The 123,571-nt window shown below is 35.8% G+C and overlaps 1 protein-coding gene across 2 annotated transcripts; it reads left to right on the forward strand.

Annotated features, from left to right (window-relative positions):
* The first annotated feature begins 22,281 nt into the window (after window positions 1-22,281).
* LOC134529160 (calsyntenin-1) lies at window positions 22,282-105,042 on the forward strand. 2 transcript variants are annotated; one of them, XM_063362959.1, is made up of 18 exons: window positions 22,282-22,562; window positions 30,624-30,781; window positions 30,887-31,008; window positions 33,265-33,473; window positions 37,194-37,340; window positions 39,950-40,141; window positions 41,274-41,537; window positions 50,756-50,883; window positions 62,812-62,989; window positions 68,475-68,648; window positions 72,326-72,458; window positions 83,214-83,413; window positions 83,833-84,020; window positions 84,674-84,790; window positions 86,207-86,474; window positions 88,789-88,961; window positions 92,500-92,705; window positions 100,424-105,042. In XM_063362959.1, exons 1-17 carry the CDS (start codon window positions 22,463-22,465, stop codon window positions 92,695-92,697), a joined length of 2,949 nt encoding a protein of 982 aa, XP_063219029.1. In that variant the 5' UTR covers window positions 22,282-22,462; the 3' UTR covers window positions 92,698-92,705; window positions 100,424-105,042. The 2 variants fall into 2 exon arrangements, with proteins under 2 accessions (XP_063219029.1, XP_063219030.1); XM_063362960.1 differs by having other exon boundaries at window positions 100,429-105,042.
* The last annotated feature ends 18,529 nt before the right edge of the window (window positions 105,043-123,571 follow it).

The following is a 123,571-nucleotide window of genomic DNA, read 5'->3' on the forward strand; positions in this document are numbered from 1 at the left end:
TGAGCAGAGTTGTGAGGCCAAGAACGACAGAACCTAACCTAAGGGAAAAAAAAACACCGATTTTCAAGTAGGTATTGATTTTTGGGGGAAACATTATAATTAGATGAATAACCAATAGTGACCTGCTAATTTTACGGTGTTATCTGTTTCAGGATTTAACTTCACAAATGTGTATATAACCATAATTAGAAACCCGGAAATTTCGTAGATTCTTTTGGACACCGGTTAGACTGCAAACATCTCTATCTTTGAATTGATTTGATTATAGGTAGAGACATGCAAAATTCGCGGTTTCGATGGCCTTCAGGATAGACTGCACATACCCCTGTACACTCGGGCAAATAACGCAAGTTCATTGGCTGCCGACTTGTAAGTCGTCTCAGCTGGTTTGTCTGTGATTCGAGCCTTCTTTGGTTGAGGGTTTATAACTGGTTGAGATTCGTCCAGATGAACAGTAAGCCAATTACAAAATTATCTAAGAGGTATAAGTGTTTGAATTCTAGCCTATCACCGAATGAATCCGCAAATTTTGCAGGTCTCTAATTATAGGTTAACAATTATTGTACCAGCACTACCCTCTACGACTGTGGGCCAGTCAACTACCTGTTACCATTAAGAGACCATACAACGCAAAAGAACGGAAGATTTTACATACGCAATCAGCCAATAGGGAAGCGCATGCGGGTACGGTATATACAGGAGTAGTATATAATAGCCGGACCGAGGACAGGCCTCAGGCGGTGGATTGAGATTGTCGGTCCGCCATCTTGGATTGTGACGTCACGGCGGCCATCTTGGATGGTTGTGACCTTGACCTTTGACCTTGACCTTGAATTTGATCCTCAAAAATCGCCAAAATCCGCCAAAATTGGGCAAAATTTGCCCAAAATTCCTCAAAAATCGCCAAAATTTCCATTTCTGTGGAAAAAAGTTCCGCCAAAAAATCTCAAAAAATTCCACAAATTAAAAATTTCTCATTTCGAGGGAAAAATTTCCCGTTTCGAGGGAAAAATTCCCGTTTTTAGTCCTTAAAAATCCCAGCGGCTGAAAATTCCTAAAACTGGCTTAAGCATCCTTAACTCAAGCCTCAGTTAAGCCATTTCTAGGAATAAGGATACCATGACCGCCATCTTGGATTATGTCGTCACCGTTGCAATTTTCGTTACGGTCGCCATCTTTAACTTTTTTATTATCCGATTTTAATAAAAAAAAATTAAAATTTATTAAAAAAATTCAAATAATAAAAATTTAATAAAAATATTTAAAAAGCATACTTTTTCGACACGGAGCTCAGAGTCCTCGGTTCGAACCCGACGAATGCAAAAAAATAAAAATGACGACCGATCCTTCCCTCGTGGTGGGTGCTGGCAGACTGACTCCCACCACTTTTTATCGTCACCTAGTATGACGTCATGTCCGCCATCTTGTCCTCGTCTGCTGGAAGCCATCATCATTGTATCGTCGGCTAGAGTGCGCCGATGACATGTTAGTTTAATTCGTATCCGCTAGAGTGCAGTAATCATTTATTATTGCTGTGACACCCGCCATCTTGTCATTTGGCCGCCATCTTGAAAATCCGTAATTATTTAGCTAGAAATTCGGGAAAAGTTCCAAAATTCATTAAATAAATCACTCATTAATTTACATATTGATTCGATCGATTCCCGTCCTCGGTTCGATACCCGATCGTTGCAATAATGTTTAATCTTATGTAAAAAAAATAATTTAAATAAACCATGTTCAACATTCGTAAAGAGACTCTAAATCCTCTACGACCACCATCCTATCAGACATCAAGACCACCATATTGGAAATGTGTAATTTTAATGCTAGAGATCTGGGAAATAGTTCAGAAATCATTAAATAAATTTGTAATCCATATACTGATTGATTAGATCGACTTAGGCCCTTGGTTCGATCCCTGGCCGATACAAAACAACTTTAATTTAAAAAATACTAAAAAAGTGTTAGGTTTGAGAAAATAAAAACACCACAAGTTCTTTTAAAAAAAATTTATTACATAAATTCAATACACTACTACAAGTACAAAAAAATACACAGACAAATTACTAAAGTTTTGTGGATTTCTCGACATCTGCATCTGCCACCCACGAATTAAAGCGAGGTGGAAAGCCCCACCACTTGACGTAGGACCGTCCATTTCTTCGTTTTATAATCTTCTCCACCAAGTACGTATCGGGATACAACGTAGGCTGAATCTCTTCGGCATAGAAGCCTCCATGGATAGGTTTGTGGTCCAAATCTTCGAGGTAGTAGGTCCTAGGCTCTGATTCACGAACATGTGTCACACGGAAAAGTTCGGGACTCCAGTTTGCAGTGAAACCTTTCTCGAAGATACCTTTCTGCTTGGAGATTCGCACAATGTCACCGACGTTAGCTTTTTTCTTTCGTGGATCTTTCTTCTTCGTGTTGGAAAACACTGTTTGAAGCAGGCGATTGTCCGTTACGTCCTTTGGCTTCATTTTCGTGGTAGAATGCACAGTGGAATTATACTCGCTTATTAGTTTCGACAAGATGTCAAGCCATTTGTAATTTCCGTTAGCCGTGAACTGTCGCCACATCTTGGAACGCAAAGTTCTGTTAAACCTTTCGATAACGGAGGCCTTGACGTTACTAAATGTAGAGTAGTGTTTGATGCCATACTTCTTCATCAAAGCCTTGAAGGTTGCATTGTAGAATTCTTTCCCGAGGTCCGTTTGCAGGTGCGACGGTACACGTCCATCACGCAAAATATTGTTCATGGCCTTGGTTACGTCAGTTGCAGTCTTTGATTTTACAGGTCTAGCCCAAGCGAACTTGCTATAAACATCGATGACTGTCAACATGTACTTGAAACCTTTATTCAATCGGGAATACGGTACCATCTCAACAAGGTCCGCCTGGAATAAATCATCAATTCCACGAACTATGACTTTGCGACGAAGGTATTTTCGTCTAGCAGGAGCATGAAGTTCGCGAGCGATTCCGGTTCGACTCATTGTATGTAGCCGGCTTCCTTCAGTTCTTCAAGTATGGAGACTATTTCGTTGATGTGCGAATAGTTTCCTACACTAAGCGAAGCATGTAGAATTCTAAGGCGATCAACTAATTCATTAGGGTCGTCCCAATATACATAGTCAAATGTCTGACCACTTTCTAGCCTTTTTAAACCTTCTCCGTGTATTGTTAGTTCACTGAAGAGATTAGCGAGAATGTCCATTTTTTCATGATCTACATCTTTATATACACCACTATCTGGATCGTTATCGCGAAAATGTGCATTGGTTAGCTCTAGCAGTTTTTTGTACTCTTGTAAGTCGTTGTGAGAATATCCTTTAGGTTCCCTGCGAAACAGCAATTCGTACAGACCCGGAGTCCCGCGCGTTTTGAACTCTGCTACGCGCACGATGTTTCCTGGTAGAAAGTCTATTTCTTTAGCACCGAGGAACCACTTATTATGTTTTCTGTACACTCCGTAGGTCGTGTCATTATTCCGGCTCGTAAACGATGTCAGGTATGGTCGGACCATTGCATTAACTTGATGTCCCTTTTTCGGTATTTTTTTCTTGTGCATGGACTCTGTACTTGTTAAGTCCTCTTCTTCTCGATCTGGTTCATACTTTCTCTTCTTTACAGTCGGCATTTCATCTTCAACTTCTGTCTTCACAATGAAGGCTGGTTCTTCCTTGTTTTTAAGTTCGTCGAGGCGACTAGTGATTGGTTTAAATATCTCCTCATTTTCCATCTCACGTGCAAGTCTGGTTCGTCTAGCAAGTAAATATTTTTCACGAACAGACTGTATAGCTCGATGAAGGTCACTGGCCAGGTCCGACATTGTACTGGCTGAAAACTTATTGCAAGACCTCCTTATATACTTTTTTATTCGTTCGCAGAAACTTCTTTCTTGTGTTTGGCCAAATCTGAATTTGTTGACGATTGAGATAGTGATGCTTTCAGACTACTTTGAAAAGTCCTCAGATCGTCACGTCTTTGTGCATTCGATACTTCGATCATGTCGCGAATGCGAGAATCCGAAGCTTCCACGCGCTGGTCTATGGCTACAAGGTACTCAAGAAATTCCTTTTTCACCCCGTCTACTTTTTGAGCCAGTAGCGAAATGTATTTGCGGATAACGTCGTCATGAGACTTGAGAGCAGTACGTAAGTCTCGACTGCTACGACCGAATTTCGAAATGCTATGACTTATGTTTGGTGATAAACTGATCGAAACCTCGTCTGTACCTGCCCTTATATAGAGGCCAGTCTTTGACTATAACTAGGAATCCGTGTTCTTCTTTCCAACACAAGGAGCACATGTCTTTGAATTCCTGGAATGTCATGTCGGTGTTTACGTGATCATCATAAGCGTGGCGTAAATTAAGTTCGTCCATGCGAAACAAAACTATGACATTTGCGTTGTCTCGTAGGAGATGTTTTGGAATACGACTGTACGTCTGACACAGGTAAACGCAGTCTACCTTGGCGTGTCTGCCCATGGAAAAGTACTCTTGTATTATGCCTTGTTTCTCGCACATTACATCGTCGAAAACAAACACGGAATTGGATTTTGCTTCGCTTGGAGGTACAACATCGGTATTATCGCTAAACGGAAAATACTCCAGACCATCCACAGATCGTAGAACAGTTGCTAGGCGCTGGTACTTTGGCTGTTGCAACGACTTGGAATACAAGTAAACGTTCTCGAACCGAAGACCATTTGGTTCCTCCAGTAAACTCAGTAAAACACACGTCTTGCCACAGTTGGACGGACCCGCCATTATGCATCGTACAGCAGAAGGCAACAGTAAGCCATGTCGTGATTCACGCGCACTAAATACATCGTCTTGCGTAATGCGCACGGGCAAACACACGTCTTGCTTGACGACCTGCATTGTACTAAAGTAATTGTATAAAATCAAACACATTTATACTTTCTGGTCAGTGGTGCGTAATGACTCGAAGAGGTAAGAACAAAAAACACATCGGTGCGGGACTCGTAAACTCGCTGATAAACAACCTACCATTCGAGCTACACATTCCCGGCTACAGATTTTGCGGCCCCGGAACTAAACTAGCGAAAAGGTTAGCTCGCGGTGACGTGGGCATTAATTCTCTCGACGAAAAGTGCAAGCAGCACGATATCGCATATTCATTAAGCAAGGATCTGGAATCCAGGCACCGGGCCGACGAGACATTGGCACAGGAAGCCGAAGATATAAGTAAATCGTCGAACGCGGGACTAGGAGAGAAAATCGCAGCGTGGGGCGTATCTAAGATCATGAAGGCAAAGACGAAATTAGGACTGGGCGCTCGTCGAGCCGGCTCCATCAAGTCAAAGACTAACTCGCGCAAGACCAAACGCAAGATCGGTGCAGGTGTGCAAAAAGCCAAGCAAAAATTACAGACTCTCGACAAGAAGATTATAGGAGGATTTCTTCCTTTGCTTTTGCCTGCATTGGGTGTTCTCGGCGGCCTCATCGGTGCAACGAGCGGTATAGTGCGGGCAGTCAACACTTCGAAGAATGAGCGCAAGCAGTTAAAAGAAGCACAGCGACACAATGCCAGCATGGAAGCCATTGCCATCGGTAAAAAAAACGGCGCAGGACTGTACTTACGACCTCACAAGACAGGCCGAGGCATGAAAAAGAAACGAATGAAAAAATCCTAAGTTCTTTGCCGAAACGCCCGCTCACCAACGTAGATTTAATAAAGTACGCACGCAAACTTAAAATAGCAAATTTCCGCGGCGTGTTTATGCGAGACACTTTGCCCAGCAAGCCAAAGACACGTGAGTGCGCCATAATTAATTTAGACACGTCGGCGGGTCGAGGCACGCACTGGGTAGCCTATGTAAAGACTGGAAACATGGCCGAGTACTACGACAGTTTCGGTAATTTACGCCCTCCGCCAGAACTTAGGTTGTACCTGGGCCGGTCCACTACGTTGTTTTACAATTACGAAACGGAACAGAGGCCAAATCAAACAAACTGCGGGCACTTGTGTCTTCGCTTTTTAACAAACAAAAATTAGCTGACCAATAAAAATTGCTACTTAAAGGTTGTGCAGTGACGATTATTTATTAGTCATGTCGATAACACTTACCTTGACAGGTCACGCATCTGAGCTGCGGGCGGTTCATTTCCCGCCTCTGGATTTAGACGGAGAATGGTGTATCGGACTCGTAGATTTTCAAACGTATAATGCCATACCGAACATCGACGAGGAAAACTGCAAGATCAGCTTCCTGAAAAGCGATGGGACCGCTCATGAAATACGGTTACCTGTTGGCTCTTACGAAATAGATGACATTGCAAATTACATCAGGGATATGTTACCACAGGATGTAGACTTTCAACTGCGTGGAAATCCAAACACTCAAAAAAGCATTCTAACATGCAGTGAAAATGTCGACTTTACGAAACCTGGGACCATAGGTACGATGCTCGGATTCGAATCAAAGGTGTATGGTACAGGAAGAACGTACGAATCTACGCGCGCAGTAAACATTTTGCCTGTGAATGTCATAAGAATAAACTGTAATTTGGCAAGTGGAACGTATCTCAACGGAAGACTAAGCAACATGCTGCACGAGTTTTCGCCGATGGTCCCGCCAGGATATAAACTGGTAGAAGTACCGCAAAGTATCATTTACGTTCCAGTCGTCGTGAAGTGCGCACACGAAGTCGTCGTCAGAATCGTTGACCAGCGAGGACGATTGGTGAATTTTCAAGACGAAGAAATTACATTACGTCTGCACTTGAAGCGATGGGCATAAAGTTCGTAACACCGAACAGTTATAAAAGAAATCGTATTGTCGTGAATAAGAACAGTTCTCTACCAGACATCGGTGCATTAACACCTGACAACATAAAGTATCTTCTCAGTATTGGACAAGTGCCGAATAAATATGGAAGACGAAATCCTCAACGTGGAAGATCCGGTCATTTTTGATGACAGCATTACGAAAATGGAATTGCACGAGTACCAGCCTTTCCTGCTCGGACCGTACGCACTACCATCGGAAGTACGCATTGCTGTACAGCACCAAGATATTTGTACTTTACCTTCGCAGTCATTTCTACGTATAAGAGGCACGCTTACAAAAGCGGATGGTACGCATCCGACAACGACATCAATATCCTGCAATGGTATTCTTCACCTAATCGAGCGCATTACTTATGTACTCAATGGTGTCGAGGTAGACCAGACGAGAGATGTAGGCATAACATCTGCTATGAAAAATTACCTTTCGCTCACGCCAAATGAACTGACTGCTGCAAAGATGGCCGGTTGGGCTCTCGAGGATGAATATAAGCTTCCGGTTTATGCCGAAGGGAAGTTCGAAGTTTGTGTTTCTCTGTCCATGCTTCTCGGATTCGCTGAGGACTACAAGCATATAATCATTAATTCGAAACAAGAGCTCGTACTGCTTCTAGCCAACACGCACATTAATGCAATTGTCGCCGCTGCTGAAAACCCTCAAGATGTTTCGCTAACACTTCAGTCTATCGAGTGGATGCTGCCCCACATCCAAGTGAGCACCGTTGAGCGAGTCAAGATGTTGAAGAACATAGAAAATGGCAAGAACTTCGATGTGCCATTCCGATCCTGGAGCCTGGAAACTTATCCTGGCTTGCCTCATAGTCAGCGTATCAATTGGATAGTAAAGTCCAGCTTCGCTACGGAAAAACCAAGATACATCATCGTCGGACTTCAGACCGGAAGACAGCTTAATGCAGGAGTAAGTCGCTCCATATTCGATAACTGTCAAATACGTAATGTAAAAATATTTTTAAACAGCGAAAGTTATCCGTACGTTGACATGAACATGGATTTTGAAAGTGGAAGATTTCTTCTAGCATATCAAATGTATGCCAAGTTTCAGCAAGCTTACTACGGTCGGATACAGTCACCGATACTGAGTCCCGACAGTTTCAAGAACAAGGCACCGTTAATGGTGTTTGACGTTTCCAAACAGGATGATCGTATAAATTCAAACATCATCGACTGTAGGATCGAGATAACGACTAGCGGAAATATTCCGCCAAACACCTATGCTTTTTGTCTGATACTTCACGATCGGCTTGCTTCGTACAATTGTCGAGACAAACTTGTGAAAATTCTGACATAAATACCGTTTCGTTTTCTATGATAATTTAGTTACGACCGAGCATTGCTAGCGACAAGATGTACTGCAACCTGCAAGGTTTCCAGAGCCAAAACGGATTCGTGCTCAAGGAAATTAGCGTCACCTCTGGAGACAAGACTCGAACCCGCAGCTTCCGACCTCCGTATCCGTGGAAACTACTAGACGAAAAAAGTAAACGGTCGAATGAATGGTTATGTAAATATTATCATGGACTAGAGTGGGACGAAGGAAAAATTCCGTACCACCAAGTGAAAAACACTATTGAAGATTTACTACTGCAAAACGAAATAATCTACGTCGCTGGACCTGAACAGAAGAAATGGCTACGAGAACTGTGTGACGTCGGAGCAGCTGAAATTGTGGATATACAGACCGACTACGGCTGTCCTTCCCTGCGCAAGCTTAGTGCAATATACGCCGTGCAGCTACGTGACAAGTTTGAACGTGTCTGTGCCTGTACAAACTCGCAGTTAATGCAGAAATGGCACACACAGTGTTAGTAGGAGCCTGCATATATAAATGGCGTACATACGTACGTGCCTTCAGTTGTCGTTCGACCTGCAAGAAGATGTTTACGTTTCATCCTGCTAACGTGTACGTGAGCGCAAGACCTAGCTTCAGCAGTGTCGAGTACAGCTACTGGGATTCCGGGTATCTACGTACATATACAGAAACCTGTGATGGAGGCGCTCAGCATTGTTGCGAACCTGGAAACTGTGCCGTCTATCACATGAGACCACACACAATCCTTCCTGCCAGCATCGCTGAGGTTGTCGCCTCGTCTGCATGTGCAACACCAAACATGGACGTGTTGCAAACTGTTGCGACCTGTGATGCTTCTACGCAGACGTCCAAACGGTGTGCGTCTCATCGTCGCAGTTCAGGCAGTGAATCTGTCCCAACTAGCACTGAGCCAAAGCCCAGGTGTAGACGTGGTCACAGACGTCATCGACCATGTCTTGTCGGAGTTGTCGACATCGCAGAAGATGACCAGCTGGAAACCTGTGTTCCTGATCCCGTGGCCTGCGAACCAGTTGGAACCGGAGTCGACGAGACAGTTCGTGCGGCATTAAAGACTTTGCTTGTGAAAATGCTTGATTCCTTAACCTAATGTGTATTTGTGTATGTTTTATAAATAAATGTGTAAAACTTGAACTCGTGTGTTTTTTATTTCTATAATTTTTAGGTACCTAATAAAAAAATAATTTTAAATACAGACATTATTTTGACTCATGTAGCATACCAGTAGACCGTAGGTATATAAGCGAGGTTCGGACGACTGCACCCGCAGTTCAACTCTGGCCGCGGTGCTGTACGGACGTGCTCTCTCCATTAAGTTTCGTGAGATTTAGTTATGTCGACCGGAATAGAAAGTTTACCGTCAGCAGCGGGGACCTCGATGGCAGCAACGATGATGGAGACGGAGATCCCGATACCATTAGCAGAGGAGACCATGGCAGCGGAGGGCTCAATGGCTGAGGTGACGACAGCTGTGAAGATCCCGATACCTGCTGCAGAGGAGACAACGATACGTGCTGTTCCACCATCAGCTGAAGTTTCACCATCTGCATTCCAGACTTCAATTAATGAAGAGCATACATCGCATCAATGCAAATATTGTGGTGCATCATTTACTAGAACTTCAAATGCGCGCAGACATGAAAGAAGCAGCTGTCAGAATAATGCTCAAAGAATACTGTTTCAGTGCAAAAAGTGCAATAAACTAATTTCACGTCTCGATAGCTTACATCGTCATTATAAAAAATGCTCCGAGACGTATAATGAACATGGTTATTGATTTGACTCATGTGTTGTACCGGCTAATGAGACTATATAAGTGAGACCCCAGGTGATATGGACTTCAGTCCGTCTCTGACTGCGGTGATGAACGGCTCGGATAGTTAGACTTGTATAACATAATAGACCAGTATCTATCTATTCTTGAGAACTCGATGGCATCATTACCAGTATCAACACCAACCTGGATCGAAGGTCTACCATCATCAGTGCAGAGCACGATGACATCGACGTCTACAGCTACACCTGCTCTCTCAGCACAGCGGGAGATTTCGACGCGTGCAACATCTTCCGCAGAGCAGACCTCAACGGCTTCAGAAGTTAACATGTCAGCAGTGTTACAATGGTTGTCAACAGTTCCAGTGGCATTGATGAAGGAAGGAGCATCCAACGGTGTTCCATCACCCGACTGCACATACTGCGAGAAGATCAAAAACTTGAAATTACGTGATTATGTAATACACAATTGTAGTGGTAACTCTGAACGCATTAAATATCAGTGCAACAGGTGTTTAAGCAAGTTTATACACTATGGAAAATTAAAACGGCACCTCAGGAATTGTGATAGACTGGCTGTACATTCATCGGAATCAAGCTGTATATTTTGTAACAAAACATTAGCAACTATTCGAAGTGCAAAACAACATGAAATATATCACTGTCCTTTTAATGAAGTCGATAATTCGGCTTTGTGTGAAAATTGTGGTGTACCAATATGTCGACCTGATAAACTGAATAGACATTTCAAGTCATGTAAAGGACTTAGTCCGTATAGTAAGAAGACTGTTTCAATCGAGAAATCCACAAAACTTTAGTAATTTGTCTGTGTATTTTTTTGTACTTGTAGTAGTGTATTGAATTTATGTAATAAATTTTTTTTAAAAGAACTTGTGGTGTTTTTATTTTCTCAAACCTAACACTTTTTTAGTATTTTTTAAATTAAAGTTGTTTTGTATCGGCCAGGGATCGAACCAAGGGCCTAAGTCGATCTAATCAATCAGTATATGGATTACAAATTTATTTAATGATTTCTGAACTATTTCCCAGATCTCTAGCATTAAAATTACACATTTCCAATATGGTGGTCTTGATGTCTGATAGGATGGTGGTCGTAGAGGATTTAGAGTCTCTTTACGAATGTTGAACATGGTTTATTTAAATTATTTTTTTTACATAAGATTAAACATTATTGCAACGATCGGGTATCGAACCGAGGACGGGAATCGATCGAATCAATATGTAAATTAATGAGTGATTTATTTAATGAATTTTGGAACTTTTCCCGAATTTCTAGCTAAATAATTACGGATTTTCAAGATGGCGGCCAAATGACAAGATGGCGGGTGTCACAGCAATAATAAATGATTACTGCACTCTAGCGGATACGAATTAAACTAACATGTCATCGGCGCACTCTAGCCGACGATACAATGATGATGGCTTCCAGCAGACGAGGACAAGATGGCGGACATGACGTCATACTAGGTGACGATAAAAAGTGGTGGGAGTCAGTCTGCCAGCACCCACCACGAGGGAAGGATCGGTCGTCATTTTTATTTTTTTGCATTCGTCGGGTTCGAACCGAGGACTCCGAGCTCCGTGTCGAAAAAGTATGCTTTTTAAATATTTTTATTAAATTTTTATTATTTGAATTTTTTTAATAAATTTTAATTTTTTTTTATTAAAATCGGATAATAAAAAAGTTAAAGATGGCGACCGTAACGAAAATTGCAACGGTGACGACATAATCCAAGATGGCGGTCATGGTATCCTTATTCCTAGAAATGGCTTAACTGAGGCTTGAGTTAAGGATGCTTAAGCCAGTTTTAGGAATTTTCAGCCGCTGGGATTTTTAAGGACTAAAAACGGGAATTTTTCCCTCGAAACGGGAAATTTTTCCCTCGAAATGAGAAATTTTTAATTTGTGGAATTTTTTGAGATTTTTTGGCGGAACTTTTTTCCACAGAAATGGAAATTTTGGCGATTTTTGAGGAATTTTGGGCAAATTTTGCCCAATTTTGGCGGATTTTGGCGATTTTTGAGGATCAAATTCAAGGTCAAGGTCAAAGGTCAAGGTCACAACCATCCAAGATGGCCGCCGTGACGTCACAATCCAAGATGGCGGACCGACAATCTCAATCCACCGCCTGAGGCCTGTCCTCGGTCCGGCTATTATATACTACTTACAGGACTTTGAATTTTAGCGTGACACCAATTTCGAGGCCTGTAATCACGATAAATTTTATGTCATGTGTTCATTGTCTGCTGTCATATTTCACCAACTCTTTGGACTGCATGTGTTTTGGTCAGTGTTTGGGTGCTTTTACGTGGCTTCTATCCTTAAAATTTCAAATATCTCGTGTTCCAATTACAAGGATAATTTAGGTGTACAAAACTTTACAATCCAAGATATAAACTGTAATTTTGCTGGTCTCTAGTAACTTAATATAATTATAGTAACGTTAATTATATTTAAGATATGAAATAATAATTCTAAAGCTCTCTTTTGCTACTGTTGTATTTGGATTTTGTTTGCAAACGAGAATGTCCTCTCTAGAAACAGGAATAATTCGCCATTTAAATATAAGATGGTCTAAAATACAAACAGGTTTACTCTATGATGTTTTTGCTATTGGTCCAAAAGTTTATTTTAAGGGGACTATGAGTCAATGATAAAAACTCAGTCAAAGACGCACCTGAGTCATAGGAAGCCCAGTTGAGATGTCGCACACGAACAACAGCCAATGAACAGGAGACAATTGCCCGAGTATGCCAACGACTGTGGTGACTCTCCTAGAGGTAGCCACGAATCTTTCGCGTATTGATTTCACTCCAAGCTAGACTCAACTCGTCTATACACAATTTAGACTTTTTTGAGACCTCATTGGTCGACAACAAGGTCATATCATTTGCAGGGTTACACGTGATTGGGCAACCACTTCCTCTGGTATAAAACTGACTCAGCGTCGTCAAGAGCATTGTATAGTTAACTGGAAACATTCGCGGATACATTTCGAGATAGGCTAGAATTGAAATACTTATACTATTGTACTGCGTCTGCTATAGGCTCAAAGATTATGAGCAGCACTGTGGGCCAGGAAATACCGTCGACCAGAGAAGTGTCGAATCAGAGACTAACCGGTAAAGAAGTCTCACAACATAACAGCCAATGAACATGTAACATTTTCTCTAGTATGCAGAGGACTGTGGAGTCTATTCTGGAGGTAATTTTAACCGCGAATTTTTCCAGTCCCTAAGTATAGTCAAATTTTCAAAGTGAATTATATGTATATGTGCTTTAAGTATACTATTATACCCAAGGAATCCGTTAAATAATCGTGGTGCTTCTAGAGATTTTTAAAACAGAAAATTTATCCTGTACTGGTTATCTATTAAGTTTTCATCTGGCAAAAATAAGGTTTACAACTCTTTGTTACCTGGGTCATTTTTTCTCTTAGCCCTCGCAACTGCCAAAAAGCGGAAGGAGAAGGCCAATGCTTAAAGCCACGATTATTTCACGGTTTAATTGGGTATCAAAGTAGACTTGAAGTATATATAACATCGGCTTGACTCTTATGATTGAACTACAGTGCCCTTGACACACTCTTTACGACCTTGAGCCAGCTATAAACAAGGAGAAGAAGTGGTTACCCAATCACGAGTCACCCAACAAACGGCGTGACCTTGTTATAGACCAATGAGCTTTCCAAAAAAAAGTCTTGATTTCGTACAGACAGTTTGAGTCTATCCCGTGAAATCAATAAGTAGGGGCATGCAGATTTCGCGAAAAGATTTCGAGACTAGATGAAAGTTAAAACACTGTAGCACCATCTGTGTTTCGTGATTGGGTGAGTTTCTCCCAGGTACATATCGATTGTAACAACACCAATCACAGTGATTCAGTGCGGAAGTAAACACGTCCTGAGTGGCTCGGTCAAATAAGGCAACGACTTCTCTAGCAGATGGCCGCCAATCACAAGGAAGAAACAACAGGTGCGGGGTAAACCTTGTTGCAGTCTAATAAGTGTTCAGATCTTTTCGCGAAAAATGCTTGCCCCTATCAATAAGCTAAATATTCGTGGCTACTTCTAGGAGAGAAACCACAGTCGTTTGAATCCTCACTAAGATGCAATTTGTTCATTGGTTGCTCACATGAGCGACGTCTCTAATGGATTGCTTGTAATTCGAGACTTCTTGTTGAATATTTCCCACTTTAATATTGGCCAATTGCAGAAGCAATCCAAAGGTATAAGTTTCGGATTTTAGCCTATCACGAAGTGAAGCCACTAATTTTTCTGATCTCTATTAATAAGCACTATAAACAGGCTATATTTCATATATATAATTATAATTAAAATGTATTTTTTGTAAGTGGAGCAGAAATATTCATGTAAAATAAAGATATTTGTACATTTATGACTACAAAATAGTGTTTGCTGTAATACTAGGTTCGGATTCTTACCCGGGCATATTTATGCTTTGTGTTTTTCCAGTACCTACATTATTTAAAGTTATTTGTTAACCATTCTCAGTGTTAACTGCGTACATAATAAGCATGAGATGCAATGAAAAGGAAGTCAAATTGTGGAATATTCGATTATCTTTTCCATGGTTTAAAAAAATTATGCTTGAATGAAACACAAAATTAAAAAATATAAAATTATGCGCCAATTTTTGTAAGAAAAACAATATCATCTCAAAAAACGTATTTCAAATATGTATTCGAAAATAACCATAGCCATGTGTTGTACAAAGATATAATATATTTATTGCTGTAACATAAGCTATTTCTAGAGACCTGAAAAATTCGCGGTTACATTTCGTGTTATACAAAAATTCAAATAATTATACCTTAGTGCTGCTTCTGCCATTAGTCCACTGTTAATCTGGAGGACAGTATGCCAATTAGAGACCCTCCACTCATAGAAGTGTCGAATCACAGGCCACCCAGTCGAGACGACTCACAAGTCAGCAGCCAATGAACAGTTGGCATTTGCCCGAGTGTGTAGATGATATTGGAGTCTATCCTGGAGGTCATTGAACCCGCGAATTTTCCGGGTCTCTAAAATTAAGCTATGTCTTGGGAACTGGTTTCCAAAGGAATTTTTTGTAAAATTACATATCTTTTTTTTGTGTGTGCAAGTTCAGTCTAGCCCAAAGTGAAATGAACCCGTGCAATATTGGATCGCTCCCAGCGCGGGCAGGCTGCGCGAGAAATGCCCGAGTTTGGGAAGCGGTCACACTGGTTCGCGCGGAGCATGAATGGAGCTGTGCTAGAATGGTCCTTATTGGGAGACAAAAGTTTCGTAATTCAAGACGTCACGCAACACCGCTACGGGATTTTACTGACCCCGTGGCCTTTCACCAGACAGCGGTAGAGAAAGGAAAAATTCACGGTTTCATTTAGCGACATGCTAAAATCCAACTACTTATACAATTTTAGACTGTCTCTTCCATTTTTCCGTATTAAAGTCTACTCAGTCGAGACATCTTACAAGTCAGCAGCCAAATGAGCAGGTGGCGTTTTCTTAAGTAAGCAGAGTATCGTGGAAGCTAGCCTATACGTAGAGACGTGCAAAATTCGCGGATTCATTCGGTGATAGGCTAGAATTCAAACACATATACCTCTTAGATGATTTTGCTATTGGCTTACTGTTCATCTGGACGAATCTCAACCAGTTATAAACCCTCAACCAAAGAAGGATCGAATCACAGACAAACCAGCTGAGACGACTTACAAGTCGGCAGCCAATGAACTTGCGTTATTTTCCCGAGTGTACAAGTGAATATGCAGTCTATCCTGAAGGCCATCGAAACCGCGAATTTTGCATGTCTCTACTTATACAATTAGACAGTCTCTTCCATTTTTCCGTATTAAAGTCTACCCAGTCGAGACATCTCACAAGTCAGCAGCCAAATGAGCAGGTGGCGTTTTCTTGAGTAAGCAGAGTATCGTGGAAGCTAGCCTATACGTAGGGGCAGGCATTTTCCGCGAAAGATCTGAACACTTATTAGACTGCAACCAGGTTTACCCGCACCTGTGGTTTCCTCCTTGTGATTGGCGGCCGTCTGAGAGAGAAGTCGTCGCCTTGTTTGACCGAGCCACTCAGGACGCGTTTACTTCCACACTGAATCACTGTGATTGGTGCTGTTATAATCGATATGTACCTGGGAGAAACTCACCCAATCACTAGGGATAGATTTCGGGACTAGATGAAAGTTAAAACACTGTAGCATCGTCTGTGTTTCGTGATTGGGTGAGTTCCTCCCAGGTACATATCGATTGTAACCAACACCAATCACAGTGACTCAGTGCGGAAGTAAACGCGTCCTAAGTGGCTCGGTCAAATAAGGCAACGACTTATCTCGCAGACGGCCGCCAATCACAAGGAAGAAACCACAGGTGCGGGTATACCTTGTTGCATTTTAATAAGGGTTCAGATATTTTCGCGAAAAATGCCTGCCCCTACCAATCTCGAAACACAGACGATGCTATAGTGTTTTAACTTTCATCTAGTCTCGTAATATATCCGCGAAATTGCATGCCCCTACCTATACGTAATTACAAGCATTTGTATTTGCATTAGTTAACTTATAACTTCATTATCGGTATCGCAACACACCTCGGCACTGGCACTCGTCTGTATCTCCGGACTCGATCGGTGTATATTCGCGCGAGCAAGCATCGCATTGCATGACACAATGTCTCTACAACTTTATTATCAAATCAAAGCTGTCGTATAGTACTACAGCACAGCGCCACTATCTAAGTTAGAACAAAACTCGCGGAGAAAATTTTAGATCTGTAGCAAACCGTATGTATTCGGTACTGAGTAACGGGAGCGCCATCTAGTACCGAGTAACGAAACGTTACACACGAATGCATTTCGTTACTCGCATTTTTCGTAGTATGGGATTTATCGTTAGAATATTGTTTAAATTTTATTGTCAATAAATAATTTTCGACACCTATTTGTTGCTTTTTCATTATAATCAACGCATAATGGATTGCGATGTTATTGTGATATAACATAGCTCACGGTTAAAATTTTTAAAATAGTAAATCCATTGCAAACTAAGTAGATTCCGTCAACATTTCACATGTAGTTCTACACTTTACCTATTAAATCAAATTAAATTTAGAATGACTTAAACACAAGTCTGGTACAAAATACGGAAAAGTGAAAAAAATGCACCTTACACAGTTTGGTATGTAATGTATAAGTATGTTTTCTACAAATTACGAATGTTGCGACGCCGCGACGTCATACTGTACGCGTACGCAATACGACTCGATTCGTTGCTCCAACATGACATAGCATGTTATGAGTAGGGACACCTGTATTTCGCGAATACATTTAGTGTCAAGGTATTTCACAAAATACTGTAGCTTTTCTCCTGTGGTTATTGGCTGAGGTCGGTGAGAGGTGTCGTCCCGCTCTTGACGGGGCCAATGAGAATGTGGTCACCGTTCTGCTGCACCCTCACAATTTGCCATGACTCTTAGCAGAAGCTACAGTGTTTTGTGAAATACCTTGACATGAAATGAAATCGCGAAATACAGGTGTCCCGAGTTATGAGGTATCAGAAGTAACGAGTAACGTAAAGATACGATAGTAACGAGTACTAATTGTTATAGTAACGAATACATACGGGTACGCTTTTTTTTCGTTACTTTTACACCTCTAGAAAATTTGACCACCGGTTTGCAACGGCTGGGCTGAAATCCGCGGCCGATCACAGCGCACCTATGGAGGGTTGTGTGCCAGTACTGAAATTGGCATTTTGTATTTCCGATACAACTCCGAGGAAGAAATATGTGTATTTACACTTAGCTCACGTTTATCGTAAAACTTGTGAGCAGTCCTGGTGTAATAATCCTTGTTGGAATTGAAGGGCGATACGCAACACAAGCGCCGGGGGTTCCAGGAGTCTGTCGTTTCAAGTGCGATGACGCAACTGGCGCGGCATGGAACCGGCTGGCGCAGGCTTCAGTTGTCGGGAGGGGGGAGTGCCGGCGTGACGTCACGTGTTTGCTGTCGACCTCGCCGCGGGAGGGAGGAGTGTCTGCGAGCGCTCGCTTTGCCTCGCTTGACAGCTGTCAGCCTCTCACCATGGCCGTGCACGAAGCGACACCTGAACACATGCACGTTTAAATTTAACTTCTGCACAAAAAAATTGGTTGTCTGTAAAGTCGGTTTACGGAAGATAGTTTAACGTGACAACGTCATAAAAAAACATCGATGAAATGATTGCATACTTTTATGAATTAAATTGAATCATTTTTATTGAATTATCACTATAATGGGAGTGTTTCAAGTTTAATGTGCCTCGAAAAAGTCAAATCGATGGTTGTTCCAATCGAGTGGAAGGGAGAGAGAAGCGGCGCAAGCGTACAATGAGCGTAACAGGACACAGCGTAACGGGACAATGTGCGTAACGGGACACTTTTTCATGCGTGCAGCCGGCGTTCATCGATTTTTTAGACGTTGTCACGTCAAAAATTCCCTCCCAATAAATACACACGTTTTAGCTCCATGAAACAACCTACCTTGTTATTAAGTAGTCTCGATTAATCGAGTTAACGTGGATCATGGCAACATCGGATAAGCAAAATCTCGGATAACACTGATAGAATAAGACAGCTAATTGCTTTGGTTATCAGTTGGTACAGCGGTATTATTTTCTGGGTTGACGTTTATCCAGCTTTTCTTCGGCGACATTCTTGCACGTCTCTCCGTGATTCGCCCAACCAGTGAAGGCCCTGTCTGTCTGATCTGTCTGATCGTATTGATCGACCATGCTGTCTGACACTTTTCCTGCAGCAGCGTGCCACATTCACTTGTCTGATACATCTGGCTCACGTGATAAATAGAGACATGCAAAATTCGCGGTTTCGATGGCCTTCAGGATAGACTGCACATACCCCTGTACACTCGGGCAAATAACGCAAGTTCATTGGCTGCCGACTTGTAAGTCGTCTCAGCTGGTTTGTCTGTGATTCGATCCTTCTTTGGTTGAGGGTTTATAACTGGTTGAGATTCGCCCAGATAATAGTAAGCCAATAGCAAAATTATCTAAGAGGTATATGTGTTTGAATTCTAGCCTATCACCGAATGAATCCGCGAATTTTGCAGGTCTCTAGTGATCAAGCATAGAAGGCAACACGGTAGATTGCTATAGATAATATTATTTATGTTGGCTTTTCTCGAGAGCTTTATACAAAAGAGAAATTAATGTAAATACATTAATGGAATTTCAATAGTAGGAGTTTAATATATATATTTGGACCAAACCTATTATTTTCATGCGTATACACACGTTCACCATGTTATTTACTTTCTCCGGTACTTCGTATTCCGTTTCGAAGTAACGTGACAGAAAACCTAATTAAACACTACTTGAACAAATGCCACTTGCTCATTGGCTACTGACTTGTGAGACCTGTCAACTGGGATGCTTCCGATTCGAGACTTTTTTGGTTGAATGCTATTATTCATTGGCTCATAGTCCTTCAGATAAACTGTTAACCAATCACAGAAGCAATATGAAGGTACATGTGTTTTGGATTCTAGCATAACGTGACATGAATCCACGAATTTTTCCGGTGTCTAGCTATGGAACTTAAGCGTCTACCCTGTAAATTTATAAAACGCAAAAGCTAAGGTTGGTACCACTTACCTATAAATAGATACAACTAAATAAATCGTGTCAAGATATTTATCAAATTACTGTAGCTGTTTTAAAGAGTAATAATTGGTAGAATAATGTTTAACATGGCGCAGCTTTTCTCAAGCGAATCATGAACGTTCAGTAGTCCAGCAACCGAGTTCCTCATTGGACAAGTCAAGCGCGGACAGACGCCTTTGAACTGACATAGCTCATAGTTTAACAAATTGTGATTAAGATAGTGTATGTAAGTCTAACTGTTAAAATTTCCCGATAAATATTATTACCATCAAATTATTACCTATTGGTAGAGACAGACACCTTATGTATTATCTAAAAATAACTTTCAACAATATTTTAACTTGTCTAAACTGACTCTCAAGCGCAATAATACTGCTTTTCTACTCCTAAAAAAATATACAACTATATAGCTACAATATTTTATTGGTTAAATAAGTTTTTTATTTTGTTGGGAAATAAACGAAATTATATTTTGAGGCCAAAAGGAAACAAAAAAACTTTTAGCAGTGGGGATTCAAACCCAGACCAATCTGGAGAGAAAGTCGAATTATTGACCGTAGTACCATCTCCGTTCCAGTATCATATAATTATAAGCTGCAGAGACGATGATTTATCTCTGCAAAATCTGACAGTTCTTCATTACACTTTGTTCAAGTCTGAAACTTTCCTTTCGTAACAATTGGCTCCAACCGGCAAAAAAAAAAAAAAAAAAAAAAAAAACAATCGTTTCGTTCTTGACTGATGGGATAAAGAGAACGCAGCTGCTGTGTTTTTAAACTTCCGCGAGTCGTCAGAGCAACTACGCTACGTCAAAAATATTTACTCCATTTGTTAAATAAGAATTTTTCTTTTTTTTCTAATCTATTCAGAGTTTATTAAATAGTTATAGATCTATACAATTGGCATTGTTATTTGGGGACAGTCTATATAACAAAGGTTTGTTCACTTAAGTGGCCCTTGTCAATGAATTACAAGTTAATTGACACGCCCTGAAGGACAATGGCAAAATCCAAAAACAACAGCTGACCAAAATCAGGGTGAAATGAGGTAGCAGACAATGAACACGTTGTACAGATTATGAAAACGCTTGTGGAGTCTAATCCGGAGCCAGAAAATAACGCTGATTCAGCAAGTCTCTATAAATAGTACATCACTCACACGGCTATAAACTTAGCTAGGTGTGCTCCAAGACGCGTATGTACTTGGCTCATGGCCACGTCCGCCACGTTTCCTCTTGCGAAATATCTGCATTTGATTATTAAATTGAACGATTATTGCAATACAGAAGATTGATAATTTTTTTTTTTGGACATACGCCATTGCAAGTTACACTGTACATCAAAGATAAACCTGATCAACCTCAATAACGGAAAAGATGAATATGTAAACACACAGTTCTTTGTTGTGTGTTTGCGTATTCATTTTTTTTGTTGCTTTATTCAGGTTTATCTATGACATACAGTGTAACCAGCAATAGCGTATGCAAAAAAAATTAAACTGGATTTGACACTATTCGTAATCGAACGCGGGTCGTCTGTGTGGAAGACCATCCAAATTTTCAACAAGCCAACTATATATAACCTCTTTATTATTTTTTATTGAAATTTATTTGTTTAGTTTGACAGTTTGACTGTATTTCACATATTTCGTGACGAATTAAAAATATTAATATCTACGCTCTTGCCTTACTCGGGACCTAAACCCAGAGCCCCTCGATTCGAACTGCGCCACGGAGGTCGGCACCAACCACCACTACTTGTGGTTAGTGGAGTTTTGTTCTCAATCGTTTTTGATTAAAGTATCATTACTATATTATCTTACATGTGTACCTCAGTATGGCTATTGCTTTCCTCGATAAAATTTTTTTGTAATGTAAGTGTGCAGAATTCGAACACTTCACTTCGATGTCAACTGAGCTAAGGGCATACGATACTAAACTGCAGGTTTCCAACGACTGTTTTAATATAATTTCCATTACTGTTCCATACAAAATTCTATGTAGCCTTATATACCTACGTCACTGTTACTATGGTTCCGGCTTCGATTCCTACTTGGGCCGGGGATTTTTCCCATTTTTTTTTTTGGTGAAATTGGCTTTAATTAGCTTTCGGTAGTATTTTTCTAAGTTATATTCGGAAGAAAAAAAAATGTTGAGATTAATTATGAAACCATAATAAAAAATAAAAAAAACAACCAAAAGTCAATGTCAGAACAGATTTAAATGACATGTTATATTAAAACACGTGTTTTTTTGGCATTATGAAATATAATTCGGGAGTATCTATTTAGACTGACCGAGGATGTGAACGTATCATCTCGATGCACATGAAGGAACATACATGAAAGACACAATGGCAACAGCAAATATGATTTTCGATTAGTAACGTTCAATAGCGTGACGTCACGGGTCGTACCAAGGTGCGCAGGTGCGCAAGGATGCCATAGATTTTCTCTTTGACTAGGCGCGAGTTCTTCGAAGCACATACAAATAATCGAAAACTTAGTTCGCTTAGTTCAACCAAAGATGGCAGTGTACTCTCACTCGTGCGCATCGGCCCGAGCACAAAAAATTCCCGAAACAGAGCGGAGACAGCCGAAGGAGGTATTGATCCTGACATCTATGGGCACAGTTGTGTAAACTACTAGGAAGACCTGTCACATTCAGACGTGACTTGTGCTTATTCTGACTACATCTAACATCAATGTCGTTGTATCTGGGTCTCCACAGATCTTTTAAAACATTGTGATGAACATATAAAACGGAACTATTGGCTTAGCAAAGCTACCTAGAAGTGCTTTTACGTAAACTTAGTGGTGAATTTATAGCATGCACTGTCCAATGTACGTGAAGTATTTGTTATTTGCAGCATATCTCGGATTTGCTGCATCTTCGGTAAATGTCACGACAGGACCAGCCACAGATGGAGGTGAGCTAAGCATGTTGGGTGTGAAATATACAATAAGAAAAGCCGAATAAATAATAATTTGTGTTGTTCAGTGTGAATAGTAGATGTCATGCCACTGAAGGAAAATAAAAAAAAGTCTAAATTTTACAACGAGTGTCGATATTGCTGCACTTAATTCGTTAGATGACGTTTTAATTGTTAGAATTACAATTTACATACAATAGCTGTCATAGTGCTTGTGTTAAAATTGTATTTCCCCACTTTTTATGGTGTAGTTTATGCACATTTAAATTTGGTAATCTTTAATTCTAAGTTTTAAATTTACATTGAAAAAAAATGTTTAGAAGCGATGTGGAAGTTGAAAATCGTTTTATCATGGTTACTATTTGCAATACAGGTTTTTCCGATTGCAATCAATTTATATTATTAAATATTTTACATGGCAGGTGGTAATAATTAAATAATGCAGTTAGAAGTACACATGTAAATAAGCTTTGCATTATTGTTTGAACACCGAATAAATTGTATGAAGATCTGACAATTCATATTTTGAAGCAAATTTCTCGTTATTAAGAATACTTTCATTTGTGATTAACCCATATTAAATATAACGCTGTGCCTTGACTGAATTAAAGAGTTCATTAGGAGGAATATTTTATTAGCTTTTTCCCCCTTGACAAAAAGCCGACGGTACAAAACCCTCGAGTAAAATCTGTTTTAACAGTAATCACGCATAAATAATTATCTTTAACTTGAATATTAGTAAAACTTCGTATTTACGTTTGATATATATTAGTGAGGTCTTTCTGATAATTACCGTTTTTTTTTTTGTATCCTACTAATGTAAGAAATTACGTCTGATGCGTTGCTTGGGGCATGGCCACTTTTTCACGTTACAGAGGGGAGTAGGTAGAAAAAAATCGTCAAATGGAAAATGTGTGCACATGGTTAATTTTGAAGCGCAATTATTAAAATATTTTTTTTATTGTAAGCGTGAGGACCATTATCTTGTGATTAGTGAAAGTGACCCCATTGTATTATGCACAAAAAATCCAAACAAGACATCAGTGATTATATTGGATCACGTGTTGGTGCTCATATACGTGAATCTAACGTTGCATTTGCAACAGCTTGAGCAGAGCCCAGACGCACGAAAACGGAAAGTTCGTTAATCGACGGCAACTGTCATGCGGGCGCACACGCACAGTAGTACGGCGCGTACGCACGTTCACGAACTGCGCTGTGTTCTGAGCGCAACCAATCAACAACTAGATACCGGTTGTTCACACGAAACTACGCTAGTGGTCTTGAAACAGAGCTGTTTTCTCAATACTTAAATACCCATCGGCGTAGTGTTGCGGCCGTGACATGGCGATTCAGTATAACCCGGGCTTCAAAAATGAAACTGCAAATTAAATGTTATGTTTTAGGCCGTCGTCATCTTTATATATTTGGGCTGGTTAGTAAATGGCATTAGTAAAATGAGTTTTCCTCTAGTCCAACAAAAATGTTGGTCAAATCCGGCTATAATGGTACATAGTAATATAGGCTAAATTGTTTTGGTAAAAATGCTAATAGTATAATTAAATTTAAAGTGCAAAATATTAAAAAGCTAATTTTGCATGTGCAAACAAACCAAACCAACAGGCTACCTTCAAACAATAAATGCAAATTATGGATGTAACTATAGTAAATTCCAGTAAACTAACAATTATTTTTGTTACGAACTTTTGGTAATTATCCCTGCCCACGATGGCACTGACTGAAATAAAAGACTTAGCAAGGATTTTAAAGTGTTTGTAACTGGAACATTATGTATAAACAGAGATTTTTTTTAAATTCCTTAATTATGATACTGTTTCCTCAGTCACTTGTTCCATCACTGATACATGTAAGAGCCTCTTTCACATCACGTCCAGCGATGACAGGTACTTGATAAGCCTAGTCTACAATTAATTTTTAGGTAATAGCAGCAGGATACTTAAAATGCTGTCCATACTAAGTATGCAAAATATTGGTTATTCTTTCAATAAATCAATCACAAACTAAGAGGCACTAGAATGCATCGCAATGCCATAACAATATTGATGGCATCACCAACAAGTATGCTCACATCATTACTACCCTGATATTCTTATGAAACATGCTTGTTTTGCACAAAATAACATTTCTAACAAAACTAACTTATGGGTATCATATACTGTAGACCTACCTATTCTAGTGTCGAACACAACACCATAAATATATTTATTTTTGTAAAATGCCTTGTTTCCGTGCTAGTAGGTACTGTAAAAACTTACAGGTCATAATTACTTAAGCACCTCCTTGTTGATGAGTTCATAAATATTGCTACCTTCATAATATGATGAAAATTTATAATAAAACATTTTTTAATGTAACTGAACTAATCTTACCAAACCTTTGGCTTTGTTTCTATTTCTTGAACGAGCACAAAACTAACCTATCTAGGTAAATAAGACCCTCTACCTTACCTTACTTTTTATCATTCACCAAATGCCAGAAAACAAATATTTAATCTAACATCGCAAATTAAACACACACAATACCCCTGTCACCTATTACAGCATATGAACATGTGCACACAAAACCCTACCACCAGTAACTAAAACTTAAAAAAAATTTAAAACTTACCTTTTTAGGCTTTAAGGCAATAATCATCTGATATCAATATTACTCTTATAGATGTATTAAATTTACGCCATAAAAATAGCCACTTTCCCATTAAATACATTCAATATCGTGAAACACAAGCTGTAACTTCCCTTGTGCTGCTACAATCAAAACCACACATTCAGTCTCTACACCATACCATTAAATAAATGCAACGTAGCGAAACACACACATTTGTCTCGTGACTCATATACTTAGTAAACACTGTCAGGGTGTGTTCTTAAAGTAATGCACGTATTGTCATAAAAACATTAATGCAGTATATAGTTGTAAATGTATATAAATCTTCGAAGTACTCCCCTCGTGCGACGACACATTTGTTCCAGCAATCTTCCCAGGCACTGTACGCTCCCCGGAAGGCCTCGACGGGAACCTTGTTTAGAGCGGACGTCACAGATCACTACTTGACCCAACTAGTCAAGATTATAGACTGTGTAAAAGTTCATTTTTGACATAAAAAATTCATTTTCACAGGTATTTGTAAACATCAATTGCTTATATATAAATTAAAAAGAGAGCACTTGTAACGCAGTACATGTGATAGAAGTGAAACTTCTTTTTCAATGGAACACCTCAGACGGGTCACCACCGCAGCGACTTGCCTATCCCTGTAGCATGGTAGGTTTCAACCTGAGCCGCACGCCACCACGTGGAGCCCGCTCAAGGCATCTGGGTCCAACAAATTCTCTGCACCGTCCGCATCGTATTCTCCATCCTTTTCGCGTCAGAAATGTTTCACAATAATGTTGCATTAAAATTTGGCTTTGAAATTTTACTCCCATCGGGCCCAAAGAAGTCTCACTTTAAAAATAAGCTTCAGTATGTTGTTTTTATCCTAGTAGTGTCTCGTCATACGAGTTGGATTTTATCCAGGTTCTACTACTAGCATTCCACGACTGTAATCTGGAGCTACAACTCTTGTTACAACCAATGACTTCTTCTGTTACTTCCATTGTAAACTGAGCTTTAGGGTCCCACCTTGGCAGTCCCATCACTTAGGAGGATGGTACTTTTACTCTAAGGGGTTCAAAATTTTTTTGTTGCCAAGTGTTGTTGGCAGCTCATTCAACTACTAAAAATAATTTAGGAGATAATCTTACTTGTACTGTCATTAAGTTAAATAAAATACAAGAACAACATGATGTGTTTTCCTGCCTGAGCCAGGATGAGTACAAAATGGATTGAAAAAAGGTTGGCATTCACTGGATTAATCTAAAACTTCTCTACAATTACCATGATTGAATAACCAGCAGCACTCATAAAACACTTTGAGAATCAAAACTAGGTACTTAAATTTAGTTTTTTGATTTACAAAGTAGCCAAGTATTTTTACATGCACCTGTGAAAATACTGGTGTACCTGGACAGTTGGAATTCTTTTACATTAGATAGTCATTGTTGGTCTGTGGTTAGTTCTAATAGTAATGAAGAGGCCCGGAGAACCTCTTCGGTTATTAGACCTAAACGTCACGCCTCGCGCCTTCCCCCTCCCCTCTTTCCACTCCTGGGTCTGTGACGTAGCGCTTCTTTTCCCCTTCTCCCCGCGCTGCGATGGTGGCGCCTCCAGTGACTAGTCGAGGTGCGACCGAGGCTCATCGCCTCTTGGCCTTTTTCACCTCTAGCTCTCGTTGGGGTCGGTTGTGTGTTTGATGGCGGTTGTCCACTCTCTCGTTTGGTCGGTAATGTATTTGGGTGCCTTGATTGTGCGCGAGGTGACTGTGGAACCTGCGTAAAGTTAAGCGTGTGTTTCCATACTTTAACTGTAACTTTTTTTTTTTTTGTCACCTTTTGAAATTGACCTTCGCTCCTTGCATGGAAACACACGTCGCTTGCCGACCCGGGTGTTACAGGATGATTTTGCATTGCCATTCTGTTTAATTTTGTTGTGTGCCGTTGTAAAGTGTGGTTTTCATTAGCCTTCTGGCTGGCCACCCCTTCCCCCCATTTGATTACCCGGTATGGGGTCGCGGGCTCTACTGTTTCTTGCCCTTGTGCAGGGGGCTTACGTTACGTTACGTTACGTTGGGCCATGCCATGCCGATCCCAATATTCTAGAGGAGGAACTGGTCCGAGCGTAGGTGCTCACCTTAATTGAACGTTTAACTTTAAATGAACTTTTAACTCGCTCAGTAATATTGCTTGTGGCGCACTTTTTGTAACAAAGATATTATATGCATTTGTGTGTAAATGGATCAACGTATTAATATACGAGTCTCGTGTTCCTTATGATCCCTTCAACTTGTACTTTTGTAACAAAGAATATATAAATTGTGTGTAAATGGATCAACGTATTAATACACGAGTCTCATGTTCCTTATGATCTCTTCGATTTGTACTTTAGTAACAAAGAATATATACATTGTGTGTAAATGGATCAACGTATCAATATACGAGTCTCATGTTCCTTATGATCCCTGCAATTTTTAAGTACACCTCTAAACTAGCTGCAACAGGTTCTACTAGAAGAACCCCCCCCCCCCCCCCCCCCCTTTATATTGATTAGCAGGTTGAAGCGTCCTCCAGTAATGTAGGCCTAGAAATTTTTCTTCAGCACTGTGACTGTCGTGCAATTTCCACAACTGTCACAGTCTGTGTGGACGGGGCTTCACTTAGAGGGACAGACCTGTCTTCCCCAGCCAGGCTGGAGAGTTAAACTTGGTTAGGGGGGGAAGGAGCAGTGATAGAATAGTAGTGGATGAGGAAGTTACTAACTCATAGCAGTATGTTCAAACATACTGGCCATGGTGAGATGTGAGTGTCCTGACAGAACAGATGATGGCACAGAATACAGACATGTACCAATATTGGTTTTACATGGTTATTTGTCTGGAGTGAAATGTTCGTATGCATATCTCAAAATATCCGTAAGAATTTATACAGCAGGTATACATCTGAGAGGAATACAACCACCCAAGGGCTGTGCACGGTACCTTAATCTCTTTTATTATCAAAGCCGTAATCCTGGGCTGAACGGTTTCTAAGAAAAAGTGATATTGTTTAACCTCTACAGAATCTTGGAACACCAATATCTATTAGCCTACTGCTACTTTTCTATGCAGGGGTGCTTGGTGCTCAGTTTTTATATTCTCTGTAAGGTCCTAAAGTTAAATTATTTAATTTCAATATTTTCTAAAAAAAAGTCCTAATTTTGTTTTTATTGATTCCATTAAAAATGGTGCACCTATACAGATATTCTCTCTCTGTAATACATCGAGTTTCATATGTTTGTGTTTCTGCACGAGCAAGTACCACTTCCAGTTTTTCCCTTAGCCTCATTTCTATTTTACATACTTAAAAATTACACATTTTTTCTATAATAACATAAGGATTAGGACTTATATTTTGCATTGCATCTTAAAGGCGGAATTATAATAACCCATCGCCTCTGGCTGTCCGTCATCCGTCCATCACGTGACCTGCAGCCAATTAGGTGGCCCCCAAAGTTCCACCCAGACAAATTGAATATAGCCGTGGTTAGTTGCGCCAGTCAGTTACCAGAACACAAGCCTGTGGAGTTTGAATTTGTTCATTTAACTGTTTGGCATTTAGATTTTGCTGGCTCACATCTACACAATTCAATCACAACAGAATTTTTCAGAGGATTTGCTAATAATACATTATGTACGGGAACATAATATAAATAGCAAACAATATGAAAATAAATTGCTGAGAGAGACAACAGCTGCACTGATTTAAGAAAATGTTTTATGGGACGGATGAAGTCGTATTGTAAATCGTTTAGCTAGCTGCGAGGTGTTGATGGCCAGAGATGACAGGCTATTGTAATTCTGGCTGTATTTAAGTTTCAGTCAGAGAAATAACTATAGATGTAGGGTGGAAATTGTGACAAATTTTTCTTAACCAGTTTTACAATTTCATGATGACATTATTTTGTAAGAAAACAACTAGTGTATCATAGTATAAGTGCAATGTGAATAAAATGAAGTCTACTTATTTTGTTTGCATTTTAAAAAGCAACAAAATAGTTTTAGATATGATTATTGTAGTCATGCTATATCTAACAAGAATAGTTTCAGAGTGTATCATAGAACCATAATGATCCTATGTGGAATGTAAAACTAAATCAATTGATTGAAGTGAGATCACGAAATCAGTTGAAGTAAGATCATAGATGAGACATCATATCTAAAATTGTTGTTTGTTATGGCATTTTAACATTAATGATTACTTTTTTAATGAGTTTTAAAAACTATTTATTCTAAGCCAAATGGTGTATTGGTCAAATCACTAACCTCCCTTCAAGGTGACTCGAGTTGATTGTAAAATATGTCAAACCCGCATTTTTTGTTAATGGGGAATGTTAGTTAACGTTGCCATGAGTAAGTGCATTTCCTCAAGGATCTCTCATGTCCTCCAAACATGTTTCTTTGCCTTATCTAATTTTACATTCTTCTCAGGCTGGCAGTAATGATGTCTGTAACAAGGAACAAGCTTATTTTATTTTCTTGTATGTGGCGAATGTTTTAACATTCTCTATCTATTGTTTTTGGGTCAATTAATTGGCTTGAACTTCATGCTTTTAAACAAGCATATTTCATGATACTTATATACACACAATATCGATGTAACTAGCTAAGCTAAATTGCATTTATGTTGTACATAACATTCTTCTTCCCTTGATATTTACACACTTAAAAAATTTATACGAACTAGAATCAATGCTTGAAGGTATGTTTTTTATTCTGATGTATTGTATGTGATCATGTACTCCGAGTGCATTAGTACTAATGTTTACACTATTACTATATTTGAATTATTTTCTAGTAATTCATTCACAAAATTAAGAGCATGTTAAAACTTGGATAGGTTGTCTGGTCTAGATTCACATACCGTCAACAACAACTTTGTAGCAGACTCTTATTAGTGACATAGATTTTTTTGTAGTCACAGGTGATCAAAATATTTGCATATAAGGATTTTAGCTTCATTTCACAACATTATTTCATATTTAAGTGAAACATATGACTGGGGAAAAACTGCTTAATTGTTACATATTTTGATGTCAAAGTCATAATTTCATTTTTCTTTGTAGATCATAATTAGAGAGACGGAATTTTCGGGCATTCATTTAGTCACAAGCTAGAATGCAAACATTCACACTCTCGCACTGTGTTCATGATTGGCCCGCAGTTGTTTAGACACGCCCCTTTGTGACTGTGAGCCAACGATGCCCAGCTAGAAGAGAAGTAAGCTAATCAGGTAGTGCCAATTAACAAGGATAAAAATTTTCTCGCTAAGAAATCAGCCAATGGGAAAGTAAACATGGGTCGAGCACACCTATAACTTTGAATACTATCCTGAAGTCAGAAGAATCCGCGAAATTTCCGGGTCTCTAATCATAATGTTACCTCCAATTGTTTTTGTGTTGCAGTACCACGGCTAGACTTGCCAAGCCTAGAGAGTGGCTACCACGGGCTGGTCAAGGAGAATGAGACCATCGTGGAAGTTACACCTCGCATCAGGGCTGTTGGGGCGGACATTTGCAACTTTAGGATAGTAAACAAACATCATGGGGAGGCACCATTTGAGGTAAGAAGTCACGACTCGTGTCATTTCATCCATGTATATTGTATTTGTATTGTGCTCATGGTATTTGAGTTTTGGAAAGGGGACTAATTTATTTCTTTATGACAGATTGTTCTCAAGAACAAGGGTGAAGCTGAACTTCGAGCCCGGAAAGTACTGAACTGTGAAAAAAGGAAAAACTACAAGTTTGATATTGCCGCTGTGAGCTGCTCTGGCGAAGTTTCAGACAAGTAAGTTCTTTTCTTATCTTTTTATTTTATGTTTGAAATTGATTTTAATACTTTTAATGACCAAAGTAAAATGAACAGTACCAATTTATGTTCTAACTGATATTTGAGTATTAATATTTTTTTCAAATCATAATATTTTAATAAAATTTTGTAGGAATATCATCCTTAAGCCACATTATGTAACATCAGAATATTTATGATTTTCAGTGCATGAGAGTTACTGACCAACTGAAAGGATGTAAATGGGTAGTTCTAGGGAGGAAGGAAAACAACAACCAGCAGTTAATGCTATTGACTGAATAAAAAATAGTATGTACACAAGTCTACAAGGTTAAAAATTTACTAACGAATCATGTTTTGTTTAGTGACTGAAATGTTGACTATACTGTATCACATGTAATTTATAGTGATTGTATACATAGCTTTATAGTACTTCTTGACTGGCGTGTAGACCATTGGGAACTATCCTAGTATCATTCTGTTAACTATTATAAGAAGACCAGTACCTCAAAAATAAGTACACTAGTTTTTTCAGGAAAGAGTGGTACTTTCATTGGTTTGAGACCATAAAAATGTAGAATAAGTAACATTTTAGTTTTGAAATATATAATTTGGAACGTTGGCCATGTTGTGCTACTGTATTTTTCATTTTTCAGCAATAAAATTCTTTATCACAACATATACTCTGTAACTCAGGACAGTTTTGTAATAAGTAAAACTCTTTTTCCATAATTCTCAAAGACCAGGAAATAATTATGCAAAATGCAGGCACTGTTATTAAATTGGGCCACAGAAAAGTGGAGGGAAGGGTTTTAAATTGAGGAATGCTAAACCAGTGTTTAGAATTTCAGTTTGTTTTATATTCATATATATTTATTGTCAGTTAACCAAAAATATTAACTTACATGATTAATATCAATGGCAAATTTAGATTCAAAAAAGTTAGATTAAAAATATTGATTTAAAAGTGTATTTAAACAAATCATGAACTTGAAGTAAATTCAAACAGTTGAGGAATCAAAAGAAACAGTTGTGTAATGTAATTATTATAACACATTAATTGTATATTTATATTTATATATGCATGTAAAGGATCCATTTGAGATTTCCATCACTTTCTAGTAATTCATTTTTGTTAACAATGATAATGTAGTCATCATAAGCATTAAATTAATTTTTTATCTACAAGAATTTAGGAACATTTAATAATCTTTGTAGGCAGGAACTATTTTGGGATTTGATAGGTATCTCAAAATCTCATATTCTGATATTGATTTTTGTACGTCACTTTGACAGTAGCCAGTCTTAAAAAAGTTAGGTCTAGGATTATTCCTGTAGGTCTATACAGAATTTTAATGTGGTTGCATGTCACTTTTTTACCTTCATTAGGCATACATATTCTTTAATATGAACTATTTGTTTATAAATATGCCCTCTAAAATGCTCTCTCTTCAACATCATAAGGTTTAACATCCTTCTTTGCTTATCTTAAAATTAAAGTCCACTGTGATAGTTAAATAGATATTGTTGCCCTCATTTTGTATATGCTAAACTTTTAGAAAAGAGGTTGGAACCCAATTTTCATATGGTATTAAAAAATTGGCAGTTTCTTGGTTTTTGTTATGGCCATTGTAGTTATTAGAGTAGCAAATTTCTTTCTCTTACAGTGAGCCTATTAATTATAACAGCTGCCAATTTTACTCACACCTTTTTTTTGCCACTGATTCACTCCAAAAATAGCACACTCATATTTGTTGACACATTAATGTGTGTTTCAAGAAATTGAAGCAGTTTAATTTTATCTTAAACGTTTAGCACCGAGCTTTTTCCATATTGAAGTAAGAAGTACATGTATAGCAAATGAATGAATGCCACTTCTGTGTCTATTTCGTGCTTCATATTAACGTCTTTTTATTTCTCAGGAGAGCTTAAATCTTCATGATGAAAGCAATCTTCATACTACTATGAAGTTATGTATTTCCTTGATTGGTACTGTCATTGTAACTTTCACACAAATGGGTCTTCATTTACTTCTAGAACCAGCTTATTGAAAGTTTCTTCTTCCATGGGAAACCAAATCTTACACTCCTGCGAAAGCATATGCCAACACACCTTGTAGAGTACCTGCTGCTTGTCCACCTAATTGGGATGGCCCTCCAAGTATCTAACCAACATAATAAGCTACTGAAACATTGAATTTTAGGTGATTGAGTTTATGCATTTTTCTCACTTGAGTCATTCGTTTACATTTTACAGTGCTACCGTCCATATATCAGTCATTGACATAAATGAATACCCACCAACTTTCCTCGACCCATCATATGTGTGTCAAGTGGATGAAGGAAGGTTATACGAGGAAATAGTCAGAGTCGAAGCAACAGACAGGGACTGCACACCCAAATATGGAGACGTGTGCAAATATGAGATTCTGACAAGTGATCAACCGTTCACCATTGATAATGAAGGTAAGATACAGGTTTCCCTGTAATATTAATGGTTTTGTAATAAGTGAGAAAATATTGAGAACAAGGATTTTATAACAAAACCTGGTTAAGATATTTTTTTAAGAGACCAGACAGTTAATAATTTTTAGCTAAGGAAATGAAAATACAGTGTTGTTTTGGATTGGTGTGGTTAATAAATTACACGGTTAAATTTATTAATGTAAACTTTTGGCAGGAAATACAAGCCTATAATACTATCAGAACATTTTAAATATACATTACTGCACATTAGTGAAAATATATTGACAATTTAACACTTGTTATATTAAGTTTGTCGAGAATGGTTGGATGTTTAGGTGGTGTATAACAATTGCCACTTGGCTCTAGCTTGGAATAAAATCTACCTTAGTGTATTCAAGACCTTTTCTTTGATCATCCCTTCCATTTTGTTCAGTCTCTTTTTCAAAATTATAATAATGTAATTATGTGATTAAAACATGCCAAATGCATGATTATTATAAACAAACAACACTCAGTAATAGCAGGACTAAACACTATACTATGGAGTGAACTAACTGACCATAGTAGTTCACTGTGATTGCCTTAGTAGTAGGTATATTCAGAGTGTCATAATAATGTAGTAACAGAGTGTGTATTTTATCATTGTTTGTCTAAAATCAGCAATAATTTTATGAGACACGGTAGGTACCTAACTGAACCACATTTTGCAATCTTGAAATATTGAACTACAAAAGAAAACAACACCTGTTGACATGTAGTGGTCGTAAAGATAGTAAATTTATATAATATACAAATTACACATGCACAAATTAGAATTTTCATAAGGTAAATGGATTGCATTAGCCTGGGTTGGGCCAATGTAGAAGGCTGCAACGCTCAAGGCGTCGTATTTCGTTGTGCGTGCTCACTACTTTAGGCAACTTGGGCCAATTCTGTTGCATTTTTCTGAGCTTCTTTCTTTTTTTATTGATAGAGCTGACATCTCTCTGCATCGGAAAATCTAGGTGACGGGTAAGAAATGGGTGTCACTCATCGCTTCTTCGATTTCTTCACTTTTGGTTTGGACATTATTCCTTGCTGCTTGCGTAAAAATATATTGTGCATGAAATATTGAAGTTTTTTTTTTTCCAAATCATAGTTTACACCCTAACGTAAAGAATAAAAGTTGTTTGGAGCAAATTGACCTAGTACTTTCGTTGCTAACTCGCTTGCAACTGAACACTAGCCACGCCTACTACACATTTTAGCTCCGCTGCCGCGCCGTTACGTCATTGTGGGGGAAGCAGGGAAGTGTTGGTGCCAGCATTTCCCGTTGCCATCGGAGCAGGCTTTACGATGGTATAGTTAGTATTTTCCTCAAGTGTATAGTTCAGCCGTAGCGGACGTTTCAGAGTATCCTATTTTCGTGTCTCCAAGATTCTGTCATGATCGAAACATAAGACGTTCATTGAATTCACGTCAAAACTAGGCTTGCAGTTGCGTGGGCTGCACAATAATTGATAGAGGAGTAACAGAAAAAACCTGAGAACATAACGGGCCCCTGAATAGACTTTCCTTCCTACTCCCATCTGCTTTCTGTCAAGCTAATCGGATAGCCACGTTCAGTTCACAACTATGTAACATTATGTATATAAAATTGTTTCTTAATTCGGGCAACAAATGTTTACACACCACTGCCTCATCATGTAGCTTAATCCAAATAAAGGTTTGTTTTTTTTTAATTTCTTTTTACAACAGTTTTATAGTACCATCAGGTTATAGTATTGTAGTGAAAGCTACCCATTCTTGTCTTGCTGTCAGTGTCTTGGTATCTTGTTCCCACTTGTTTACGTTTTGTTGCAAGAGTTATTTTTGTACTGTGCTTGCTTCAACAATTTCTCCACAAACACTCGTTGACTTCCACTCTGGTTTTACTCGGTTTATCTCACTTAGGTTTATGGTGTTAGAAAAATTATCCTTGTTATTTAGGTAAAAAGGTAGAGTTGAATTTGCAAAATCGTGGGTGAATTTGAAATTTTTTCAGTCCCTTTTCTATTTCTTTAATGACAGCATTTTCCCTGATAATTTTGCACACAGGTTTAGATAGTGGCACAGCCTACTTCTTCTATGATGAGTATTAAACTTATCACACAAGTTAGAATACAGGGGGGAAAATATATAAAGCTGAATTGAGTTCATACATTACAGTATATGAAGCACATGAAAATCTGATCAAGCTAACTGATAAGGTAGGAACTATGATATTTCATGTATTCAGGAAGAGTTTGTGTAGTCTGCAAATAGAGAAAACAAAAAAATAAGAGGATTATAACAGCTGGTAACCAGAAATTCTAAGCTGTCACCTGGATATTGGCAGAGTATTGCAAACAAAAGAATGACAGGTTTGGACAAGTTAATAACTGGAGAGTTTAATTTTTTTGTCTTAAAACAGGTCTCAAAGCTGAAAAAGTCTCTCTCCCTCCTCTAATAAAGAGAATGCCTCTGCAGAAATTCAGCATGTTTTACTAGACTTTGATGAGTATTTTACTTGGAACCATCCAAATAAAAATTAAACTTTACTTAATTTTTTTTCCATTGACTAATAAGAGACTCAAGGGACCAGCAAAAATTTGAAATCAATATACAATTTTGAAATATTGAAGTTTGAATTAGAGAGGTTTCATTGTTTTACATAGTGAATTTCATCCTTATTCAATGGCAAAGAAGAAAAACTATGTTAAATAAAATTGTATTAAGTATATTACTGTATTTAAAACTGATTTTAAAGTTTTAAATTTGGTAATTTGTTTGTGCAGTATATATCATACATAAGTATATAAACAGTTTTTTAATCTTTTCTGCAAATTTAAATTAAAGTTTATTTACTTCTAACATTAAAAAATCTATAAAAATAAATTTGACCATAAATTTGACTTTTACATACCCTTATTTAGGCTTATTATACTCAATAATGTCTTGTATAAGGGACATTAGTTATAACTCCTAAGCCAATTATAGCATTTATTTAAGTATAACTTTCTTAAACTTGAACATGCCTGTCAATTATAAGAAGTTCAAAAGTCCCTTATCAACCCTTTTTTATTTTCTATCAATACAACTGTTATTCCTTAATATATTTGAAGGACATTAAAACATGTATCTAAAACCAAAAATAAAAATAAATGCTTATTTATAATTTAAATTTAATAGCTGTAAATAAGTGAGAAAATTTTATTTTCATTTAACAGTTGTTTTACACGAAATAAATTATTTAAATGAGATCTAAAATTGACAAAATTTGTTTAATTTATGTTTATAATGTCTTATTTGTGAAAATTTTTAAAAATATTTTTATATGTTCCGTAGTGATGTAACAAACTTTGAGTGTCCAATATATATATATAGGCCAAAAAATATGTGAATATTAATTATACATGAACTGACTCAAGCATAGTAACCATTTTTTGGTCATATTCTACAAGGTAGTAGTGTATAAGACAAGGAAGCAATTTAAGTACTTTAGTAGGTAACTGAAGTAAGTAATCAAATTTTTTTTAGATTAATATTGTTCCAATGTCTTGCCCATATGCAACAGCTAATTTTTAGTTCTGATAAAAAATATTTATTTCATTGTTATTGTTCTCAAACTTAAACTTAACTAACATGTCTTTTCCAAGATATGTCTGTTATTTTACATGTGACTAATTCATATTTTTTTATTTGTTGCTTTGAAACTATTAGGAGCCATACGAAATACGGAGCCTCTGGACTATGAACGTAGTCACAACCATATCCTTTCAGTAGTTGCTTATGATTGTGGTATGAAGCAGTCGGTACCGGTTATGGTCACCATCAAAGTGAACCGCATTTGTAAACTAGGATGGAAAGGTAAGTTTCCACAGTAAGATATGTTTGAAGAATGGTAAAAGTCTGCTATTATAAAGTTTGTCTTTTTATCTAGGTATTGTTTCACAAACTTAATTTAAGAGATTCAATCTCAATTAATTACAAATTAGAAAATAAAATGGCTCAAACTGTGGACAGCATAATATTCATTTTTACAAAATATACCAATGTTGATTCTATTTTCATTATGTAAGTCTCTATGTGTGCGAAAAATGTTATTATTGAGAAAAATATGATGATAGGAACTGAAAGATTGTTTGGAATTTTCTTCTGATAGGATGGTTAAAAATTTTACTTAGCCACTGTATTGTAGAAATATCTGTATACAAATGAATATAACTTTAAACTTCAATCCATTTTTAATGATTTCAATAACTTCAGTCATACATTTTAGTTGAGTTTGATTTACAATATTATTTGTTTTATTCAATAATAGGAAAATGTGTTCAAAAGACATACAGTAAAACAGGGTGAATATGATTAGAAGGGTGAATGAATCAAAAGTTTGTAACATTATATTTTGGAACATATATAGCAGAAATAATTATATATTGTTCTGATATTTTAATACATATTTCTATGTATTATTCTTTTCTGCTATATTATGTTTCAAAATATGTTAAAAAACTTTTGATCCTATTAACCCCTCTGATTATTCACCCCGTTTTATGGTAATTTCTAGGGTTTATATAACATTTTTCATAATTATCAAGAGTTTTTTTTTTTATTGTATTCAACTTAATGTAATGGAAATGATTGTTAAAATCATGGTCAAATGCAACCTAAAACTCTTTTGCAATACATTTGGAATACAATTTTTTCCAACTACAGTTTAAACTCTTTATAACGTCACTCAATTTAACGTCAAATTCCTTAAAACGTCGAAATTGCTTTACTTGGGTTGGTTTACCTTGTTTTCTATACAATAATACACTCTATATAGAGTCACGCTCACTCTATTTAACAACAATACGGCATTATAAATCATTAAGCAGTACTTTCTAAGTTGCCAAAGTTGATAACTGCAGCTGTGTATGTTCTTTTGTTTGCTGTTTTGTTGTATTATCTAGCACGTGTTTACTTCGACTATCGTACCGGAGATTCTAAGAAATTTTGTCTTTTGTTTTTGTGTGATGAACTTGCACATGTTTACCTCGGTCACTAGACTTTTAGTCAAGTTGTTACACGTTATCATTATCGCAATTGCTTACAGACTTTCGAACTGTAAACATGGCAAGTATACGAAAATCTTTGTGTATTGACAAAAAAGTTTTATTAATATGCTCAATAGAGGCGGGAGAAAAGATCAGTAATGTTGGAAGACGCTTTGGATTTAGCCGCTCTACCGTGTCTACAATATGGAAAAACAAAGAAAAAATAACAGACTATAAGCAATAAGTGTTGTTATTGGTATGAATATTAATGTTTGTGTGTAAAATGTGTGCTATATTCGTAAATACATATTATTATAGAATAGTATTATGATATATTTTATTTCTCTCCATTTAACGACCACACTATAACGCCAAAAAATGCTCAGTCCGTTAATTGTCGTTATATAAAGTTTACAATGTATTTCCATTTATCGCACAGGAAAACCTAGAAATTTTTTGTCAGTAACTCTTTATTTGATGCATATATTTTCATATGCCTGTTATTTAGTCAAGCCCTTGTGAATGCTAAAATCGCAGTGTTTGCAACATTTTCTCCCAAAATCAAACTTACACGTACTTGTTTTTCCAAATGAGGTTTGGTAGACACTATAGTCTGGACGTTTCTGCCATCATTTAGGGCACTCAGTAGGAAAAAAATATGGTAAAGAAAAGTTTTATTAATATCAGGTAAGTTTACTTTTTAGAAAAGTGGTAAAATTCAACTAAACTTATATTTGAGTTAAATTCTTCTAGTTTTTGTAATCACAATTAGAAGCAATAGTTAATCCTGTTTGGTAAAACACACTCTTAGTAAACAGTTATAAATTTACCTAAGTCAGGATGTTATTTTTGTTATGTAATGTGATTTTAACTCCTGTATTTCACCTAGTTAGATTTTTAGTCAAGTTTATACGTGAAAAAAATTTAAAAACATTTGGACCCTTAAAATGCAAATTTGCCTTACCTATTAAGTGACAATTAAATCAGTTTTAAGAATCCTGGGCAAACAATTAGACTTATTCTTAATTAAACATTATTTTATTGTGGTTGACATAAGTTGATATGTTCTGAGTAAAATGAACTATGCAGGTATGGCCAGTGAGAAAGTCAAAATGTGCAAAAACAAAGTTCAGTTGCGGTTTTTTGAACTTAATATTGATGGTTAATTTAGAGTTTATTAGCACAGGTTGACTAATTACATGAAAAAAAATTTGCAGGTGGTGAGTTATACCTTATGTGGTTACTGTCTTTTGAGTAAAGTCTTTACTTTGAACTTTAATTTTTTTAAATATAATATATGAATTTTATTTTGTTGGGTTAGTTATCTGCTGAATTTTAAGTATGCATTAAGCCAATGTAGAAACCAATTGCCTAGTCAAAAAAATGTTTGCATAGTTGCTTTTACATAAGATGTAATGTTTGTGTTCTTGTTACTAGGTATTCCTGAGAGAATAGACTATGCCCCAGGCACAGGGCGAGAAGACCTGTTCCCGGACGCAGAACTAGAGCTTTGTGATGTGCCATGTGTTGTTCACAATGTGGAGACCAAACTAAGTCTTGCCACCTCTCATATCGGAAAGGGTTGCGACAGAGACACTTACTCTGTGCAGAGCCAACGGAAGCTATGCAGTGAGTATATACATGATGCAATCATTGCTCTTGTGTTATATTTAGATACTTGAATTACATTTTTTTGTTTGCTCTCCCCTATGTATAGAGCCCTGATTATTTCAGGGGTTCATTGGGTAGCAAAGTATACTTTTAAAGGATTTAGCATCTGCTTCATGTTGATGATTGGACTACACTGCTCTTGATACGCCTGGGCGATCTTCGTTCCTTTAAAATACCCGACCCGAAACTGACTTTTCAAATTTTCTGTTTTGGTTCCGGGTATGTTTTGTATGCTTCTGTTACCTCGCGTAGCATTACGTTTATCATGTGAGAAAGGTAAACAAACACATTCTTTCAATGTTACCAATGTCTCACGATGTAATAATGCACATAAATGTATGTCATTGAGTATAGTCTACAATGAATTTGGGAAGAGAGAGGAATGGAAAGACACTATCTTAGTTTCAACAATTTTTAGACCATGATTTGGCAAAAATTTTTCTTCGTAAAAGCATAATATATTTAAATAGAATTATGGAAGTTCATAGTGACTGGCTGCTACAAACCCTTTTCCATGTTTCTGATTATTGAAGTTCATACATGGCCACAATCAGTATTCAGATGGATGCCAGCTGCCAGAAACTATTGCTGTAAAGAACTGGGCATGTTTATTAAAGAAAAAAATGTCTGAAGACCTTCCAAGAGCTGTAGGAATTGTCGCTTTTAGGGCCATGACCAACCACAACTATCCGACTGATCACCTACACAGAACTGGAATATCTCCAACCCCTGAATGCCCTCTGTGTGGATACCAGAGAATTGTGTTTAGCTCTATTGCCACAATGCCCGAGTCAAGCCGATGCCTTTGATGATGCGATGGAGACCTACTATAGAGTCACACATCTATGCTGGTCAGCACATCACCTAATAGCATATATGGTAAGGATGGGATTTGGCTAGGAAAAAAAGAATATTATCTGGTTTTGCAACACAGAATTGGCTCATCCATTGTCATGTGGCTTATAAATTTTCTCCATAATATGTTGTTAAATTTGATTAATTTTTATTTTTTACAAAATGCTTTTGTTTCCTTGTTGTAAATTGTAATTTTTCTTTCTGTCTTGTAAAAGTGTCAAATTTTTTTTTACAGGTGCTAGCATGGACAGTGTAGACTTACTCCCGAGCCCAGGCATTGGCTCAGAATGGACCAGGTCTTTGCCGACAGATGAAGGGCGAGAATCAGATCAGATTTTTGAATTTGATGGTGCTAGCTCTGCAGTTGCCATACCACCAGATGTACTGGACCACAATCTTGCCTCTACATTCACAATTGCCACGTGGATGAAACACAAACAGAACCCTGAGCAAGATAAACATGTTAAAGAACACATTCTTTGCTCTGCTGATGATCACAGTGAGTATCTTAAGAACTGTTACAGACACATATGTAATTGCACACACACACACACACACACACACACATATATGTATGTATATATATGTGTGTGTGTATATATATATATATATACACACACACAAACCCACACATGCATGCATAAACACAATATTTAATGTAGAAAAAAATTTAATATATTATGTGAATAACTTATTTAAGTTATAATAGTAGTCTTCTTATAATTTTTAAAAGTAATAACATCTTTTTAATGTGTTATTCATAACAACCGGGCACAAATTTTAAGGGTGGTAAGGGATGACTAAACAAGCAGTTCTTGTTAATGAACATCGGAAAAGTAACGCACAAATTTGAGTTTTGCGCTCAACTAGACACCATCCCAGTGGCTTAGAGGATGTGCAATCACAGCATTGTGACATATGTTCAGGGCTCCACAGTAAGCAGGTGACGAGTGTGGCATAGACGTTTCGAGCTAGTAAAATGCAATAACAACCAGCAGTTTGTTGTACAGCACAGTGAGTAGTTGGTTGTGTTACATTTACATGTTTAGCTTTGGGCAATTAGTGCAGTGTTGAAGGTTTAATAAGTACAATGTTGCAGTCGAATGTCCTCTAACAACTGGAGTGGTGCCTATTGTATGGAAGATTCAAATTTACATACTATTGTTCGTGCCGGTAACTTTTGCAGGGTTGTGTTTCCGAACATATGTTCATTAACAAAAATTGCCTGTTTTTGGCATTCCCTGCGATTCATTTAATTTATGCCGTATGGTTCACAAACATTCTGTATATCATGTCTAGAGACATGAATTTGTCAGTGTTTTTAAACATTAAAAAGCGTTATTTTCATTCATTAAAGTCGGTGGCATGTTTTCGGTGTTTTCAAATTCACGACAAAACTTTTTTTTAATAATAAAAAACCACATTGTTTTTTACTGCATTATTCATGCTAATAGGCTGAAAGAGCAAAACTTAAAGGTCTATAAATATAACACTATAACCTATAACAAATTTTTAAAAAAATCATTAGATGGCCTACTCACATTCAACAAAGTTAAAAGCACTTAAATGTCTTAAAATCATTGCATTAAAGACCTTTTTCATGTTGCCATAACTGCAGGTAATATTAAAAATCACTGGTGGTGTTTCACAGTAAAATTGAATATATAAGTAACTTAGTACAAAAGAGTCAAGTTAAAAACTTCCATTTGGTACAGATACAGTGTTGATTTGCCTCTGTGTATCACTGTGTGCTTCTTTTCTCAAAGTAAACCTTGCTTAACAAGTCAAGGTTTTCTTGTTTCAAATTGTGGCGTTTATCACTAAGTACATTGTTGTATGAAGGAAAAAACCTCTCACAATCAACATTTGCACAAGGCAACCATACTGCCTTGAGGGCAGCCTTAGCAAAGTCTGAATGATTGGCTGAAAGAGCAATAAGAACTGCAACTATGTCTACTTTCCCATCCTCAACTAACTGTTTTTTTACCAGTACCTGCAACTCTTTGAAACCCTTCAGTATTGTATGGTCATCAAGTTCTGTGAAAAACAGCACATGTTTCAATCGTTTACACACATCCACAGTTATATTTGTGGATACAATTTAACTAGGATTGAAAATACTATCATCCGTAAACAAAATTGGGATGATGGATCACTTGCTTTTCAAGCAAGCAATTTTTTGTGTCCATGAGAAGCAGATGTGGTCCACATGGCTGTCACTTTCCCTTTAGTGACTACTTTTCCACACATTCCAAGCATTTCTGTCGTTTTCGGGCCAAATGACCAGATTCAGCAAGTTCCAACACTCGTTCTATCTTGCATATGTCACCATGAAGAGCATGACTGCATGGATAGGAAGCTCCTACCAGCTTTTTAACGAGATCTACTATATCCTGACAAGCTTCTTTGACAAACACTGCCTCTATCTCAATGCACAAGATTTCTTCTTCAGAAGCTGCCAACATGCACTCAACACCTGCATTTCTTGTGCTGACAACTTCTTCGGTTTTCATGAACTCCACAATTGTATGGAGATGGTCAGCTATATAGCACACACAATTGAACCATGATTACCGAGTTATGATTGGCATTGGAAAAGAGAAATATGTTTTGGCCTGGATACTTCTCATCAAGGAATGCTCTAAAAAGATGCTTTCACTTCCTAGTATTCAAGAAAGCAGACTTAACCTTCGATGTAGCATTTTGCAGCTGAGGTAAGTGCTTGTCTAGGACATTTATCACAAGATTCAACTTATGTGCCCAGCACTGAATAATCAGAACTTGGTCTGACAAAATATATTTCAGAGTTTCAAAACTTTTCACCATATATCTTGCAGAATCAGATACTAGGGCCACAACGTCATCATATTCGACTTCATATTTTTTAAGAGATTCTAAAATTGCTCTGGAACAACTTTTAGAATCTGCCGTTTCAAGGTTGTGAACATCAGCAACAACATCTTCAAGCGAGTCAGTACTTCGATAATTTTAAATAAAACCACAAAAATGCACTGTCCCCTTGCATCTGTTGTCTCGTCACAGTACACAGATATGCACTTCCCCTTCAGTTCTTAATTCATTGAAGTTACTCTCTCTCTTCTTGTAGGGCAGGCAAATATTTTTCCCGCAAAACCCTCACACAGGGAATATCACCACTTCCTTCAATAAATTCATTAAAGAAATGTTGCAAGTGTTCATTTTCAAGCTTTTCAAGGGGTATGTTAGCACCAAGGAATGTCTCGGTGACTCTTTTTCCCAAATACTCAACTGTCTGTTTCCGTTTTTCAGCACTACTGAAACATGTTGCAATTGATGTCTGGAGCTGAGGACTTTTTTTATCACGTTCGCTTACACTACTCACCTGTTTAGCTGATTTTAGATGTTTTTCTACTGAATCTGTTCTCTCCCATTACACTTGACAATTATAGAATTTACATATGACGGTTTTTTTGTCTAGGCAATAAAAACTGTGGATTTTTGTACTGAAAAGCCCTGTCTGCTGCACAAACCTTTTGGTTAGGCATTTTCGGCCAACCACCGAAGTTCGAAATTAAGGTTAATATCACCGACACACTTTGAATGTTTTCTTACAGCGGTTACATTTAATGTAGGCCTAGTCAATCATTTCACCATCGCGTCACATATATTTAATAAAAATACTCCAAAAAACCAGGGGAATGGGGAACAAGTTTTCTTTATTTTGTTAATATCAAGTCGTGGGCTCTACGCGGAGGGTAATGAACGTTTTCATTGACGAGCACGAGCATAAGAGAATATGTAAACACAAACACTAATAAATGTTGATTTTCAAGGTATCGTAAATTTGTAGAAACAGACGTGATGTAAATTCAAAACACATTAATTAATATACAGCTGTGTTAAATAACTATTAAAGCTCTGGTTCGCAACGTAAATCAACGGATATAAACAAATCAGAAATTCAGTCGTTTGCTTCTCTTCTATTGGTACTACTGAACTGAACTTTTTTCTTCAAGATGGCTTCCAGTTTCCACAGGTCGCACAGTGTTTCGTTTTCGTAATTTTGTTTGTTGGCTCACTGTGTGATACTGACATGTAAAATTCAGACCAAAATAAAGGTTATTAAATTGTTTCCAAGTATGAAAAAAAAAAACATGATCTCAAACAACAAACTTCATTATCGGAGTAAATAATTGTAAGTACTTTATCTACAAACAGCGTTACACCGAAAATAAACAATGTTATGAGGTGGCGTATATTGATGTTCTTGGCAGAAGTAATAAAGAATCGCGGAAAACCAAAATTCGTATCAGTTTTCGCGAAAAGTGATTGATTTCATGCAGTTGTCAGTGAAAGTAATAAATTTGTGTTTTGGTACCAAATTTGCGAGTTGACGCGAAAAATTTGTGCACGCGAAAAATTAATTTCCCTAATCATGACTAAAAATTGAAATTATTTTTACACAATGTGTTATTAATGTGATCTATTATGTTTATAATATATAGTTTTTTATTTATTAAAGTAATTAAACTGTTATACTTATTAAAATTTTTGACTATCCTAAAAAAACGTTATCATTTGATTTATTTAATCAACATAATGAAGGTTGATATAGACAGTTAAAAGGAGGTATTTTAATAACTGTATTTTCAAGAAGATGATTACAGGTTAGATTATTTTCATAAGATTCTTTACAAATAAAGCATCTAAAATATCTCATAGATAACAGGGTGTCAAGATGAGAGTGTAAATCTACATTATTATTAAAATTCCTACTTTGACTTATCTTTATTTATTTATTTTGAACTTTTTCAATTTTTTCGTTATCAGTTTTGCCAGTTGTATTCCATATAATCAATCCATATACTAGTTTAATTCTAATTAATGATATATAAAGATTGAGACAAGAAAAAACGTTAGAAGTATTGAATGTAATAAATTTAATGAGAACAAGAGTTCTATTCACATCAGGTAACCAAGATTGAATATGGTAATGAAATAGTAATTTTAGAGTCAAACAAAATTCCAAGATCCCTGATAACATTACCTTTCTTTATAGTTTGATTTAAAAGTTGGTAATTGAAAATAATAGGATGGTATTTTCTAGTGTAAGTTATGGTAGTCGTGTTATTGTAGTTGAGTTCAACTAAATTAGTGTTACACCATCCGACAATTTAATTGATGTCTCTCTGTAGTAAGTGACAGTCACTAATAGAGGTAATAGATTTAGAAATTTTGAGGTCATCTGCAAATAGAACACCTGAAGAATGGCTGAGCTCATTAGTGATATCACTAATGAAAATATTAAAAAGAATGGGAGACAGAGTTCCATCTTTAGGACACCTGAGCAAGCAAGAAATAAATTTGAAATAAAATTGTTAATTGAAACACAAAATTTTCTATCCTTTAAGTAACTAGAAAACCAGATTAGATATTTATCAGTTAACCCAGTTGGATAGTTTACAAAGTACAGTAGACTCCCGATCATACGGGGTAGTGACTGGCAAGGGGTCCACGGATAATCGAAAAACATGGTTAAAGCAAAGTAAAAAAAACTGAAATTTTTTTATTCCGACTATCTAGACAAACACTATAACAAACGCCCCTCAGAGTAACGCCCTAATTCGTTCCAGTAAAACAGAGCACTAATCAAAACAGCAACGCTAGTCAAATACGTTTTTTTCAATAAGAGTAATATAATCAATATAATACGTTTTCCAATCAGGTTAGTGTGCTTGGTGACAACCATTTTATTCAAGATACTACTCCTGTTAATACTTATATACGTATGTCTAAATGCATTACCCGTACATTAAAATAAATATTAAATAACATTTTGAGATTTAATCACCTAAAATTAATTTTAATAATTCACGTACTGCATTGTTTACATAATACTGCTTGAGAATAACATTCCAATGTAGGCGCTACTAAATACATAATAATGTTTTAATATAGGAGATATATTTCAGTTGTAATATGATTAAAAAAAACATAAACTTAACGTAATCTATTGTTAGAAAAATTATATAACCTGGTACAACAATTACTGATTTTTATTTACTAAGTGCATTTCAAACTTATTTGCAACTAGTGCATCCTAGGAGGTGTGAGGTAAACTAATCCTGAATTTTTCTGGCTTGTTTCTCAAGAGTTGACACGGCTGACATGCGGGATGGCTGAATATAAATGTTGGCTGAACCTCGGTCGTCGTCAGAAATAAATACACAATGAAGGAAGCGAATAGCTATGGAGGAAAAAGCAAAATATTGTTTGATATTTCATCACATTAATAATTTGTTGTATTACTAATTAATTTCATTGGATTTAATGTTACACAAGTGACGTTGCCATTGTGCGCGCACGGAAATAAAAAATAAAAAATAGTTTATGTTTTATGGATGTGAAAAATACCACGGTTAACCCGCAAACCGGATAATCCGCACCCGGATAATCGGGAGTCTACTGTAATATGTTGTTGTTACCAGATCAAATGCTTTTGCCAGATCAAAATAACAGGAATCCACCTGACCACGTGAAATAACTTTAGCATAAATAGGATTTAGAAAAGTAAGTTTATTAGTATAGTTGGTAACCCAATCATGTCAGTGATGCAAACATTTATTGATGAAAAGAGTCCTATACAGGACAACCTCTATCCGTTGTTTTTCAGGGTCCTTGATGTATTGGGAATTAGAATATATAATAGCTGCATAGAGAACACAAAACAAAAACCTTCCAACTATCAGTAGTGTTATTATTAATTGAATTTATGGTTTTAATGCCAGCTTGCACAGTCAAATAAGGAAAACCTTAACTTTGCAGGTTTAATTAAATAAAGTTAAATAAAGTATGTAATTTTTTTTGCCTCAAGTCATGACTATGCAAGCAAGCCTAGGTATTGTGCAACGATCAAAGCATTCTATTAGAGCTGTACGGATTCACAAAATTTTGCCAATACGCCGATATGCCAATACAACTTTTGCTGATTCACCGATTCCGAACCGATACTGGAGAAAAACACATTCTGGTTAAAATATTTTTATAAATTTACTAAATTACTCAAAACAACTCATTCTAAGAAAAGATGCAATGCAAATGCACATGTATTTTAGTTTATGAATGGAACATAACCTCTTTTTTTTAACTCATTTTTTTAGCTTGTTTTCATTTGTTTATTGACGACCAGTTAGTTGCTTATTGAAACGTGAATTTGCTAATGGAGGCTGGAAAATTCAATTATTAATACTAATTATATAAAATAATATTATTTAATAATAGGTAACTATGAAATATATTGATACACAAAATACGAAGTTTAAAAAACTTAATTTAAAGTGTGCAAAATTGTGAGACTATTCTACATTTTTACAATTCAAGAAAAGGAATTCCAATATCATCTTAACATGTGGGGGGGCAATACTATTCAGTACCAAACATTTATAGGGAAATGCATTTCATGTGGTCGCTGTGCATGGGAAACAGTAAAAGTAATTTATATTACATGAAGTTCTATATTATTTGGTTATTATTTTTTTATTCAATTTTAAAAACTTTACGTGAGTTAATTAAAAAAATGTCTTCGTCACAATTTTATGAACATTTCTTTACAGTTCAAGCAGTTGGTATTTTCCGTTGTTTGTGGTGGTAGCCATGCTGTAAATAAAGTGAGTTTTTGTTCTTATCTAACTTTACTGTGCTGTTGATACATTAGTTTTCAATGTAATAGATTCAAGAGTGTTATTAAAATATAGGATGTTTAAGTTTGATTTGTACGGCTGGCACACCTTACTAAGAAATGCTGTTCAAAGTATATAGTAGTACAAAAAGTGAAAAGGGTACTGATGGATTGTTAGGTTATAACAGGCAGGCACTTTTTATTTTTCACTAATATCGGCCGAAAATTAACAATTCTGCAGAAACGCAGACTCAACTAAATGTCGGCAATATCGACTTCTGCCGATTCATATCGGCACAGCTGTACATTCTATCTTTGGTGACAGTGGTGTGTTTTTGAACGATAGATATGGAAAAAAAGATCATTGGAAGAACTATGAATGTGGACAATTTTTGCATTCTTCATATGAGAGTTTTGGTTGGACAGAGTAAAATGATTCTTAAATACGGACAAACGATCCACACACGTACAATGGATAAGTACCTATATTTTGAACCATAAACAACAAATAATGTTAAATTAACAGTTACATCTGTAACAGTTTAATTACTGTTGTGTTAATAAACAACTTCTCATTTTCTTTGAAATAGTAATCGTGTAGGCTTGTTGGAAGCCACATTTTAAGCACAGCTATAAGCCCAGTTTTTTTTTATTTTTGCTAACCCAATAGCTTTTTTTTTTAACTGTGGGAACACACAAAATTTGTGTATGAAACATAAATTCCAAATGTATACACACTCCAGTGTTTCATGAAAGTTTGCATAACCTGCAAAACAATTCAACACTTTGTGGGAGTCTTTGAAACGGTGAGACAACCAATTTCACAAGTTCTTGCTTGCCTAGAAGCAAGAGGACATTTTAAACATTTTCTTTTGAGTTAAAAACATTTTTTGAGCTGAAACTTTCTAACAGGTAATGTGTTCATGTAAAATTTTGGATTAACCAGGCAATTATAAAAATTACTTTTTTAGTCCATGGACATTTATGGTTTATTTTAATTCGGTTTCATAGTTAAAATTGGGTTTGTTTTTATTTCTTATCTTGGTTTTTGAGACTACATTATGAAAATTTTTGTAAAATTTAGGGGTCTTTATTAAAATAGGTTTTTAGCAGCGCTCTTATAAAATTATTTTAAGTTTTGTTTCTTGAAGAAAAAGTCCCTTTGCAGACTTTGCCCAAAATCAGGATCCTGCACAGTCCTACTTTCTACTTATTATGACTTATTACACTTTTTTTTACTCCAATTCTGTAACTTTTTGGTTTGATTTAGTGAACAATAGTGGACAACCATCAAATTTTTTTTTTATTTCGATCTTGTGGCTTGGTTTTTTGAACACACAAATAAGAAGTCTGTATAATATAAAAAAGGAACCAACACATTGTCAACAACTGTTTCCAAAATAAAGGCTAAAGCGCAACCAAATTGGAGTCCAAAAAAATTATTCGAGGGTCGCCCACAATCGTTAACAAAACCAAAATTGTTACCAAATCTGAGTAAAAAAAAGGCATAAGTCATCAACAAACATGAATCAAAACAAAGAGAGGTCCAAAATCATGCAAAACCAAGTCATAATAAAAGAAGCAAACAGATAGGGTAGCTTGGTCAAGAGCATGCGACTTCATAATGGTTGGGCACCAAGCGACCGGCCGGCGGGCAGACACTCCTGGCACCACGGAAGTGTTATCTGTGTGGCAGGAAGATGAAGAGGATCAGACAGGAGAGTGGGTGTCCATTTGATCACATGCAGTGCAGCGCTCACCAAGATAATTTCAGCTTAATGCATTTCTAATTTATTTTTGGCCAATTTCTTTCAAATTTTTGACTTTTTATCACACATTTTTTATAGCTCCTCGATAAGGGGTCATAATAGAAATGTGTTTGTAATAAATGGGGTCATAACACTAGAGTTTTACTGTACTGTTATATTTACAATTTACTGTTTTTGGTATTTTGAATGCTTCAAAGAGATTTTAATAAGTATCTAATTTTCCATGTATGTATGTATCTAATTACATAAATCCAGCAGAATTTTCACATTTTTTTGGTATTTATTTTACAGAAATGAATCGTCATCACTACGCATTTTTTGTGCGTAATTGCCGCTTGATTTTACTTCTTCGTAGAGACTTCTCAGAAGGCGATCTCAACATTTTCCGGCCTGCTGAGTGGAGATGGAAATTGCCTCAGGTTAGTATAACTTTAATGCTAATTAAACCTGAATGGTTATGGTGTGTGCCGCAAATTATCGACTTCTTGGCACAGTTTTACCCTTTTTATTTATTTAATAGTTTGACAAGCATTAAGTGGCCTAGATTAAAAAAATTTTTTGTCTACCGTTTCTTGTGGGGACCCTCCCAATTTAAACTTTACCCAATTTGTAGTACCCGGCTTTGCTACACTGCCCCACGCTGGGTTAGCAGCGGTAATATTTTCTCTGCCTGTCCTCACGTACAGGCTCAAGTGACCCGTGTATAGGCACCGTGCTTTCAGTCATGCGACTATGCCTTCTTCCGGTATGATATGGCACGCCTGCTAAGACTCCGGCGTTTCAATGCGCCCACCGTGCCTAAACGCAGCCGGCGTAGCGCAGCGCCAGTTGTCCCGCCCCTCTTCCTCCCCACCCAGTTGTTCTACGAACCCATTGCTGTGCTGAGTGCTTTCCTTTCCTCCTTCCGCAGGTCCTAGTGTTGCCCGCCTAGCGTGGTCCCCCTCCCGTTTCTCCACTGCACCATGCCACCTGTTGGGTGCTGCATGAACCAAAGCTATACCCCTTCTCCTGTACTTAGTTTTCTGCATTATGAAGCACCACCTCTCGGGCCGTAAACCACATTCTCCTACCCATGTCTGCGCCCCTGCTTGGAGGCGCCGTCTGCTGGCCCCTTCGGGTACTGTGTGTCCGAGCCACTTCTAGTTCCTAAAGTCACCTATGGCGACGCTCCTTTCCAGGCCATGGCCACTTCTCCCCACTCTTTACCAGTAGCATTCTCCATTTATTGCTGGGACCCATTTAATTAGGCTTGGCGATCGCTCCTTCCTCCGCGGCTGTCTTCTTCCAGATGCGCACTCTCTCTCCACATTTAGAACTTCACTTCAGGAGAAAACCTGGCTAAGAATGTAGTCGTGTAAAAGGGAAGTGTTATTCCACTTTCTTTATGCTTTTTTCCCCTGTCTATGTAGTGAGTTAGTTTTGTTTCATCAAGTTCGTCTTGTGTTCGCGGGTGTTTCACGTCACCAAAATGCCTTAAATTCAGTGATACCCACTGCAAATGGTGAGATTTCCTATTATTTTCGACTTTTATTTTCGGCTCCAATTTTGCCATTTTTGAGCCTTATTCCCTTTTTACTCACTACGCATGATCGTTTCTTCTGCCTAATGTGAGTCCAACTCCACCCCTGGATTGCAGTTCATCTTCTCTTCTGGCCCAACTCACCTGGTGGGTCAACTGCCAAATTCTCACCTGTAGCCCTTGTTTCGCAAGCCCCCTTTCCCTTGGGCTTGCCTTCTATCTTTTCGACTGTGCCTCACAATCTTCTCCGCGTTTCTGGCAAGAAGATAAGTTTGCTACAAGCCTGTTACTTAAAGACATAAATTTCTATTGCTTGCTCTAGTGTGAGTGGACATAATGTTTCAAAAGTGTATTTTATTATTGTTATTGGCATTTTATAGTTAAGTTTGATTTTAACAGCTCCATTTTTACCTTTTTTCTGTAATCTGTTAATCTAAGTTTATTTTAATGTAAGAATGTAAACGCCTCTTCCCCTCAGTATTTCAGTTTTTTTATCTAATGATTTTCAGAGGTTTTACGCAAAACTAATGTCTTTTCTTGTTCAACTTCCAAAGGGCATCTATCATCCACATAATAAATTGCAGACGAACTGAGATTTCTGTGTTCATGTACTTATTTACGTCTCACAATTGATGACCTTTTCAAAAGCCTAGTAAAAAAGGCAATTACTTAAACTACTTGGCTTAAATTAATATTGTTTCTCATTTTAATTTGTAGTTCATTTTGTCACCAAGCATGTTATCTAAAGTAGCGTGTAGAGTTGAAACTAACAAATACAGACTCAGAAACCATGACCAAGATAGTCATGGGAGGATAAGAATTTGCAGTCACATATGCACTAGAGAAATACTGTGCAAATACATTCAAAAATACCACATTAGGATCATTGGAAATATCACCATTTACTTTAAGAGATAGTTGTTCATAATAGCCAACTTTCATTAGTTTTACATATCTCCAAAAAAAATTAGGGTTTTCTTAATATTATTGTTCGTAGATTGAGTCCAATGACTTTTGTCACACTTTATTAGAGATATCACTAATCTACGAAAATGAGAGAACTAAATAGTAGTACAAATAATTGTTTCTTCTGTAAAACTTGTGAAAATGTTTCGTAGATTTTAAAGCACATATTTAACTTGAGAACCAAAGAGGATATTAGACTTGTTTCACGTTAATGGGATAGAGATATTGATTTGATCAAAAATACAGTTTGTCAGTTGATCAACAAGGTCATTAACATAGGTAGAATTGTAACAATATGACCAGACATTGTTTTTGATAGCATTATAAAGATCAAGAAAATGGTCATTTTTGTAATTTCTAAATAAAGAAGGATTGATATTATTAGGGTAAGTATCCAATGTGATGTTGATATTTAAAGCTGTATGATATGGATCTTCTTTGATAAGTACATCAACAGCACTTGTCACTATACAGTGTGAAAGATTAGAGAGACAAAGATCTCAAAGATTTATAGAAGGCTGGGTGTCATTGTTTTATAGTAAACCAAGACTGGATGTACAGTTAAGTAAATAATTGGCTTTAATTTTGATATGTGAATGCATACTATTATCAGTTTTGAGTGATAACTTTAATAGAAGTATTGAAATTTAATGGTATTCTTGTGCTGAAAAAAACAGCTGGTAGACTTCTACAATGGTACAGAGAATGTTATATTATTTTTACAGAAAACCTTTAAAGCAATTTATAATTAGGAATGATTATGCAAGTCCAGAAAAAAAATTAATATAAATTTGAAATATGGTTCTAAGGTCTGTTTTTAATTTTGGTGCAAGGCTTATTCTAATCAAATATTTTTGGTTATGGTATAAATATTGTCACGATCCACCTTCAGAGGGGGGGGCGAGAATCGTAGCTCTTTACATAGAAACAACTCGCTTGGCATCAACTAGTCTTAACTTCATAAAATACTTTACTGTACCTAGGATCATAGGTTCGTCATCCCGTACAGGATGTCTGGTGAGAGCTGAACTAAGGAGATTTTGCAAAATAACATAATACTTAATTAAAATTATTTTATTCTTAAAGTCAAATACTCAACATCATTTTAAAGAACATTTAAATAGCGGGATTACAATTTAAAACAATAATCTCTTTACTTCCTTAACGATTGAACGACCTTACAAGAGAGAGAATGAGAGAACTTCACTAAACACTTCCCTAGTCCTTCCGAATACCTCAAATCATAATTAATACTTAAAATTAAAACAAAGATAAGTCCATACTCACATTTTCCGAAAAGCCTTTCTTGATCGATTACTTTAAAAAAATAACGTAGGGGCCTCTCCTGCCCTTGAAATCCCGAACGAACATTACATTTTAAAAACTATGACGCGTGACCCCTGACGAGGGCCATAGCCTCCGCCCGAAAGCTTGACGACTACATTATGACCTAACTTAAATTAAACGACTCGTGGCCTCTGGCGTCGACCATAGCTTCCGCCCGAAAGCTTGAATTCCTACATCACGAACGAACTAACAACTCGTGACCACAGGTGAGACGCATAGCCTCCGCCTGAGTGAGCCCCGAGTCACCACTCACTTGCGCTTAAATTCGCGCGCCCTGCCGCGCCTACCATAACAAAAGCTCGTTATTGAAGTCAAATTTACTAAACAACTAACTAGAACATCTGGGAAGACTACCCCCCCTCTACCCCGATGTGCAGGCCACACCGCGCGGCTTGTTACGACAGCGCGCCCCAGTAACTGCGGCCCGTGGCTGCGCCAGCGCGCGGCCAAACAAACAAACAAAATTCTGCAAGCCCGCAGCGCGCCGCGCCGGCCCCGTGCCCCAATTACATGGTCACGCCACTTGCGCTGACGAGTGAACAGAGCAGCCAGCCCAGAGTCCCGTCAGTAAAGTCCCTAAATTTGATTTCAACAACCCTGCAAAATTTCAACCCGCGACATAACCCTCCCCTCACAGAGCTCGAGCCCCATCGAGCTACCTCAAAATTACAAATTGTCTTTTTCCATTAAACCATAACTATAAATTCCTCATTTCACAAAAATAATAATTTTCTTAGTTCCTTGCTGTCTGAACATACATCTAGATTCTGCATAAGATTTATTTTAAAACAACAAGTATTCATAAAATTAAATGTAAAACTTTTATCTGGTTTGTTCTCACAGGAACCTTCAGAGGCTCGAGTTCTCAATTCTAAAAAAATTGTTCAGTTAGTGAAGCTCTCTTTACAAATTAAATTACTGTTCTTAGTTTCTCAGTATTCGTTAAACAATGTGCAAATTCTTGATAATTATTATTATTTTTTTTTTTCGGTTTCCGTTTATTACCATACTTCTTTCGTTCTTCAAAAAAAAATTAAGTGTCCTTACAGTGTTTCAATTAATTAAACTCTTATCTCGTGAAGGTTGGTGCAACTCCTCGAAGTCAGTGTTGTCGAGAAGAGTAGCTCCCTGGGCTGGCCATCAGCAAACACCACTCAACTCCAACAGCTACTGGACTGGCTTCCAGGGCAGCTCACAACTTCTCCCCACATCTGCTTCGGAGTTGTGCCATCCTCATCACGAACAGATTACAATTCTGAAACATCATCAACAGGCATTACCATCACGCCTGACAAATACAAAACTAACTACTAAACTGCAATCGATGGGCAAGGATGTAAACACACAAAAAAAATAAAATTAATTAATTCAACTGCTAACATAAAGTATCCCACCCTTAGCATAATCTAATCAGGCAAATAATTTGATAGGAAAAACTTAAGGAAGGGAAACATGACCTCAAATGATTTTCCCTAACTCTTGAGTCTTGATCTTCTCTATACAGCAAATAGTCCCCACGAAGTACCTGGGTTGAAGGTCAGTTCACATGACCCACCCATAACCTCTTCTACTCTTCTTTTCTTCTGGGGGCAACCACAATGCCCACCAATCTCTCTCCATGGTGCCGAACCAGCTATCCCATGAGAGTAAACAACGTAGTCAATAGAAGCGCAGAGGGGAAACACCAATCTCTGGCTTGTCGAGTAATAAAACTGCTTTATCTTCTTCTTCTTCTGAGTAAAAATATCTGACTAACCTTGCTTCTATTCTTCCAAACAGTAAAAGTTCATCAGGTATCTTCATGAAAGAAACATTCTAACTAATAATTCTTCATTTTTCTTCTTCTTTATTTCTGTTAGTTGTAATAGAAGGCCATGTTAGGGAGGTTATAGGGAAAAAGAGTGGCCAATTCCCACCCCATCACCCACCTAGATCATGACTAATTAACTTTTAAACTTTCTATTTCAAACAAATAAAAAAAAACATTTTTTTTTATTCAAACTTTTAAACTATAATTACTTTTACTTCATAACCTCAAAAGCTAATCAATAATTCTAAATGAAATTGTGATTTACTGCATCCTTGTTCCATCCGATCTGTTTGTTTATAACCTTTCTTGTAAAGTATAAAATTTTCAAACATTACTAATTCAAAAAAAAATTAAATTCTGGTGTCCTTTGAGTTACCATTAACTTTACTATTTCTTAGCTTGAAATAATTAAAGTTTTCAGAACTATTTCATTGTCTAATTCACAACACTTAAAAATCAACTCAAAACAACAAATCATCAAAATCAATAAGATCATCTGACCTACCTATCAGTACTGTGAACTTGAACTGTTCGTACACATTTATAATAAGCTATTGTATTTAAATTCCAACCTAAATAAGGTTTAAAAAAAACTACTAATCCCTCTGTAAATTAAGAAAATTAACTTTAAAAATTAAACTTAAGGTATTAGTTCTTTTTGACAGCTACCACAACTCACTAGTTCCATTACATTACTATAACCTAAAAAGTTCTGTAAATAATGTTTATAACAAAAAAAAACTCCAGTTACTGTCTTCCATAAAAAAAATAAAACTTTACATGACCTTATTAATCTCCACTTGTAAGTCCATGGCTGCCAGCTTTCTCTTCTCTTGAATCTTCAGTCTTGGCTCTTGTTTCAGTGATCTTGTATCTTGTCTCTCGAACTCTTGTCATCTTGTAAACTGGACTGCTGCTCAGCTCATCTTAAGGAATCTGTAACAGTTTCAAAAATACATGTTAATTTAAATTACATAATTCCTGTTCTTTGGTCCTAAAAAAAAATTGTATTATTAGTACACATTACCCTGAAACAACATTATTATTCATTGTTTATTACTTAAAAAAAATGCTTTACCATAAAATCCTTTTTTGTTCTTTTCATTAGGCCTATTTATTTTCCTTCTTCTTAATTAAATTCTGCTTCAAATGTTAATCCTAACTTAAGACCTACCATCTATTTATTATTCATTACCTACATTATTTATGTTACCCTAAAATTCCCATAAGTTTCTAATACTTCCTATCAAAGACATTCTCTCTAAAAAAAAATTTACTTGTGACTCTTAACTTAACAAACTTAAAAAAAACTTTTACACTAGACTTAACTTATTATTCATTCTTAGTTACTAAATTTCTATATGTAAACTTTAGTACTTACAAACAAAAACTGCCTATTTCTCTCTACCTCTTAATCTCTTTCAATTATTACAATAATAATGTTACCTTGCATCTTTAAACTTTCTTCTTTTCAATTAAATTAGACATCTCATAACAATAAAAATTCTGCCTATACTCTTCTTATGGGTGTACAAACCAACAACAAAATTTCAAATTCTCAAGTTTCCTTATATTTAAATTATGCAATGCACATAACCTCTGTGGTGCCTGTACCCTTTTAGGCCTACCACCTTCTCCTCTCACAGCATGACAACTCTTATTCCTCGGGGTCTGTATTCACTGTTACAAATCAAATATCTCAAATAAATTAAAAACAAATTTATTATTTTAAGAAAACAAAAATTTACATTGAATTTACTATGGAGCCTGGAAATCTCAATGTCCCACAGCAGCTAACATGACTAAATCCCATGGAACCCCAGGTTTACCTAACCTGTGCCCAAAAATTTAAGCATACCAGGCTTTCTCTGCACTGGTTTTACAGCATCACACACTATTTAGGGCCCCTGATCTGCCATCAGTCCCAAGGAGTTTTCCCACAACCCCTCTCTACACAAGCGCCTACCGCATTCCTCTCAATTGGCTATCGGTTTTACGGCATTCTTTTGGGATCCGACCATCAAGTTAGGGCTAATCGAACACTAAACCTCCATACTTCCAAACTAATGTAAATCAATTAAATTTTCTCTGTAAATTCTAAAAATCAAAAAAAATTATTCCAACATGCCAAAGAAACTTCCAAAAAAAATTCATAATCTTATCTTCAAACCATTAAAATAAAAATAAATAGATTACTCTGTTTTCTCCTTAATAACTGTAAACTGTCAACAAATATCATGTCGTAAATTTTAACTATGCTTACTGACTCTTAATCATAAAATCTCATTTGTCCTAATTAATAAACAACCGATTTCCTTAAAATCTCACTGTATCTCTCACATTCAAACTTCACTGGCTGAATATCTCAATAAATTCAAAAACAATTATCTAAACTCTTAAAGAAACTCCTCCCCAATTATTCAAATTACTTCACCTTATTTTATTTCATTACTTAAAACACCTTACTAAAAAAAAATTAATTAATTATCTAGCTATCTTCCATTATTATTTATTTACCGAACAAAACTTTCTCCTAAATTAATTTAGTAAAATTCAATTTCACATTAGGCAAGTACACTAACTCTCTACAGCAATGTTTCTCATTTCCCTCCTTCCTAACTGAATCCAATCTTACTTAACCTCCAGGGAATTTACCTCACAAAATAACCAAATTCACTGTAGTGCCTATCTGCTATAGGCCCACTACACAACAAGGGATTCTAACCCCACCAACAAACTTCATTGAAATGGTACCCTATCCCATACAGGATAGCCACTTCGGTACTACCATGGGGAACTCCTGCCCCAAACTACTCACAACTCTCAGGATTCTCCTGACCCTTAATTCCGTAGTCAGCCCATCTCCTATGGTCTGCGCTACAATTCCCTTTCTTCCCAGGGACACAACGCCTCACCTTAGGGTCCCTCGCCCTAATGAAAACATTAATTTTGTCTCTCTGTTCTTTTGGAGTAAATTCCCTCTACACACAAAATCTAGCCTTCCCAGTTTTCTCAATGCTTATCGATTTTATAGTGTACCTCCTTAATAATGTTTACAAATCCCAAAAAAATATTTTTAAAACCGAGGTAGAATTTAACTAACAAAAACATAAACAACTTACAACGAAACACTTCTAGCCTATACATCATACACTTCTTAAATTAAATTACTTACATACTGAAAGTTCCTCTTCTCCTAAAACACACTTAAATTTAAATTTATTTAACCAATAGTCTATTTTCTTATCGCTAAGTTACCGTACAGCTGATCAAAACAAGGTCACGGCCTGTCCACGTCTCCGTATGAGCCCGTGACGTCACCGAATTCCATCAGGTGCGCCAACCCTCGCTTGCGGTTCCTCCGTTCTCCGCTAGGTCTCAGCACCTCCCTGTCACGTGTTCACTCTGCCACGTCCACTGACGTGTCGTTCTGAAACAACTCTCAACATTTTTCTTATTAAAACAAAACATCACTATAAATTCTATAACTCTCTTTTAAATAAACTCTCGTTTTCTCTTTAATTCCTTTTTACCGTCTATCCTTCCCTCGACTGATTTAATTCGTACGTCTCGTCTCCTAAGCGCACGACAGCAAAACAAACTTGACTTGAAAATAATTCCTATTTACGAAAAAAACTTTATTTTAAATTTTAACTCTCTTAACCTACAATCTTAAAATGAACTTCAATTAAATTAAACCACTTGCATTATCTCTAATAAGCATTTAACTTATAACGTATTCTCCTCACGTAATAATCCCCGATATAAATCTACAATAAATTCAACGACTTAAAACAACTTATCACTATAAACTTTATCCTTACAAGTATCCTCAAATAAACATCTGTTACGTCAAAAAAAAAAATCTCAAAGACTTCCTCCACTATAGACTAAAATTCCGTAATCCTCTCCTCAAGTAAACTCTTAATAACCTGCTATCAGAAGCTGAAACTAACTTAATAATAAACATAAAAATCTACCTCTCTCTCTCCAGAAATAGAACCTATCCGGCGAACTCTACCATTTCTGTCACGTCTCACCTTCAGAGGGGGGGGCGAGAATCGTAGCTCTTTACATAGAAACAACTCGCTTGGCATCAACTAGTCTTAACTTCATAAAATACTTTACTGTACCTAGGATCATAGGTTCGTCATCCCGTACAGGATGTCTGGTGAGAGCTGAACTAAGGAGATTTTGCAAAATAACATAATACTTAATTAAAATTATTTTATTCTTAAAGTCAAATACTCAACATCATTTTAAAGAACATTTAAATAGCGGGATTACAATTTAAAACAATAATCTCTTTACTTCCTTAACGATTGAACGACCTTACAAGAGAGAGAATGAGAGAACTTCACTAAACACTTCCCTAGTCCTTCCGAATACCTCAAATCATAATTAATACTTAAAATTAAAACAAAGATAAGTCCATACTCACATTTTCCGAAAAGCCTTTCTTGATCGATTACTTTAAAAAAATAACGTAGGGGCCTCTCCTGCCCTTGAAATCCCGAACGAACATTACATTTTAAAAACTATGACGCGTGACCCCTGACGAGGGCCATAGCCTCCGCCCGAAAGCTTGACGACTACATTATGACCTAACTTAAATTAAACGACTCGTGGCCTCTGGCGTCGACCATAGCTTCCGCCCGAAAGCTTGAATTCCTACATCACGAACGAACTAACAACTCGTGACCACAGGTGAGACGCATAGCCTCCGCCTGAGTGAGCCCCGAGTCACCACTCACTTGCGCTTAAATTCGCGCGCCCTGCCGCGCCTACCATAACAAAAGCTCGTTATTGAAGTCAAATTTACTAAACAACTAACTAGAACATCTGGGAAGACTACCCCCCCTCTACCCCGATGTGCAGGCCACACCGCGCGGCTTGTTACGACAGCGCGCCCCAGTAACTGCGGCCCGTGGCTGCGCCAGCGCGCGGCCAAACAAACAAACAAAATTCTGCAAGCCCGCAGCGCGCCGCGCCGGCCCCGTGCCCCAATTACATGGTCACGCCACTTGCGCTGACGAGTGAACAGAGCAGCCAGCCCAGAGTCCCGTCAGTAAAGTCCCTAAATTTGATTTCAACAACCCTGCAAAATTTCAACCCGCGACAATATCATGGAAGCGAGGCTTATTCAATAGCACGACTTAGCTGATTCTAGCCACTTTTCTGCAAAAAAAAATTTGAAACTTCCTTACATGTTTTGCAATGGGGTTCTTTTACTCAAAGTCTCTTTTTAACCTTTTAACTGTGTGTTTTACTTGCCGGAAACAGTAGGGCGGATGGCCGTTTTGCTCAAGGGGCAAGATGCCATCCCCTCAATGCTCCTCCTCTCGAGGAAGAGTTGTGAGGGCAAGACATCTGCTGGTTGTTTCAGTGTGATTGTCTACTTCTGTGTTGTTTGTAATGTTCAGTGTATTGTGATTTTAGGAAAATGAATAACTTATGTATCACATTTTAAATGACAATGATGTTCACATATTTATATCTCATGATATTTGAATAAAGTATATTTGGTTACATGTATTTATTTCATTACTACAGGTTATGTGGAGTATATTTGTATTGACGATCTTACGTTAAAATACATACAACATAATTTAATTAAGCTCTCATCATTTGTGGCACAATATTAGATATTGCGTTAGCAGTTTCACCTTTAGACGAATCTTATTTTGCAGTTATATTTTTGAAGATGTCTGCTTTTGTGCCATGTAAAAAAAGTAAAAAAAAATCATTCTCTTTGTTTATATGAGTGTTACCAACTCTTTTTGACCTAGGTTCATTTGCTCCTAACTCTTACAACTCCTAGGGAGCAAAAGAGACTGTGAGTAAAACAAACCTAATCATTCACTAAGAGGGTGTTATTATATTAGGGGTGAGACAACTAGAAATACATATCACATTTATATTGCCCTACTTTGAATAAAATTAAGTTCAATCTTTGTTTACCCATTTATCTGTTGAATACTCGCTGTTTAAAAAAAAAAATGAAAGCTAACTAATTTTTAAAAGTGAAGTAGTGTAACAGTGCAAAATTAGAGGGTAATTTATAAACAGGTCAGGGAAAACCTGGATAAATCAGGGAATTTTTGTGTGGCCACCCTGTTTATGCAGTAGGTGTTGTAATTCATGCTGTAAGTTTGCTAAAACGTTATTTGTAAATGCACTTCAAATCAGATTTCCCTAAGCATACGTAATAATCCAATTATATTAAGCTTAATATCTCCTTAATGGTTAGTCCTAAGTAAAATAAGTTTAGTACAAACATTATAGGAAATATATTAAATATTTTATCCAACTCTTTTCGCTGTATGAGCAGCCATTCAAGAAACAAGGGGGGGGAAAAAAAAAACATATTTTTCGTGCACAGTAAGTGAAGTACTGGTCTCCCCAAATAGGTATCAGGAGGCACCACTTCTAAAATATTTCTGATGCAATGTTAAGTGTACCAAATTACTTTATTTTATGACTATGTGCAAAGGTGAGGTGATGTTTATGCTCTTAGCCCATCACACTATTTTAATTGCTAAGCTTGTACGAGATTTTTTAGGAAAAGTAATTCTCTGTCTTGTCATATTAACAGTGTAGTGTTGAAATTGTAACCACTGGAATACATTTCTTTAGTTTTATTTGATGATACAAAGGGTTTTTATGCATGAATTGGAAAATGTTTTAAATATTACATGTGCGCAGGTTTGTGACAATGAGTGGCATCACTATGCTGTATCGGTGAAGTTCCCAGAAGTGAGCTTGTATGTTGATGGCCAGTTATTTAAGGCTGAGAAGAAAAATCCTGAAATAATTGATGATTGGCCTCTTCATCCAACGAAGGGCATTAATACAACCCTTACAGTTGGTGCATGTTGGCAAGGTCAGTGCTATACGTCAGTTGCTAAAAGAGATTTGCAGTGATGGTTGAACATAATTAGTCTTAAAGGTTTTTAATATTAATATCTTTGCTTTTATGGAAAAAGTAAAATTGGTGTAAGAGAACTTCACTTACTGAAATAACATTTTTTTTAAAAATGAAAGTAGCGGGCACATCTATGGTTTCCATCAGTTTCAAATCTGGAATCTCGGTTTGCAAACATTTTTTTCCTGGTTTGTAAACAGTAGTGGGCTCATTGCACATTCTTTTACAAAATAAGCATATAAACTCCAGTAAAAACACATTTGAGTAAGCAGCGGACTTACTCGCCATAACTTTTTCCTTTAGGCTAAGAACAAAGGAATTTTGAGTATGTAGTTAGATGCCTGTTTAAAGCACAATAGAGTGTAAGTTACAAATTAATATTAGCAGATAGGTTATGATTTTTTTACATGCAAAAGCACTTTGAACTTGAAAAATTGCTTTCAGGTTGAAAGTCAGAATAATAATTTTATTTAACTAAGGTCTTTTAAACTTTCTTTCAATGTAAGGAATGCAAAGTAGTTTTGAAGGTGTGTAATATGGTGACTTTTTTATTGTTTTATATTTTTTAATAAAATTAGCAACACCAAAATAGGTAATAAATTGTAAAGTTTTTTTAAATCCTAAGATACCTACATAAAGTGACATGTGCTAAAGATTTTTCTTGTTAAGCATGGTAAAGTGTGTGGTGTGACTGAATATTTTAGAAATAAATTTTATGTGTAGTTCTGTTATTCATTGTGAGCATTTGAATTATTAAATTTATTTGTTCATGATAATATCTAGTAATGAGTTTTTTTTTATCCAGTATGTAGAATGGAGAACATGCATGTATTAGACATTTCGTTAAAAACACTTTTAGAGTTCAAAACTAGAGTTTATTAAAATATGTGTGCTACAAAGACCTAAAAAATGTTCTTTACATTGAAAAACTATATTAAACATGTCAGAAATTTTGTGATTTTCGAATAGGCAGAGAACACTTTGTGATTGTCTCACAGGGCAAAAGTTGGGCATTGGGTTTTGCCAAGTGTCCAAGCCGTGATAGTACACAATGTCCATATGGATTTGTTTCAATGTAAGAAACATGGAACTATCTGTGAAGATTTTTGTTTTCAGTTGTTTCATTGTCATAAAGTTTCAAGCTTTAGGTACAGTTTTGTTACATATGCAGTTTGTTACACATGATACTTAAGGGTTTCGTTTTGGTATGGTGACTGTGTTTTTGGCTCTCTTGCCGCTGCTGCTATATGACGAGACTGACATAGGATGGAGCGCTCTTTCACCAGATGACATTGCAATCCACCATGTTGAGCGTCACATTTCAATGGGAATATCAAATCGAAGTTTTTATTTTATGGAAAATACTTATTTTCAAGCGCATATCAAATGAAATTTATTTAGTGAAAAAACACCTATTTGCAAGCGTATAAATTTGAAAGTAAGTTGTAATTAAAAACAAACAGTGCTAGTAAAATAGAATGAGAAAGTAATTTTTTTTTTTGCATTTTCCGTATTTAAGAATAAAAAATTACATTTACCTAACTTCAAATACCTAACCTATACTCAAATAAGATTAAATCCAAGTGAAGACTTCGGTAATAACCCAATACTAGTTTACTAGTTATAAATTAATTTTCTATTTGTTTATGTTTGTTATACTTTTAAAATGTAATTTATTGTGTACATATTTTCTTTAAAATCGAAACTTTTGAATGATAAAATAGTCTTATCATTACTTGTTAATAGGAACCCAGAAAAATTGTAAAGCATGAAATTTGCAAAAAAAAACTACGGGATTCAGCAATTTTTAAGTTTTTTTGCAAAATTCAAAAACTTTTGTTAGGTTATTATACATCTATAAATATACTCATTTTGTAGGTTCTCCTCTGTTTATGCCAAATTATAGGATGGTGTACTGCTTTATTTAGTACTTACCATGTCTTAATGAGTTAACGGTAAGTTAGTTTAGTTTTTTGGTTGAATTTTATGAAAGTTGTAGAGATGCTGACATGTGTATTTAATCTGTAATTCTTGAAAAAGAGCCTCTTTTCTGAAAGAAAAAAAATTATAATAAAATTTAAATGAATTTTTAATTTTTTTTTTCTGAGATGATTCCCAAACATTCTCTAAAAGGGTGCTGTGTTACTTAAAGTAGTTTACCGTTTGAAAAAAAAAATTTAATGTGCTTCTGTAAGCGTTTTAGAAGTTATACTTACTTGGCATAATAAAAAACTAACTTTAATTTTGCATTAAAATAATTAATAGAAATAAAATAATAAAATGACTGGAGTGATATCATGAATCATGAAGAATAAATTCAATCAAATAAAATTTTTTAAATAAATACTCATTATTCAATATTAATATAAACACATGTATAAAATTATTCAGTGTAGTAAAATAATTGATGCCATTTTTAATTAGTAATGAAAATCAGTAATTATACTGAACGTTTTTTCTAATTTATAATGCATGTTTAATGCATTTATAATACATACGGGAACATTACCTCACATATATAGACACTTGAAAAATTTTAAAACTTTATTTCCATCATTAATATTCACAATAAATAAATGTTTTAGTTATATAGACTAGTATTCAATACAAATCACTAAAATGTATGATTTAAAAGCACATATATAATTTTTATTTGTATGTAGCCTTTTTTAATCCTTTCAATTTTTGTTGCATGTTACGCGCACATCCATCGTAAAAATTGATTCTCATCAATGTTTTTTAACTCGCCTTAAGAAGTGTTACCTAACTTTTATAAATACACTTGAAAGTACATTTGAAATAGTTAATAAACACAATTTCTACCACTAATATTCATAATAAGTAAATGTTTTAAATTATATGGACAAGTATTCAATATTAATCACTAAAGTATAAGATTTAAAACCACATATAATTTTTATTTTTATGTAGCCTTTTTATCATCCTGTGAAAATTTTGTTGCATGGTGCACACATATCGTAAAAATTCACTCATAATTTTTTTCAAAACACGTTCAAAAAGTATAAGTTAGGATATATCTGTTCATATATTTAAATCATAGGCGTACCCAGGGAGGGTGTTTTGGGGTTTCAGCCAGCCCCCCCCCCCCGCCCCCCCCCACTTCCAAGTAAAGTCAAGAAAATTATGAACACTCATGTCATTTGAAGCTCATTGTCTGAAGTTTCACACCGAGCGACGAGCGAAGTAATGTTACCGAGCAGCCCAATTGGTAAGCAAATGTAAACAAAGTCGAATCACAGTGGTTGATTCGTGATTGGTCAGTCTGAATTCTCGAATAGTGATGATTGGTCTATGGACTAATCAGTACAACTCAACTTCAATTATTTTTTTAGTTTTGCTTAACATAATTATTGGGTATTGGGTAGCAATAGTGATAAGCAACACTGGGGCTTAAATTTTTCTTCAAAGCTTCATAAAATTGTTAAAACACGAAAAAAAGTTTTTTGGTCTTTATATGAAGTCCGGTGCATTCATTTAAATATTGTACGTATAACGTGAAGAAGAATGTTAGATTATCACGAGATGCATAATTTTAAATAACAGTTACAAATATTGGAAAACTGAAACCTGAGTTTCCCACCTTAGATGAAACAAACTACATTGAGTGTGATGCAGTGTGAAGTTAAGTTTGAGTCAGTAGCTCAGTGGCCTCAGCTAAATGCGTAGGGGTTTATATTCTGTATATATGTCATCGCTAGCTGTCGTTAAGTAGAGTGCACACATTTTTAATTTGTAGGAGTGACCGGTTAAAAATTTTGGGCCTTGTGATTGTAAGTAATATTCCAAAATATATTTAACATATCAATACGTATTTATATGATAGTACAGTCCAGAGTCTATCTTTGGCTCACCTCCGCAAAAAAAATTTCTAAATCGCGCTGCATGAAAGAGAGGTTAGGTTCAAAACTTATGTTTCTGAATTTGGTTTTACTGCACTTCAAGTGTTAACATTCTTACAATCTAATTAAACATCAATTTTATTGGTTTCCCAACATCAACTTATTAGGGATAAGTTTGTAAAGTGCCTACTTAGGTTCGTTAGCTTAATCAATTATTTTGGCAACAGTAATAAACAGTACTTTAATTCTTTAATGTAATTTTTTTAGTTTTATCAGGGTTGTGTAGGTATTAAATACTGTAATGTAAACTTTCTCAGGTGAATTGAAAGAAAAATTGCATACAAACTATAAACCTATAATAGCCCAGGTTTGAATAATTGAAATTTGCGGCTAGTCTATATATTTACTTAAGAAATCAATTAATTCATGGGAATAAAAGCAAAGTTTGAAGAGATTTTTCTACTAAGTTAAGTTTTATTCCAGTTTAATATTTTTTTATTCAGCTTAGTGTTTTTTCCAGCTAGGTCAGCCAAGGATCACTTTGCTTAAATTAACTAACCTAACTAAAATATCACATATGTTCCCCAAGTTCCTAGTCATCTGGATTTTTAATTTTTAGGTTCAGAATTATTTTTAATTTTTAAGTAACAAGTAATATTATTTTTTGTTGTCATAGGACCCATTGTAGAATAAAATATAGGAAAAAAGAAAAGTTACAGATGAAAAATTTACGGTCTTTTATATATTATAGTGAAAAAATTCATTTTTTGCAGTTTATTTAGTTTTTTTTATCTGGACCAACCTTCTCCCCCCCCCCCCCCCCTCCTTCCAGAAAAATAAATACTAGGTACGTCTATGATATATATACTTGTTAAAATGGTAAACTACCTTAAGTATCAAAATGCCCTTCTAGAAAATGATTAGAAAAGTATCAGGAAGGGAAAAAAAAGTATTTTAAAATTTTAATTTTTCTGGAAAAGAGGCTTTTTCTTCAAAATTCTTTAGTTTCCATTGATAGGGTACAGAATACAAAATTTAAGGAAATAAAAGGTAAAAATGAACATTTGATACAGAATTTTAGAACTAGCATAAATGTTTTACATAGATTTTTGCACCACTTTTATTTTTGGTACCACCATTTTGCATCACTATTTGTGTTATTGTAATACTACTGCTCGTCAATTTTATTTAAGTTTTTCTGGTGTCCTTACTCTGCATGTAACTATCAGAAAATTACTAAATATCTTATATAGGGACTCATATAATTGTTGCCACACATTAGTGATATCTGTAGAAGTCTCTTAAGGGGGTGGGGCCATAAGCTTGGTATCGTAGGAAAACAATGGCATTAAAGCAAAAAATTTTACTTTTAAGAATCCGGGTAGAACCAGTTATGTTCTGTGATTTAGCCCCAAAGTTGATTATCCACTCCCAGATAACAGTATGATAACTGTATAACTATGTAATTTTATTGTAGATTTTTAATTTTAATTGCACAGTTGCCCAGAGGACATACTTGAAAATACAATTTACCATAGCAACATACTTCAGAATGTTTTAATGTAATTCTTATTTGGTTTCAGGTTCAGACAACAAAATGAAACATCACTTCCGTGGATACTTGGCAGGATTGTCTGTGTTGCTACATACAGTGGAAAAACCAGAGGTACTGAGTTGTTTGCACAGGTGCAAAGAAAGCTTAGAGGTCCCAGCAATGGAATTGCTGGAGCCAGGAATGGAACTCCTCACCAACAGTGGTAAGTTACTTTGGCATTGCAAATAATTTTTAAAATAAATAATATGAATTGCAACCTAAAATAAAATTTGAGATGACCTAACTATAAGACCACCACCTAGGTATGACAAAATTTCCATAGTTAGAAAAATTACTGAGGCCAATTCTCGGGATGCTACAACTTCTTTCAATTGGGAATTTCCTTACAAACTTACAATGAAATGTGTTATGCTCTTCTTTAGTGTAATCTTGTGTGTGGGAATTATTTCAGTTCCTGCCAACATAGTGAGATAAAAAGTGTGATTGGGGTTTGCAAAGCCACCATTTTTATGTTAATATTTGTTTTATTTGTATGACATTAATGAACTGTATAGTGTAAGACTATAAGTGCACATAAAGTGTTACTTATAATAAATAGGTGAATGGAAAAATAGACACGTTGTTTTGATAATTTACTAATATTTAAATAAATATCAACAAATGCACATATTCATCTCCAGTCATCTTAATTTATTTTACATAATGGAAAAACTTAAACAATGGTAAACTGTGACCTACATGCATCGTAAAAATTTAAATACACATATCATTAATTACTTCAAAAAATATTTTCATAGCGTTTCCTTGTTGTAAAAAAAGACTTCAATCCATAATCAGGGTGTCTAGCGGTCACAAATGTCACGAAGGTCCCAAAATAAACAGCAATAGTGCTGAAAGTCATAAAATTTTTCAATACTTTACTGTGTACCTCAGTCATTATGTACTTTCATTCCATTATTTGTGTCTATACAATAAAACAATTACTACTTACTGTTTTTCAAGTTACCCAATCGAGGGAAAATTTATCAGGAATATGTTGCAGTAACTACCCAGCTAACTTCTCATAACACCAATTTTTTTTCTTCACATAACATAGTTGAGTTGTTTTCACTACAAAATTTGAGGATGCAAAAGAAAACAAGGACCTTCTTTGCTTCAAATACCATAATTTATAACTTGCTAAGTCAATACCTTGCTTCAGAGCATATTATGAGAACATAAAATGGTTCACAATATTGATTACACCAAATTTGGTATTTGTCAGATCTGTTATTTTCATGAATATGGGATATCAGGGTGTCTACCGGTCACGGAAGTCACGAAAAAGTCACGGAATTGAACACATGGTCACGGATGTAACGGATAAGTCACGAAAGTGGCCATATGGGTCACTTTTTTTTTTCGTAATAGAAATAATTTCCAGTCTACAACTACGGGTGCTTGTTTTGTATTTTTTTCTTTTATCATACATTAAAGCTTAATTTTATATTAAAATTTTCATTCTTTTTTCAACTTTTCAGCGAAAACTAACATACTTTATGCAAACAAATACCGTAATCAAAGAATGTAAACATTAAATATGTTTCGTCATGCAAGTGTCTCGCTTTACGCAGCATGATGGGTAGTGTTGTGTATCGTTTTGTTGACAATATGGCGCCACGAGCGTGTGTTATACGTGATGGCTATGCAGTTAATCGGTAACTTTTTAATGCTTGCAGTAAAAGGATATACGATGTAATGTATTGGTTAATTGAAGGTTTCTGCGTAAATGATTACCGATAAAAAGTATCAAGTGTTTCTGTAAGATTTAGAAGTATTTTCTGGACGTGTGTTTACAAAAACTGTGTTTTCAACATTTTATATTGTTTTTTATTAGCATTGGGTGTTTGCATGTGAAGTTTTAATTGTTCAAAAAGCTGTGTTAGACGTATTCAGCACACCTATAGCACGCACGCCTCAGCAAGACGGGAGGAAGACCTAATTGATAATTGATAATATTTATTGTCATTAGACACAGGGTGCAATAGACATTGCCATTGAAAATACATAATAATAATATATAAATACACATTTTTAAATTTAAAGAAAAACATCTTAACAATAATATAACTTTACACAAACTTAAGGTCATTAAAATTTAAATTGTTCCATTTGTCTAGTGAGTATAAAGGATTGGATATGAGCCATTGTTCTAAGATTTGTTTATACTTATCAAAAGAAACTGTCCTTGCACACAAGGGTAATCTATTAAAAAAACTTACACTTACATTTTCAAAACTAATATATGATTTACATAGTCGTTTATAACTGACATCAATTAAATATCTATTTCTGGTAAGAAGGAAACATAACGAACAGGATGAGGTGTTAAATGCAAGAAAAATAGCTGCACATGAAATCAAATTACTCGAAATGAAAAAGGAAAAATTGCTTGAAGAGAAATAAGGAGAATTATTAGAAATAGAGAATGAATTGATAAAAATCAAAAGTGTATAAACTGTTTTTAGTGTCGGTAAATAGCCTAATATAGAATATTTAGGTTAGATGATAGTGCATAACCTTGAAAAAATTTTGTGTACTCTATTTCAAAAGAGTCTAATGCATAATACATATTAAAATTTTCGGTCATAAAATGTTTTTAAAAACGTCCCAAAAAGTCCCCAAAAAGTCACTGATTTTTTATTTTGAGACTTGGTAGACACCCTGGATATAGGGCACCTATTTTTTGCTCACTTGCATTTTGTGTTTTAATGCTTCATTTAAATATATAGTCACATGTTAAAAACAAATAGTTTGCGACTATCCACTTAAATCATTTGGAAAATATGTCTAAAGGTTTTAGCGTGCAAATTTAAAAGTCGGAACTTTGTTTATTTATTACATTTGCACATGTTTAATTTTGGTAATATATTTTATAAAAAAAATCACCTTTGGATAGAAAAAAATCATAGGAAATTTTTACTTAAAGGTCCTGAATTAGTCCTGAAATTGGTTCAACAGGTATTTGTAGATGCTGACCATGATGTAAAAAAGAGTTTAAAATCAATGAGCATACAGCTGTTGCCTAAACTGTGAGACACAAGATCCCTAGATTAATGGATAATGGAAAAAGATATTGAACTAGACACAAATAACACTTAGAATGAGTTCTGTAAATCAATCATCTGTAATATTTTTCTGATTTTAACTTATTCTAAACTGGCTCACACCAACGTTTGCCACATTTCCCACTTTCAAAAAATAGAGGTTTGACTCCATTAGGAACTGAACCCAAATTGCCTTGGTGGTAGGTAGGTGACGTTCTAACCACTCATCTACCTTGGGCCCTATATACCCTGTTCATGCAAATAACAGATCTAACAAATACCAAATTTGGTATTATCAATATTGTGAACCATATCATGTTCTCTTAATATGATCTGATGCAAGGTACTGGATTAGGAACTTAAAATTATGCTATTTGAAGCAAAGAAAATCCTTTTTTATTTTGCAGCCTCAAATTTTGTTGTGGAAACAACTATAACCTCAATTATGTTACGTGAAAAAAAAAATTGGTGTAATGAGAAGTAGGCTGTGTGGTTATTTAAACATATTCTTGATAAATTTTCTTCTATGGGGTAACTTGAGAAGCAGGCGGTAGTAATTGTTTTATTCTGTAGAAACAAACAATTGGATGAAAGTACATAATGACTGAGATATGCAGTGAAGATATTGAAATATTGTATGAACATAATAGGCCAATACTTACAAAATAATTCTCATTCCTTTTTGTTTTCTGGTTTTGGCTTTTCTTATGCTGTTTCCCTACTATTTTGCTACTTTTCCCAAGCTCCGGTTGGTTTATGTTTTAGTAACAATTATAAAACTTGTATTTTACAGATCTGACTGAACTAAGCATTGAAGGAGATAATAAGACCAACTTGGTAATTTTAGTCAGAAAGATTGGTTACACAAATTCCAGGCAATTCCCTACTCCAGGAAGACGGAATTTGCATCTTTCTACTGTAGTTACGTAAGTGAAACTATTTATCTTTAAAATATACTTATTTACCTTGTGAAATACATTGTTTGTAATTTTGTAGATTATGTGAATAACAACTTATTGTGTGTTAGCTTTGTTTTTTATTAAAAAAATAATCACAGGAAAAAAGTTGTATGTACTAATATTTTTTTCCCTTAGTTGATGAAAATCACTATGCAAACATTTATATGGAAATATCATTAAGATTTTCATAAATTGAGTGCTTCATAGCCAACCTATTTACACTTAATTCATTCAACACTGTTAAAGAATTTAAATTCTAATTTAGGCTGTATAACAGAAAACAAATTAGTGTTATAGCTTTTTTTTCTGTGAAATATTTTCAACTGCAGTGGTGGTTGTCAGATGACAGTAGGAATCTGGTTTTTTTATAGCATTTTTTTTTAAGTTGGCAACTCTCTGGCTTAATTTTTGGTTTTATATTGTATTTAAATACTATTTAATTTTAGCATAGGTCTATCATTCGAATTTATCTTTTGGTAGGAAGCCTGAATGGGGGGAAAAAAATAAGAAGAATAATCTGTAAATTTATTAACAGGTAAAACCTATTATAAGGGTAAAATTGTATGTACCGTATATACCCGAATATAAGACGACCCCCAAACTACAGCCTCATGTTTTCAGAAAAAAAAAATTATTGTATTAAACACATGTCAACAAATTAGATATAAAATTGAAAATATGCATGTTACAAAGGATTTCAACCACTACTTTTATTTGTAAAATGCCTACCAAGAGAATGAGAATCTAGCAGGCACAACAAATATACAAAGACACAACATGTACAGAAGGGCAACACATAAGAGACAACAGACTAAACATGTGGATAAATATATTAATTAGTTAAAACACCAACAAAATTTGCACAAAGCAACTAAAAATTTACAGAGAAAGATTAAAATCAAAAAGTAACTACAAATTAAAAGTAGAATAATAGAATACTAGATAACAATAGAGCAGATTTAAAAGGTTACTTAACTAAATTGCTTGTTGGTTTTTTTTACAGTTTGTGACTAATCTACAAATTAGATCAATGTTCATATGGAGGGTACACAAGGAAGAAAGCAATCAACTAACTGTTAAATTGAGGGATATGTAAACCATTGTTGTCAATAATATAATTGCATTTGATTTTGTAATTATAACATTTTTGAATAAAAAGAGCATCTAATTGAGTTCTGCGATTAGAAAGGAGAGTCGAACTTGGATTTGGAAGATTCTTAGAATTAATTATTTTATTCAGTATACTTTCAATTTTATTAATATCAGTAGTTTTTATATTGTTCCAGATGATTAAGCAATATTCTAATTTAATCCTGATTAATGCAAAATAAAGTAAAAGGATTAAATCAGAATTATTAGCATAAAAAGTGATAAGTTAAATTAGGGCAAGGATTCTATGAGAAGAAAAATATAGAAAATCTACAAGTTTATGAAAATGCAATTTAGAATTTTAAATAATTCCAAGACCTTTAATATTGAATGGTTTACTAATTAAAAAAATTATCTAATTTATAAACATATTTAACAATAAAGTTATCTGGTCAAATTTATTCTATTTTTTTTTTTGTATTGAGGGTAGTTGTTAACTTTATATATCATAATATCATTTTGGAGTACTGTGTTTTATCACATAATCATCGCACATTTTATACTAAAATTAAGTTTGAAATGAAAAGTAGGGGTGCGATTTTTATACAAAAAAAATTTTTTTTATGTAAAGTTATTCATAAAAACAAAACCCATTCATGGAAAGTACGTTTATTTAAAAAGTAGAGTATACAAAAGCATGCCAAACAATTTAAATTAATAAGTCATGCAACAAAAACCTTTCTTCAACTTTAAATAGAAAAACAAAATCTGTGGCCCAAATGCGAGCCTGAACTAATGCATAACTATCGTCATAGTACACACTTACCACGAAAGAGTGCAAGTCATCAAATGTAGTTAAATCGGCACTCGACAGACAGCACGCGTTGCAGGCAATCAGCGAGATATCAATATTGATTTTCGACTACGTGTGCGCACTTTATACAGGAAGCAACATAACCAAAAATGAATGATGCCAACTAGCACTGGCTACATTCTTATAAGCGGTACACCGCAGCAACACAGGTGAGCAGATAAAGGTTATAACGTTTTAAAACATCTTTAAAAGAAAATTTACACATCAGACAACTTCGTATTTCCTTTAATTAAATAAGTAAGTCGTAATGTCTGAATAAATATTAGATATCTACTTTAAAATACGTAGTTTTATACGTAAAAAATACCTACACAAAGCGCTCGGAATCTAATAGCGGGACCAAAAACATCATGCAACGTTTACGCGAGAGGTTTTTTTATCCAAATTGTGATGCGACGATTATGCAATAAAACAAGGTAGTAAACAATCATGAAGTATAGTTATTTTTTTGAATAATTTGCGATCATCAGCAAAGAGTAATTAATTTTACTGTTATTTTCATATGGTTGTTTGCATGATATAACAAATATATAATTTGCCTATATTTTCCTATCTTCCTACTGTTGTGCATACACAAATTTAAAACCGATTTTTTATTGTACTTTATTGACACCTGTTAATTGCCTTTTTTTTCCCTTTCATTTTGGCTCTTTGAGGAAGGGTGGGAGACTCAAATATTACAGAACACTTATTTGCTTTCCCAATAATCAAATCCAGATTCTACCAATCAAATGAATTTCCATATTACCCCCTGTATAATTCTAGTTAAATTTATGTTTACTCATAATGTATAGCTTAACATAGTCATACCATATCTGAATGAGCATGTTCAGGTAAAATCAGTGCAGCAAACTCATATAAATCTGGTAAATACCACAAATTATTGGAGATTAAGAAAAGCTGGATGATAATAGTATGATTGCCTTTCATTCATTAGACGGGATTCCCTCTCCTTTTCCGCATAGAATGTTGTGACTATGAGCTGTAATTGATTTGTAATGATAAATTTACCACACCATACTGTAGTAAACAGAAAGACCACCTTGCGAGAACACACTTAGGCAATGAAGCATTATTAATTTCAATACGGGTTGGTGGTTTGGAGGCAATTGAAACTGAACATGTAATTTAATCTCAAACTATGAGCCTAACAGTTTCTCCATAACCTCATAAGGATAATTAGGTATGTGGAAAAGCATCATTACAAAGTACTGTTTAATTAAAGATTGAACACATCTTCTTATCAGTAACTGGAATAATAGTTAATAATAATAGTGTGTTAGTAGCAGACCTTCTAGTTGTCTTAATGTTCCTACTTTTTGTAGGAAAGTCAACATTTTATATATTTTTTTAAGTTAATTGGTTTTAATTTTCTTTTTATCCTCTATTATTACACATTTATAATTATATATAGTTTTTTTTTCCTTTAAAAGACTTACAAGTTATAATTTTAGCAGTCTTTGGATCAGGAGCGAGAGGTGGTTTTCAAAGTAGGGGAACTAAAATTGTAAGTATCAGGAATTATCATACCGGTAAATGGCTCTCTACGATTTTTAAGATACAACACTTAATTTTTTTTTAATTATATTTTTTTATGATTCAAAATGTCAATAATATGAATGTGTGGAAGTGTAATTTTTACAATGTAGTATATAATTATATATACACCTACACAAATAATATGTCAGCATTACACTATGCCACAATAAGAAAACCGTCATAACCAACTATTCTCATCATTAATCTATGTCCTATTCTCATTAGTGCACATCAAAAAAGGCCCACAAAACAAAATTAATTTTTGTTCCAGCACATAAGGCATTTTTGAGAGCTGTATAAAATCTTATTTAAAAATGTCTTTTGAAATCCCTGATTTTTTTTATTAAGTATTAAAAAATATGCGTAATGTCAGGAGAGAGCAACTTTTCAAACTCTCAGCCATAGCAGCACTGGCCAATGTCTTTCTCTCAACTGCTTATATGGCTGGAAGAAGTGAAACCAGCCCTCTGTTCTCTTGCACTGTATAACCCATAACCCGCATGGCCTAGACATGCAGAGTGACGAATTTTCATTTTTCACTACTTTTCAGCAGTCTATTTCGCATATTGAGGTTATTAAAGATGTTTGCGTTTAAAAGTTTTTAAAAAATTCTATGTTTTTACAACATACTAATTTGTAGTACACATGCATTTATTGTTGGCGCAAGGGAAGCATAGTGCTAGTCTGATTTCTCAGTCCGGCTGTGTAGCTTCTGGTTCAATCTGTGTATGCAAAGATAGCCAAGCTATGAGTTTCAGTGTAAGAAGTGGACAGCAGACAATGAATCACTGCATTTAAAAACATAATTGAAGAAAGAATGTTGTCTCAAAAATTAAGGGTGTCTGTTGATACTAGCAATTCTACTGAAATAATGTATTCAAATAACAAATTCAGAATGTAATTAAAATGGCATTCATCCATGATGAAAGTACGGGAACCGACAGTTCCTTTGGTTCCACGGAATATTCGCCGCTGCTTTCAATCCTCAAGTTGTTTCTACACCTGTTCATTTGACATATTTCTGGGAGCAATATTTCTAAAATTTTCAAACTACACTCGCCTCCCGAAGTAACGTTGTTTTATTTGTGAGGTTTTGTAGTACGATGCCAGTGAATTAGGTGGTGATTTAAAGTAGCATGGTCACAAATTTGAAGTAGCACTCTTTTACATCTGCGTGAATTTTTAAATGTTTTTGCACCGACAATGACAACACAATGCAACATATCAAAAAACAATTTCCGGTGTCTTTAATAGCTATTTAAATCCATCATTTGTCTATTTACTTGAGCCCAATTAAAATGGTACAATGAATTATGTTACATAGAAATAATTCCAACTCGCGTGTGTATTAGGCCAATTTTTATATTATGCCATCTGCAAGTCTGCACTCATCAGCAGCTCTGGGGAAAGGCCGTAAGCTTTCAGGGCAAGTTGACCTCGCCCCTACAAAACTGTAGTAGTGGCAAGTTAAGTGGTTAATCGATTCAGGTGTTGTGGTTGGTAGACATGTATGTTGTAAACAACTAATTTAGTATTATTTGTACAGGTTAAATAATCTTTCTTGCTCATAGAAAATGTGAAGTTTAGGCTTATTTGCTACTCTTATTAGACACTGAGAAATAGCATATACAAATACAATTTAATTATTTTGTATCTCAGAAATGTTGTAGGTAGGTATTTTTTTAAAACAAAACAAACATAACACTTCAAATTCAATTAGAATATGAAGTTAGAAACCAAAAAAAAAATAATTTGCATCGAGAGTTATGTGTTGCTTATTTTTTGTATGTATAAAATTAGTTTTTTAATGGGGTTAAAACGAAGTAAGCCTTCATTTACTATAAATAATCGTATCTTTGAAACTAATTAAGTAAGACTTAAATTAATGCTAAAAATAATAAACTATTAAATTATTATTTACTTTATTTGCAAGATTCCGCCCTTTTAGGGTGTAAAGGTTTTTGACGTGACGTCTAATAAATCGATGAATGCCGGCTGCACGCACGAAAAAGTGTCCCGTTACGCTGTGTTCCGTTGCGCTCATTGTACGCTTGTGCCGCATCTATCTCTCTTCCACTCGATTGGAACAACCATCGATTTGACTTTTTCGAGGCACATTAAACTTGAAACACTCCCATTCGTTTCCTACTTTTCCTATCATCGTCCTATCCTTAACAGAATAACACAGATTGAAAGAAGTTAAATAGCAAACATGTATAAAAGTTATAGTTAAAATAATCTCTTCGTTAAAGTAATAAACATATTTGAATTAATGAGTGCAAATAATAAAAGTAAATTTATCAATTAAATTGTAGATTTCATTTCACTCCTTCTTTGTATCCATACAAAATAGTGAAAATTCAATAAAAATGATTCAATTTTATTCATAAAAGTATACAATAATTTCATCACTATTTTGTTATGATGTTGTCACGTTAAACTATCGTCCGTAAACCGAATTTTCAATAATACTAAGCACAGTAAGAATCAATAATACTTTGAATAATAAATTTTATATCTGTACTCTTTTATTTTAAATATAGATGCGATTTTATCACATATCCTTCAATAAGGAGAGGTATTTGTAATAAGGTGAAATTATTTTATTATTCTAAGCATTACATTACCCATAGTAAATGAAAGTGTTAGTGTAAACGATGGCATAAACATTTAAAATTAAATAGCAGCTTGTTTAACAATTTTTTTAATTATCTACCTCGTGAAATGGAAAAGAGGGAACTGTATTTTATCAAGGTAAAATATTTACTCAAACACTCAAAAAGAAGTTTTAAATTCAGATACTTGTTCTGTACAGAAAATTAAAAAGGCATACCTATGCATATCCACTTTAAAAAATATAATTCTTAAATGGTTTTGTTATGAAATTAATCTTTTATGCACTTGACAAATGTATTGTGTATATTTATGTAGTAAATATGTTTGGAAATGATCCCATACTTTTCTTCCAATGGTAAGATTTTAGCAGTACTCTGAAATTGCACGAGTGAAGCCGCATGTTTTAAGCTAGTAATGTTACTATGTTGAATAGTTTTGAATTAATTTTTCAATTCAAGTTCATCCAATTTAAAGTTCAGTGCATCTAAGGCATGGAAATAGTTTGTCTGAGCCCAGCCTTAAACTTCATCTTTTGGTATTATAATTATGGTGCAGATATTTTTTGCATCATGATGGCTGTGTTTTTAATTATAAGAAGAAAGATAGTACTTGACAAAAGATTAAAAAATTATTTTGTATTTTTTTTTAATAGAATTAAGTTGCATATAAATGTAAACATTATTTATCCAAAAATATATATATATGAGGTACTGCTTATGTAAAAAAAAAATTGTTTTATTTAAATTTTTAAACATTACAGAAATCCCTCAGTAAATGACATATAAATTACACAATTCATCTACAAAATTATTTGGAAACATACTTATGAGCACTTATAAATTAAGTGTAAAACTTTATGATAATGCATTTTAGGCATAAAGTTTTTTTTTTATGTAAAGGAGGTAGACACTGCCAGATTTACATAACTTTTGTACTTAATATTAAATTAGTTTTAAAAATATTTCAAGGAACCTGATTACAAGGAATGCGAAGCATGTCTGATTCTACACAAACAAGCATACAATTAGAAAGTAGTCAACATTCATGACAACTAAATTGCAGATAATTTAAGTAATGTTTCATTATGTGTGTTACATGATGTCCTTCCAAGAAAATTAATGAAAATTCTAAGAATGAAACTTAAAACATTCTGCTAATTTGGCCAATTTTACACAAAAACCAACATTCCGGAAGAAAATGTTGAATGTCATGATTTATATTTACAGTATTTAGGCCCATAGAAGGTTCATGAATAAATATATTGAAATAATTGTGGGTGTGGGATGAGGCAGTAACTTGGACACAAGTGAGCATGTAGATAAATTAGGATAATGTTGACTATCAATTGATAACTTTTTTATGCTTATCCTTAATCTCAAGTTTTAGTGCAGGCTGTACCAAGTACTCGTTTATTCTTGTACTAAATTCGCTGTATTATAGGGGTGAGCATTTTAGACAAAACAAACTCATTATACATGGTGTTTGAAGTAATAATATATGTAATTATATATAATACAAATACTATACATTTTTACCTATATAAATAGTGCTCACTTAATTTTTGTAACCTTACTATCGCTTTAAAACTGTTAATTTATTTTTGTTCATGTAGCATAAACTTTATGCAGAAAGAAAGTGCCTGTACAATTGACAAAGTCATAATCGTGTGTGTCATTTCTTGGCCGATCCATGGCTTGAGTATGCTATAGTACATTAGTTGTATTTGCATTTGAAATTTTCTTATAACCGGGGTGCTAATGGTTTGCATGCATGATGTTCAATAGAAGTATTGTTAATTTAATGCAATACTAATTTTTCAGGTAAATAGAAGAATGTGTTTTTTATTTGACACTATGTAATATTTTAACTGCGAAAATTCTTGGCATATGTCTGCAGTGAGAAACACCTAAGCAAAATAATTTGTTTATCCATTATATTTTTTTTTGTTTTTATTAATAATGAGTACAGTTATCATTTTTAATATACACAATATTTTATTTTTAAATTTCTTTCAGATGAGCTCAAGTTTTACTGAGGAGATAAAATAAAAAAAAATACTTGTAGAGATTTCTAAACATGTGAATAGTTGCTATTATTTGTGTGTAATTTATTGCAAAGTAATAATTAATAATAATTTATTATTTTAGTTTACTATTTAGAGTTTTAATTTGTTATTTATTAAAAAAAAAAATATTTATTCTCAAATTACACTTAACAAAAGTAAACTATAATTTTCATTGTAAAGTAGTATCATTTTGTCACTATTCTGTAAAAATGTTTTCTGTACTGGAAATTTGTTGATTAGCTGGTTTAGCTATTAATTTCCCCCTAGTTAATTTCTACTGAAAACTATTAATATCTTAAAAATTAATGATAGAAAATATAAAGACAGTATGACAGAACATGTTTCAGTTATGTAAAGCTTTGGATGTAATTTTTTATTATTAAAAAATAATCAAAATTTTGTAAACAAAGTCTTGCACAATGTTTTTTGGAAACATTTATTGAAACTTTATTTTTATGTTTAGTTTTAAGTAAAACTGCAGTTTCAGAGTTTGTACACCTTCTCTATTACCTGAAAAATTCCTTTTTTGAATGTTTGTCTTTAAATTTTACAATGGATCCTATAAATCTCCTTAATAAACATTTTATTTCAGTTGCATTAAAATAAGCATTGTGTTGCATGAATTTTTCATTCTTTTGTTTTGGATTCTGGCACCAAGCACAGTTTTGCATATACACTTTGTGAGTGTTTAACAGTGCTGGTTATCTCCTACTCTTTGTGCCTGATTTTCCTTTATCAATAGTAAAGCAATTGATTTTTATGAATTTATTTATGGATAATAATAATAATAATGTACTTATTGTGAAGTTAAAAATAAATATTACGATATTCATGGAAATTTTAAGCATTAAAATCCTTAAAGGGCTTCTCAAAAATCCTTAATTTTTATTTATGTCAAAAGGTAGGAACTATGAAATTGAGGACTTCATGGTTCTTAAGTGAACACAGTTTAAGCACCGGTCAGTTTCTGACTAGGTGCCTTTTTCAGTTGTGAAGCTCGAACTCTTGATAGTTTACCTAAAATTTCCACTACTCGATATTTTGATACTGGTCGAGTATCTATGGTATTGCAGTATCATGCATACAAAGATTCTATACCTAATTTCCTGCCATCATAAGTGGCACTTGTATTCACATAACTAAAGTTGCAGCAGGAATGGTTTCAAGGCAATTTAAAAAATTTTACTCAATAAGTTTTTTTTAGTATTAAATTTTTTAAGTTTTCAAGTAGCACATGTTATAACATCTGGTTTATGTACTATGTATTAATAAATCTTCTGCATGTGCAAACTGTTGTTTGTTGTGATTGCAGCAGTTTATTAAGTCACATGCATACTTGGATGTTGTAAGTGGTAAGTCACACAGCAGGAAATTGGGTGTAAGATATGGTGTACTTGCCTTGATTTACTAGGCATTTTTAGGGGTTTATTTCACAGGTTTAAATGTGGCTCTCATGTTCAAAATGTGTGAATTTCGTTAACACATTATTTAGTCGTGCTGATTTTGCGAGTATGACCTGTCTAAACTGGAGCAGGTATTATGCTGCTTTTGTCATACTATGCATCATAAAAAGTGGTTAGGATTATAAAATGAGTGAATCCATAGAATTATATAAAAGCTAATCCAATGGAAGTCAAGATAGGAGCTTTCTAGGTGTAACAAATTTATTGAGACATATATATGATTCCTTTATTTGCTAAATGTCACATAATAGAATTATTATTTACTGTAATCTTTAAATTTGTTCACTTGGCATTTGTGTTTCATATAGTTTAGTGTGATACAGTGTAATATTGTTTCACAAACCTTACTAGGCCATTCATCACAACTGAAATAACACAATCCATACTCAATAAATATAAACTATATTGAAAAATAAGCAATTTTTGGGAAATGATAATTACGTATTTTACTTGGTGTAACAATGCCTCAGCTCTAGAGAATAATTAAAACTAATTTCGGGGCTATGAATTAAATATAGTTATGTCTAATATTAAAAGTTTATTTATGTTTTGTAGAGATCAATGTGCTCAATGTAATCTTGGCTATACATAATTCCTTTTGAATTCTACTTTTACTATAATGAGCCTTCCAGGTGCTGTGAAGATAGGAAATAATAAATCATAAATACTGTGCAGACATCAGGCAGACATGAATAATTATCTACATTTTGATAAGATACTTGTAAAATGTTTTAATTTTGGAAAAGTTCATGGTTTGAATTGAGTGAATTTTTATAATTTTTTTAGAATACCTATGTAATTAATACATAGTAAACAGAGGTGAGAAAATATATGTTTATTTGATGCTCATTAATGTTAATGTCTTGCATCAGTGCCCTCGATAGTTTGTAGTACACATTCATTTTGGGCTGTGCCCAATCTGTTTTATTTTATGCATTTTTTTGTCTAAATTGAAGCATGTATAGAAAGTTATATGAATGATTGTAAGTCAGGGTATATCTTTGTAATTAGTTGTGTTTTTTTGTATGTACAAGCAAGGGTGTCTCTTTGTAATTTGTTATTTTGTTTTTTTGTAGGTGTGAGCGGGGTCGTCCAGTGAAGGTGCCGAGTGTTGAGAGCTATGTTATGGTGTTGCAACCACAACAACCCAGCATTGAAATAAATGGAACTGGTAACATAGCTCGCGAATACGAAGATTTCCGTCTGGGGGTCAGAGTATTTACAGATGTCCACATCACTGTGGGCCATGCCAAAGGACAGAAACCTTGGAAACATGGTTAGTTTCTCATATTTTTACATGCAGAAAAATAACTTTTTTATAATTTTTATTTTAAGCAGTAAAGTGCTTATGTAGTCACACAATACACACTTTATGAGTCCACAACATTTAGAAATATGGCACTATAGGATCACTGGTCAAATTAATAGTGTAAAGTTGACTTTTGTAATAAGCATTTTACTTAAAACTTGATTAAATTAAAACTAGTGTCTTCATGAAAAACTGAATATTATTTTTAATATTTTGATTGAATTCTACAAAAAAAAATTACATTTACAAGTGGTGCTAATGGTTTAGTTGACAAAATAGTATCTGGCATTAGGCGAGAATCAAAATGTGGTTGTCCCCAAACTATACTTATTCTTTACCCCCATACATTTTGTACACAGTAATGTTTTGGCATATTGGTTTTTCAGGTGAACCTGTGAGTGTGATTGAGAAACAGTTGGATTCATGCACTGTATCAGTCTACCCTCCATTGAATCCCGACCATGAGACAGTCTCACTTCCAGAGAACATGTTAACTCAGTTTGGAATCATTGCCAAAGTCAACAAGGATGGAGTTGTAGTGTCTGGAGCTGACAAAATTTACAATTATGAGCAGGTAAGTGTTCTGATCATTTGAAAAAATTGTTCATTTATACAAGCTGTATGTTTTCTGGTTGAGACCATGCTTATCCAGCAAATTTTGTATGGTATATAGTTGATTTCCAGTCACGTAAGAATTTTTAACGAACACATTACTGTCATCCAATTTTTATCCTTATTTAAATAAAGACAAAAGAGACAAATTCTGAGACAACCAATTCAAACATCACACTTTTATTGGGAGTTTAAAGCAAAGAACTAATTTTGATTCCTAACTTACTGCCACATTGGCATTATATAAGACTGGTATTACTTACTTTGACTTTACGTAGCAAGCTAAACATTTCATGTAAGATGTTTACTTAGGAATATACTTGACATGTACATTTCAGTGAGACTTAAATAATATTCCTAGTATTGTAACAGTTTGTTTACTTAGAGGAAAGTGTTATGTCAAGCTTTAGTTTGTTAGGTTAAACATGTTTCTGAACCATATGGTTTTGTGGACAAGTCAAAATTTGTAAATAACTAACATGTTACTGTGGTTTGTTACTGGACTTTATAATAGAAGAAACGGTGGTAGTGATATTTTAGGTTGCCAAACTGAAGTGTGTTAAACTGTTGTCTGCAGTGTATTATGAACTAGAGATTTGTATGCTTTCTGTTAAGGTTTTGCGGCAGATTCAGTACACAAACAGAAAACCAGCATACTATCTCAACCGAGTTTTTAAGCTGATGTGCTCAGAATTGAATGGACGGTTCATGAGCAATGAGTATATCCAGATGGTAAGTTTGGACTTAATTTTGTTTGTATGTATGAAAAAATATCTTTTTGTTCAAATGTTTTATGTAGCTGGTTTTTAACATAAGATAGTTCACAAAATAATTTCAATTTTTTTAAGTCGAAAAATAATTAGCGGTATTGTTTGTACTGGTTTTAAGAGCCACCTACAATAAGGAATATTTGAAAGCAAATAGTGGGAAAAGTGGTTCTGTACATCCCCCCTCCCCCTTCTCATGAAATTCTTTATAAGCTACTATCCAAATGTTTTAATGCTACCGTATTTACTCTCATAATGTCCGCAGTAATTTGGCTACATTTTTGACAAAAAAAAATGGGGTGCGTACATTATGAGGTGAAGTCCAAAAAAAATTTTTTCCTCAAAATTTTACATGTTTTGTGTAGAGTAAAAAAATTGTTCCTCTGCAGCGGACGTGAGAAATGTGACAGGTGTCCGAGATAATTGGGCGCCGGCGATTAGTGGAAGACGCCACTCTTTTTTTTTTCTTCTCTCACTCGCGTGTGCGCTCTTACCTTCAGAAGCCGCAGCCAGCCTACACAAAAATAAACGCTTTGCGTGAAAAGATTTTTTTTATTTTTCATTGAGATGGCCACTAACGGCACGGGGCAGATGTCTACCCTTGTCCACTGTGTGTATTAAAAAAGTTACAGGCAGACGTCTGTGCATGCGAGTCCCCTCCTGCCCTGCTTGACTGAAGCGGGGGAAGGAGTGCAGAGCGTGGTAAAGGCTGTGCAGGAATTTTTAACAACTCAAGGTCAAAGCATTGTTGACAGCGTCAGTAAATTTCCATCCCGTTACTGTGCCTTTCAGGGGTGGCCAAGGTTGCTTTGTCTGGTGCGGACTTTATGCGGATTTAAAAAAATTCAATTTCAAGCATTTAAAAAGAAATGTGCGGACATTATGCGGTTAAATACGGTACATCATTTGTTTTCTAATACCCAACAGTACATAGAATACTGCGTTTTTTTTTACATAGTGGGGGAGGGGAGGGGGATGTAACATTACTGAATCTTTTTAATTCTGACTTTTCTAAAGAATTTAAGTAATTAAATATAATTACAAATACATATAGTACACAGCCTTGCCAGACATTTGGTTTTTCAAATTAATATAAGTTACAGTTAGGCTTTATTTTCTTCAGTGAATGGCTTTACCCAGAAGGGTTTAAGATAATGGGACAACCAAGTCGCATTAGATTCCGAACCATTTGTATTAGATTCCGAACCATTTGTATACCAAGTGCTCATGGGTTATACAAGTTATGATAATGTTTGGGTGTGTACCACAACGGGCTTGACTTATTTGTTCAAACCCTTTAATATGTTTTTTTTTATAGTAATTTACCACATACTTTTTTAAAAGTATTTAACCGTAATTGATTATTTTTATTTATTTGCAGTTGACTGTAATCCATCCGCGCTTACCTGCAAACCACAATCTCAATGCCAACAAAGGCGTGGACGTGGTGAACCCCACTGTGCCGGCTGCGAGCCACCACGAAGCAGCGAACGAGGCGCCCGCTGAAGCCAGCAAGTTGCAGTCCTTCCCGGCACCTGCTCACGCCCACATCGACAGGCATCACGCAGAGCTGCGGCCAGCCCACACACTCAGCGAAGGCTATCTGGCCTCCAACATGGACTCCACCCAGGCCGTTGTTGCTGGCGGAAGTAAGTGAACGTTACTTTCCAGCATGAGATTTTAAATACAAACTGCAAGATTTTGTGCCAGCTAGACTGATAATGCTCACAGTGATTGGATACGTTAAGCTAAAAATCTTACATGTTAATAATGCTTGTTGAATTTGACGTGTATCTTTGAAGTTTTTTGAATTATTGAATACTCCAATGATGTCACGGCTCAAGGTTGGCACATATTTCAATTTTAGCATATTAGTTTTATAGTACTAATGAATGGTGTGTCAATGAGTTTTGTGACGACCACTTCTATTATTGGTCATGAAAACAATATTTAGGATACAGATTCAGATGTAAATTGTGTTGTTACTAGGGAGATGCATTTATTGCTTTGTGATAGCAAATTTTATGCAAAATTCTTTATTTTTTTTTTGGTTGAAAATGTTTATTTCATTAATTTTTTTTAAATACTGTGAATATTGACTTTTAAAATGAACTTACATTGATTTATGTGATAATTTGTGTTATAAAATTGGAAGAATACAGTTTTTGCATACATGATTTTTCAAATAAAGTTTGGGTTTTATCTATCTGAATTATGTGTTTAAAAACATGGCACCACCACCAATGATATTATACTTCAAAACTAAAATATGTGAATGCTAAACAGCCAGATGCTGAAAGTTACACAAGCTATAGTTTAGTCGATAGTTTGGGTTCTTTATGGGAAGTTTTATGACCAGCAACTGTCTGAGTGAGAAGTACTTGTTCTGTATCTTTCTATGTACAGTAGAATCTAGTTATAAAGTACATCAATAAAGCTTCAACTTTTATACTTAGTAATGAATATTCTTAAAGTTACCTTTAAAACGTAGTATTTTTGAATTTTTAAAAATAAAGTAGTAGGGGATCAAATGTTACATTAGCTTGGAAGCAAATATTTGTAAAACAACAAGAATTTAAAAAAAATTACTGAACTTAATACAGTAGCCTAAATTCTAGGCCTACATATACAAAATGACAAATGGGTTAAATTATTTTGCAGATATGTACATTTATTGGGATAGAATTCCCTCGTCATCTCCTAGGCGAAGTCTCTTGCGACCAGCAGATAAAGATGACTGTTCATACAGTTTAATAATTTTTTCGCGATCTTTTATTATTGTTGACAGTGTAGTGGGAACCAAACCAAACGACCGTGTCACATCTGCATTTTTCCTGCCTTTGTCAACTTCTTTTAAAATTTCCACATTTTCCTTCAAAGTAAACTGCTTGCGTTTCTTTTTATATTTTTGGCCATCCATCCTGATTAAAATATTCAATCAACAATATTGTTTTTCTCGTGCCACGTCAAACGTAAACAAACCTCTCATCCATAGATAACCATAACGCCGCAATAGTAGCGTGCGTCGAGAGCATGGCTGTGCCAGGCAACATTCCGACCTTCGTGGCAAAACAAAGCGTGTCAGCCATGTTGTGACACCAAACAGTTCAAAAATTAACCTGCATAAATTAACATTATTGGATTTTCTATTTTGTATATAATTTAAAATATATTTTTTATTTAACGTTTGTATCTGCGGTAATTGAATCTTTTAAAACGTGCTCTATAAATTACCAAAAGATGGCGCAGCTAAAAACAATTGTCTTGAAGAGGGGCGAGACAGCAATCAATTGTTTAGATCGTCTCGTGCACTAAGTGTGTGATCCATTGAGGAGGACAAAGGGCGCGTTATACTGTACTATGATTCTTTGAAGCGTTGATACAATGTTTGTTTACGTTTTATACTTGTTAACGATTCTTGAAAGTGATAAAAATTAATCGTAATGTACATTTATACTAAAGAACCCCTGCGCAAAATCAGTAACTATCATGTAAAATTTTCCTGATAACTGGAAAAGAATGGTCGTTGTATTGAAAGGTAGGATACGTTTTTAACGTTAAAGTGAAATATTTTTACATTGTTTACATTGGTGTTTTGAGCGGGAATTTAAAATCATACGTTGAACTGAAAGATACGTTATTCTGAAGTACGTTGTAACGGAATTTCACTGTATTTGTTATAACCGGTGCTATTATTGCGATGTAATATTGGCTGTGTTCATTAAAACTAAATAGCTGGCCAAAAAATTGTAAATGTGCAAAGCAGGAGGGTTCCACAGAACAGATAATTTATACAGTTTTAGTCAGGTGTATTTTCAAGTTGAGTTAATGTGCATTTCACTAAAATTTATGAGTACTATAAATATATGTGACAAGTGTTTGTAGTTATTATTGTACACATAATATAATAGTGCATACTTTTCCCTTGCAGTATACTTAATTATTGCCTTTTTTTTTATTTAGGTCATGCTGTGACAATCATCATAGTGGTGTGTGTTGGATTCCTACTTTTTATGATCGTGCTGGGTGTGATCAGGATTCGAGCAGCCCACCATCGTGCTACTCAGGAGGAGATTGTAGACACTGAAATGGCATGGGATGATTCTGCCCTCACAATTACAGTTAATCCAATGGAGGTAAAATATTTAAAATCCTTTAGCCTAGTCCTTAATGCTGGAATTTTTTCTCCTTGTTCATAGAGCGTATTGCTTGTAGGATGTTGGATTTTTTTGTGTGGCAAGCCTTTGCTGGAATTATTTTAGTAACACTATTTGCTGTGAGGTGTGTTGTTATGAAATATATCTTGTGAGTTTCTATGTGATGGTGTATAGTAAAAAAAAATTTGGTTATAGTTTTTCTATGATCCCTCTTTTTTAAATGTTTACTTTTTATGTCCCATAAAGTATTTAGTCTATTAAAAATAGGTTATTTTCAAACATTCCCACAAAGCGTTAAGGTAAGAAACTTAAAATAGAAATTTTTTCATAGGTTCGCACCTTGGTCCGTCCATCCTGATTTTGAATTTCCCAACAATTTTTTTCCCAACTTAAGTTAATCTAAAAGTATGTGGGAAAGTCCAGGTTAGGTGAGGACCTGTGCGTGTCTCATGCTTAAAGCCTATACACCCTATAATGCTAGGTTTAAACCATGCAGGAAAGGTGATGTGCACCTTGTGCTTACTGGGGTTTTTGGCCAGTCATGGCAGCAATTGAGGCCATGGTTGACACCCCTTTGGTCGGATATTCTAATAGATAGCTACTGGCCCATGTTAAACCTACATAGACACAAGGAAAACCCTGGACAGCGTCATGTGGGTATCAATTAGTATGTATTAAGTAAGCAGGTCACTAATGGATAAGGGGGAAAGGCCCAGGTGAGAAAAGTTGGGCGAGGTAGAAAAAGCTGTTATGCAGGTTGAGAACTTGGGCCTTTCAGCCCTTATTAAATTTGTTCTGCAATCTTGGGTGCAGTACCAGGGGTGTGAGGCAGGCAACTTCTGTCGTCAACTGCCAGCTGCCAGTCAGCTGTCTGTAAGAAAGGAAAACGTGCTGCTACAAATATTCCCTTCGCCTAATGCAAATGCATCGGCTCCAGCAATATCTACACTATGGGAAGGCTCTCGGCAGTGGACAGCCAAGCCAGTAAACCGGCTTGAACTGCAGGCACACGGAGATTCAGGCAGCCTGGTGTTGTTTCATCTTTATATTTTTGACTCTGAGTCACCAAAAGCTACATTTCATTGCCAGAGTGGTAGGGAGGGGTAACCAATCCCTTGGTTCCCCAAAATAGACAAGTTGATGTTGAGGGTGCGCCTTCGAAGATTAACATCTTCCCCTCAGACGTTCAATGCTCTTCAGTTCTGTTGCGCATGCAGCATTGAACAGCTTGCAAGCTCCAGCCCACAGCTCACCACACTTTGCATTGTTCCAACACATTGGGATCCCCAGCGATGCCTTCGCCATGCAAAGCTGCTTCCTGCCGCGTGCCAATCTTTATCCAGGCTGCCATTCACCATCAATTGCCGAAATAATTACCTCACTGAGCCAGCCAGTGGTTCGTAGACTGCTATTAGATATTCTAAGTCACCCCAGTAAATTAATATTTGGATGCTGTATCTGCCACCCGCGGGATGCGGTTGGTAGCAGATAGCACTACTAAGTCGCCTTCGGTTAATTCCCAAAGCATCCACGTATTGCCAGATTTTGGTGGTTACAAAGGTCATGAGGTACTCCTAGCCCACAGCCTGCGAGAGCGATGATTACTTCCTGAGAAACGACAGCCAATCGGAATTTTCTAGGTTTCCTGTTATTTACTTTAAACAAATGCTTGGTGACAGATACTTTCTGTTATTCCTTTGATTTGTGCTGTTATGCATCTCCGTTTTTAGTTTCCTTGCTGTGTGTAAGATGTAAAGCAATAAGTGAAAATCTTTTGACATTCCAGTTTTTTATATGTCTTTTCCTACATAATTTTTTGCTTTCATACTTGTGGGTTGTATTTAAATACAAGCAGGTAGAAAAAAAACCATGCCCATGGGAATCATCCTTAGTACATAACAGACCAAATGTAATATTTATTTGTCTAAATAAAGTGATGTGTGTTTTACCACAAATTACCTTTCATATATATTAAAATTGTTATAATGTAGAGTTATGAGGTTGGTACCAGTGTAGGAAGACTAGTGGTTGTTGATGTGCCATGAAGGTGTGTAGGAGAACTAGGTGAAGTGTGAGATTAAAAGAGTACTAAAGAATGTCTGATTCTTATTAACAGTTTGTCCCTATTCTAAAAGATCACAAAAACCATAATTTTAGAATATTAAGAATTATATATAAAAAATAAACTCAATACTATCTGATATTTCATCATGACCCCTAAACAATAAAATGATTTACAACTTTCGAACAGTATATACTTTGCATAAAGCATCACACTGATTTTTTTTAGAGAGAAATTTTTCTTATTCATAGCCAATATAGTTTTCTTAATTAAGTCTCAATAAGGAACAGCTCAGAAAATTACATTTTGACAGTTTTTGAATTTTTTAAATGTTCATTAGCTTTACGATTGTTTCTGAATCTCTTTTCAACAAATGCAGGGTTATTGTGGCCCTTATTTACTGTATTATTAGATGAAACAAATACTGCTGCCTCTCTTTATAAGATATATTTCAACAATTCTTATAATACCATGTTTTACTTGTAGGAAACACATTTAGCCTTGGCTGATAAGAACCATTCTTGTATTGAGACTGGAATTCTAACGTATTTTGAGGAATAATGCAGACTGGGTCATTGGAGTGTATATTTTTTTATCTTTCGATAGGAACTAACCAGACCTGGACTCAGGCTGCTGTGTTTTATTCTGTTCTCATCGACTGTTATCCTAATTGAGTCCGTAAGATACTCATAAATTCACACCTGCAGAAAGGCTTCAAAGTACCTTTATTATAGGCGATATCAAATGGGCATTTCCTTTTTATTTTAAAAATTACCTATTCAATGTTCTAAAGTTATTATATCAAAACTGAATATAAATTGATGATTTAACTTTATGCCAACTAGTATATAATAGGTACACAAGCTCATAGTTGGAAATCTCCGCACTGAATAGTACAAAATAAGAATATGAATGTTAGCCTTGTTTTTAAAAAAATAGGGTGCTGCTAGAACAAAATGTGAGTGAGCTAACTTAGGACTGGTATATGTTAGCTTGAAATAAGGGGAACGTTGATTTTGGTTGGCTGGCTGGTAGCTATTTGGGTGCATTATCTACACAAAGGCATGATGCTTAGCTGAGCTTGTTCGGCTATGGAGAATGAAGAAAGTACAAACTAACCCAACCAGCTAATGGAAAATCACTAAGACCAGTCAGCCGTTATCAAGCTGTAACCCTGAGTCCTTCTCCTGCCATGGGAAGCAACCCTAAATTTGACAGATTGGCTCATGCAATATCTCTGGGCCAGTTGTCACCAAGAAGCAGCTACAGCTACTGATCATTAGCATGTATAATGGCACACACTATACAGCACATGCCTGTTATCATGCTCTAAGTACACGTATTTTATGGAGGGTTTCCAAAACTGTTGTATTTTAAGTGAACCAAGTAAAGTAAAGTTTAATTTGTTAGTAATAAAATGCAGTTTTTAATTTTAGGCTATCTGTTGTATTTCAGCAACTGGATGGCTCGGCACAGGGTGCGCAACCTGCGGAGACTCAGGCTAGTGGTACTGGATGTAATAACGACGACGACGACTCATCTGACGATGGGTCAAGTTACCGTGATGATCTGGATTCATCTGATGAAGAAGATGAAGGAGCAGAAGGGAAAATAAAAGACCTTGAATGGGACAATTCAACACTTGCCATTTAAAGGCCAAGGTAAAATTATTTTAGTCTTTTTTTTTTAATTGTGTTAGGTGATGAATACTTAAAATTTATTATTCTTTCCTTTTTAACTTTTAATTTAATACATTAATTAATTCATCCCTCTTGAAATTTATTTGTTCATAATTTGAATCAAAATACCAAAGAATAACAATAATTATCTGAAATTGTACATTTGATTTATTAATATATATTATATATAAGTAAAATGAAAATGACATTGGCATGTAACATTTTCCTGCTTTAATAAAAAGTATAAATTATTCTGTCCCTTTAATTTTGACATATTCTTACATTTGATTTTGTCCCACTTTTAAAGTATAGGTAGGTAAGTGCGGTTCTCTAGTTTTACAGTTTCCTAGTTCTTGGCATGAAAAATGGAGCTTCGGTTGCCAAAATCAATGTTCTTTGCAGATTATAACATTTCAGTACTCCATGAACTGCAAAAATGTGGGGTATGAGTGTCTCAGATGAACGAAATCACAGGTTAGGCGAGTCTTGCTTGCTTGACGGTTGTCAGCTGACGATGGCTATCAATAACTGGACTGCTTCACGTACAGCAATCCAGGCCATTCCTAGAAAAAATGACGAGGAAACTTATGTAAATGCTGTGCCAACAAGGCTTTGACCTTGAGTCTCATATTATCTGTGGTTAGTTTACAGATGAAGTAAGGTTGATGAAATAAAGTACACATGGGTAAACACAGCTGTCACATAATTTTGCTTATTTGTTTTAGGTGTATGTTGCTGTAGCTAGTTACACATAAGTAGAGACCTGCAAAATTTGTGGATTCATTCGGTGATAGGCTAGAATTCAAACACATATACCTCTTAGATAATTTTGCTATTGGCTTACTGTTCATCTGGACGAATCTCAACCAGTTATAAACCCTCAACCAAAGAAGGATCAAATCACAGACAAACCAGCTGAGACGACTTACAAGTCGGCAGCCAATGAACTTGCGTTATTTGCCCGAGTGTACAGGGGTATGTGCAGTCTATCCTGAAGGCCATCGAAACCGCAAATTTTGCAGGTCTCTACGCATAAGGTACGACTCTTTATCTGTACAAATTATGTTTTGAGATTGTAACAAACCAAACCTCTGGCTAACTCCAAAGTGGTTTGGATTGCACTTGAAGAATTTTGCTGGGTGTCAAAAATCATTTAAATTTTTATAGCACTTTACTTCTTGAGGTTATTACTGTTCACCTTGAATATTGCTTTGCATAAATAAAGAAAGCCATTAATGAAGTTTGTCGATTTATTTTTATTTTTGCCAAACACTGAACATGGCTGCCATAAAACGGCACAGAAACTTTTACATCAATATTTCAAAAACTCTCTGCACAACTTCTTCAAACAAATTGGTTCATCACTTGGGCACTATATTTACTCACAGTTCATTTAGTTAAATCCCTTAGTCACTTGTGACGCATAATACTAATTGCCAAGAGACGATTGTCTGCTCGGCATGGTTACCAATTTACGAAAAAGCTTCACTCTATGCTTTCACTGCTGCCTGTGGTCATAAACTTCAAAATTACTGTCGAAATAATGTTAATAACAGCACGGCTTGAACCTCAGGCGTGAAATTCTTCTCAACACTACATAATAGTTAAATTGGTGAGCCGCCACTCACACTGATTCTCTCGTAGATGCCCAAGTCACGACTAACATGGCGACCTACGACTCCAGTTTCTTGCAAACTGGAAGGAGTTGTACTCGTGACACCATCATCAGCCAATCACAGTGCAGCTTACTGTTTCAGCCAATGACACTTTACACATAGACAAATCAGCCAATAGTGGCGCATGGCAACAGCATCAGAGCTGCCAACCATTACGGATTTTCCGTAATTATTATGGATTTAACACCGAATTACGGAACATCGCTGATTTATTACGGAAACGATGCTTTGTGCTGCATGGTAACGGAAAAAATTTCGTTCCTGGTGTACGTGTTTCGTGAACACAGTTTGAATACATCACGTAGTTGCGCTAATAACGGAACTAGTAAGTGTGCGCATGTACTGTCGAAATAAGTCGATTAATTCTCTTGTTTTGTAATAATAATGGGATGGTATTACGTCCATTGTACGATACAACTAGTACATATTCTCGGACTTTTCGTTTGTTGGCTACTTACATCATGATAATTTTTGTACGGTTCTTTGGCTAACCTGTGTTGTTTTAATTTATTTCTTGAAAGCCATTTTTTTTAATCAAAGTTTTTTTGTCGTGTCTACAGACGTGAAAATTTTTTTTGTTTTTCGATAGTGTTGTGTTCTTTAGTGCTGGTTGTAGAAATGAAGCATGTGACAGAACAATGTGTATCTGGGGGGGAAAAAAGAACGCAATTCTTCATAACTTTTGACTAACTATTCAAAAGAATGGCCATGCTTGTCGTCTTCAAATGTTTCGGAACGCCATGCACATGTGACTTTTCGATTGCACATGGTGGAAGGGATAACTGTAGACTGCATATTGACTCAAAGAAACATCCGTAATATTTTATAGCAACGACGAGCAATAAATCTATATTGTCGTTTTTTCTCTACATCTGAAGAAACGAAAGTAACGAACGTAGAGTTATTGTTTACAAGTTATTTTGTTTGTCTTCTGTTTGTTTACAAGGCATTTCTTATCCAACCAGGATAAAAGAAGCAAATAAAAAGACAATTGTTCAAAAGTTTGACTTTGAATACTTTGAATTGAAGATTCAAAGTTTCCAGTAAAATTAATGACAGTTATTACATATTCAGATGATTGTATTGTTCAAATAGTTTTTTTTATTCATTAATTTGCATTGTAGTCATATACATAGGCCTATATTTTTCAATTTTTTTGCATATTATTGTCCTTGTTTTATCTTGTTTGTGTCATAATTCCTCAGGTAAAATTTATGGTGCATGTTTTACACGTACCTTTTTCATATAATTTTCATTACTGATGGGTGTGATCTGAGGTTGGCAACTCTGCAGCATTTTAACCAAATCCTGAGTCTTTCTTGTGGAAATAATTCATTAAAAAAAACCACTTTCAAACAATTGTTTATGTTTAGGAATAGAAAAGGTTACAATTGTTATCATTGCAATGTTTGGAAATTAAATGGTGCCAACTCCCTTCAAAAACATTTTTACTGTAGTGAAATGAGCATTGCAGAACATGCACAAAGACCATATTGACAGGAATTTTTTTTATGTATTTTAATAAAAAAATTTGAACTGAAAGATGCTATGTTGACTTCAGCAGCTACCATACTCGTGTGTCACAAATTTTTGATTTATGGCCCTATGGTTTTTCCATGGTTGTGGAACAAAAAATATTTGTAAGTAAAGGTGGTTTTCTATGGCAAGCAAAGGGCATAACCATAGATGTTAACTAGGCCTGTGCCAATATTCAAATTTTCAAATATCAAACCAAATATTTAAGTATTCATATTCAATTTGATTTTGAATAATAACTCTTGGAAAAAACTAATATCAGTCATTTATGAATACTGCTTTGAGTAGTATATGAATGTTTGTCTGGCGACAGGCTACAGGCTGTGTGGATTGTTGATTGTCGACCGCCATGTTGCATTGTGACATCACGGCCATCTTGAATGATGTCACCATTTAACATTTCGTTATGGTCGCCATCTTGGATTGTGATGTCATAGTGGCAAACTTGAATGAACTTGACCTTGGCAGCCATCTTGAATACTAGAACATTGCAATTTTAGTTACGCCTACCATCTTGGTATCGATAGCCCCGATCTCTAGATTGTTTTCTTGGAAATAACTAGAAGCACTCGGAGAACATCAGTAGAAGTCTCACCAGGAATATCCAGGAGCACAGGGATCGATTTTTAACTATTTCCCTTTTAAGAAGTTTTTAGTGTCCAGACCCTTGAAAATGTCTTAACAGGGTTTTACTGTAGTTTATATGATTAATACTGTACTAAACAACATATTTGACAAAAAATATGCTATTACACATCAGTAGAGCCAAGATTATATGGTTTTATGCGAAATCGCGAATTTTCACGCGAAATTCATCCCAAACCGCGAAAAATGTGAAATGTTTTCTAACCACAAATAAACACCTCAATATTGATTTAAATCGTAAAGTACCGACTATTGGTTGATTGACAAAAATTCCGTATCTGTTTGTAGAAGAAATGGTCGTCATCCAACTGCAGTGTGATGGTTATTTAATGTGTTGATTATTCATCTAAAAAAATTACAAGATATCACAAAAATTGACGATTTCACGAACAAAAAAAAGATCGTTATCGGAGTTAGGTTAGGGTTTTTAAACGCATCTAGCCACTAGAGATCACGCAATATTAACAACTGACGATCGTAAACTAAAATTAACAAGTTAACAAACACAACAATGTGAAAAATCTCAGCGCCTTGTTTGCTGTATCCTTTGAAAAATACACGTGAACAAAAACTGCATTCATTAAATAAATACGTATGAAAATAAAATAAAAGCGAACATTGATATTTAATGATCACTTGATATTTAATGAAATTTCACTGTAACACAATTTTGTGTGCTTGTTGAATAAGCAGTTTACCGTGAAGCCTTCATTTTCATTTCACACTTCACAGGCGAGAGAGCCAAAATCGTAACATAATCGAAGTTTTCCGATCGCTAATGAAAAAGCACCATATTGCAAGGATTTAGTTATTTTACGGTCATTAAATATTTTAAATAACGCTTACCTACCCAACCCTCCCGGAAAATAAATAAAAACATTTATTTTACTGACCTGACATAACCTAACCTTTTACTTCGGGTTGAGTATATGGCTCTCTCGCCTATAAAAAGTAGGCTTCCCGCGGTTTATTTTTTCGCTACAACTTCAGTAAATACTAGTTTTTGGTACCTCTGGGCTTTGTTTACAAATGACGTGCATAAATGAAAGCTAAATTTCTTAATCATGCCGAAAAATAAAGCTACTGCGGCATCACGTGCTGACGAGTTTAAGAATGAGGGATTATATGTCAGTGACGGAAAAATACTTTTCTGTAAATATTGTAATTGCCGTTTGGAGCATGAACGTAAGGACACGGTAAACAAGCACATAATTAGCGACAAACATGTAAAAGCTAAACGATCCCCATGCACTTTGAAACGACAGCTTTCAATCCCTGAAGCAGGAGTGGCGCAAATATGCGCAAAAAAACAAAAGGAAGATTTTGTTCTCGAAACTGTTGAAGCCTTTGTAGCTGCAGGTATTCCTCTTGAGAAACTTGACAACAGCAAGCTGACTGCATGGATGCAGAAGCATGTAAGTGGTGCTGGTGATCTTCCAACAGCGGATTGGATGAGGAAAAAGTACATTCCCCTACTTAGAGAGAAAAAAGAAGTGGAAATCAAGCAGCAGCTCTTGGGGCAAGATGTGGTCATACTCGCAGATGAAACCACTGACAAGAGTAATAATTGTGTTTTCAACATCTTGTTTAAAATTCTGAAACCAGGTGCTGAACAAGATGTTATCTTAGGGGCTTCTTGTGTCCTTGATGCAGCAAATGCTGTTTGTTGTTCTCGGGCAGTGATTGATGTATGCTCCAAATATGAAGTCAAGGAAGAAAACATAATTGCGTATGTTACAGATAGTGCCAGGTACATGACAAAATCTGCTGGCACCCTTGAAGGTGTATTTGGTGACCACATGTACCACATACAATGTTGGGCCCATAAAGTAAACATTGTTGGGCAGATCTGGCAAAACAACTTGGAAGAACTGAACCTCTTCATTTGTAAGGTAAAGATGGCCTTTCTTAACACCAGAAAGAGGAGGCATGCATACCTTCAATTTCTTCTCCAGAAACATGGAGAAAACAAGGCTCTGGTCAAGTTATTCCCCATGCCAGTTGTTACACGTTGGAACACATGGTTTGAATCTGTATCATACCTCGCACTCCATCTGCACGACATTGTGGAATTCTTTGAGCAGCTTAGCGAAGATAGCTCTGGTGTTAAATATATCAAGGGACTTCAGAAGGAAGAGTTACAATGTCTTGAGGCCACTCTTACATTTGTGGCTCAAAACTGTAACACCTTTGTAGAGCTAATTAATTTTCTTGAAGGAACAAAGTATCCTACTGCTCATCAGTTGTGCACAAAATTGAGTAAACTGCAAACTACTCTTGATGTATTGGCTAAGGGAATATTTCCTGAAAATGTTGAAGACATTTTGGCTGAAATGAAAACTGTCAACTCTGCAGCCCTTAAAGAGCAGTTCAAGAACACAGCTAAACTCAGTCTTATAAAACTGATTGATCTGGTGAACACTGATCCATCTCGTCAACTATTTCTGGGAATCAGCGCTCTAATGAATCCTCAAAATGTAGGAAACATTCGTGTGGAGGAAAAAGAATTCCAGAAACATATTGGGAACCTACCTTTCCTTTGCAAGGTGCAGAAGACCTCTGTAGCGACAGGCTACATAACACTCCAAAACCTGGTTTCCCAAGAGCAGAAGAAACCGCATGTGAACTACATAGACATGGTGGACATACTATGTAAAATGAAAGCGGATTATCCTGAATTTGCAGCTGCTGCTTTAAAGTTAATATGGATACCTGCAACGAATGTGGACTCAGAAAGATCTTTTTCTAAGTATTCTGTAGTTGTAAGTGACAGAAGAAGATCTCTAAAACCAGAGAATGCTGAACTGCTGACAATGGTGGCTTTTTCCTGAGCTTAATTATATTGCATTTATAGAACAAAAGTTTAACTGTAGTTTCTAAAGACAAAATCCACAATTCTTAATGACGAAAAGTCCTTTTTCATAACACCATAAAATCTTGGCTCTAAACATCAGACTGTGAGCACTCGACAATATCTGAGTAGTAAAACGTTAACAGCGACCTTATTGTAGGCGTAAACAAAACAAAACTACCAGGCACATGTGATTCCATGCCAATACATTGTGCGGAAGTAAGACTTCCAAACAGGCTCGGCACGCAGAAGTTTACAGTCTGTCCATGTCAGACTATGTAAACTAATAACATCAAGGTTTTTGTTTAAAAATAGCACAGTTCATACTAAATAATGTATGTTTATTAAATATTATTAGAGCAAAATACTCTAATAGTGATTCAGTTAGTTAAATTAACTAATATGATCAACTAAAAATCACAGTCATTCAGCATATAAGATGATCGAGTTGCAGATAAGAGAGGCTCTGCTGTACTTTGTTTTCAAGTTTTCAAAGTGCTACATACTACTTGTTATGTACCATGAATATGGTATTGTATATATGTTACCGTTTAGTTCGAATGTGTCAGTCCTAAAAATGACTTCCTTGTTTTACTAATGGCAATGGCAGATTAGAGAAATAATACTCTCTTGGACTCTCACATAAACTCCTTTAGGTATATGCTCTCTAAGCCTAACCTTTTTTAAAATAACATTCAGCGGTAATTATTGTTGTCTGCTAAACAAACAAACAATTACAGTGACTTTAATTTTTCATCCCCGTCGTTCTTCTCGTTACAGTTTTGTCACTGTGTGACAAACCTCTACCAATACCTTTTTTATTTAGTGTCTGAAATTTGCAAACCAAATACAGAATCTATTTTATGTTAAGAGTTAGATAATTTTTGTAAATGATTGAAGTGATTAACAATTGTTTGAGTGACATGTTTGAAGTTTTATGTGAATTTAATCTGCATTTTTGTACACCGTATGATTTTCTCTTTTGTTTCCAGCGTAGGTTGGGTCCGTAAGCAAACTGGAGAGTTGTGACACCCCAGCTTTCTTCGTGTATTCATGTAAAAAGTTCTTGAGAAGACTTTTAAAAACATGAAGCAAAATTAGAGCGACTAAATTATCACCTGAAAAGTAGTAGATTTTTCACAGCTCAGTGCAAAATGAACAAACGTACTAAAACACATTTTAATAACATAGTAAAAATACTGGAGTTCTTTTATTAGTGTCTAGCCATGAAATAGTGTGTTTTTATTGGTGAGGAAATTTTATTTGGTGCCTGTGTGTATATTTACTCTTTTGAGCAGAATGTTATAACTATAAGCACCAACAATGAAGGCAATATTTCTTGATCTGTTGGAGTATTTGGTCATTCCAATGTTGTATTCTGTCTGATGTAACATATAATGTTCTGCTACTACTATATAGCTACGAAATGTAAAATTTGAAGTGTTATATACTAAAATTGTATGTTTTAAGATGTCCTGCAACTGGGGTTATGGGCCTGAGTTGGCAAATTATTTTTTATACATTCATTTAACTATAAAAGACAGCTATTGATTTGCTATTGGTAGGTACATATTTTTTTTTAAAGTATGGACATTTTAAAATATTTTTGTTAGTGTTCCTTTGCAGGGAAACTTAGTTTTTCAATTTTTTACTTTGAGTATTGTTCCTTAATACTGCAAATGTGCAGCTGAATGATACAGTTTTAACATCTTCTCTTGCTGCTTTGTAGTTATGTGCAAGTACTTAACATTTAATTTATTGTTTAAGGCTTCAAAAACATTAAGTTATTATTTTACTGTATCATAAATAATGTATGAAATAAGCTCATGTAGCAAATAGCTCTCACTTAGTGATAAGTGTACTGTAGATAGGTTCTTGTTATTTTTGCAAGATTTAACCTTCCTATATTATTGTGAAGCGCACATTTAACAATTATGTACTTAAAACATCTAATACTCAGATGCTTTTGTATTTTTATATACTGTGTATACATTTTCATTAGTAAAATGTTATCATCATGCAATTTCAGCAAAAAAAATTTCTTCCAGTATTAAAATCATAACAACTATTATTAAGAAAATGCTTTTTATAATTTTTTTTTGTTCTTCAGTTAAATGCTTGTAAGTTACCCACAGTCATAAAATCAAATGGTATATATCTGTGTCTTGGTTAAGTGCTTGCACATTTGTTAGTAGCTTTTACCCACAGTATATGTTACAAACCAGCATTTGAAACAAGTTAGACTTCGTTTTAAGTACTGATTTTTAATTATGTTTTTGTTTCAATTTTTGTTTTTGAAAGTTTGCATTAAATTTTTTGCAAATTAAGATTTGATTACAAAAACAGATTTTGATAAGCACAAACTGCAGCGATGATAAAGTGTATTCAGTGTCAAATCCTTCCCAAGAGCTGTACCTGTAATCATGTAATTTTTTAATTACATAATTTATTTGCGGAAATTTAAAGGATGACTGGGAGAAAAGCTGACAAAACCCATAAGATTGTAAAGGGTACATAGTGAAAGGGGTTAAAGATAGTCAAGTTCTGGTGTTTAGGCATTGGCACAGGCATACACATGCTTGTGAGATATTTTAGTTTTTGCATAAGTAACACATACATATAGTGTTTTTATGTGTTTTATAACTATATATACCACTGCATTTTAAAATTATTTAGTAGCCAAACCTAGAGCTTCAAAACGTGGGTTCGTGAATGAATGTTTCTGCACTTTCACCCACCACCCCTGGAATTTTGTGGGCTCGTGTGCAGCAAATGGCACTAAAGCTGCACTGTTTATTCGCAGTTTAGTCTGAAACTTCAAACAAATTCGTAAGATTTGGAATTCTTTCTGTGCTTTTTATTTAGTGTTAAGTATTATTTTAGTCAAAAAAGCTTGTCATTAATCTAGTTGTATTGTGACATTTGTCTTGTGAGGGCTTTCATATCATAGGAGTTGTTACAGCTTTAAATCAACTTCTAAAAGAAATTGTGTAAAATTTAATTGCCTTTATGGTGCCATATATTGTCAATGACTTACTGTACAATCATAAGCTGTTGCTCCAGCGACCACTAGCCAATACTGATGTCTGTTGCTGATTTAATTGGTTAAATAAAACAGCTTTTGATAATTGTTCTAATATGTGCATATCAGAACAAAATTTTGTACCTTATTTTTTAAATTTAATGCATTTAGTATTCTTCTGGTAATGATGATTAGATTTATAATTGTGGGAAGATAACTATAGGCAAAAAAAATTTAATTGTGGCTAAAGTGATACAAGAAATTGCAAATCCATTTTGGGATAAATATTTGTGCTTGTGTATTGGGTGAACACTGCAATTTTGTAAGGTAAATATGCAATAAGGTAGGTACAACAAATTATTTTAACATAAAACCAGAAATTTCATTCATTTGTCAGTATAAATAACAATGATTTAGTTTTCTGGGAATTACAAACATAGATAACATAAATAAGTCTTTTAGTTACAATATATTTATTGTTTAAATTTAGTGAAGGGCTTAAATTTTGCTACTACAATGTTATTATTTTTAAATATTCAGTAATGTTATGTTTATGCTTTTTAGGAAAAAAAACTCAAATTGTAAAATAGATTATGGCCCTTCTACAATTTTGCGGGTATATCTGTCTGTGCTGTTCGAGCTGATGGTATAGTGCTGATTGCCCAGACTGGTTCAAGTGGTGCTTTCAGAGTCAGGCAGCTAGAACTTCATTATCTATGAGTAGAGACCTGGAAATTTCTGGAGTAGCAGTCTTAAAATTGTTGAGTGACATAGAGACCAAAATTCTTGAGTGAAATACAAGAAATTCTCAAGTAAAGATAAATGCATATGAAACAATGGGCCATGCAAAATTACATGACAGGAAATTAAATAACACTGAAAATGTTTTGTTGTAAGTAAAAAAAATTTAAGTGAAGCTAATTTGAATACTAATTGATAAAAGCATACGGAAATAACTGGTCTTACTAAATCTACCACCACCGTTTCGAACAGGAAAACTTCCCCCCTCCCCCTGTAGAATAGTGGATTATTGTCGTCAGCTGGTCGTCTGGGTTGGAAATCTGTGAACAACTGAGGTCTTGTGAAATATATTGCGAATAAAGAGCTCATGAAATATTTTACAGGGCAAGGGCTGGTGAAATACCTGGATACATGGATTTTTCAATCATGGAAATTTTCGGGCAGGAAAGAATTATTTCCCATGGGAATCAAAAAGGGGAAAAACTTAGTGATCTAGCAAACCTGTACAATTTTCTTCCCTGCTTGGCAGTGTCTGCCATGGAACAGCAATGTGCGAATCTGCGTGTTTTAATACCCTTTAAAATTTTCCATCACTTAACTAACATATTTTGTACCCACGTTTATTTTCTTAAATATAAAAACTGAAGTTAGTAAGGGAGCTATTTTATTTTTCAAATGCTAGTTGTATGAAATATGTAATCTCTGTCTTTCGCTCGAGTCAGATTGATGCACTATGGCTACAGTAATATTCTCCTGCAATCCTGCTGCATTGGCAACTGTTTTGTGATTAAAAAAATACTGACTGCATGAAAAAACTAATAAAACAGTTGTGGATATTCATGAATGGATATGAAAATTTTTAATACAATCATTTACAAAGAAATTTGTGAGGAATTCACTAGTTATAAATGCCTGAAATCATATTTAACTTGAATTGAAATTCATTTACCACTATTTTATAGTGTTTGGTAATTTTTCCAAAATCCATGAGTCACGATTTTTCTGGGTCTCTAGTTATAAGTAACACATTTGAGTGGAAACTAATAATAAAATTGTGCAAAAATACAGTGTTTGTCAACAAATGTTTAAATATATGTTTTTTTTTAATAAATAATTGTTTTATTTCTCTTTTTTTTCTATGTATTAGGTACAGTTTTGTGTATTTGTTTTTTATTGATTACCATGTGAAATGGTAAGTACAATTTCTATAATTACAAATCCATCAAAAAAGTATTGTATTTCTACAAAAATATTTATTTTTAAGTAACATTTCATTACTGTATCAAAATGCCACTAGTTTACAGTTTGTTATAATTGAATTTGACAAGAACACATAATAACAATAGCACTGTACTGCTGTAGTAGAATTTCGTACATAATTTGTAATAACCAAGTGCCTCAACCAAGTCAGTTGTTGCATGTTTCTACTACTGTCAGACAGCATTGCAAAACAATGTGGCCTGTCATTTCAGACAGCACAGACACAGACATTAGCCCAATTGTGGCAGGGCCCAAGGCTCTAAGCATAATTTTTTTCATAAAATATGAACATATTATATCATATTTAGTTTTATTTTCTGTATAACTAAGTGTAATTCAGTTAACATTTACCCAAGTATATGCTGAAAATAATTAACGATTGTTACAAAACACTGTGTTTGTATTTGTATGTTTAAAACATAACATATATACAAAAAATAATAATTTTTTCAATAAAATTTTGTGGTGAAACCAACAAGTTGTACATCAGAATTAAGTTAAATCTTGATTTTTACACTTTTGTATGATATTTTAAAATGTAGATAAAATTTCTTTAATTAATAAATTAGAATTAGGTTGGTAAATGGTTAACAGTATTTTTTTTTTACTATGCAGTGGAAAGAATTTTAATTTTTTATGATGGAATCTCCAATATCAGAATAAGAACCGAAGTACTTAGCTGGCTTTGTGTTTTGCAAATATCTTTCTATGATAGTGTGTATTCATTGATTATTTGTGAGATTCATAGCTTTATTCATCTGGAAAATGGATTTATTAATTTTTTATTATTTTGAATAGGCAAAAACATGAGTATTTATTAGTCAGGTATAAAATTGATGAGAGTTTATTGAAGTTAGTAATGAAATCTGTTGTTTTATGATGCATTTCCTCTCTTTTTATCATAATGTATTTCTCTCTCTGTCTCCTTTTTTTGTGTCTATTTATAGTGGATTAATTAGATCATATTTTTCGCAGTGATAGGCTGAAGTTCGCAGAAAATTACATGCAAATTTTTTTACAGCATTTCAATTTCAAAGAAAGTGTTTACTGTTAAACATACAAATGCTATAAATGAGATTTATCTTTTCACCAAATTGCTCATGATGTCAAACTTTTGTTTGAGTGGTGTTAGCTGGTAAACTTTTTTTTAATTTTAAATATATATTAAATTTTATACAATAGTTTTTTGAGAAATATGTCAGATTTCAGACAAGAAATAACTACAAAAAATTTATTGGTTTAAATGATTAACATAACAACTATGTTACTGAGTTACTTATTGATCTTCTAATCAGTTGTGAGCTACAATAAATACAAATGGTTTGGTTTGTTAAATTTCCTTGGAGTTGATAAGTTTAATAAGTTATCATTAATTAAGAGCTTTTATTTCCTTATTTTACAAGATAAATTTATCAACTCCTCTTTATATTTTTACTGTTTCTTTTTATGTAATATTCATAAAGTTGCAGTTTCAGTATATTCCTAATATAGACTAATGGGCTTGCATCGTACAGATACACACAGAATGACTGAAGGTAATGGCATTTTTTAACCACATGGTGCTGACTTGTCCTTTAACGATATCATCCTGTTAAAGAAGGCTGCTCATGAGGTACAACCAACCAACTCTGCCCCGTTTATGTAGCTATCAAAACCATAAAGCACTTGATGTTTAATGGCACACATATATTGAAACTTATGTTTATGGTACTGTCTTATTTCAATCAAAGGAGCATGCCTAGGAGACCGTAGTTCTCTCGTAAATCTGAGTTTTTAATTTTTATTCAAGCTATCATAGATACTTAACAGAAAATCCTCTCTGATAAAAGATATGGATAAAACTTGTGTTAAGTATAAGAATGTTATATGCTTCGTGGTGTGAACAAAATTTTGAGAGTATGTAGTTATGTGACATATTAACACTAGTTTACATCAAACATAATTCCTGCATGTTTTAAACTCGAGAAAATTCTTGAAAATTAATCACGTTAGCAAGTAATACTATGCTGAAAGATTACAGTACAGAATAAAAGTCATGTGCTGTTGCCAGACTAATATTGCAAGGTGTTAAGGAGTCATACTTCTTGGTTAAATTTATATACTCAATAAGTGCAAAATTATTGCAACTAAAATTGCGTTGGTATTTTAATCTTTAGGAGATCATGCAAACTATGTATGTATGTCTTAGGCAGTATGTGTTGTGTTCTAGATAAAAATAGTAACACAAATAAATGCACACACATGGATTAAAGTAACAATCCAGTCAAATTAATCCACTGTCAAAAATTATATAGATGGTAGTATGAATTCCAATTAGGAAAAAAAGAATTTGCCTATTTCTTTTAATTTTAATATTTTGTCATTCATGTTCATTTTTCTTTCTCTGGCATTTTTAAAGTGCTCTGTTGTATATCTTTACATTGGTGTAAAGGTTTGTTTTAGGACAGCATGTTGCTATATAACCTTATTTGACTGCATTACTCTTAAGCTTAAATAAAAAAAACTTTCAAAACTTATATGTTTGCTCTTTCATAATATTATCAATTTACTCACCTTACAATACAAAGAGTCACAGAACCATGGGACTAGGGAACTAAACATAAGATGGATTTTATCAGTATTTATATGACACTATTATTTGAGTATATAATTTAAGGGTTTCAGAACATATTGTTGGAAATCAAGAATTTGGCAGGTTTGAGTTAGCCATACCTAGAGACCTGCAAAATTCGTGGTTTCGATGGCCTTCAGGATAGACTGCACATACCCCTGTACACTCGGGCAAATAACACAAGCTCATTGGCTGCCGACTTGTAAGTCGTCTCAGCTGGTTTGTCTGTGATTCGATCCTTCTTTGGTTGAGGGTTTATAACTGGTTGAGATTCGTCCAGATGAACAGTAAGCCAATAGCAAAATTAGCTAAGAGGTATATGTGTTTGAATTCTAGCCTATCACCGAATGAATCCGCAAATTTTGCAGGTCTCTAGCCATACCAAATAATAATTTGAATGTTTATGAGGTGAAATATATAGTTAACTTAAAGCTACAAAATTTTTGACTTATGACTATGTTCCAGAGGCCCTCAATTGCTCATCAGCAAAGATAAACAGGTCCTTTACTGTTAAGACAGAGACTACAAACCCTTTAAGTCATAGCTTTGATGGTCACTAAACGATGCTTGATAAAGCTGTCAAAGTGGGGTACCATTTAAAAATAGATTCAAGTTATCCTCAAAATCTCTTTTGCTCTAATGTCTAATCTAACCTTTAAAACAAAATAAGTTTACCACTGTGTGAATTTTCAAAGTGTAAGTTTATAAATATAAGCACTCCAGAGTCAAATATATTTTTTAAGTAGAATGTAAATTATGTTAATGGCTTACATGTTCCTTTCATTGACTTTCAAAAACATGAGTTTATTTATCATTAAAAATCCAATGGTTTTTTTTATTTGTGTTCAAGACATTATGATGTGATAATCTCTGTGTACATTAGAAAGATAAAAATAAAATAGTGTTTTATTTTTTCATGAATTGAAAATGGTATTTTGGATGTATAATTCATCCTACCGGATGCAGTTTTTTGCTGTTATACTATGGTCAAATATATTAAGTACCTAACATTAAAAATGTAAGAATATCTGGCAACAGCATATGCCGGAGCAAGGACATTTCAACAGCAGATATTGTGTGTTTGAAAGAGAAACTAAATGCCTATTATGCTGAGCACTCCAATGATAGAGTGAGATGATTTATAGTAGCATAAGGGCTCAGCATCTATGAAATGTGCTAATGCAATACTAAACGTGCAGTTTAAAATATGGCAATAATTCTGTTACAGTTATAGGTATAAAGTAAACAATATCAACATTGAAGAATATTTGAAAGCAATAAAAATTTACTAGTGCAGATAGGACTTCAGACTGTCATTACAGAATCTCACTCTTTCATGATAAGTATTTTCAAACACACACCAATTTCTGTATTGGTAATGTTGTCTTACATCTCAGTTTGATTTGTGATTAATTGACAATTGTTTCCTAGTTATCTTGTACGAAATGTATATTAACATCTTATTTAATGTGTTAATCCTTGTATTGCAAGTTGTCAGGCTTTAAACCTGTGAAACAGTCATTGTGTGGTGTATTTATAGCTGATTAAGTATATATTATTTAGTTATAACTACCCTCTGGTTAGCTATCAAGGCATAAAAAAAGAGGGGCATTATAACAGGTTTAATAAGTTATTAATATCAAGGAAGGTGCAGTATTACAAACACAGACTGAAATATTAGAGGACTATCATCAAAAATGATGGATGAGCTTCAACAGTGAAATACACAAATAGTTACACGCCAGTCCTAACTGTTATTGAACATGTTAGGATGTAATTTCTCTGCTATATAATATTTGGCCTAGCTTGTGTCACGTGGTGAAAAAGAAACTTTGCAATTCAGACAATTTCACAACAATCTGCACAAGCAGTGTTCTGCAAGACTATGTTGACATTTTTTAGTATAAAAAAATTATGTTTTAACAGGTGTACATTTTTCAGAAATATTGGTGTTTAATAATATTTGCCAGGAAGTTAACTGTTAATGAACAAGTAATTTTTAAGAAAATATTGTTAAATTCAGACACACAGACACCTTACTAAGTTAATTATATCCTTGAGAAATATGTGGACTTAAATACTATACATTTTTTTGTTAATGAATGTGTACAGAAATTTTCCTTTACATGACTGAATTAAACATAGGTTTTTATTGGCTGTTGTTGTCATCACACCCAAAACCTAAGTAAAATAATTAATATTGAAAACAATTATGTCACACACACCCAACATACAAAATGAAAGTTCCATAAGCCATCCAGAATGTTTCCAAAATTGTTGGAATCCTTGAGACTTTCTTGCAGATACAAGAATCATGATAAAGAACCACAGTTACAATTAGGTGTTATAGTGGGTGCAGGTAAAATCTACAATCCACCTACTAATTGAAATTATTCTGTGCAATATTGGGAACATCTAGAGCAGCAGTTCCCAAAAGTTGTACCGCGAAATCCTGGGGTTCCATGACAAGGTCACGGTGTTCCGTGAGTCAGGAGAATGTCACATAAAGCAGGCACAATTATTGTCAAATAACTTTCTTTGAAGGAGTTGGGGTTCCGTCAAAAGAAAAGTCGACCATAGGGTTCCCTGGCTGAAAAAATTTGGAACCGCTGATCTAGGGCATGCAAGTCAACTTGAAGTGTCACTTTTGAATTGTGGTACACTCTACATTCTTCGTAGAAATTAAAAAAATGTTTAACCGTAATCCCTAGTTCAACAGTATCCTTACTACATTTTTTTGTATTGTGGATGTTAAAGATGAAAATTTACATTTAGATATTTTTGATTCACAGAATGCTGGTCATTTGATGCTTCTTTTGGTGGAATGTTCAGAGATTTTAGGAAAAATGTTAATTTTAGATCTATTTCTGGAAAATGAAAACTCATTGTGAACCCAAGAAATTATCTTAGTTTGTAAGATATTTATTAAATAACTTTTATTTAAAACATTCTATGCTTATAGCTCCTGGAAGAAATTGCAAGAGAATGCCAGCTTATCTTTTTTTGTCAATAAACCTTTCTACCTACTCCTCCTGTGTGTTTTATAAATTAATTGGCTTAGGCCTGAGGAGTGGAATTAGTATAAGGCTATATATCACAGCCTGCCTTCATTACATAACATATTCTTCATGACATAATGGCTAGCAAATATGGCTAGCTAACTCCATGGCTTACTTTTTAGTTATTACATAAATAACCCTGCTACTGTCTTGTTGATGAATTAAGGAAGTGTTGTTTATTATTAGTACTAAATAGGAGAGAGGGTACACATTTGAACATTTCAATCTTCACAACAGATATGGTACTGGTAAAGAGTTCAGCTATAATGTGACGTTGGCAGGACTGAAAATTGTAGATATTACGTGTTTCCCGCCAATCAATGTTAAAGAGTCAGTCGTAACTGCAAAGTTAAAGTGTTTCATTCAGGAATTTAGATTTAATATTTCTCACCACAACTTAAGGGCTTACTGTACACTTTTAATATTTTTTTTTGTTAAACTGTGTACATACCGCAAGTAAGTATTAACTTAAGGCTACACATTGATGATTCATTTCATTGTAACATAACTTTAAAGTATGCTACCTACTTGAGGAATATTTGAACAAAACATTTAAGTGCTGTCTATGTTTATTGTGATAGTAAGGAAAACATATTGCACTTTTGTGTTTGTTCTCTTTATTTCTGTGACTTAAGTTTTATTTATTTTGTTATTAGGCTGTCATGGTCAGAGATTACAGGAATAAACATGTGTAGCCTGATATGTGTGAAGCAGATACTATTAAAGCAAGGATATAATTTTCTAATAAATAAATGTCCAATAAAGTAGATGCATCAATGTTTGGTGTTACACAGTTATAGTCAGTGCACATAGGGAACCAGGTCTTAACCAAGGATGATGAATTTATGCTAAAAAATTATATTTTGAAATGTTCAAGGATGAACTTTGGGCTAACATGTCTTCAGATTGAACAAATAGGATTTAAATATACAGCAGCTGTAGAACAATGCCCAAATAAAAGTAGAAGAAATGAAACTGACAAGCAAAAAAATGCTTTAAAGGTTATAGTACTAAATGTCAAATGCCACTAGCAAAGACGATATAACTGTGATTCCACAAATTTATTTAAAAGTGCTCCCAATATTCAAGTTCACAGTTGACAGTATTTACAACCTGTATGAAGCAGCTGTATCAACATTAATTCAACCCCACAAATTTAAAATAGGCTAGTAATTTACCTATTGTATTTAATGTGACAGTTCATTGACTTAATGTAATCTATACAAAGGTGATTTTATGTTATAGATAATTGTTATATGGTTGAGAGTAAAATTGTCAGTTTATTTATGTTAAAATGTTCTACAGATTTTATATTAATTAAATTAAAAAATAGTTACACAATACCCACTTGTTTTTATACAAATATCTAATTTAAAAAATGTTCAAAGCTGCCCGTACTATGTCCAAAACTGCCCCAATATTGAGCAGATTTGAACACACTATATATGTCGGCTAGAATACACACAAAATTATTGAGTAGGAAGAATATTCAACAACACTAGCTAACGAGTATCGCAGTTTTACAAACAGTAAAACTGCTAAAATAAAATCAGTATTTGTTTAAGAAAGGTTAATGTTCAAATGTACCCCCTACAATATCAATTCTTGCTAAACATTTTCTAACTAAATGCAATAATTATATTCAGTACTTGCCAAAAGCAATATGTATCAAAATATATGTTAACATCTTTTTTCTGGCCAAGCCATTGTGATATGTATGTACATGGTTGTGTGTGGAATTTTATAGGTTACACTAATATAGAAGGTTTCGATAATATACAATCTATAACCCTTGTAGGCACCACAGAGGAATGTGTACCAAAGCAATAATAGATGACAAAAATATACAGTAGGTACAGTGCACAAGCAAGTCAGTGCTGTTACAGTAGGAATTTGGTGTTTTATATGCTGCATCAGTTGCCACCTGTGCTGTACCCCAGTTCTTAGTTTTTCCATCAATTATACATTAATCTCATTACTTGCTATACTATGGCTAAGGATAGAGCAGCTTGGAAACTGCATGTCCACCACATGAACTAAAAACATTCAATTCACTTCCTGTTGTTTTATAGCTTGGTTTTTATCAACGTGTTTTATTTGCACATTCATTCCACAATTACTTATACAGTGAAAGGTCTAATCCGGCAGTCAGTGTAATCTGGTACCAATTGAACCGCTCGCGTTGAGATTCTGGATGTTGACCTAGAGCTGCCAGCATTATTAGTTCACTCTGTTTCCCCCTACTCTAAGGGAGCATCCAACTTGCTGGTTAGCTGAGTGGAGTAGGGGGCCGGAGGTGGTGCATAAACTGAGATGGGTAGCCTCAGTCCCTTTGCATAGCCAAAAGCTCTAACGCTCTTCCTGGTTGCGTATGCGGCGTATCCGCATCCACGCCCGTGGGGGCCCCAGGGCGGTAAGGCGTATGCTAAGAGCGCTGGGTTAACAAAACAAAAGGGGGGAAACCCTTAGACAGTCTATGTTTCCCCCTACTGTCAGTTTTAGTTTCAATACAGTGTTTCCTGTTTTCTAGCTGGTTACGTTTCACTGGTACATTTTCATATTGATTTTTTGAAAAAGAGATCTGAATCGCAGACGCAATGTGATATCAGAGACTTTTTTAAACAGTAATGCTCATCTGTATTATTTCTTTCTATAGAACTGTTTACTATAACTTGTTTTAAATACTATTGTGTTGTACTGTATATGTTTTTTTTGGTATTCTCGTTAGAACTACGTATATTGATGTTTGTTAATCCGGCAAAAATCACTCATCCAGAATGGTTATGGTTCCGAGCATGCCTGATAGACTGATACTGTATGTGTGACACTTATTGTTATTTGGACTATTGGTACACCAAACTTCCGATTGTTTGAAACATTTTGATTCACAGATGCTTCACTCATTGGGTGTGGAGAGTGGTCCTTTGACAGTTCAAGTATCATACTCCTTCAGGTTCAGAATATGAGCAGCAAGTTAGTGTTCAAATGAATAAATAAAACCCACGTAATCAGAGAGGTTCCATCCCTTTCAGCCATTCTGTGTGTGCATAGTTAGACTATAAAACAGGCTGCATGAAACTCAGCACAAAAATATATTTTGAAACAATTGAGTACATTTGATTGCATGGTGTATAGTATATCATACATATACTAATTGAGCATATCAAGATTTTACAAAAAAAAAAAAATGTACTGGTATCACTGTACTTTAATAGTTTAAAGAAAACAATGTTGTGTGTAAAAAAAATATTTTACTAGTAAACTGACGATGTTTTACAAGAATCATGCAAAAAAAAAAAGCAAACATTAATTCAAGCATGTATTACTGAAGTAAAATATGATTTTGATTCAAAGTGAATATTCCTTTAAATCACTGATACACATTTTTTTCTTAGTGGTTGTTTTCATTGTTTAAAAGTAGTTTATCAAAAGAAATCTTTATGCAAAGTGGTGTTCTAAGAGAGATCTTATACAGAAAATGCTTATAATGATAAGCATCATGACAACATAAAAGTTTTACAAAGTATTAGCTATTTTGATGGTTACTCTTAATGTGATGTACCTTTTCTACAATATACGACACTAAAACCTCTTGCAAACAGATTTTAAAGTTACTTCATTAAGCTATAAAACTTTATCCTTACTGTTTTTGTTGTATGTAAAGACAAGCATTAAATGAACACAGTAGGTACAATTGTGCATTTTGGAAACTTTTACTACTTTTATGAATCACATGTGTTTTGTAGTTATACAATTACTGTTTATTTTCAAATGGTGTTATTACAAGTAACATTGCATAAATTTTTTAATATATCTGTTTTTGGTGTGAAGATTGTATTCATAACTTACATTATCAAAGCATCAAATCTCACTTGGCAACATATGGTTGGTAAGCTTGCTGCTGACGTGGAATTAACTAAACTTCGTGCATGCTTTATGAAAATTGTTAGTCTTTTCGAGTTATATCCTTGGCCAACTGTCATAAAATATTTTGTCTCTTTTTTCACAGCCTTAATGTTACAGTGTATAAAAAAAACTATAATCCTTAAATTTAAGTTCTTTAACTTATAACAATTTTAACATTTGTAAAGATATCTTACAATTCTATATTTTCTTTCTTAAAAAAAATTATTTTAAGTGTTTAAAATCAAGGTGATTTTGGCAGATTACAACAGCCAGTGTAAATGCTAGGAAATTATTACTCTTGGTACTGGAATGAACCTAGCTTTGATTTACTGCACAAGACAAAAGGGTGTGGTCTCAAACCAGAGAAAGTGATAAATAGTCAGCAAATTACAACCAAAAAACACAGTGGTGACATAAAAAATTAATTTGGAAACAAGCATTGTTAATGTTTATGTGTTGTCTTATGAAATTAAATGCCTTAATCTATGAAATGAACAATTGTTGATAACTGAATAACATCTTTTAAAGGTAATCTATTGCCTAAAACTATTAAATATTACAAAACATAGACACTTGCACAAGTTGAAAACATAATGGTACTGCAGTTTCAGTGCGAAATGTGGGACTAAAAGCATCAAAATTGTTTTGTGGTATGATTTTTTTTTGTTTTGTGCAAACAACATAAATATCTTATATTGCATCAACATTTTGTATTTTTCTTGCTAAATTTTCACAGATTTTTACTCAGTAAATTTAAAGCTATTTTGTTTTGAAATAAAAATTACCTACTATTTCCTTTATTTTTCTCCTGAATGAATGTGTTCTTGTGAAGAATGGTCAATAAAAAAATAATTTTCTCCACCCGAACTGAAGGTTGGGTATAAGATGAGTTCTTGAAATGTTACCGTAAACATCTCCCCAGGCTGGACAAGTCAAAAGGTGGGTTGAGAAAAAGGAGGGATGTTTTGTACTTAGTGCATAATTCTTGCTGAACATTTAGGCTTAGGGACAAGATTATACGGTGAATTATGATCACACCGCAAAGCATGTCAATACAAAATGTAACTCCGAAATACAAGTTAATACACCATTTAGCACCAAAATGTAACTAAAAATGTGAAAACAAACCAGGAATTTGACAAAACTTACTCAAATTACAAGGATTTATTTTATTATGGTAAATTCATTGGATGTAATTTATTCAGCTATAATTTTGTACCATAATTTATAAATTACACAGATCAATAAAAATTAATACTATATTGTTTAATCTTGCATATCTTTTATTAGTAACATGTTGTTACATTAATGATGTCAAATTTTTCAAACAAACAAAAATTTGTCATTATATTTTTCTGAGAAGTTCTGTTTTAGAGATGCTTATTATTACTAATGATTTTGTTTTATAAGTGCATTATGACTGAGTAGGTCAAAGTGAGACTATTTTGGTGAAATAGTGCTAAGAAATATTTCATATTTGTCGAATAATACATTATTTGTATGAATATTGACAGTGTTAAAAAATAAAAAATACCACCAAAATCTCCTGCTTATAAAACAAATTGGATCTTTAAATAAGACCATAAAATCTTGTCCCTACTTATGCCGTATGCTTGTATGCCAAATATTTTATGACCACATTGTTTTACAGCCCACAAAATCTTCACTTATTTTCGTAGTCACGTTGACTGAGTTGATAAGAATGTTACTATTGTATTTACTATGTACTTACAAAATAATATGCATGAAAAATTGCTACTCCTTCAACTGTTGCATAAACATCCTAAGAATAACTTGAAACTTAAGAAGACACTAAAAATAAAAATCATATTTTTTTACTCTTAAAAGTATAAAGTAAGCTTACAAGCTGTTGATTTTCCCACTGATTGTTGCACTTTTTTTTACAGTATAGTGTTACATATATCTCCATTTACTTTCTTCATCGATTATGAATGACTTGGTTGATTATCTTTGCTGTATAATGATTTTAGTCTATAACACAGGCATTAGTTATGTTCTCGAAAAACTGTATCAAACTGGGCTTTATAATGTCTGCTTGGGTGGAAACTTGTGAATGTGTTGTTTCTTACACGAGTTGTGTAAAAAAACTATTTCAAGGATCTTTTGACAGGAGTTGCAATCAAAGGTTTTTATTTCAAAGATTCCTTGCCTTTCAGAAAGCTATTATCAAAGTGTTGTGTTTATGACACTATGATACAATATCCTAACCCTCTTCAATAACAATCATGTTGTATTTTCTGTACTATTGTTATTTGTAACCTGCCAAAGAAGCTGCTTATCTTTTCATTTATTCCAATTCTCATGGTCACAACTGGCTTTTAAGGAAAGGGAAGAATGGTGTTGACACGGGGGGGGGGGGGGGGGGGCGATTGGTCGGCTTTACGGTGGATTGTTAGTGGGCGCCACCACGTGGTACGGCACGTGGACCCGGTGAGACTCCTAACTCAGGGCGTGACGTCGCCCATGTGAGACGTGATATCCCCCCTTGAAAACATATAGCACTAATTCCTGCCCGCTCTCAGCGTCGGGCACGCTTTTCCCTACGAAGTGGGCTCTCAGGCATCCCACACGCCGTCACTCTCCACGTGGTCACACAGATTGAAAATAAAAGAATAATACGTGAAATTCACACACCTGATTTATTCCACTAATTCCGCTCACACACGTACACGGTTGAAACTATACAAAACGCCCGCGGCACGAATCGGTTTATAGGTGATGAGCCACCACGTGGTCACATGTTGAATTATGTAGTACAAGATAAAAGACCGAGACTGGCCGTAAATTAATTAATAAAGCAGTCCCCCGACCGAGAGCTGCTCCGAGGACTAAAAGAAAGCGATTGAGATGAAATTAAAGTTAACAGAATTACTTGGCAGAGAATACAAGCGGTGAGGTCCCCGGAGTGCTGATGCGTCTGCTCTCGGTCGTTGATGGCGGAAGACTGGGGTGAGATCATGGCTCGCTCGACTAACATGGCGTCCTCCCGCCGAAACAATTGCCGTTAAGAGATATTAGCGAATTCGTGCCACGGGAAACTAAATTAACATGACAAGAATGCATTGAAAATTATGTAACAAATAACGCCACTCCCGCTGCCTGTTTTAGTTTTTTAATAAATATTATTGTTGTAAAAGATCTCAGGGGTTTTAACGGGGGTTCGGCCTCGTGGCAGCAGGCAGGAGAGCGTCTCGGTTCGGAAATTACCTGGGCTGTTCAGGCCACCCAGGATGCCTTGTAAATGAATGGTAAACGAGTTACAGGGCACTGCACTTAATTCAGTATTGATACACTCATTCGTCCCGATACTGGCCGCGTCCGTTGTCGGACCGCTGTGACACGCGTATCCCTGTACGTAACGGCGCGCGCGACCAAGATAGATTGCAAAGTTATATCGATAAGCTGAAACAGTGGGTTCTCGTCCCTATGAAAGGTTTAGCAGATAAACACGAAACTGGTGTTGCCACAACTTAGGCTGGCTGGTAAATACGTAGAAAAGTTCCTATGTTCAGGATTGTTTGCAGTCTAGCCTGCTACGAAATATTAACGTCTCTGAAATTACGTGGACACGCCAGCTGGAGACGTACACGTAAAAGTCCCTTGGAAATGAAAGTTTTTTAGATCAAACACACGTTACAAATTACACGTTTAAAATGCTGAATAATTAAAAGGCGAAAGTTAGTCAGCATTATTCTCAACACTTCTTACGGAGGATCTACGACGATGACGATTAATTGGCTAATGAGCCGAAAATTGCGTACCACTACTACGCAGTCCTTAAACTGGACATGGAATTACGTATGAAAATAAAGTTCCCTGATGGGAAGAATTTAATAAGTTAAGAGTCGCACGAAATATCGTGCGACTGGGTTGGGGTCGGCGCCGAGCTGATTAAAAGATTTACAAAACTTACACTATTGCTGAAATGTTGAAGAGATGCTAAAGCTGATGGCCCGACGTTCGCGGAGCGCCCGACCCCTGCGAGCTCCCAACGGTAACTGAGCGCGAGACCGCCTTGCGGCCTCGCGCCTAACCACGTGGAACGCGGGAAAACCGACCCGGCCAGTTTTGAACTTAAAGACAAGTTACACAACATATGCTTATAAAACCATTAGACATAATTTCCCTTACATGAACCCTCTTTTAAATTGTTATTAATTTAGTTGTTTTAATTAGACAGAATAATTATCTAATGAATTAGGCGCATTGCCACTCGGCCGGGCGCTGACGTCGCTTTGGTGTACGTCGCGGCGCACTTTCACACACTCGGCGGACATCACGCTCGGGCGTGTTCGGCGCACTTAAGAGTAAGTGTTGTTGTGACATAACGGCCTGTGCGAACCAGAGGGAGCACCGGCGGTCGGCGTCACAATTTTTGAATGAAAAGAAAAGATTGTACAAATAATAATTATTAAGATTGAAACGTAATTACTGTCTGGCTTCGGGTTTCCTCGGGAATGTCCGGAAACGCTATGATATTTTAATATATAAGTTAAAAAATAAAAGTACATAAAACCCTCCCGGCCGATCTGCCGTCACGTTGCACTTAGGGAATATAAAAACAAACAACACAATTACATATACTTATGTTTTTAGGGGTACGGCGCACTGGCTCGACAGCGCCCTCTTGCCGGGCGAGCACACACGCACGCACACGTACGCATGGGTAGGCGGGAGGTTTGAATGGAGGGTGGATGGTGTTAGGGCGGTGGCATATCGTACTTACAGGGGCCGTAGGCCCGGACGATGTCAATTGCCCCCCCCCCCCCCCCCCGAAAGTAGGCCGATATGACAGCGCCGAGTGACAGATGGTTGAGAGGCGTGGCCTGCAATGTTTACCTCGCGCACGTGGCAATGTTGTTTACGTCCGTGCGGGCAGGTGGCAATGTTGACGTGATGGGCGAGCACTGTTGACACGATGACGGGCGATGATGTTGACATGATGGCGGGCGAGTAATATTTACATGACGGACAATACACATGGGCAGAATGGGCGCTGGCTGACTAACCTTGGGTGTGGAGACCCACCAGTTGCTCCGGCTCCAAATCCGCGGCTGCTGCGGCTGCAGCAGCTGTTGCGTCTCGCAGCGCGCGGCGGCGCGGCGGTGGCCAGGGTGCCGGGCGACAGGGGCGGCGGCGACCAAGGTCAAGCGGCTCGTGACAAGTGGGCAGCAAGCGCGGACGGCGCTCGGCACGGCCCGGCTCAGCGTCGGCGACATGCGGGCGTTTCGCGGCTCGTAGTGACAGACGGGTGACCGGTGCAGATGTCCGGGCGATGGTCACGTTCGGTGGTGGGACGGTCGGGCGTCCAGGTGTCGTGGCGTCGACCTGCATTGCGTCAGGCGTATGCAGGGAGCTCAGGCGACCCCGTAGCTGCGGTGACTTGAAGGTGCGGTGTCTCAATGTTGCCAACTTGCGGCATGCGCGTGGCGTCTCGGGCGGCGAGGCACTTGATCGGCGTACCGATACTGCGGCGCTCGGCGTCGGAATTGGGCGTCGTGGCGTCTCGGTCGTTTCTGGCGTCGCGTCAGGCGGGCACGAAGGTGGCATCGGCGTCGGCGTCGCGCGCGTCCGTCTCCTTCGGTCAGGTTCATCCGTCTGTGCCTCGAAGCCAGGCGGGCACAGAGGAGCAAATCCAGGCGGGTACAGAGGAGCGAATCCAGGTGGCGGGGCGGCGCTCAGGCGTCTCGGCGTCAGGGCCCTGAACGTCGTGTTGCAAAGTGTCTCGTTTGCGACCGAGCACTCGGGTGGCGGTGACGAAGGCATGATGACGTCGAAGCCAGGTGGAGGCGACAAGGTGGCGCGAAGCGTCGGCGTCGAGTCTGGCGGCGTCCGTGGCGAGTCGTGTGGCGGAGACGAGGCGGGTTGCGTCGGAATGGACCTGGGTGGCGTCGGGACGGCGATTCGGTGCGGTGGCGAGGTCATTCCGGCGTCGGGAGGTGTCTCCGACACGAGGTGGGTTCTGGACGGCGTTGCAGACTGCGGCGGGACGGTCGGCGTCGTGCGTCGCTCCGTTAGCTTCGGCGAGTCAAGCGTCATCACAGTCGGGATGAGTGGCGTCGGGTCGGCGAAACGTGGTCTTGCGTATGATGACGTAATCGGACCAGTGTCGGGAGACGTCAGGTCAACGAGAGGTTTCGCGGCTGTCGGCTCCGGGACAGGAGGTGGTGGGAGCGGAATTGGCGTTGGGACGGCGAGCGTCGGTGTCGAGATGAGTGGCGTCGGGTCAACAAAACGGGGTCTTGCTGGTAGTGGCGGGATCGGACTTGCGTCGGGAGGCGTCAAGTCGATGAATTTCGGCGTTGGCACGACGGGCGTCGGCGTCGGGACGACGGGCGTGGGCATCAAGATGACGGGCGTCTTAGTCAGGGCGGTAGGCGTCGGAACACGTGACGGTACGGGTGACGTCGGGACGTACCTTTGTGATGTTGGTGTCGGCGTTGTTGGCATGTGGTGCGTCGGCGAGTCGATCTGCGTCATTTTCGGCTTGAGCGGCGTCGGTGTGAGCGGCGTCGGCGGACCGGGAAGCGTCGAGGCGTGTCGTGGAAAATAAATTTTCGGCGCCTCTGCCTGGTACTGCGCCTGGGCGGCTAGGTAGGCGGTACATCGTGCGCACGTGAAGGTGAAAAACTTGCGCAGTATGGTCCTTTCACGCTCGCTGATACAGCTACGATGCCACAGGCTGGCACATTCCTGGCAGTGGTAGCCCTCGCTAATTCCTCCGGGACACGAACTAGCGCCACACTTCATCACGCCGTGTATGCGGTACTCGGTGCAGTTGCCACACTCATACCCGGCGGCGGTCCTGCCATGCAAGTCCCAACTCGGGCAGGGGTAGTAACACCCGATACACTCGTCCAGATACATGTCTACGCACGTGGTAATCTACACACGAACAGTCCTCACGTCCACATCAGCACTGTGTTACTCACTGCGCTCGGAGTGCGTTGTTTGTGCGCGGATTCTTGGAAGCGTGCGCTTGGCTGAACACGTGGCCGGCGCGCCAGAGTCCCGCTATGCGCTCCGCGCGAACAATAGTTCCAGCGCGAACTTTAGTTCCGCGCGCTCCGCGTAACAACCGCCTATCTCACGCGCTCGTACAGGTCTCGGTACTAGACGTCTTATATGCCCCACGCTCTTGGGAGCCACTTGACACGGGGGAGGGGGGGGGGTCGGCTTTACGGTGGATTGTTAGTGGGCGCCACCACGTGGTACGGCACGTGGACCCGGTGAGACTCCTAACTCAGGGCGTGACGTCGCCCATGTGAGACGTGATATCCCCTTTGAAAACATCTAGCACTAATTCCTGCCCGCTCTCAGCGTCGGGCACGCTTTTCCCTACGAAGTGGGCTCTCAGGCATCCCACACGCCGTCACTCTCCACGTGGTCACACAGATTGAAAATAAAAGAATAATACATGAAATTCACACACCTGATTTATTCCACTAATTCCGCTCACACACGTACATGGTTGAAACTATACAAAATGCCCGCGGCACGAATCGGTTTATAGGTGATGAGCCACCACGTGGTCACATGTTGAATTACGTAGTACAAGATAAAAGACCGAGACTGGCCGTAAATTAATTAATAAAGCAGTCCCCCGACCGAGAGCTGCTCCGAGGACTAAAAGAAAGCGATTGAGATGAAATTAAAGTTAACAGAATTACTTGGCAGAGAATACAAGCGATGAGGTCCCCGGAGTGCTGATGCGTCTGCTCTTGGTCGTTGATGGCGGAAGACTGGGGTGAGATCATGGCTCGCTCGACTAACATGGCATCCTCCCGCCGAAACAATTGCCGTTAAGAGATATTAGCGAATTCGTGCCACGGGAAACCAAATTAACATGACAAGAATGCATTGAAAATTATGTAACAATTTTTTAATGAAAAGAAAAGATTGTACAAATAATAATTATTAAGATTGAAACGTAATTACTGTCTGGCTTCGGGTTTCCTCGGGAATGTCCGGAAACGCTATGATATTTTAATATATAAGTTAAAAAATAAAAGTACATAAAACCCTCCCGGCCGATCTGCCGTCACGTTGCACTTAGGGAATATAAAAACAAACAACACAATTACATATATATGTTTTTAGGGGTACGGCACACTGGCTCGACAGCGCCCTCTTGCTGGGCGAGCACACACGCACGCACACGTACGCACGGGTAGGCGGGAGGTTTGAATGGAGGGTGGATGGTGTTTGGGTGGTGGCATATCGGACTTACAGGGGCTGTAGGCCCGGACGATGTCAGTGTAATGTACTGTGAATCAGAAGTGCATTTAATTTGGTCCTGCTCACAATGAATAACATACTTACTAGCTGATTATGGGGGTTAACTTGAAATGGCTAGGATATTGATGTTCATGTTTTCAATTATTCAAGTGTACACATAAATTATTTATAGTACAGTGTTACATAGCATTAATACTGCACATTTTTCAGACAATTATTATCACATGTATGCATGGTTGATTAATTCAAGTTCTAATAGCTGGAGTTGGCCAGTCCCAAATTGTGTTTAACCCCGCAGCAGATTAGTCATGCAGCGAGGTAATGTTAAAAATGGCCAGAATAAGCCTTGCTCTGCAGAATTGACCCGGGGACTCATAGCGAGTTAAAAAATAGTTTTGGAGCAATGAAATATAGTTTCCAGAATGAAAATATGTACTGAGTTGAAAAAAAGTTGTAGACTCCCATGGAACAATGAGTCAACCCAGGCCACGGGCCAATGAAGACTGCTATTACGGGGTGGTGCGAGAGAGTGAGACTGCATCTCCTTGCATCAAAAATGCACAAGGTAAATAGAATAGGCCAAAAATAACTTTATATGTGGCATATCTGCCTTTAAAAATTTTGCTCATTTATTATTATGATTTGAATCCTTATAATTACTTAAGTTTATTATTTAATTGCACACAAGGGTTCAAATTGTTTACTGTAGGGAGGGTTGCTTATCTGTATTGGAGATTGGCGGGTGTGTGCGTTCCTCATGCAGGGGCGATTACTGGTAGAGGGTTAGGGACCGGGTTTCAGCCTCATGATGGGTACATTGTTACCCCCTCCACCGCAGAACAAGTCTCATCTTACCCCACGATTTTGTCACCCTTTGCAGCATATATGCAAACTCAGTGATTTCAACAGGTCTGGACAGGGGGTGCCTTTGTGGGATGCAGCTGGTAGGGCTCAGGTTGTTCGTCGTTGCATGTCCAAGGGTGTAATTATCGAACAGGGCCCAAGGGGTGCTCCCTGTGATGTAACCGAGGTTCTGGCAGTTCCAACGTGGGCACTACCACTGGCGGTACTAAGGGGGTGGGTTGCTCATCCACAGGTCATTGAGATCTTTGAAATGGGTGGGATGTTCATTGGTTCTGGTCCTGTTTGGTTCATGGAACCTGGTGTGGTCACAGCTTGTAGGGCCTCTTCTTGCATTCTGGGACACCTGGTGCAGTTCTATCAGTGTTGTGCCCCTAGGCGTGTCATTGCAATGGTCGCTTATATCGTAATCCAGTAGCTG

The sequence above is a fragment of the Bacillus rossius genome, chromosome 2 (assembly GCF_032445375.1).
Source record: "Bacillus rossius redtenbacheri isolate Brsri chromosome 2, Brsri_v3, whole genome shotgun sequence".
NCBI lineage: Eukaryota > Metazoa > Arthropoda > Insecta > Phasmatodea > Bacillidae > Bacillus > Bacillus rossius.

What these genes read in the sequence shown, in the direction of transcription:
- LOC134529160 (XM_063362959.1), top strand. Translation starts at nt 22,463, where the DNA reads ATGCACTGTCCAATGTACGTGAAGTATTTGTTATTTGCAGCATATCTC. An exon ending in TTGTAAACTAGGATGGAAAG is followed by an intron (nt 37,341 to 39,949) that starts GTAAGTTTCCAC and finishes TCTTGTTACTAG; the next exon opens with GTATTCCTGAGAGAATAGAC. An exon ending in GGAGATGGAAATTGCCTCAG is followed by an intron (nt 50,884 to 62,811) that starts GTTAGTATAACT and finishes ACATGTGCGCAG; the next exon opens with GTTTGTGACAATGAGTGGCA.